Here is a 144,179-nt window from a genome sequence, read left to right on the forward strand (position 1 = left end):
CTACTAGTGAATGTAATGTAACACACACCCATACAATGCGCACCACCCCGTGATGTTTTTCTCACTCCTACTAGTGAATGTAATGTAACACACACCCATACAATGCGCACCACCCCGTGATGTTTTTCTCACTCCTACTAGTGAAGGTAATGTAACACACACCCATACAATGCGCACCACCCCATGATGTTTTTCTCACTCCTACTAGTGAATGTAATGTAACGCACACCCATACAATGCGCAGCACCCCGTGATGTTTTTCTCACTCCTACTAGTGAATGTAATGTAACACACACCCATACAATGCGCACCACCCCGTGATGTTTTTCTCACTCCTACTAGTGAATGTAATGTAACACACACCCGTACATTGCGCACCACCCCGTGATGTTTTTCTCACTCCTGCTAGTGAATGTAATGTAACACACACCCATACAATGCGCACCACCCCGTGATGTTTTTCAGAAACCTATCCAGCATTGCCATTGCATGTTCCCTGACCTCACCATGCTGACCACCCCGCGGTGCTTTTCTCCATCCTACATTGCCACTCACGGCCTATCCTAATTCAGACCCTCCGATTCTCACCACCCCGTGATGTTTTTCTCACTCCTACTAGTGAATGCAATGTAACACACACCCATACAATGCGCACCACCCCTTGAAGTTTTTCTCACTGCTACTAGTGAATGTAATGTAACACACACCCATACAATGCGCACCACCCCGTGATGTTTTTCTCACTCCTACTAGTGAATGTAATGTAACACACACCCATACAATGCGCACCACCCCGTGATGTTTTTCTCACTCCTGGTAGTGAATGTAATGTAACACACACCCATACATTGCGCACCACCCCGTGATGTTTTTCTCACTCCTGCTAGTGAATGTAATGTAACACACACCCATACAATGCGCACCACCCCGTGATGTTTTTCAGAAACCTATCCTGCATTGCCACTGCATGTTCCCTGACCTCACCATGCTGACCACCCCGCGGTGCTTTTCTCCATCCTACATTGCCACTCACTGCCTATCCTAATTCAGACCCTCCGATTCTCACCACCCCGTGATGTTTTTCTCACTCCTACTAGTGAATGTAATGTAACACACAGCCATACAATGCGCACCACGCCGTGATGTTTTTCTCACTCCTACTAGTGAATGTAATGTAACACACACCCATACAATGCGCACCACCCTGTGATGTTTTTCTCACTCCTACTAGTGAATGTAATGTAACACACACCCATACAATGCGCACCACCCCGTGATGTTTTTCTCACTCCTACTAGTGAATGTAATGTAACACACACCCATACAATGCGCACCACCCCATGATGTTTTTCTCACTCCTACTAGTGAATGTAATGCAACACACACCCATACAATGCACACCACCCCGCGATGTTTTTCAGAAACCTATCCTACATTGCCACTGCATGTTCCCTGACCTCCCCATGCTGACCACCCCGCGGTCCTTTTCTGCATCCTACATTGCCACTCACTGCTTATCCTAATTCAGACCCTCAGATTCTCACCACCCCGTGATGTTTTTCTCCATCCTACTAGTGAATGTAACGTAACACACAGCCATACAATGCGCACCACCCCGTGATGTTTTTCTCACTCCTACTAGTGAATGTAATGTAACACACACCCATACAATGCGCACAAACCCGTGATGTTTTTCTCACTCCTACTAGTGAATGTAATGTAACACACACCCATACATTGCGCACCACCCCGTGATGTTTTTCTCACTCCTGCTAGTGAATGTAATGTAACACACACCCATACAATGCGCACCACCCCGTGATGTTTTTCAGAAACCTATCCTGCATTGCCACTGCATGTTCCCTGACCTCACCATGCTGACCACCCCGCGGTGCTTTTCTCCATCCTACATTGCCACTCACTGCCTATCCTAATTCAGACCCTCCGATTCTCACCACCCCGTGATGTTTTTCTCACTCCTACTAGTGAAAGTAATGTAACACACACCCATACAATGCGCACCACCCCGTGATGTTTTTCTCACTCCTACTAGTGAATGTAATGTAACACACACCCATACAATGCGTACCACCCCGTGATGTTTTTCTCACTCCTACTAGTGAATGTAATGCAACACACACCCATACAATGCACACCACCCCGCGATGTTTTTCAGAAACCCTTCCTACATTGCCACTGCATGTTCCCCGACCTCCCCATGCTGACCAACCCGCGGTCCTTTTCTGCATCCTACATTGCCACTCACTGCCTATCCTAATTCAGACCCTCAGATTCTCACCACCCCGTGATGTTTTTCTCACTCCTACTAGTGAATGTAATGTAACACACAGCCATACAATGCGCACCGCCCCGTGATGTTTTTCTCACTCCTACTAGTGAATGTAATGTAACACACAGCCATACAATGCGCACCACCCCGTGATGTTTTTCTCACTCCTACTAGTGAATGTAATGTAACACACACCCATACAATGCGCACCACCCCGTGATGTTTTTCTCACTCCTACTAGTGAATGTAATGTAACACACACCCATACAATGCGCACCAACCCCGTGATGTTTTTCTCACACCTACTAGTGAATGTAATGTAACACACACCCATACAATGCGCACCACCCCGTGATGTTTTTCTCACTCCTACTAGTGAATGTAATGTAACACACACCCATACAATGCGAACCACCCCGTGATGTTTTTCTCACTCCTACTAGTGAAGGTAATGTAACACACACCCATACAATGCGCACCACCCCATGATGTTTTTCTCACTCCTACTAGTGAATGTAATGTAACACACACGCATACAATGCGCACCACCCCGTGATGTTTTTCAGAAACCTATCCTACATTGCCACTGCATGTTCCCTGACCTCCCCATGCTGACCACCCCGCGGTGCTTTTCTCCATCCTACATTGCCACTCACTGCCTATCCTAATTCAGACCCTCCGATTCACACCACCCCGTGATGTTTTTCTCACTCCTACTAGTGAATGTAATTTAACACACACCCATACAATGCGCACCACCCCGTGATGTTTTTCTCAATCCTACTAGTGAATGTAATGTAACACACACCCATACAATGCGCACCAACCCGTGATGTTTTTCTCACTCCTACTAGTGAATGTAATGCAACGCCCACCCATACAATGCGCACCACCCCATGATGTTTTTCTCACTCCTACTAGTGAATGTAATGTAACACACACCCATACAATGCGCACCACCCCGTGATGTTTTTCTCACTCCTACTAGTGAATGTAATGTAACACACACCCATACAATGCGCACCACCCCGTGATGTTTTTCTCACTCCTACTAGTGAATGTAATGTAACACACACCCATACAATGCGCACCACCCCGTGATGTTTTTCTCACTCCTACTAGTGAATGTAATGTAACGCACACCCATACAATGCGCAGCACCCCGTGATGTTTTTCTCACTCCTACTAGTGAATGTAATGTAACACACACCCATACAATGCGCACCACCCCGTGATGTTTTTCTCACTCCTACTAGTGAATGTAATGTAACACACACCCGTACATTGCGCACCACCCCGTGATGTTTTTCTCACTCCTGCTAGTGAATGTAATGTAACACACACCCATACAATGCGCACCACCCCGTGATGTTTTTCAGAAACCTATCCAGCATTGCCATTGCATGTTCCCTGACCTCACCATGCTGACCACCCCGCGGTGCTTTTCTCCATCCTACATTGCCACTCACGGCCTATCCTAATTCAGACCCTCCGATTCTCACCACCCCGTGATGTTTTTCTCACTCCTACTAGTGAATGCAATGTAACACACACCCATACAATGCGCACCACCCCTTGAAGTTTTTCTCACTGCTACTAGTGAATGTAATGTAACACACACCCATACAATGCGCACCACCCCGTGATGTTTTTCTCACTCCTACTAGTGAATGTAATGTAACACACACCCATACAATGCGCACCACCCCGTGATGTTTTTCTCACTCCTGGTAGTGAATGTAATGTAACACACACCCATACATTGCGCACCACCCCGTGATGTTTTTCTCACTCCTGCTAGTGAATGTAATGTAACACACACCCATACAATGCGCACCAAACCGTGATGTTTTTCAGAAACCTATCCTGCATTGCCACTGCATGTTCCCTGACCTCACCATGCTGACCACCCCGCGGTGCTTTTCTCCATCCTACATTGCCACTCACTGCCTATCATAATTCAGACCCTCCGATTCTCACCACCCCGTGATGTTTTTCTCACTCCTACTAGTGAATGTAATGTAACACACAGCCATACAATGCGCACCACGCCGTGATGTTTTTCTCACTCCTACTAGTGAATGTAATGTAACACACACCCATACAATGCGCACCACCCTGTGATGTTTTTCTCACTCCTACTAGTGAATGTAATGTAACACACACCCATACAATGCGCACCACCCCGTGATGTTTTTCTCACTCCTACTAGTGAATGTAATGTAACACACACCCATACAATGCGCACCACCCCATGATGTTTTTCTCACTCCTACTAGTGAATGTAATGCAACACACACCCATACAATGCACACCACCCCGCGATGTTTTTCAGAAACCTATCCTACATTGCCACTGCATGTTCCCTGACCTCCCCATGCTGACCACCCCGCGGTCCTTTTCTGCATCCTACATTGCCACTCACTGCTTATCCTAATTCAGACCCTCAGATTCTCACCACCCCGTGATGTTTTTCTCCATCCCACTAGTGAATGTAACGTAACACACAGCCATACAATGCGCACCACCCCGTGATGTTTTTCTCACTCCTACTAGTGAATGTAATGTAACACACACCCATACAATGCGCACAAACCCGTGATGTTTTTCTCACTCCTACTAGTGAATGTAATGTAACACACACCCATACATTGCGCACCACCCCGTGATGTTTTTCTCACTCCTGCTAGTGAATGTAATGTAACACACACCCATACAATGCGCACCACCCCGTGATGTTTTTCAGAAACCTATCCTGCATTGCCACTGCATGTTCCCTGACCTCACCATGCTGACCACCCCGCGGTGCTTTTCTCCATCCTACATTGCCACTCAGTGCCTATCCTAATTCAGACCCTCCGATTCTCACCACCCCGTGATGTTTTTCTCACTCCTACTAGTGAAAGTAATGTAACACACACCCATACAATGCGCACCACCCCGTGATGTTTTTCTCACTCCTACTAGTGAATGTAATGCAACACACACCCATACAATGCACACCACCCCGCGATGTTTTTCAGAAACCTATCCTGCATTGCCACTGGATGTTCATCGACCTCCCCATGCTGACCAACCCGCGGTCCTTTTCTGCATCCTACATTGCCACTCACTGACTATCCTAATTCAGACCCTCAGATTCTCACCACCCCGTGATGTTTTTCTCACTCCTACTAGTGAATGTAATGTAACACACACCCATACAATGCGCACCACCCCGTGATGTTTTTCTCACTCCTACTAGTGAATGTAATGTAACACACACCCATACAATGCGCACCACCCCGTGATGTTTTTCTCACTCCTACTAGTGAATGTAATGTAACACACACCCATACAATGCGCACCACCCCGTGATGTTTTTCTCACTCCTACTAGTGAATGTAATGTAACACACAGCCATACAATGCGCACCACCCCGTGATGTTTTTCTCACTCCTACTAGTGAATGTAATGTAACACACACCCATACAATGCGCACCACCCAGTGATGTTTTTCTCACTCCTACTAGTGAATGTAATGTAACACACAACCATACATTGCGCACCACCCCGTGATGTTTTTGTCACTCCTGCTAGTGAATGTAATGTAACACACACCCATACAATTCGCACCACCCCGTGATGCTTTTCAGAAACCTATCCTGCATTGCCACTGCATGTTCCCTGACCTCACCATGCTGAGCACCCCGCGGTGCTTTTCTCCATCCTACATTGCCACTCACTGCCTATCCTAATTCAGACCCTCAAATTCTCACCACCCCGTGATGTTTTTCTCACTCCTACTAGTGAATGTAATGTAACACACAGCCATACAGTGCGCACCACCCAGTGATGTTTTTCTCACTCCTACTAGTGAATGTAATGTAACACACACCCATACATTGCGCACCACCCCGTGATGTTTTTGTCACTCCTGCTAGTGAATGTAATGTAACACACACCCATACAATGCGCACCACCCCGTGATGTTTTTCAGAAACCTATCCTGCATTGCCACTGCATGTTCCCTGACCTCACCATGCTGACCACCCCGCGGTGCTTTTCTCCATCCTACATTGCCACTCACTGCCTATCCTAATTCAGACCTTCAAATTCTCACCACCCCGTGATGTTTTTCTCACTCCTACTAGTGAATGTAATGTAACACACACCCATACAATGCGCACCACCCCGTGATGTTTTTCTCACTCCTACTAGTGAATGTAATGTAACACACACCCATACAATGCGCACCACCCCGTGATGTTTTTCTCACTCCTACTAGTGAATGTAATGTAACACACACCCATACAATGCGCACCACCCCGTGATGTTTTTCTCACACCTACTAGTGAATGTAATGTAACACACACCCATACAATGCGCACCACCCCATGAAGTTTTTCTCACTCCTACTAGTGAATGTAATGTAACACACACCCATACATTGCGCACCACCCCGTGATGTTTTTCTCACTCCTGCTAGTGAATGTAATGTAACACACACCCATACAATGCGCACCACCCCGTGATGTTTTTCAGAAACCTATCCTGCATTGCCACTGCATGTTCCCTGACCTCACCATGCTGACCACCCCGCGGTGCTTTTCTCCATCCTACATTGCCACTCACTGCCTATCCTAATTCAGACCCTCCGATTCTCACCACCCCGTGATGTTTTTCTCACTCCTACTAGTGAAAGTAATGTAACACACACCCATACAATGCGCACCACCCCGTGATGTTTTTCTCACTCCTACTAGTGAATGTAATGCAACACACACCCATACAATGCACACCACCCCGCGATGTTTTTCAGAAACCTATCCTGCATTGCCACTGGATGTTCATCGACCTCCCCATGCTGACCAACCCGCGGTCCTTTTCTGCATCCTACATTGCCACTCACTGACTATCCTAATTCAGACCCTCAGATTCTCACCACCCCGTGATGTTTTTCTCACTCCTACTAGTGAATGTAATGTAACACACACCCATACAATGCGCACCACCCCGTGATGTTTTTCTCACTCCTACTAGTGAATGTAATGTAACACACACCCATACAATGCGCACCACCCCGTGATGTTTTTCTCACTCCTACTAGTGAATGTAATGTAACACACACCCATACAATGCGCACCACCCCGTGATGTTTTTCTCACTCCTACTAGTGAATGTAATGTAACACACAGCCATACAATGCGCACCACCCCGTGATGTTTTTCTCACTCCTACTAGTGAATGTAATGTAACACACACCCATACAATGCGCACCACCCAGTGATGTTTTTCTCACTCCTACTAGTGAATGTAATGTAACACACAACCATACATTGCGCACCACCCCGTGATGTTTTTGTCACTCCTGCTAGTGAATGTAATGTAACACACACCCATACAATGCGCACCACCCCGTGATGCTTTTCAGAAACCTATCCTGCATTGCCACTGCATGTTCCCTGACCTCACCATGCTGAGCACCCCGCGGTGCTTTTCTCCATCCTACATTGCCACTCACTGCCTATCCTAATTCAGACCCTCAAATTCTCACCACCCCGTGATGTTTTTCTCACTCCTACTAGTGAATGTAATGTAACACACAGCCATACAATGCGCACCACCCAGTGATGTTTTTCTCACTCCTACTAGTGAATGTAATGTAACACACACCCATACATTGCGCACCACCCCGTGATGTTTTTGTCACTCCTGCTAGTGAATGTAATGTAACACACACCCATACAATGCGCACCACCCCGTGATGTTTTTCAGAAACCTATCCTGCATTGCCACTGCATGTTCCCTGACCTCACCATGCTGACCACCCCGCGGTGCTTTTCTCCATCCTACATTGCCACTCACTGCCTATCCTAATTCAGACCTTCAAATTCTCACCACCCCGTGATGTTTTTCTCACTCCTACTAGTGAATGTAATGTAACACACAGCCATACAATGCGCACCACGCCGTGATGTTTTTCTCACTCCTACTAGTGAATGTAATGTAACACACACCCATACAATGCGCACCACCCTGTGATGTTTTTCTCACTCCTACTAGTGAATGTAATGTAACACACACCCATACAATGCGCACCACCGCGTGATGTTTTTCTCACTCCTACTAGTGAATGTAATGTAACACACACCCATACAATGCGCACCACCCCATGATGTTTTTCTCACTCCTACTAGTGAATGTAATGCAACACACACCCATACAATGCACACCACCCCGCGATGTTTTTCAGAAACCTATCCTACATTGCCACTGCATGTTCCCTGACCTCCCCATGCTGACCACCCCGCGGTCCTTTTCTGCATCCTACATTGCCACTCACTGCTTATCCTAATTCAGACCCTCAGATTCTCACCACCCCGTGATGTTTTTCTCCATCCCACTAGTGAATGTAACGTAACACACAGCCATACAATGCGCACCACCCCGTGATGTTTTTCTCACTCCTACTAGTGAATGTAATGTAACACACACCCATACAATGCGAACCACCCCGTGATGTTTTTCTCACTCCTACTAGTGAATGTAATGTAACACACACCCATACAATGCGCACAAACCCGTGATGTTTTTCTCACTCCTACTAGTGAATGTAATGTAACACACACCCATACAATGCGCACAAACCCGTGATGTTTTTCTCACTCCTACTAGTGAATGTAATGTAACACACACCCATACAATGCGTACCACCCCGTGATGTTTTTCTCACTCCTACTAGTGAATGTAATGCAACACACACCCATACAATGCACACCACCCCGCGATGTTTTTCAGAAACCTATCCTACATTGCCACTGCATGTTCCCCGACCTCCCCATGCTGACCAACCTGCGGTCCTTTTCTGCATCCTACATTGCCACTCACTGCCTATCCTAATTCAGACCCTCAGATTCTCACCACCCCGTGATGTTTTTCTCACTCCTACTAGTGAATGTAATGTAACACACAGCCATACAATGCGCACCGCCCCGTGATGTTTTTCTCACTCCTACTAGTGAATGTAATGTAACACACACCCATACAATGCGCACCACCCCGTGATGTTTTTCTCACTCCTACTAGTGAATGTAATGTAACACACACCCATACAATGCGCACCACCCCGTGATGTTTTTCTCACTCCTACTAGTGAATGTAATGTAACACACACCCATACAATGCGCACCAACCCCGTGATGTTTTTCTCACACCTACTAGTGAATGTAATGTAACACACACCCATACAATGCGCACCACCCCGTGATGTTTTTCTCACTCCTACTAGTGAATGTAATGTAACACACACCCATACAATGCGCACCACCCTGTGATGTTTTTCTCACTCCTACTAGTGAAGGTAATGTAACACACACCCATACAATGCGCACCAACCCCGTGATGTTTTTCTCACAACTACTAGTGAATGTAATGTAACACACACCCATACAATGCGCACCACCCCGTGATGTTTTTCTCACTCCTACTAGTGAATGTAATGTAACACACACCCATACAATGCGCACCACCCCGTGATGTTTTTCTCACTCCTACTAGTGAAGGTAATGTAACACACACCCATACAATGCGCACCACCCCATGATGTTTTTCTCACTCCTACTAGTGAATGTAATGTAACACACACGCATACAATGCGCACCACCCCGTGATGTTTTTCAGAAACCTATCCTACATTGCCACTGCATGTTCCCTGACCTCCCCATGCTGACCACCCCGCGGTGCTTTTCTCCATCCTACATTGCCACTCACTGCCTATCCTAATTCAGACCCTCCGATTCACACCACCCCGTGATGTTTTTCTCACTCCTACTAGTGAATGTAATTTAACACACACCCATACAATGCGCACCACCCCGTGATGTTTTTCTCAATCCTACTAGTGAATGTAATGTAACACACACCCATACAATGCGCACCAACCCGTGATGTTTTTCTCACTCCTACTAGTGAATGTAATGCAACGCCCACCCATACAATGCGCACCACCCCATGATGTTTTTCTCACTCCTACTAGTGAATGTAATGTAACACACACCCATACAATGCGCACCACCCCGTGATGTTTTTCTCACTCCTACTAGTGAATGTAATGTAACACACACCCATACAATGCGCACCACCCCGTGATGTTTTTCTCACTCCTACTAGTGAATGTAATGTAACACACACCCATACAATGCGCACCACCCCGTGATGTTTTTCTCACTCCTACCAGTGAATGTAATGTAACGCACACCCATACAATGCGCAGCACCCCGTGATGTTTTTCTCACTCCTACTAGTGAATGTAATGTAACACACACCCATACAATGCGCACCACCCCGTGATGTTTTTCTCACTCCTACTAGTGAATGTAATGTAACACCCACCCGTACAATGCGCACCACCCCGTGATGTTTTTCTCACTCCTGGTAGTGAATGTAATGTAACACACACCCATACATTGCGCACCACCCCGTGATGTTTTTCTCACTCCTGCTAGTGAATGTAATGTAACACACACCCATACAATGCGCACCACCCCATGATGTTTTTCTCACTCCTACTAGTGAATGTAATGCAACACACACCCATACAATGCACACCACCCCGCGATGTTTTTCAGAAACCTATCCTACATTGCCACTGCATGTTCCCTGACCTCCCCATGCTGACCACCCCGCGGTCCTTTTCTGCATCCTACATTGCCACTCACTGCTTATCCTAATTCAGACCCTCAGATTCTCACCACCCCGTGATGTTTTTCTCCATCCTACTAGTGAATGTAACGTAACACACAGCCATACAATGCGCACCACCCCGTGATGTTTTTCTCACTCCTACTAGTGAATGTAATGTAACACACACCCATACAATGCGAACCACCCCATGATGTTTTTCTCACTCCTACTAGTGAATGTAATGTAACACACACCCATACAATGCGCACCACCCCATGATGTTTTTCTCACTCCTACTAGTGAATGTAATGCAACACACACCCATACAATGCACACCACCCCGCGATGTTTTTCAGAAACCTATCCTACATTGCCACTGCATGTTCCCTGACCTCCCCATGCTGACCACCCCGCGGTCCTTTTCTGCATCCTACATTGCCACTCACTGCTTATCCTAATTCAGACCCTCAGATTCTCACCACCCCGTGATGTTTTTCTCACTCCTACTAGTGAAAGTAATGTAACACACACCCATACAATGCGCACCACCCCGTGATGTTTTTCTCACTCCTACTAGTGAATGTAATGTAACACACACCCATACAATGCGCACCACCCCGTGATGTTTTTCTCACTCCTACTAGTGAATGTAATGTAACACACACCCATACAATGCGCACCACCCCGTGATGTTTTTCTCACTCCTACTAGTGAATGTAATGCAACACACACCCATACAATGCACACCACCCCGCGATGTTTTTCAGAAACCTATCCTACATTGCCACTGCATGTTCCCCGACCTCCCCATGCTGACCAACCCGCGGTCCTTTTCTGCATCCTACATTGCCACTCACTGCCTATCCTAATTCAGACCCTCAGATTCTCACCACCCCGTGATGTTTTTCTCACTCCTACTAGTGAATGTATTGTAACACACAGCCATACAATGCGCACCGCCCCGTGATGTTTTTCTCACTCCTACTAGTGAATGTAATGTAACACACACCCATACAATGCGCACCACCCCGTGATGTTTTTCTCACTCCTACTAGTGAATGTAATGCAACACACACCCATACAATGCACACCACCCCGCGATGTTTTTCAGAAACCTATCCTACATTGCCACTGCATGTTCCCTGACCTCCCCATGCTGACCACCCCGCGGTGCTTTTCTCAATCCTACATTGCCACTCACTGCCTATCCTAATTCAGACCCTCCGAATCACACCACCCCATGATGTTTTTCTCACTCCTACTAGTGAATGTAATTTAACACACACCCATACAATGCGCACCACCCCGTGATGTTTTTCTCAATCCTACTAGTGAATGTAATGTAACACACACCCATACAATGCGCACCACCCCGTGATGTTTTTCTCACTCCTACTAGTGAATGTAATGTAACGCACACCCATACAATGCGCAGCACCCCGTGATGTTTTTCTCACTCCTACTAGTGAATGTAATGTAACACACACCCATACAATGCGCACCACCCCGTGATGTTTTTCTCACTCCTACTAGTGAATGTAATGTAACACACACCCGTACATTGCGCACCACCCCGTGATGTTTTTCTCACTCCTGCTAGTGAATGTAATGTAACACACACCCATACAATGCGCACCACCCCGTGATGTTTTTCAGAAACCTATCCAGCATTGCCATTGCATGTTCCCTGACCTCACCATGCTGACCACCCCGCGGTGCTTTTCTCCATCCTACATTGCCACTCACGGCCTATCCTAATTCAGACTCTCCGATTCTCACCACCCCGTGATGTTTTTCTCACTCCTACTAGTGAATGCAATGTAACACACACCCATACAATGCGCACCACCCCTTGAAGTTTTTCTCACTGCTACTAGTGAATGTAATGTAACACACACCCATACAATGCGCACCACCCCGTGATGTTTTTCTCACTCCTACTAGTGAATGTAATGTAACACACACCCATACAATGCGCACCACCCCGTGATGTTTTTCTCACTCCTGGTAGTGAATGTAATGTAACACACACCCATACATTGCGCACCACCCCGTGATGTTTTTCTCACTCCTGCTAGTGAATGTAATGTAACACACACCCATACAATGCGCACCACCCCGTGATGTTTTTCAGAAACCTATCCTGCATTGCCACTGCATGTTCCCTGACCTCACCATGCTGACCACCCCGCGGTGCTTTTCTCCATCCTACATTGCCACTCACTGCCTATCCTAATTCAGACCCTCCGATTCTCACCACCCCGTGATGTTTTTCTCACTCCTACTAGTGAATGTAATGTAACACACAGCCATACAATGCGCACCACGCCGTGATGTTTTTCTCACTCCTACTAGTGAATGTAATGTAACACACACCCATACAATGCGCACCACCCTGTGATGTTTTTCTCACTCCTACTAGTGAATGTAATGTAACACACACCCATACAATGCGCACCACCCCGTGATGTTTTTCTCACTCCTACTAGTGAATGTAATGTAACACACACCCATACAATGCACACCACCCCATGATGTTTTTCTCACTCCTACTAGTGAATGTAATGCAACACACACCCATACAATGCACACCACCCCGCGATGTTTTTCAGAAACCTATCCTACATTGCCACTGCATGTTCCCTGACCTCCCCATGCTGACCACCCCGCGGTCCTTTTCTGCATCCTACATTGCCACTCACTGCTTATCCTAATTCAGACCCTCAGATTCTCACCACCCCGTGATGTTTTTCTCCATCCTACTAGTGAATGTAACGTAACACACAGCCATACAATGCGCACCACCCCGTGATGTTTTTCTCACTCCTACTAGTGAATGTAATGTAACACACACCCATACAATGCGAACCACCCCGTGATGTTTTTCTCACTCCTACTATTGAATGTAATGTAACACACACCCATACAATGCGCACAAACCCGTGATGTTTTTCTCACTCCTACTAGTGAATGTAATGTAACACACACCCATACATTGCGCACCACCCCGTGATGTTTTTCTCACTCCTGCTAGTGAATGTAATGTAACACACACCCATACAATGCGCACCACCCCGTGATGTTTTTCAGAAACCTATCCTGCATTGCCACTGCATGTTCCCTGACCTCACCATGCTGACCACCCCGCGGTGCTTTTCTCCATCCTACATTGCCACTCACTGCCTATCCTAATTCAGACCCTCCGATTCTCACCACCCCGTGATGTTTTTCTCACTCCTACTAGTGAAAGTAATGTAACACACACCCATACAATGCGCACCACCCCGTGATGTTTTTCTCACTCCTACTAGTGAATGTAATGTAACACACACCCATACAATGCGTACCACCCCGTGATGTTTTTCTCACTCCTACTAGTGAATGTAATGCAACACACACCCATACAATGCACACCACCCCGCGATGTTTTTCAGAAACCTATCCTACATTGCCACTGCATGTTCCCCGACCTCCCCATGCTGACCAACCCGCGGTCCTTTTCTGCATCCTACATTGCCACTCACTGCCTATCCTAATTCAGACCCTCAGATTCTCACCACCCCGTGATGTTTTTCTCACTCCTACTAGTGAATGTAATGTAACACACAGCCATACAATGCGCACCGCCCCGTGATGTTTTTCTCACTCCTACTAGTGAATGTAATGTAACACACACCCATACAATGCGCACCACCCCGTGATGTTTTTCTCACTCCTACTAGTGAATGTAATGTAACACACACCCATACAATGCGCACCACCCCGTGATGTTTTTCTCACTCCTACTAGTGAATGTAATGTAACACACACCCATACAATGCGCACCAACCCCGTGATGTTTTTCTCACACCTACTAGTGAATGTAATGTAACACACACCCATACAATGCGCACCACCCCGTGATGTTTTTCTCACTCCTACTAGTGAATGTAATGTAACACACACCCATACAATGCGCACCACCCCGTGATGTTTTTCTCACTCCTACTAGTGAAGGTAATGTAACACACACCCATACAATGCGCACCACCCCATGATGTTTTTCTCACTCCTACTAGTGAATGTAATGTAACGCACACCCATACAATGCGCAGCACCCCGTGATGTTTTTCTCACTCCTACTAGTGAATGTAATGTAACACACACCCATACAATGCGCACCACCCCGTGATGTTTTTCTCACTCCTACTAGTGAATGTAATGTAACACACACCCGTACATTGCACACCACCCCGTGATGTTTTTCTCACTCCTGCTAGTGAATGTAATGTAACACACACCCATACAATGCGCACCACCCCGTGATGTTTTTCAGAAACCTATCCAGCATTGCCATTGCATGTTCCCTGACCTCACCATGCTGACCACCCCGCGGTGCTTTTCTCCATCCTACATTGCCACTCACGGCCTATCCTAATTCAGACCCTCCGATTCTCACCACCCCGTGATGTTTTTCTCACTCCTACTAGTGAATGCAATGTAACACACACCCATACAATGCGCACCACCCCTTGAAGTTTTTCTCACTGCTACTAGTGAATGTAATGTAACACACACCCATACAATGCGCACCACCCCGTGATGTTTTTCTCACTCCTACTAGTGAATGTAATGTAACACACACCCATACAATGCGCACCACCCCGTGATGTTTTTCTCACTCCTGGTAGTGAATGTAATGTAACACACACCCATACATTGCGCACCACCCCGTGATGTTTTTCTCACTCCTGCTAGTGAATGTAATGTAACACACACCCATACAATGCGCACCACCCCTTGATGTTTTTCAGAAACCTATCCTGCATTGCCACTGCATGTTCCCTGACCTCACCATGCTGACCACCCCGCGGTGCTTTTCTCCATCCTACATTGCCACTCACTGCCTATCCTAATTCAGACCCTCCGATTCTCACCACCCCGTGATGTTTTTCTCACTCCTACTAGTGAATGTAATGTAACACACAGCCATACAATGCGCACCACGCCGTGATGTTTTTCTCACTCCTACTAGTGAATGTAATGTAACACACACCCATACAATGCGCACCACCCTGTGACGTTTTTCTCACTCCTACTAGTGAATGTAATGTAACACACACCCATACAATGCGCACCACCCCGTGATGTTTTTCTCACTCCTACTAGTGAATGTAATGTAACACACACCCATACAATGCGCACCACCCCATGATGTTTTTCTCACTCCTACTAGTGAATGTAATGCAACACACACCCATACAATGCACACCACCCCGCGATGTTTTTCAGAAACCTATCCTACATTGCCACTGCATGTTCCCTGACCTCCCCATGCTGACCACCCCGCGGTCCTTTTCTGCATCCTACATTGCCACTCACTGCTTATCCTAATTCAGACCCTCTGATTCTCACCACCCCGTGATGTTTTTCTCCATCCTACTAGTGAATGTAACGTAACACACAGCCATACAATGCGCACGACCCCGTGATGTTTTTCTCACTCCTACTAGTGAATGTAATGTAACACACACCCATACAATGCGCACAAACCCGTGATGTTTTTCTCACTCCTACTAGTGAATGTAATGTAACACACACCCATACATTGCGCACCACCCCGTGATGTTTTTCTCACTCCTGCTAGTGAATGTAATGTAACACACACCCATACAATGCGCACCACCCCGTGATGTTTTTCAGAAACCTATCCTGCATTGCCACTGCATGTTCCCTGACCTCACCATGCTGACCACCCCGCGGTGCTTTTCTCCATCCTACATTGCCACTCACGGCCTATCCTAATTCAGACCCTCCGATTCTCACCACCCCGTGATGTTTTTCTCACTCCTACTAGTGAATGCAATGTAACACACACCCATACAATGCGCACCACCCCGTGATGTTTTTCTCACTCCTACTAGTGAATGTAATGTAACACACACCCATACAATGCGCACCACCCCGTGATGTTTTTCTCACACCTACTAGTGAATGTAATGTAACACACACCCATACAATGCGCACCACCCCGTGAAGTTTTTCTCACTCCTACTAGTGAATGTAATGTAACACACACCCATACATTGCGCACCACCCCGTGATGTTTTTCTCACTCCTACTAGTGAATGTAATGTAACACACACCCATACAATGCGCACCACCCCGTGATGTTTTTCTCACTCCTACCAGTGAATGTAATGTAACACACACCCATACAATGCGCACCACCCCGTGATGTTTTTCTCACTCCTACTAGTGAATGTAATGTAACACACACCCATACAATGCGCACCACCCCGTGATGTTTTTCTCACTCCTACTAGTGAATGTAATGTAACACCCACCCATACAATGCGCACCACCCCGTGATGTTTTTCTCACTCCTGGTAGTGAATGTAATGTAACACACACCCATACATTGCGCACCACCCCGTGATGTTTTTCTCACTCCTGCTAGTGAATGTAATGTAACACACACCCATACAATGCGCACCACCCCATGATGTTTTTCTCACTCCTACTAGTGAATGTAATGCAACACACACCCATACAATGCACACCACCCCGCGATGTTTTTCAGAAACCTATCCTACATTGCCACTGCATGTTCCCTGACCTCCCCATGCTGACCACCCCGCGGTCCTTTTCTGCATCCTACATTGCCACTCACTGCTTATCCTAATTCAGACCCTCAGATTCTCACCACCCCGTGATGTTTTTCTCCATCCTACTAGTGAATGTAACGTAACACACAGCCATACAATGCGCACCACCCCGTGATGTTTTTCTCACTCCTACTAGTGAATGTAATGTAACACACACCCATACAATGCGAACCACCCCATGATGTTTTTCTCACTCCTACTAGTGAATGTAATGTAACACACACCCATACAATGCGCACCACCCCATGATGTTTTTCTCACTCCTACTAGTGAATGTAATGCAACACACACCCATACAATGCACACCACCCCGCGATGTTTTTCAGAAACCTATCCTACATTGCCACTGCATGTTCCCTGACCTCCCCATGCTGACCACCCCGCGGTCCTTTTCTGCATCCTACATTGCCACTCACTGCTTATCCTAATTCAGACCCTCAGATTCTCACCACCCCGTGATGTTTTTCTCACTCCTACTAGTGAAAGTAATGTAACACACACCCATACAATGCGCACCACCCCGTGATGTTTTTCTCACTCCTACTAGTGAATGTAATGTAACACACACCCATACAATGCGCACCACCCCGTGATGTTTTTCTCACTCCTACTAGTGAATGTAATGTAACACACACCCATACAATGCGCACCACCCCGTGATGTTTTTCTCACTCCTACTAGTGAATGTAATGCAACACACACCCATACAATGCACACCACCCCGCGATGTTTTTCAGAAACCTATCCTACATTGCCACTGCATGTTCCCCGACCTCCCCATGCTGACCAACCCGCGGTCCTTTTCTGCATCCTACATTGCCACTCACTGCCTATCCAAATTCAGACCCTCAGATTCTCACCACCCTGTGATGTTTTTCTCACTCCTACTAGTGAATGTATTGTAACACACAGCCATACAATGCGCACCGCCCCGTGATGTTTTTCTCACTCCTACTAGTGAATGTAATGTAACACACACCCATACAATGCGCACCACCCCGTGATGTTTTTCTCACTCCTACTAGTGAATGTAATGCAACACACACCCATACAATGCACACCACCCCGCGATGTTTTTCAGAAACCTATCCTACATTGCCACTGCATGTTCCCTGACCTCCCCATGCTGACCACCCCGCGGTGCTTTTCTCAATCCTACATTGCCACTCACTGCCTATCCTAATTCAGACCCTCCGAATCACACCACCCCATGATGTTTTTCTCACTCCTACTAGTGAATGTAATTTAACACACACCCATACAATGCGCACCACCCCGTGATGTTTTTCTCAATCCTACTAGTGAATGTAATGTAACACACACCCATACAATGCGCACCACCCCGTGATGTTTTTCTCACTCCTACTAGTGAATGTAATGTAACGCACACCCATACAATGCGCAGCACCCCGTGATGTTTTTCTCACTCCTACTAGTGAATGTAATGTAACACACACCCATACAATGCGCACCACCCCGTGATGTTTTTCTCACTCCTACTAGTGAATGTAATGTAACACACACCCGTACATTGCGCACCACCCCGTGATGTTTTTCTCACTCCTGCTAGTGAATGTAATGTAACACACACCCATACAATGCGCACCACCCCGTGATGTTTTTCAGAAACCTATCCAGCATTGCCATTGCATGTTCCCTGACCTCACCATGCTGACCACCCCGCGGTGCTTTTCTCCATCCTACATTGCCACTCACGGCCTATCCTAATTCAGACCCTCCGATTCTCACCACCCCGTGATGTTTTTCTCACTCCTACTAGTGAATGCAATGTAACACACACCCATACAATGCGCACCACCCCTTGAAGTTTTTCTCACTGCTACTATTGAATGTAATGTAACACACACCCATACAATGCGCACCACCCCGTGATGTTTTTCTCACTCCTACTAGTGAATGTAATGTAACACACACCCATACAATGCGCACCACCCCGTGATGTTTTTCTCACTCCTGGTAGTGAATGTAATGTAACACACACCCATACATTGCGCACCACCCCGTGATGTTTTTCTCACTCCTGCTAGTGAATGTAATGTAACACACACCCATACAATGCGCACCACCCCGTGATGTTTTTCAGAAACCTATCCTGCATTGCCACTGCATGTTCCCTGACCTCACCATGCTGACCACCCCGCGGTGCTTTTCTCCATCCTACATTGCCACTCACTGCCTATCCTAATTCAGACCCTCCGATTCTCACCACCCCGTGATGTTTTTCTCACTCCTACTAGTGAATGTAATGTAACACACAGCCATACAATGCGCACCACGCCGTGATGTTTTTCTCACTCCTACTAGTGAATGTAATGTAACACACACCCATACAATGCGCACCACCCTGTGATGTTTTTCTCACTCCTACTAGTGAATGTAATGTAACACACACCCATACAATGCGCACCACCCCGTGATGTTTTTCTCACTCCTACTAGTGAATGTAATGTAACACACACCCATACAATGCACACCACCCCATGATGTTTTTCTCACTCCTACTAGTGAATGTAATGCAACACACACCCATACAATGCACACCACCCCGCGATGTTTTTCAGAAACCTATCCTACATTGCCACTGCATGTTCCCTGACCTCCCCATGCTGACCACCCCGCGGTCCTTTTCTGCATCCTACATTGCCACTCACTGCTTATCCTAATTCAGACCCTCAGATTCTCACCACCCCGTGATGTTTTTCTCCATCCTACTAGTGAATGTAACGTAACACACAGCCATACAATGCGCACCACCCCGTGATGTTTTTCTCACTCCTGGTAGTGAATGTAATGTAACACACACCCATACAATGCGAACCACCCCGTGATGTTTTTCTCACTCCTACTATTGAATGTAATGTAACACACACCCATACAATGCGCACAAACCCGTGATGTTTTTCTCACTCCTACTAGTGAATGTAATGTAACACACACCCATACATTGCGCACCACCCCGTGATGTTTTTCTCACTCCTGCTAGTGAATGTAATGTAACACACACCCATACAATGCGCACCACCCCGTGATGTTTTTCAGAAACCTATCCTGCATTGCCACTGCATGTTCCCTGACCTCACCATGCTGACCACCCCGCGGTGCTTTTCTCCATCCTACATTGCCACTCACTGCCTATCCTAATTCAGACCCTCCGATTCTCACCACCCCGTGATGTTTTTCTCACTCCTACTAGTGAAAGTAATGTAACACACACCCATACAATGCGCACCACCCCGTGATGTTTTTCTCACTCCTACTAGTGAATGTAATGTAACACACACCCATACAATGCGTACCACCCCGTGATGTTTTTCTCACTCCTACTAGTGAATGTAATGCAACACACACCCATACAATGCACACCACCCCGCGATGTTTTTCAGAAACCTATCCTACATTGCCACTGCATGTTCCCCGACCTCCCCATGCTGACCAACCCGCGGTCCTTTTCTGCATCCTACATTGCCACTCACTGCCTATCCTAATTCAGACCCTCAGATTCTCACCACCCCGTGATGTTTTTCTCACTCCTACTAGTGAATGTAATGTAACACACAGCCATACAATGCGCACCGCCCCGTGATGTTTTTCTCACTCCTACTAGTGAATGTAATGTAACACACACCCATACAATGCGCACCACCCCGTGATGTTTTTCTCACTCCTACTAGTGAATGTAATGTAACACACACCCATACAATGCGCACCACCCCGTGATGTTTTTCTCACTCCTACTAGTGAATGTAATGTAACACACACCCATACAATGCGCACCAACCCCGTGATGTTTTTCTCACACCTACTAGTGAATGTAATGTAACACACACCCATACAATGCGCACCACCCCGTGATGTTTTTCTCACTCCTACTAGTGAATGTAATGTAACACACACCCATACAATGCGCACCACCCCGTGATGTTTTTCTCACTCCTACTAGTGAAGGTAATGTAACACACACCCATACAATGCGCACCACCCCATGATGTTTTTCTCACTCCTACTAGTGAATGTAATGTAACGCACACCCATACAATGCGCAGCACCCCGTGATGTTTTTCTCACTCCTACTAGTGAATGTAATGTAACACACACCCATACAATGCGCACCACCCCGTGATGTTTTTCTCACTCCTACTAGTGAATGTAATGTAACACACACCCGTACATTGCGCACCACCCCGTGATGTTTTTCTCACTCCTGCTAGTGAATGTAATGTAACACACACCCATACAATGCGCACCACCCCGTGATGTTTTTCAGAAACCTATCCAGCATTGCCATTGCATGTTCCCTGACCTCACCATGCTGACCACCCCGCGGTGCTTTTCTCCATCCTACATTGCCACTCACGGCCTATCCTAATTCAGACCCTCCGATTCTCACCACCCCGTGATGTTTTTCTCACTCCTACTAGTGAATGCAATGTAACACACACCCATACAATGCGCACCACCCCTTGAAGTTTTTCTCACTGCTACTGGTGAATGTAATGTAACACACACCCATACAATGCGCACCACCCCGTGATGTTTTTCTCACTCCTACTAGTGAATGTAATGTAACACACACCCATACAATGCGCACCACCCCGTGATGTTTTTCTCACTCCTGGTAGTGAATGTAATGTAACACACACCCATACATTGCGCACCACCCCGTGATGTTTTTCTCACTCCTGCTAGTGAATGTAATGTAACACACACCCATACAATGCGCACCACCCCGTGATGTTTTTCAGAAACCTATCCTGCATTGCCACTGCATGTTCCCTGACCTCACCATGCTGACCACCCCGCGGTGCTTTTCTCCATCCTACATTGCCACTCACTGCCTATCCTAATTCAGACCCTCCGATTCTCACCACCCCGTGATGTTTTTCTCACTCCTACTAGTGAATGTAATGTAACACACAGCCATACAATGCGCACCACGCCGTGATGTTTTTCTCACTCCTACTAGTGAATGTAATGTAACACACACCCATACAATGCGCACCACCCTGTGATGTTTTTCTCACTCCTACTAGTGAATGTAATGTAACACACACCCATACAATGCGCACCACCCCTTGATGTTTTTCTCACTCCTACTAGTGAATGTAATGTAACACACACCCATACAATGCGCACCACCCCATGATGTTTTTCTCACTCCTACTAGTGAATGTAATGCAACACACACCCATACAATGCACACCACCCCGCGATGTTTTTCAGAAACCTATCCTACATTGCCACTGCATGTTCCCTGACCTCCCCATGCTGACCACCCCGCGGTCCTTTTCTGCATCCTACATTGCCACTCACTGCTTATCCTAATTCAGACCCTCTGATTCTCACCACCCCGTGATGTTTTTCTCCATCCTACTAGTGAATGTAACGTAACACACAGCCATACAATGCGCACCACCCCGTGATGTTTTTCTCACTCCTACTAGTGAATGTAATGTAACACACACCCATACAATGCGCACAAACCCGTGATGTTTTTCTCACTCCTACTAGTGAATGTAATGTAACACACACCCATACATTGCGCACCACCCCGTGATGTTTTTCTCACTCCTGCTAGTGAATGTAATGTAACACACACCCATACAATGCGCACCACCCCGTGATGTTTTTCAGAAACCTATCCTGCATTGCCACTGCATGTTCCCTGACCTCACCATGCTGACCACCCCGCGGTGCTTTTCTCCATCCTACATTGCCACTCACTGCCTATCCTAATTCAGACCCTCCGATTCTCACCACCCCGTGATGTTTTTCTCACTCCTACTAGTGAAAGTAATGTAACACACACCCATACAATGCGCACCACCCCGTGATGTTTTTCTCACTCCTACTAGTGAATGTAATGTAACACACACCCATACAATGCGTACCACCCCGTGATGTTTTTCTCACTCCTACTAGTGAATGTAATGCAACACACACCCATACAATGCACACCACCCCGCGATGTTTTTCAGAAACCTTTCCTACATTGCCACTGCATGTTCCCCGACCTCCCCATGCTGACCAACCCGCGGTCCTTTTCTGCATCCTACATTGCCACTCACTGCCTATCCTAATTCAGACCCTCAGATTCTCACCACCCCGTGATGTTTTTCTCACTCCTACTAGTGAATGTAATGTAACACACAGCCATACAATGCGCACCGCCCCGTGATGTTTTTCTCACTCCTACTAGTGAATGTAATGTAACACACACCCATACAATGCGCACCACCCCGTGATGTTTTTCTCACTCCTACTAGTGAATGTAATGTAACACACACCCATACAATGCGCACCACCCCGTGATGTTTTTCTCACTCCTACTAGTGAATGTAATGTAACACACACCCATACAATGCGCACCAACCCCGTGATGTTTTTCTCACACCTACTAGTGAATGTAATGTAACACACACCCATACAATGCGCACCACCCCGTGATGTTTTTCTCACTCCTACTAGTGAATGTAATGTAACACACACCCATACAATGCGCACCACCCCGTGATGTTTTTCTCACTCCTACTAGTGAAGGTAATGTAACACACACCCATACAATGCGCACCACCCCATGATGTTTTTCTCACTCCTACTAGTGAATGTAATGTAATACACACGCATACAATGCGCACCACCCCGTGATGTTTTTCAGAAACCTATCCTACATTGCCACTGCATGTTCCCTGACCTCCCCATGCTGACCACCCCGCGGTGCTTTTCTCCATCCTACATTGCCACTCACTGCCTATCCTAATTCAGACCCTCCGATTCACACCACCCCGTGATGTTTTTCTCACTCCTACTAGTGAATGTAATTTAACACACACCCATACAATGCGCACCACCCCGTGATGTTTTTCTCAATCCTACTAGTGAATGTAATGTAACACACACCCATACAATGCGCACCAACCCGTGATGTTTTTCTCACTCCTACTAGTGAATGTAATGCAACGCCCACCCATACAATGCGCACCACCCCATGATGTTTTTCTCACTCCTACTAGTGAATGTAATGTAACACACACCCATACAATGCGCACCACCCCGTGATGTTTTTCTCACTCCTACTAGTGAATGTAATGTAACACACACCCATACAATGCGCACCACCCCGTGATGTTTTTCTCACTCCTACTAGTGAATGTAATGTAACGCACACCCATACAATGCGCACCACCCCGTGATGTTTTTCTCACTCCTACTAGTGAATGTAATGTAACGCACACCCATACAATGCGCAGCACCCCGTGATGTTTTTCTCACTCCTACTAGTGAATGTAATGTAACACACACCCATACAATGCGCACCACCCCGTGATGTTTTTCTCACTCCTACTAGTGAATGTAATGTAACACACACCCGTACATTGCGCACCACCCCGTGATGTTTTTCTCACTCCTGCTAGTGAATGTAATGTAACACACACCCATACAATGCGCACCACCCCGTGATGTTTTTCAGAAACCTATCCAGCATTGCCATTGCATGTTCCCTGACCTCACCATGCTGACCACCCCGCGGTGCTTTTCTCCATCCTACATTGCCACTCACGGCCTATCCTAATTCAGACCCTCCGATTCTCACCACCCCGTGATGTTTTTCTCACTCCTACTAGTGAATGCAATGTAACACACACCCATACAATGCGCACCACCCCTTGAAGTTTTTCTCACTGCTACTAGTGAATGTAATGTAACACACACCCATACAATGCGCACCACCCCGTGATGTTTTTCTCACTCCTACTAGTGAATGTAATGTAACACACACCCATACAATGCGCACCACCCCGTGATGTTTTTCTCACTCCTGGTAGTGAATGTAATGTAACACACACCCATACATTGCGCACCACCCCGTGATGTTTTTCTCACTCCTGCTAGTGAATGTAATGTAACACACACCCATACAATGCGCACCACCCCGTGATGTTTTTCAGAAACCTATCCTGCATTGCCACTGCATGTTCCCTGACCTCACCATGCTGACCACCCCGCGGTGCTTTTCTCCATCCTACATTGCCACTCACTGCCTATCCTAATTCAGACCCTCCGATTCTCACCACCCCGTGATGTTTTTCTCACTCCTACTAGTGAATGTAATGTAACACACAGCCATACAATGCGCACCACGCCGTGATGTTTTTCTCACTCCTACTAGTGAATGTAATGTAACACACACCCATACAATGCGCACCACCCTGTGATGTTTTTCTCACTCCTACTAGTGAATGTAATGTAACACACACCCATACAATGCGCACCACCCCGTGATGTTTTTCTCACTCCTACTAGTGAATGTAATGTAACACACACCCATACAATGCGCACCACCCCATGATGTTTTTCTCACTCCTACTAGTGAATGTAATGCAACACACACCCATACAATGCACACCACCCCGCGATGTTTTTCAGAAACCTATCCTACATTGCCACTGCATGTTCCCTGACCTCCCCATGCTGACCACCCCGCGGTCCTTTTCTGCATCCTACATTGCCACTCACTGCTTATCCTAATTCAGACCCTCAGATTCTCACCACCCCGTGATGTTTTTCTCCATCCTACTAGTGAATGTAACGTAACACACAGCCATACAATGCGCACCACCCCGTGATGTTTTTCTCACTCCTACTAGTGAATGTAATGTAACACACACCCATACAATGCGAACCACCCCGTGATGTTTTTCTCACTCCTACTAGTGAATGTAATGTAACACACACCCATACAATGCGCACAAACCCGTGATGTTTTTCTCACTCCTACTAGTGAATGTAATGTAACACACACCCATACATTGCGCACCACCCCGTGATGTTTTTCTCACTCCTGCTAGTGAATGTAATGTAACACACACCCATACAATGCGCACCACCCCGTGATGTTTTTCAGAAACCTATCCTGCATTGCCACTGCATGTTCCCTGACCTCACCATGCTGACCACCCCGCGGTGCTTTTCTCCATCCTACATTGCCACTCACTGCCTATCCTAATTCAGACCCTCCGATTCTCACCACCCCGTGATGTTTTTCTCACTCCTACTAGTGAAAGTAATGTAACACACACCCATACAATGCGCACCACCCCGTGATGTTTTTCTCACTCCTACTAGTGAATGTAATGTAACACACACCCATACAATGCGTGCCACCCCGTGATGTTTTTCTCACTCCTACTAGTGACTGTAATGCAACACACACCCATACAATGCACACCACCCCGCGATGTTTTTCAGAAACCTATCCTACATTGCCACTGCATGTTCCCCGACCTCCCCATGCTGACCAACCCGCGGGCCTTTTCTGCATCCTACATTGCCACTCACTGCCTATCCTAATTCAGACCCTCAGATTCTCACCACCCCGTGATGTTTTTCTCACTCCTACTAGTGAATGTAATGTAACAAACAGCCATACAATGCGCACCGCCCCGTGATGTTTTTCTCACTCCTACTAGTGAATGTAATGTAACACACACCCATACAATGCGCACCACCCCGTGATGTTTTTCTCACTCCTACTAGTGAATGTAATGTAACACACACCCATACAATGCGCACCACCCCGTGATGTTTTTCTCACTCCTACTAGTGAATGTAATGTAACACACACCCATACAATGCGCACCAACCCCGTGATGTTTTTCTCACACCTACTAGTGAATGTAATGTAACACACACCCATACAATGCGCACCACCCCGTGATGTTTTTCTCACTCCTACTAGTGAATGTAATGTAACACACACCCATACAATGCGCACCACCCTGTGATGTTTTTCTCACTCCTACTAGTGAAGGTAATGTAACACACACCCATACAATGCGCACCAACCCCGTGATGTTTTTCTCACAACTACTAGTGAATGTAATGTAACACACACCCATACAATGCGCACCACCCCGTGATGTTTTTCTCACTCCTACTAGTGAATGTAATGTAACACACACCCATACAATGCGCACCACCCCGTGATGTTTTTCTCACTCCTACTAGTGAAGGTAATGTAACACACACCCATACAATGCGCACCAGCCCATGATGTTTTTCTCACTCCTACTAGTGAATGTAATGTAACACACACCCATAAAATGCGCACCACCCCGTGATGTTTTTCTCACTCCTACTAGTGAAGGTAATGTAACACACACCCATACATTGCGCACCAACCCCGTGATGTTTTTCTCACAACTACTAGTGAATGTAATGTAACACACACCCATACAATGCGCACCACCCCGTGATGTTTTTCAGAAACCTATCCTGCATTGCCACTGCATGTTCCCTGACCTCACCATGCTGACCACCCCGCGGTGCTTTTCTCCATCCTACATTGCCACTCACTGCCTATCCTAATTCAGACCCTCCGATTCTCACCACCCCGTGATGTTTTTCTCACTCCTACTAGTGAAAGTAATGTAACACACACCCATACAATGCGCACCACCCCGTGATGTTTTTCTCACTCCTACTAGTGAATGTAATGTAACACACACCCATACAATGCGTACCACCCCGTGATGTTTTTCTCACTCCTACTAGTGACTGTAATGCAACACACACCCATACAATGCACACCACCCCGCGATGTTTTTCAGAAACCTATCCTACATTGCCACTGCATGTTCCCCGACCTCCCCATGCTGACCAACCCGCGGTCCTTTTCTGCATCCTACATTGCCACTCACTGCCTATCCTAATTCAGACCCTCAGATTCTCACCACCCCGTGATGTTTTTCTCACTCCTACTAGTGAATGTAATGTAACACACAGCCATACAATGCGCACCGCCCCGTGATGTTTTTCTCACTCCTACTAGTGAATGTAATGTAACACACACCCATACAATGCGCACCACCCCGTGATGTTTTTCTCACTCCTACTAGTGAATGTAATGTAACACACACCCATACAATGCGCACCACCCCGTGATGTTTTTCTCACTCCTACTAGTGAATGTAATGTAACACACACCCATACAATGCGCACCAACCCCGTGATGTTTTTCTCACACCTACTAGTGAATGTAATGTAACACACACCCATACAATGCGCACCACCCCGTGATGTTTTTCTCACTCCTACTAGTGAATGTAATGTAACACACACCCATACAATGCGCACCACCCTGTGATGTTTTTCTCACTCCTACTAGTGAAGGTAATGTAACACACACCCATACAATGCGCACCAACCCCGTGATGTTTTTCTCACAACTACTAGTGAATGTAATGTAACACACACCCATACAATGCGCACCACCCCGTGATGTTTTTCTCACTCCTACTAGTGAATGTAATGTAACACACACCCATACAATGCGCACCACACCGTGATGTTTTTCTCACTCCTACTAGTGAAGGTAATGTAACACACACCCATACAATGCGCACCAGCCCATGATGTTTTTCTCACTCCTACTAGTGAATGTAATGTAACACACACGCATACAATGCGCACCACCCCGTGATGTTTTTCAGAAACCTATCCTACATTGCCACTGCATGTTCCCTGACCTCCCCATGCTGACCACCCCGCGGTGCTTTTCTCCATCCTACATTGCCACTCACTGCCTATCCTAATTCAGACCCTCCGATTCACACCACCCCGTGATGTTTTTCTCACTCCTACTAGTGAATGTAATTTAACACACACCCATACAATGCGCACCACCCCGTGATGTTTTTCTCAATCCTACTAGTGAATGTAATGTAACACACACCCATACAATGCGCACCAACCCGTGATGTTTTTCTCACTCCTACTAGTGAATGTAATGCAACGCCCACCCATACAATGCGCACCACCCCATGATGTTTTTCTCACTCCTACTAGTGAATGTAATGTAACACACACCCATACAATGCGCACCACCCCGTGATGTTTTTCTCACTCCTACTAGTGAATGTAATGTAACACACACCCATACAATGCGCACCACCCCGTGATGTTTTTCTCACTCCTACTAGTGAATGTAATGTAACACACACCCATACAATGCGCACCACCCCGTGATGTTTTTCTCACTCCTACTAGTGAATGTAATGTAACGCACACCCATACAATGCGCAGCACCCCGTGATGTTTTTCTCACTCCTACTAGTGAATGTAATGTAACACACACCCATACAATGCGCACCACCCCGTGATGTTTTTCTTACTCCTACTAGTGAATGTAATGTAACACACACCCGTACATTGCGCACCACCCCGTGATGTTTTTCTCACTCCTGCTAGTGAATGTAATGTAACACACACCCATACAATGCGCACCACCCCGTGATGTTTTTCAGAAACCTATCCAGCATTGCCATTGCATGTTCCCTGACCTCACCATGCTGACCACCCCGCGGTGCTTTTCTCCATCCTACATTGCCACTCACGGCCTATCCTAATTCAGACCCTCCGATTCTCACCACCCCGTGATGTTTTTCTCACTCCTACTAGTGAATGCAATGTAACACACACCCATACAATGCGCACCACCCCTTGAAGTTTTTCTCACTGCTACTAGTGAATGTAATGTAACACACACCCATACAATGCGCACCACCCCGTGATGTTTTTCTCACTCCTACTAGTGAATGTAATGTAACACACACCCATACAATGCGCACCACCCCGTGATGTTTTTCTCACTCCTGGTAGTGAATGTAATGTAACACACACCCATACATTGCGCACCACCCCGTGATGTTTTTCTCACTCCTGCTAGTGAATGTAATGTAACACACACCCATACAATGCGCACCACCCTGTGATGTTTTTCTCACTCCTACTAGTGAATGTAATGTAACACACACCCATACAATGCGCACCACCCCTTGATGTTTTTCTCACTCCTACTAGTGAATGTAATGTAACACACACCCATACAATGCGCACCACCCCATGATGTTTTTCTCACTCCTACTAGTGAATGTAATGCAACACACACCCATACAATGCACACCACCCCGCGATGTTTTTCAGAAACCTATCCTACATTGCCACTGCATGTTCCCTGACCTCCCCATGCTGACCACCCCGCGGTCCTTTTCTGCATCCTACATTGCCACTCACTGCTTATCCTAATTCAGACCCTCAGATTCTCACCACCCCGTGATGTTTTTCTCCATCCTACTAGTGAATGTAACGTAACACACAGCCATACAATGCGCACCACCCCGTGATGTTTTTCTCACTCCTACTAGTGAATGTAATGTAACACACACCCATACAATGCGAACCACCCCGTGATGTTTTTCTCACTCCTACTAGTGAATGTAATGTAACACACACCCATACAATGCGCACAAACCCGTGATGTTTTTCTCACTCCTACTAGTGAATGTAATGTAACACACACCCATACATTGCGCACCACCCCGTGATGTTTTTCTCACTCCTGCTAGTGAATGTAATGTAACACACACCCATACAATGCGCACCACCCCGTGATGTTTTTCAGAAACCTATCCTGCATTGCCACTGCATGTTCCCTGACCTCACCATGCTGACCACCCCGCGGTGCTTTTCTCCATCCTACATTGCCACTCACTGCCTATCCTAATTCAGACCCTCCGATTCTCACCACCCCGTGATGTTTTTCTCACTCCTACTAGTGAAAGTAATGTAACACACACCCATACAATGCGCACCACCCCGTGATGTTTTTCTCACTCCTACTAGTGAATGTAATGTAACACACACCCATACAATGCGTACCACCCCGTGATGTTTTTCTCACTCCTACTAGTGAATGTAATGCAACACACACCCATACAATGCACACCACCCCGCGATGTTTTTCAGAAACCTATCCTGCATTGCCACTGCATGTTCATCGACCTCCCCATGCTGACCAACCCGCGGTCCTTTTCTGCATCCTACATTGCCACTCACTGCCTATCCTAATTCAGACCCTCAGATTCTCACCACCCCGTGATGTTTTTCTCACTCCTACTAGTGAATGTAATGTAACACACAGCCATACAATGCGCACCGCCCCGTGATGTTTTTCTCACTCCTACTAGTGAATGTAATGTAACACACACCCATACAATGCGCACCACCCCATGATGTTTTTCTCACTCCTACTAGTGAATGTAATGTAACACACACCCATACAATGCGCACCACCCCGTGATGTTTTTCTCACTCCTACTAGTGAATGTAATGTAACACACACCCATACAATGCGCACCAACCCCGTGATGTTTTTCTCACACCTACTAGTGAATGTAATGTAACACACACCCATACAATGCGCACCACCCCGTGATGTTTTTCTCACTCCTACTAGTGAATGTAATGTAACACACACCCATACAATGCGCACCACCCCGTGATGTTTTTCTCACTCCTACTAGTGAAGGTAATGTAACACACACCCATACAATGCGCACCACCCCATGATGTTTTTCTCACTCCTACTAGTGAATGTAATGTAACGCACACCCATACAATGCGCAGCACCCCGTGATGTTTTTCTCACTCCTACTAGTGAATGTAATGTAACACACACCCATACAATGCGCACCACCCCGTGATGTTTTTCTCACTCCTACTAGTGAATGTAATGTAACACACACCCGTACATTGCGCACCACCCCGTGATGTTTTTCTCACTCCTGCTAGTGAATGTAATGTAACACACACCCATACAATGCGCACCACCCCGTGATGTTTTTCAGAAACCTATCCAGCATTGCCATTGCATGTTCCCTGACCTCACCATGCTGACCACCCCGCGGTGCTTTTCTCCATCCTACATTGCCACTCACGGCCTATGCTAATTCAGACCCTCCGATTCTCACCACCCCGTGATGTTTTTCTCACTCCTACTAGTGAATGCAATGTAACACACACCCATACAATGCGCACCACCCCTTGAAGTTTTTCTCACTGCTACTAGTGAATGTAATGTAACACACACCCATACAATGCGCACCACCCCGTGATGTTTTTCTCACTCCTACTAGTGAATGTAATGTAACACACACCCATACAATGCGCACCACCCCGTGATGTTTTTCTCACTCCTGGTAGTGAATGTAATGTAACACACACCCATACATTGCGCACCACCCCGTGATGTTTTTCTCACTCCTGCTAGTGAATGTAATGTAACACACACCCATACAATGCGCACCACCCCGTGATGTTTTTCAGAAACCTATCCTGCATTGCCACTGCATGTTCCCTGACCTCACCATGCTGACCACCCCGCGGTGCTTTTCTCCATCCTACATTGCCACTCACTGCCTATCCTAATTCAGACCCTCCGATTCTCACCACCCCGTGATGTTTTTCTCACTCCTACTAGTGAATGTAATGTAACACACAGCCATACAATGCGCACCACGCCGTGATGTTTTTCTCACTCCTACTAGTGAATGTAATGTAACACACACCCATACAATGCGCACCACCCTGTGATGTTTTTCTCACTCCTACTAGTGAATGTAATGTAACACACACCCATACAATGCGCACCACCCCGTGATGTTTTTCTCACTCCTACTAGTGAATGTAATGTAACACACACCCATGCAATGCGCACCACCCCATGATGTTTTTCTCACTCCTACTAGTGAATGTAATGCAACACACACCCATACAATGCACACCACCCCGCGATGTTTTTCAGAAACCTATCCTACATTGCCACTGCATGTTCCCTGACCTCCCCATGCTGACCACCCCGCGGTCCTTTTCTGCATCCTACATTGCCACTCACTGCTTATCCTAATTCAGACCCTCAGATTCTCACCACCCCGTGATGTTTTTCTCCATCCTACTAGTGAATGTAACGTAACACACAGCCATACAATGCGCACCACCCCGTGATGTTTTTCTCACTCCTACTAGTGAATGTAATGTAACACACACCCATACAATGCGCACCACCCCGTGATGTTTTTCTCACTCCTACTAGTGAATGTAATGTAACGCACACCCATACAATGCGCAGCACCCCGTGATGTTTTTCTCACTCCTACTAGTGAATGTAATGTAACACACACCCATACAATGCGCACCACCCCGTGATGTTTTTCTCACTCCTGCTAGTGAATGTAATGTAACACACACCCATACAATGCGCACCACCCCGTGATGTTTTTCAGAAACCTATCCTGCATTGCCACTGCATGTTCCCTGACCTTACCATGCTGACCACCCCGCGGTGCTTTTCTCCATCCTACATTGCCACTCACTGCCTATCCTAATTCAGACCCTCCGATTCTCACCACCCCGTGATGTTTTTCTCACTCCTACTAGTGAAAGTAATGTAACACACACCCATACAATGCGCACCACCCCGTGATGTTTTTCTCACTCCTACTAGTGAATGTAATGTAACACACACCCATACAATGCGTACCACCCCGTGATGTTTTTCTCACTCCTACTAGTGAATGTAATGCAACACACACCCATACAATGCACACCACCCCGCGATGTTTTTCAGAAACCTATCCTGCATTGCCACTGCATGTTCATCGACCTCCCCATGCTGACCAACCCGCGGTCCTTTTCTGCATCCTACATTGCCACTCACTGCCTATCCTAATTCAGACCCTCAGATTCTCACCACCCCGTGATGTTTTTCTCACTCCTACTAGTGAATGTAATGTAACACACAGCCATACAATGCGCACCGCCCCGTGATGTTTTTCTCACTCCTACTAGTGAATGTAATGTAACACACACCCATACAATGCGCACCACCCCGTGATGTTTTTCTCACTCCTACTAGTGAATGTAATGTAACACACACCCATACAATGCGCACCACCCCGTGATGTTTTTCTCACTCCTACTAGTGAATGTAATGTAACACACACCCATACAATGCGCACCAACCCCGTGATGTTTTTCTCACACCTACTAGTGAATGTAATGTAACACACACCCATACAATGCGCACCACCCCGTGATGTTTTTCTCACTCCTACTAGTGAATGTAATGTAACACACACCCATACAATGCGCACCACCCCGTGATGTTTTTCTCACTCCTACTAGTGAAGGTAATGTAACACACACCCATACAATGCGCACCACCCCATGATGTTTTTCTCACTCCTACTAGTGAATGTAATGTAACGCACACCCATACAATGCGCAGCACCCCGTGATGTTTTTCTCACTCCTACTAGTGAATGTAATGTAACACACACCCATACAATGCGCACCACCCCGTGATGTTTTTCTCACTCCTACTAGTGAATGTAATGTAACACACACCCGTACATTGCGCACCACCCCGTGATGTTTTTCTCACTCCTGCTAGTGAATGTAATGTAACACACACCCATACAATGCGCACCACCCCGTGATGTTTTTCAGAAACCTATCCAGCATTGCCATTGCATGTTCCCTGACCTCACCATCCTGACCACCCCGCGGTGCTTTTCTCCATCCTACATTGCCACTCACGGCCTATGCTAATTCAGACCCTCCGATTCTCACCACCCCGTGATGTTTTTCTCACTCCTACTAGTGAATGCAATGTAACACACACCCATACAATGCGCACCACCCCTTGAAGTTTTTCTCACTGCTACTAGTGAATGTAATGTAACACACACCCATACAATGCGCACCACCCCGTGATGTTTTTCTCACTCCTACTAGTGAATGTAATGTAACACACACCCATACATTGCGCACCACCCCATGATGTTTTTCTCACTCCTGGTAGTGAATGTAATGTAACACACACCCATACATTGCGCACCACCCCGTGATGTTTTTCTCACTCCTGCTAGTGAATGTAATGTAACACACACCCATACAATGCGCACCACCCCGTGATGTTTTTCAGAAACCTATCCTGCATTGCCACTGCATGTTCCCTGACCTCACCATGCTGACCACCCCGCGGTGCTTTTCTCCATCCTACATTGCCACTCACTGCCTATCCTAATTCAGACCCTCCGATTCTCACCACCCCGTGATGTTTTTCTCACTCCTACTAGTGAATGTAATGTAACACACAGCCATACAATGCGCACCACGCCGTGATGTTTTTCTCACTCCTACTAGTGAATGTAATGTAACACACACCCATACAATGCGCACCACCCTGTGATGTTTTTCTCACTCCTACTAGTGAATGTAATGTAACACACACCCATACAATGCGCACCACCCCGTGATGTTTTTCTCACTCCTACTAGTGAATGTAATGTAACACACACCCATACAATGCGCACCACCCCATGATGTTTTTCTCACGCCTACTAGTGAATGTAATGCAACACACACCCATACAATGCACACCACCCCGCGATGTTTTTCAGAAACCTATCCTACATTGCCACTGCATGTTCCCTGACCTCCCCATGCTGACCACCCCGCGGTCCTTTTCTGCATCCTACATTGCCACTCACTGCTTATCCTAATTCAGACCCTCAGATTCTCACCACCCCGTGATGTTTTTCTCCATCCTACTAGTGAATGTAACGTAACACACAGCCATACAATGCGCACCACCCCGTGATGTTTTTCTCACTCCTACTAGTGAATGTAATGTAACACACACCCATACAATGTGAACCACCCCGTGATGTTTTTCTCACTCCTACTAGTGAATGTAATGTAACACACACCCATACAATGCGCACAAACCCGTGATGTTTTTCTCACTCCTACTAGTGAATGTAATGTAACACACACCCATACATTGCGCACCACCCCGTGATGTTTTTCTCACTCCTGCTAGTGAATGTAATGTAACACACACCCATACAATGCGCACCACCCCGTGATGTTTTTCAGAAACCTATCCTGCATTGCCACTGCATGTTCCCTGACCTTACCATGCTGACCACCCCGCGGTGCTTTTCTCCATCCTACATTGCCACTCACTGCCTATCCTAATTCAGACCCTCCGATTCTCACCACCCCGTGATGTTTTTCTCACTCCTACTAGTGAAAGTAATGTAACACACACCCATACAATGCGCACCACCCCGTGATGTTTTTCTCACTCCTACTAGTGAATGTAATGTAACACACACCAATACAATGCGTACCACCCCGTGATGTTTTTCTCACTCCTACTAGTGAATGTAATGCAACACACACCCATACAATGCACACCACCCCGCGATGTTTTTCAGAAACCCTTCCTACATTGCCACTGCATGTTCCCCGACCTCCCCATGCTGACCAACCCGCGGTCCTTTTCTGCATCCTACATTGCCACTCACTGCCTATCCTAATTCAGACCCTCAGATTCTCACCACCCCGTGATGTTTTTCTCACTCCTACTAGTGAATGTAATGTAACACACAGCTATACAATGCGCACCGCCCCGTGATGTTTTTCTCACTCCTACTAGTGAATGTAATGTAACACACACCCATACAATGCGCACCACCCCGTGATGTTTTTCTCACTCCTACTAGTGAATGTAATGTAACACACACCCATACAATGCGCACCACCCCGTGATGTTTTTCTCACTCCTACTAGTGAATGTAATGTAACACACACCCATACAATGCGCACCAACCCCGTGATGTTTTTCTCACACCTACTAGTGAATGTAATGTAACACACACCCATACAATGCGCACCACCCCGTGATGTTTTTCTCACTCCTACTAGTGAATGTAATGTAACACACACCCATACAATGCGCACCACCCCGTGATGTTTTTCTCACTCCTACTAGTGAAGGTAATGTAACACACACCCATACAATGCGCACCACCCCATGATGTTTTTCTCACTCCTACTAGTGAATGTAATGTAACACACACGCATACAATGCGCACCACCCCGTGATGTTTTTCAGAAACCTATCCTACATTGCCACTGCATGTTCCCTGACCTCCCCATGCTGACCACCCCGCGGTGCTTTTCTCCATCCTACATTGCCACTCACTGCCTATCCTAATTCAGACCCTCCGATTCACACCACCCCGTGATGTTTTTCTCACTCCTACTAGTGAATGTAATTTAACACACACCCATACAATGCGCACCACCCCGTGATGTTTTTCTCAATCCTACTAGTGAATGTAATGTAACACACACCCATACAATGCGCACCAACCCGTGATGTTTTTCTCACTCCTACTAGTGAATGTAATGCAACGCCCACCCATACAATGCGCACCACCCCATGATGTTTTTCTCACTCCTACTAGTGAATGTAATGTAACACACACCCATACAATGCGCACCACCCCGTGATGTTTTTCTCACTCCTACTAGTGAATGTAATGTAACACACACCCATACAATGCGCACCACCCCGTGATGTTTTTCTCACTCCTACTAGTGAATGTAATGCAACACACACCCATACAATGCACACCACCCCGCGATGTTTTTCAGAAACCTATCCTACATTGCCACTGCATGTTCCCCGACCTCCCCATGCTGACCAACCCGCGGTCCTTTTCTGCATCCTACATTGCCACTCACTGCCTATCCTAATTCAGACCCTCAGATTCTCACCACCCCGTGATGTTTTTCTCACTCCTACTAGTGAATGTAATGTAACACACAGCCATACAATGCGCACCGCCCCGTGATGTTTTTCTCACTCCTACTAGTGAATGTAATGTAACACACACCCATACAATGCGCACCACCCCGTGATGTTTTTCAGAAACCTATCCTGCATTGCCACTGCATGTTCCCTGACCTCACCATGCTGACCACCCCGCGGTGCTTTTCTCCATGCTACATTGCCACTCACTGCCTATCCTAATTCAGACCCTCTGATTCTCACCACCCCGTGATGTTTTTCTCACTCCTACTAGTGAATGTAATGTAACACACACCCATACAATGCACACCACCCCGTGATGTTTTTCTCACACCTACTAGTGAATGTAATGTAACACACACCCATACAATGCACACCACCCCGTGATGTTTTTCTCACTCCTACTAGTGAATGTAATGTAACACACACCCATACAATGCGCACCACCCCGTGATGTTTTTCTCACTCCTACTAGTGAATGTAATGTAACACACACGCATACCATGCGCAACACCCCGTGATGTTTTTCAGAAACCTATCCTACATTGCCACTGCATGTTCCCTGACCTCCCCATGCTGACCACCCCGCGGTGCTTTTCTCCATCCTACATTGCCACTCACTGCCTATCCTAATTCAGACCCTCCGAGTCCCACCACCCCGTGATGTTTTTCTCACTCCTACTAGTGAATGTAATGTAACACACACCCATACAATGCGCACCACCCCGTGATGTTTTTCTCACTCCTACTATGAATGTGATGTAACACACACCCATACAATGCGCACCACCCCGTGATGTTTTTCTCACTCCTACTATGAATGTAATGTAACACACACCCATACAATGCGCACCACCCCGTGATGTTTTTCTCACTCCTACTAGTGAATGTAATGTAACACACACCCATACAATGCGCACCACCCCGTGATGTTTTTCTCACTCCTACTAGTGAATGTAATGTAACACACACGCATACAATGCGCAACACCCCGTGATGTTTTTCAGAAACCTATCCTACATTGCCACTGCATGTTCCCTGACCTCCCCATGCTGACCACCCCGCGGTGCTTTTCTCCATCCTACATTGCCACTCACTGCCTATCCTAATTCAGACCCTCCGAGTCCCACCACCCCGTGATGTTTTTCTCACTCCTACTAGTGAATGTAATGTAACACACACCCATACAATGCGCACCACCCCGTGATGTTTTTCTCAATCCTACTAGTGAATGTAATGTAACGCACACCCATACAATGCGCACCACCCCGTGATGTTTTTCTCACTACTACTAGTGAATGTAATGTAACACACACCCATACAATGCGCACCACCCCGTGATGTTTTTCTCACTCCTACTAGTGAATGTAATGTAACACACACCCATACAATGCGCACCACCCCATGATGTTTTTCTCACTGGTACTAGTGAATGTAATGTAACACACACCCATACAATGCGCACCACCCCGTGATGTTTTTCTCACTCCTACTAGTGAATGTAATGTAACACACACCCATACAATGCGCACCACCCCGTGATGTTTTTCAGAAACCTATCCTACATTGCCACTGCATGTTCCCTGACCTCCCCATGCTGACCACCCCTCGGTGCTTTTCTGCATCCTACATTGCCACTCACTGCCTATCGTAATTCAGACCCTCCGATTCACACCACCCCGTGATGTTTTTCTCACTCCTACTAGTGAACGTAATGTAACACACACCTATACAATGCGCACCACCCCGTGAAGTTTTTCTCACTGCTACTAGTGAATGTAATGTAACACACACCCATACAATGCGCACCACCCCGTGATGTTTTTCTCACTCCTACTAGTGAATGTAATGTAACACACACCCATACAGTGCGCACCACCCCGTGATGTTTTTCTCACTCCTACTAGTGAATGTAATGTAACACACACCCATACAATGCGTACCACCCCGTGATGTTTTTCTCACTCCTACTAGTGAATGTAATGTCACACACACCCATACAATGCGCACCACCCCATGATGTTTTTCTCACTCCTACTAGTGAATGTAATGTAGCACACACCCATACAATGCGCACCACCCCGTGATGTTTTTCTCACTCCTACTAGTGAATGTAATGTAACACACACCCATACAATGCGCACCACCCCGTGATGTTTTTCTCACTCCTACTAGTGAATGTAATGTAACACACACCCATACATTGCGCATCACCCCGTGATGTTTTTCTCACTCCTGCTAGTGAATGTAATGTAACACACACCCATACAATGCGCACCACCCCGTGATGTTTTTCTCACTCCTACTAGTGAATGTAATGTAACACACACCCATACAATGCGCACCACCCCGTGATGTTTTTCAGAAACCTATCCTACATTGCCACTGCATGTTCCCTGACCTCCCCATGCTGACCACGGCGTGGTGCTTTTCTCCATCCTACATTGCCACTCACTGCCTATCCTAATTCAGACCCTCCGATTCACACCACCCCGTGATGTTTTTCTCACTCCTACTAGTGAACGTCATGTAACACACACCCATACAATGCGCACCACCCCGTGATGTTTTTCTCACTCCTACTAGTGAATGTAATGTAACACACACCCATACAATGCGCACCACACCGTGATGTTTTTCTCACTCCTACTAATGAATGTAATGTAACACACACCCATACAATGCGCACCACCCCGTGATGTTTTTCTCACTCCTACTAGTGAATGTAATGCAACACACACCCATACAATGCGCACCACCCCGTGATGTTTTTCAGAAACCTATCCTACATTGCCACTGCATGTTCCCTGACCTCCCCATGCTGACCACCGCGTGGTGCTTTTCTCCATCCTACATTGCCACTCACTGCCTATCCTAATTCAGACCCTCCGATTCACACCACCCCGTGATGTTTTTCTCACTCCTACTAGTGAACGTAATGTAACACACACCCATACAATGCGCACCACCCCGTGAAGTTTTTCTCACTGCTACTAGTGAATGTAATGTAACACACACCCATACAATGCGCACCACCCCGTGATGTTTTTCTCACTCCTACTAGTGAATGTAATGTAACACACACCCATACAATGCGCACCACCCCGTGATGTTTTTCTCACTCCTACTAGTGAATGTAATGTAACACACACCCATACAATGCGCACCACCCCGTGATGTTTTTCTCACTCCTGCTAGTGAATGTAATGTAACACACACCCATACATTGCGCACCACCCCGTGATGTTTTTCTCACTCCTGCTAGTGAATGTAATGTAACACACACCCATACAATGCGCACCACCCCGTGATGTTTTTCAGAAACCTATCCTGCATTGCCACTGCATGTTCCCTGACCTCACCATGCTGACCACCCCGCGGTGCTTTTCTCCATCCTACATTGCCACTCACTGCCTATCCTAATTCAGACCCTCCGATTCTCACCACCCCGTGATGTTTTTCTCACTCCTACTAGTGAATGTAATGTAACACACACAAATACAATGCGCACCACGCCGTGATGTTTTTCTCACTCCTACTAGTGAATGTAATGTAACACACACCCATACAATGCGCACCACCCCGTGATGTTTTTCTCACTCCTACTAGTGAATGTAATGCAACACACACCCATACAATGCACACCACCCCGCGATGTTTTTCAGAAACCTATCCTACATTTCCACTGCATGTTCCCTGACCTCCTCATGCTGACGATCCCGCAGTCCTTTTCTGCATCCTACATTGCCACTCACTGCCTATCCTAATTCAGACCCTCAGATTCTCACCACCCCGTGATGTTTTTCTCACTGCTACTAGTGAATGTAATGTAACAAACAGCCATACGATGCGCACCACCCCGTGATGTTTTTCTCACTCCTTCTAGTGAATGTAATGTAACACACACCCATACAATGCGAACCACCCCGTGATGTTTTTCTCACTCCTACTAGTGAATGTAATGTAACACACACCCATACAATGCGCACAAACCCGTGATGTTTTTCTCACTCCTACTAGTGAATGTAATGTAACACACACCCATACAATGCCCACCACCCCGTGATGTTTTTCTCACTCCTACTCGTGAATGTAATGTAACACACACCCATACAATGCGCACCACCCCGTGATGTTTTTCTCACTCCTACTAGGGAATGTAATGTAACAAACACCCATACAATGCGCACCACACCGTGATGTTTTTCTCACTCCTACTAGTGAATGTAATGTAACACACACCCATACATTGCGCACCACGCCGTGATGTTTTTCTCACTCCTGCTAGTGAATGTAATGTAACACACACCCATACAATGCTCAACACCCCGTGATGTTTTTCAGAAACCTATCCTGCATTGCCACTGCATGTTCCCTGACCTCACCATGCTGACCACCCCGCGGTGCTTTTCTCCATCCTATATTGCCACTCACTGCCTATCCTAATTCAGACCCTCCGATTCTCACCACCCCGTGATGATTTTCTCACTCCTACTAGTGAAAGTAATGTAACACACACCCATACAATGCGCACCACCCCGTGATGTTTTTCTCACTCCTACTAGTGAATGTAATGTAACACACACCCATACAATGCGCACCACCCCGTGATGTTTTTCTCACTCCTACTAGTGAATGTAATGTAACACACACCCATACAATGCGCACCAACCCGTGATGTTTTTCTCACTCCTACTAGTGAATGTAATGCAACACACACCCATACAATCCACACCGCCCAGCGATGTTTTTCAGAAACCTATCCTACATTGCCACTGCATGTTCCCCGACCTCCCCATGGTGACCACCCCGCGGTCCTTTTCTGCATCCTACATTGCCACTCACTGCCTATCCTAATTCAGACCCTCCGATTCCGACCACCCCGTGATGTTTTTCTCACTCCTACTAGTGAATGTAATGTAACACACACCCATACAATGCGCACCACCCCGTGATGTTTTTCTCACTCCTACTAGTGAATGTAATGTAACACACACCCATACAATGCGAACCGCCCCGTGATGTTTTTCTCACTCCTACTAGTGAATGTAATGTAACACACACCCATACAATGCGCACCACTCCGTGATGTTTTTCTCACTCCTACTAGTGAATGTAATGTAACACACACCCATACAATGCGCACCCCCCCGTGATGTTTTTCTCACTCCTACTAGTGAATGTAATGTAACACACACCCATACAATGCGCACCAGCCCGTGATGTTTTTCTCACTCCTACTAGTGAATGTAATGTAACACACACCCATACAATGCGCACCACCCCTTGATGTTTTTCTCACTCCTACTAGTGAATGTAATGTAACACACACCCATACAATGCGCACCACCCCGTGATGTTTTTCTCACTCCTACTAGTGAATGTAATGTAACACACACCCATACAATGCGCACCACCCCATGATGTTTTTCAGAAACCTATCCTACATTGCCACTGCATGTTCCCTGACCTCCCCATGCTGACCACCCCGCTGTGCTTTTCTCCATCCTACATTGCCACTCACTGCCTATCCTAATTCAGACCCTCCGATTCACACCACCCCGTGATGTTTTTCTCACTCCTAGTAGTGAATGTAATGTAACACACACCCATACAATGCACATCACGCGGTGAAGTTTTTCTCACTGCTACTAGTGAATGTAATGTAACACACACCCATACAATGCGCACCACCCCGTGATGTTTTTCTCACTCCTACTAGTGAATGTAATGTAACGCACACCCATACAATGCGCACCACCCCGTGATGTTTTTCTCACTCCTACTAGTGAATGTAATGTAACGCACACCCATACAATGCGCACCACCCCGTGATCTTTTTCTCACTCCTACTAGTGAATGTAACGTAACACACACCCATACAATGCGCACCACCCCGTGATGTTTTTCTCACTCCTACTAGTGAATGTAACGTAACACACACCCATACAATGCGTACCACCCCGTGATGTTTTTCTCACTCCTACTAGTGAATGTAATGTAACACACACCCATACAATGCACACCACCCCGTGATTTTTTTCTCACTCCTATTAGTGAATGTAATGTAACACACACCCATACAATGCGCACCACCCCGTGATGTTTTTCTCACTCCTACTAGGGAATGTAATGTACCACACACCCATGCAATGCGCACCACCCCGTGATGTTTTTCAGAAACCTATCCTACATTGCCACTGCATGTTCCCTGACCTCCCCATGTTGACCACCCCGCGGTGCTTTTTTCCATCCTACATTGCCACTCACTGCCTATCCTAATTCAGACTCTCCGATTCACACCACCCCGTGATGTTTTTCTCACTCTTACTATTGAATGTTATGTAACACACACCCATACAATGCGCACCACCCCGTGATGTTTTTCTCACTCCTACTAGTGAATGTAATGTAACACACACCCATACAATGCGCACCACCCCGTGATGTTTTTCTCACTCCTACTAGTGAATGTAATGCAACACACACCCATACAATGCGCACCACCCCGTGATGTTTTTCTCACTCCTACTAGTGAATGTAATGTAACACACACCCATACAATGCGCACCACCCCGTGATGTTTTTCTCACTCCTACTAGTGAATGTAATGTAACACACACCCATACAAAGCGCACCAACCCGTGATGTTTTTCTCACTCCTAGTAGTGAATGTAATGCAACACACACCCATACAATGCACACCACCCCGCGATGTTTTTCAGAAACCTATCCTACATTGCCACTGCATGTTCCCCAACCTCCCCATGCTGACCAACCCGCGGTCCTTTTCTGCATCCTACATTGCCACTCACTGCCTATCCTAATTCAGACCCTCCGATTCCCACCACCCCGTGATGTTTTTCTCACTCCTACTAGTGAATGTAATGTAACACACACCCATACAATGCGCACCACCCCGTGATGTTTTTCTCAATCCTACTAGTGAATATAATGTAACACACACCCATACAATGCGCACCACCCCGTGATGTTTTTCTCACTCCTACTAGTGAATGTAATGTAACGCACACCCATACAATGCGCACCACCCCGTGATGTTTTTCTCACTCCTACTAGTGAATGTAATGTAACGCACACCCATACAATGCGCACCACCCCGTGATGTTTTTCTCACTCCTACTAGTGAATGTAATGTAACACACACCCATGCAATGCGCACCACCCCGTGATGTTTTTCAGAAACCTATCCTACTTTGCCAATGCATGTTCCCTGACCTCCCCATGTTGACCACACCGCGGTGCTTTTTTCCGTCCTACATTGCCACTCACTGCCTATCCTAATTCAGACTCTCCGATTCACACCACCCCGTGATGTTTTTCTCACTCCTACTAGTGAATGTAATGTAACACACACCCATACAATGCGCACCACCCCGTGATGTTTTTCTCACTCCTACTAGTGAATATAATGTAAAACACACCCAAACAATGCGCACCACCCCGTGATGTTTTTCTCACACCTACTAGTGAATGTAATGTAACACACACCCATACAATGCGCACCACCCCGTGATGTTTTTCTCACTCCTACTAGTGAATGTAATGTCACACACACCCATACAATGCGTACCACCCCGTGATGTTTTTCTCACACCTACTAGTGAATGTAATGTAACACACACCCATACAATGCGCACCACCCCGTGATGTTTTTCTCACTCCTACTAGTGAATGTAATGTAACACCCACCCATACAATGCGCACCACCCCGTGATGTTTTTCTCACTCGTACTAGTGAATGTAATGTAACACACACCCATACAATGCGCACCACCCCGTGATGTTTTTCTCACTCCTACTAGTGAATGTAATGTAACACACACCCATACAATGCGCACCACCCCGTGATGTTTTTGTCACTCCTACTAGTGAATGTAATGCAACACACACCCATACAATGCGCACCACCCCGTGATGTTTTTCAGAAACCTATCCTACATTGCCACTGCATGTTCCCTGACCTCCCCATGCTGACCACCCCGTGGTGCTTTTCTCCATCCTACATTGCCACTCTCTGCCTATCCTAATTCAGACCCTCCGATTCACACCACCCCGTGATGTTTTTCTCACTCCTACTAGTGAACGTAATGTAACACACACCCATACAATGCGCACCACCCCGTGAAGTTTTTCTCACAGCTACTAGTGAATGTAATGTAACACACACCCATACAATGCGCACCACCCCGTGATGTTTTTCTCACTCCTACTAGTGAATATAATGTAACACACACCCATACAATTCGCACCACCCCGTGATGTTTTTCTCACTCCTACTAGTGAATGTAATGTAACACACACCCATACAATGCGCACCACCCCGGGATGTTTTTCTCACTCCTGCTAGTGAATGTAATGTAACACACACCCATACATTGCGCACCACCCCGTGATGTTTTTCTCACTCCTGCTAGTGAATGTAATGTAACACACACCCATACAATGCGCACCACCCCGTGATGTTTTTCAGAAACCTATCCTGCATTGCCACTGCATGTTCCCTGACCTCACCATGCTGACCACCCCGCGGTGCTTTTCTCCATCCTACATTGCCACTCACTGCCTATCCTAATTCAGACCCTCCGATTCTCACCACCCCGTGATGTTTTTCTCACTCCTAATAGTGAATGTAATGTAACACACACCCATACAATGCGCACCACGCCGTGATGTTTTTCTCACTCCTACTAGTGAATGTAATGTAACACACACCCATACAATGCGCACCACCCCGTGATGTTTTTCTCACTCCTACTAGTGAATGTAATGTAACACACACCCATACAATGCGCACCACCCCGTGATGTTTTTCTCCCTCCTACTAGTGAATGTAATGTAACACACACCCATACAATGCGCACCACCCCGTGATGTTTTTCTCACTCCTGCTAGTGAATGTAATGCAACACACACCCATACAATGCACACCACCCCACGATGTTTTTCAGAAACCTATCCTACATTGCCACTGCATGTTCCCTGACCTCCCCATGCTGACCACCGCGCGGTCCTTTTCTGCATCCTACATTGCCACTCACTGCCTATCCTAATTCAGACCCTCAGATTCTCACCACCCCGTGATGTTTTTCTCACTGCTACTAGTGAATGTAATGTAACAAACAGCCATACAATGCGCACCACCCCATGATATTTTTCTCACTCCTACTAGTGAATGTAATGTAACACACACCCATACAATGCGAACCACCCCGTGATGTTTTTCTCACTCCTACTAGTCAATGTAATGTAACACACACCCATACAATGCGCACAAACCCGTGATGTTTTTCTCACTCCTACTAGTGAATGTAATGTAACACACACCCATACAATGCGCACCACCCCGTGATGTTTTTCTCACTCCTACTAGTGAATGTAATGTAACACACACCCATACAATGCCCACCACCCTGTGATGTTTTTCTCACACCTACTAGTGAATGTAATGTAACACACACCCATACAATGCGCACCACCCCGTGATGTTTTTCTCACTCCTACTAGTGAATGTAATGTAACACACACCCATACAATGCGCACCACCCCGTGATGTTTTTATCACTCCTACTAGTGAATGTAATGTAACACACACCCATAAAATGCGCACCACCCCGTGATGTTTTTCTCACTCCTACTAGTGAATGTAATGTAACACACACCCATACAATGCGCACCACCCCGTGATGTTTTTCTCACTCCTACTAGAGAATGTAATGTAACACACACCCATACAATGCGCACCACCCCGTGATGTTTTTCTCACTCCTACTAGTGAATGTAATGTAACGCACACCCATACAATGCGCACCACCCCGTGATGTTTTTCTCACTCCTACTAGTGAATGTAATGTAACGCACACCCATACAATGCGCACCTCCCCGTGAAGTTTTTCTCAGTGCTACTAGTGAATGTAATGTAACACACACCCATACAATGCGCACCACCCCGTGATGTTTTTCTCACTCCTACTAGTGAATGTAATGTAACACACACCCATACAATGCGCACCACCCCGTGATGTTTTTCTCACTCCTACTAGTGAATGTAATGTAACACACACCCATACAATGCGCACCACCCCGTGATGTTTTTCTCACTCCTACTAGTGAATGTAATGTAACACACCCCCATACAATGCGCACCACCCCGTGATGTTTTTCTCACTCCTACTAGTGAATGTAATGTAACACACACCCATACAATGCGCACCACCCCGTGATGTTTTTCAGAAACCTATCCTACATTGCCACTGCATGTTCCCTGACCTCCCCATGTTGACCACCCCGCGGTGCTTTTTTCCATCCTACATTGCCACTCACTGCCTATCCTAATTCAGACTCTCCGATTCACACCACCCCGTGATGTTTTTCTCACTCCTACTAGTGAATGTAATGTAACACACACCCATACAATGCGCACCACCCCGTGATGTTTTTCTCACTCCTACTAGTGAATGTAATGTAAAACACACCCATACAATGCGCACAACCCCGTGATGTTTTTCTCACACCTACTAGTGAATGTAATGTAACACACACCCATACAATGCGCACCACCCCATGATGTTTTTCAGAAACCTATCCTACATTGCCACTGCATGTTCCCTGACCTCCCCATGCTGACAACCCCGTGGTGCTTTTCTCCATCCTACATTGCCACTCACTGCCTATCCTAATTCAAACGCTCCGATTCACACCACCCCGTGATGTTTTTCTCACTCCTACTAGTGAACGTAATGTAACACACACCCATACAATGCGCACCACCCCGTGAAGTTTTTCTCACTGCTACTAGTGAATGTAATGTAACACACACCCATACAATGCGCACCACCCCGTGATGTTTTTCTCACTCCTACTTGTGAATGTAATGTAACACACACCCATACAATGCGCACCACCCGGTGATGTTTTTCTCACTCCTGCTAGTGAATGTAATGTAACACACACCCATACAATGCGCACAACCCCGTGATGTTTTTCTCACTCCTGCTAGTGAATGTAATGTAACACACACCCATACAATGCGCACCACCCCGTGATGTTTTTCTCACTCCTACTAGTGAATGTAATGTAACGCACACCCATACAATGCGCACCACCCCGTGATGTTTTTCTCACTCCTACTAGTGAATGTAATGTAACGCACACCCATACAATGCGCACCACCCCGTGATGTTTTTCTCACTCCTACTAGTGAATGTAATGTAACACACACCCATACAATGCGCACCACCCCGTGATGTTTTTCAGAAACCTATCCTACATTGCCACTGCATGTTCCCTGACCTCCCCATGCTGACCACCCCTCGGTGCTTTTCTCCATCCTACATTGCCACTCACTGCCTATCCTAATTCAGACCCTCCGATTCACACCACCCCGTGATGTTTTTCTCACTCCTACTAGTGAACGTAATGTAACACACACCCATACAATGCGCACCTCCCCGTGAAGTTTTTCTCACTGCTACTAGTGAATGTAATGTAGCACACACCCATACAATGCGCACCACCCCGTGATGTTTTTCTCACTCCTACTAGTGAATGTAATGTAACACACACCCATACAATGCGCACCACCCCGTGATGTTTTTCTCACTCCTACTAGTGAATGTAATGTAACACACACCCATACAATGCGCACCACCCCGTGATGCTTTTCTCACACCTACTAGTGAATGTAATGTAAAACACACCCATACAATGCGCACCACCCCGTGATTTTTTTCTCACTCCTATTATTGAATGTAATGTAACACACACCCATACAATGCGCACCACCCCGTGATGTTTTTCTCACTCCTACTAGTGAATGTAATGTAACACACACCCATACAATGCGCACCACCCCGTGATGTTTTTCAGAAACCTATCTTACATTGCCACTGCATGTTCCCTGACCTCCCCATGTTGACCACCCCGCGGTGCTTTTTTCCATCCTACATTGCCACTCACTGCCTATCCTAATTCAGACTCTCCGATTCACACCACCCCGTGATGTTTTTCTCACTCCTACTAGTGAATGTAATGTAACACACACCCATACAATGCGCACCACACCGTGATGTTTTTCTCACTCCTACTAGTGAATGTAATGTAAAACACACCCATACAATGCGCACCACCCCGTGATGTTTTTCTCACACCTACTAGTGAATGTAATGTAACACACACCCATACAATGCGCACCACCCCGTGATGTTTTTCTCACTCCTACTAGTGAATGTAATGTAACACACACCCATACAATGCGCACCACCCCGTGATGTTTTTCTCACTCCTACTAGTGAATGTAATGTAACACACACCCATACAATGCGCACCACCCCGTGATGTTTTTCTCACTCCTACTAGTGAATGTAATGTAACACACACCCATATAATGCGCACCACCCCGTGATGTTTTTCTCACTCCTACTAGTGAATGTAATGTAACACACACCCATACAATGCTCACCACCCCGTGATGTTTTGCTCACTCCTACTAGTGAATGCAATGTAACACACACCCATACAATGCGCACCACCCCGCGATGTTTTTCAGAAACCTATCCTACATTGCCACTGCATGTTCCCTGACCTCCCCATGCTGACCACCCCGCGGTGCTTTTCTCCATCCTACATTGCCACTTACTGCCTATCCTAATTCAGACCCTCCAATTCACACCGCCCCGTGATGTTTTTCTCACTCCTACTAGTGAATGTAATGTAACACAAACCCATACAATGCGCACCACCCCGTGATGTTTTTCTCACTCCTACTAGTGAATGTAATGTAACACACACCCATACAATGCGCACCACCCCGTGATGTCTTTCTCACACCTACTAGTGAATGTAATATAACACACACCCATACAATGCGCACCACCCCGTGATGTTTTTCTCACTCCTACTAGTGAATGTAATGCAACACACACCCATACAATGCACACCACCCCACGATGTTTTTCAGAAACCTATCCTACATTGCCACTGCATGTTCCCTGACCTCCCCATGCTGACCACCCCGTGGTGCTTTTCTCCATCATACATTGCCACTCACTGCCTATCCTAATTCAGACCCTCCGATTCACACCACCCCGTGATGTTTTTCTCACTCCTACTAGTGAACGTAATGTAACACACACCCATACAATGCGCACCACCCCGTGAAGTTTTTCTCACTGCTACTAGTGAATGTAATGTAACACACACCCATACAATGCGCACCACCCCGTGATGTTTTTCTCACTCCTGCTAGTGAATGTAATGTAACACACACCCATACAATGCGCACCACCCCGTGATGTTTTTCTCACTCCTACTAGTGAATGTAATGTAACGCACACCCATACAATGCGCACCACCCCGTGATGTTTTTCTCACTCCTACTAGTGAATGTAATGTAACGCACACCCATACAATGCGCACCCCGTGATGTTTTTCTCACTCCTACTAGTGAATGTAATGTAACACACACCCATACAATGCGCACCACCCAGTGATGTTTTTCTCACTCCTACTAGTGAATGTAATGTAACACACACCCATACAATGCGCACCACCCCGTGATGTTTTTCTCACTCCTACTAGTGAATGTAATGTAACACACACCCATACAATGCGCACCACCCCGTGATGTTTTTCTCACTCCTACTAGTGAATGTAATGTAACACACACCCATACAATGCGCACCACCCCGTGATGTTTTTCTCACTCCTACTAGTGAATGTAATGTAACACACACCCATACAATGCGCACCACCCCGTGATGCTTTTCTCACACCTACTAGTGAATGTAATGTAAAACACACCCATACAATGCGCACCACCCCGTGATTTTTTTCTCACTCCTATTATTGAATGTAATGTAACACACACCCATACAATGCGCACCACCCCGTGATGTTTTTCTCACTCCTACTAGTGAATGTAATGTAACACACACCCATACAATGCGCACCACCCCGTGATGTTTTTCAGAAACCTATCCTACATTGCCACTGCATGTTCCCTGACCTCCCCATGTTGACCACCCCGCGGTGCTTTTTTCCATCCTACATTGCCAGTCACTGCCTATCCTAATTCAGACGCTCCGATTCACACCACCCCGTGATGTTTTTCTCACTCCTACTAGTGAATGTAATGTAACACACACCCATACAATGCGCACAACCCCGTGATGTTTTTCTCACTCCTACTAGTGAATGTAATGTAAAACACACCCATACAATGCGCACCACCCCGTGATGTTTTTCTCACACCTACTAGTGAATGTAATGTAACACACACCCATACAATGCGCACCACCCCGTGATGTTTTTCTCACTCCTACTAGTGAATGTAATGTAACACACACCCATACAATGCGCACCACCCCGTGATGTTTTTCTCACTCCTACTAGTGAATGTAATGTAACACACACCCATACAATGCGCACCACCCCGTGATGTTTTTCTCACTCCTACTAGTGAATGTAATGTAATACACACCCATACAATGCGCACCACCCCGTGATGTTTTTCTCACTCCTACTAGTGAATGTAATGTAACACACACCCATACAATGCTCACCACCCCGTGATGTTTTGCTCACTCCTACTAGTGAATGCAATGTAACACACACCCATACAATGCGCAACACCCCGCGATGTTTTTCAGAAACCTATCCTACATTGCCACTGCATGTTCCCTGACCTCCCCATGCTGACCACCCCGCGGTGCTTTTCTCCATCCTACATTGCCACTTACTGCCTATCCTAATTCAGACCCTCCAATTCACACCGCCCCGTGATGTTTTTCTCACTCCTACTAGTGAATGTATTGTAACACACACCCATACAATGCGCACCACCCCGTGATGTTTTTCTCACTCCTACTAGTGAATGTAATGTAACACACACCCATACAATGCGCACCACCCCGTGATGTCTTTCTCACACCTACTAGTGAATGTAATGTAACACACACCCATACAATGCGCACCACCCCGTGATGTTTTTCTCAATCCTACTAGTGAATGTAATGTAACACACACCCATACAATGCGCACCACCCCGTGATGTTTTTCTCACTCCTACTAGTGAATTTAATGTAACACACACCCATACAATGTGCACCACCACGTGATGTTTTTCAGAAACCTATCCTACATTGCCACTGCATTTTCCCTGACCTCCCCATGCTGACCACCCCGCGGTGCTTTTCTCCATCCTACATTGCCACTCACTGCCTATCCTAATTCAGACCCTCCGATTCACACCACCCCGTGATGTTTTTCTCACTCCTACTAGTGAATGTAATGTAACACACACCCATACAATGCGCACCACCCCGTGATGTTTTTCTCACTCCTACTAGTGAATGTAATGTAACACACACCCATACAATGCGCACCACCCCGTGATGTTTTTCTCACTCCTACTAGTGAATGTAATGTAACACACACCCATACAATGCGCACCACCCCGTGATGTTTTTCTCACTCCTACTAGTGAATGTAATGCAACACACACCCATACAATGCACACCACCCCGCGATGTTTTTCAGAAACCTATCCTTCATTGCCACTGCATGTTCCCCGACCTCCCCATGCTGACCAACCCGCGGTCCTTTTCTGCATCCTACATTGCCACTCACTGCCTATCCTAATTCAGACCCTCCGATTCCCACCTCCCCATGATGTTTTTCTCACTCCTACTAGTGAATGTAATGTAACACACACCCATACAATGCGCACCACCCCGTGATGTTTTTCTCACTCCTACTAGTGAATGTAATGTAACACACACCCATACAATGCGCACCACCCCGTGATGTTTTTCTCACTCCTACTAGTGAATGTAATGTAACACACACCCATACGATGCGCACCACCCCGTGATGTTTTTCTCACTCCTACTAGTGAATGTAATATAACACACACCCATACAATGCGCACCACCCCGTGATGCTTTTCTCACACATACTAGTGAATGTAATGTAAAACACACCCATACAATGCGCACCACCCCGTGATTTTTTTCTCACTCCTATTAGTGAATGTAATGTAACACACACCCATACAATGCGCACCACCCCGTGATGTTTTTCTCACTCCTACTAGTGAATGTAATGTAACACACACCCATGCAATGCGCACCACCCCGTGATGTTTTTCAGAAACCTATCCACTGCATGTTCCCTGACCTCCCCATGTTGACCACCCCGCGGTGCTTTTTTCCATCCTACATTGCCACTCACTGCCTATCCTAATTCAGACTCTCCGATTCACACCACCCCGTGATGTTTTTCTCACTCCTACTAGTGAATGTAATGTAACACCCACCCATACAATGCGCACCACCCCGTGATGTTTTTCTCATTCCTACTAGTGAATGTAATGTAAAACACACCCATACAATGCAAACCACCCCGTGATGTTTTTCTCACACCTACTAGTGAATGTAATGTAACACACACCCATACAATGCGCACCACCCCGTGATGTTTTTCTCACTCCTACTAGTGAATGTAATGTAACACACACCCATACAATGCACACCACCCGTGATGTTTTTCTCACTCCTACTAGTGAATGTAATGTAACACACACCCATACAATGCGCACCACCCCGTGATGTTTTTCTCACTCCTACTTGTGAATGTAATGTAACACACACCCATACAATGCGCACCACCCCGTGATGTTTTTCTCACTCCTACTAGTGAATGTAATGTAACACACACCCATACAATGCGCACCACCCCATGATGTTTTTCAGAAACCTATCCTACATTGCCACTGCATGTTCCCTCACCTCCCCATGCTGACCCCCCCGTGGTGCTTTTCTCCATCCTACATTGCCACTCACTGCCTATCCTAATTCAGACCCTCCGATTCACACCACCCCGTGATGTTTTTCTCACTCCTACTAGTGAACGTACTGTAACACACACCCATACAATGCGCACCACCCCGTGAAGTTTTTCTCACTGCTACTAGTGAATGTAATGTAACACACACCCATACAATGCGCACCACCCGGTGATGTTTTTCTCACTCATGCTAGTGAATGTAATGTAAAACACACCCATACAATGCGCACCACCCCGTGAGGTTTTTCTCACTCCTGCTAGTGAATGTAATGTAACACACACCCATACATTGCGCACCACCCCGTGATGTTTTTCTCACTCCTGCTAGTGAATGTAATGTAACACACACCCATACAATGCGCACCACCCCGTGATGTTTTTCAGAATCCTATCCTGCATTGCCACTGCATGTTCCCTGACCTCACCATGCTGACCACCCCGCGGTGCTTTTCTCCATCCTACATTGCCACTCACTGCGTATCCTAATTCAGACCCTCCGATTCTCACCACCCCGTGATGTTTTTCTCACTCCTACTAGTGAATGTAATGTAACACACACCCATACAATGCGCACCACGCCGTGATGTTTTTCTCACTCCTACTAGTGAATGTAATGTAACACACACCCATACAATGCGCACCACCCCGTGATGTTTTTCTCACTCCTACTAGTGAATGTAATGTAACACACACCCATACAATGCGCACCACCCCGTGATGTTTTTCTCACTCCTACTAGTGAATGTAATGCAACACACACCCATACAATGCACACCACCCCGCGATGTTTTTCAGAAACCTATCCTACATTGCCACTGCATGTTCCCTGACCTCCCCATGCTAACCACCCCGCGGTCCTTTTCTGCATCCTACATTGCCACTCACTGCCTATCCTAATTCAGACACTCAGATTCTCACCACCCCGTGATATTTTTCTCACTCTTACTAGTGAATGTAATGTAACACACAGCCATACAATGCGCACCACCCCGTGATATTTTTCTCACTCCTACTAGTGAATGTAATGTAACACACACCCATACAATGCGAACCACCCCGTGATGTTTTTCTCACTCCTACTAGTGAATGTAATGTAACACACACCCATACAATGCGCACCACCCCGTGATGTTTTTCTCACTCCTACTAGTGAATGTAATGTAACACACACCCATACAATGCGCACCACCCCGGGATGTTTTTCTCACTCCTACTAGTGAATGTAATGTAACACACACCCATACAATGCCCACGACCCCGTGATGTTTTTCTCACACCTACTAGTGAATGTAATGTAACACACACCCATACAATGCGCACCACCTCGTGATGTTTTTCTCACTCCTACTAGTGAATGTAATGTAACACACACCCGTACAATGCGCACCACCCCGTGATGTTTTTCTCACTCCTACTAGTGAATGTAATGTAACACACACCCATACAATGCGCACCACCCCGTGATGTTTTTCTCACTCCTACTAGTGAATGTAATGTAACACACACCCGTACAATGCGCACCACCCCGTGATGTTTTTCTCACTCCTGCTAGTGAATGTAATGTAACACACACCCGTACATTGCGCACCACCCCGTGATGTTTTTCTCACTCCTGCTAGTGAATGTAATGTAACACACACCCATACAATGCGCACCACCCCGTGATGTTTTTCAGAAACCTATCCTGCATTGCCACTGCATGTTCCCTGACCTCACAATGCTGACCACCCCGCGGTGCTTTTCTCCATCCTACATTGCCACTCACTGCCTATCCTAATTCAGACCCTCCGATTCTCACCACCCCGTGATGTTTTTCTCACTCCTACTAGTGAATGTAATGTAACACACAGCCATACAATGCGCACCACCCCGTGATATTTTTCTCACTCCTACTAGTGAATGTAATGTAACACACACCCATACAATGCGAACCACCCCGTGATGTTTTTCTCACTCCTACTAGTGAATGTAATGTAACACACACCCATACAATGCGCACAAACCCGTGATGTTTTTCTCACTCCTACTAGTGAATGTAATGTAACACACACCCATACAATGCGCACCACCCCGTGATGTTTTTCTCACTCCTACTAGTGAATGTAATGTAACACACACCCATACAATGCCCACGACCCCGTGATGTTTTTCTCACACCTACTAGTGAATGTAATGTAACACACACCCATACAATGCGCACCACCCCGTGATGTTTTTCTCACTCCTACTAGTGAATGTAATGTAACACACACCCGTACAATTCGCACCACCCCGTGATGTTTTTCTCACTCCTACTAGTGAATGTAATGTAAAACACACCCATACAATGCGCAGCACCCCGTGATGTTTTTCTCACTCCTACTAGTGAATGTAATGTAACACACACCCGTACAATGCGCACCACCCCGTGATGTTTTTCTCACTCCTGCTATTGAATGTAATGTAACACACACCCGTACATTGCGCACCACCCCGTGATGTTTTTCTCACTCCTGCTAGTGAATGTAATGTAACACACACCCATACAATGCGCACCACCCCGTGATGTTTTTCAGAAACCTATCCTGCATTGCCACTGCATGTTCCCTGACCTCACCATGCTGACCACCCCGCGGTGCTTTTCTCCATCCTACATTGCCACTCACTGCCTATCCTAATTCAGACCCTCCGATTCTCACCACCCCGTGATGTGTTTCTCACTCGTACTAGTGAATGCAATGTAACACACACCCATACAATGCGCACCACCCCGTGATGTTTTTCTCATTCCTACTAGTGAATGTAATGTAAAACACACCCATACAATGTGCACCACCCCGTGATGTTTTTCTCACTCCTACTAGTGAATGTAATGTAACACACACCCATACAATGCGCACCACCTGGTGATGTTTTTCTCACTCCTGCTAGTGAATGTAATGTAACACACACCCATACAATGCGCACCACCCCGTGATGTTTTTCTCACTCCTGCTAGTGAATGTAATGTAACACACACCCATACATTGCGCACCACCCCGTGATGTTTTTCTCACTCCTGCTAGTGAATGTAATGTAACACACACCCATACAATGCGCACCACCCCGTGATGTTTTTCAGAATCCTATCCTGCATTGCCACTGCATGTTCCCTGACCTCACCATGCTGACCACCCCGCGGTGCTTTTCTCCATCCTACATTGCCACTCACTGCCTATCCTAATTCAGACCCTCCGATTCTCACCACCCCGTGATGTTTTTCTCACTCCTACTAGTGAATGTAATGTAACACACAGCCATACAATGCGCACCACCCCGTGATATTTTTCTCACTCCTACTAGTGAATGTAATGTAACATACACCCATACAATGCGAACCACCCCGTGATGTTTTTCTCACTCCTACTAGTGAATGTAATGTAACACACACCCATACAATGCGCACAAACCCGTGATGTTTTTCTCACTCCTACTAGTGAATGTAATGTAACACACACCCATACAATGCGCACCACCCCGTGATGTTTTTCTCACTCCTACTAGTGAATGTAATGTAACACACACCCATACAATGCCCACGACCCCGTGATGTTTTTCTCACACCTACTAGTGAATGTAATGTAACACACACCCATACAATGCGCACCACCCCGGGATGTTTTTCTCACTCCTACTAGTGAATGTAATGTAACACACACCCGTACAATGCGCACCACCCCGTGATGTTTTTCTCACTCCTACTAGTGAATGTAATGTAACACACACCCATACAATGCGCAGCACCCCGTAATGTTTTTCTCACTCCTACTAGTGAATGTAATGTAACACACACCTGTACAATGCGCACCACCCGTGATGTTTTTCTCACTCCTGCTAGTGAATGTAATGTAACACACACCCGTACATTGCGCACCACCCCGTGATGTTTTTCTCACTCCTGCTAGTGAATGTAATGTAACACACACCCATACAATGCGCACCACCCCGTGATGTTTTTCAGAAACCTATCCTGCATTGCCACTGCATGTTCCCTGACCTCACCATGCTGACCACCCCGCGGTGCTTTTCTCCATCCTACATTGCCACTCACTGCCTATCCTAATTCAGACCCTCCGATTCTCACCACCCCGTGATGTTTTTCTCACTCCTACTAGTGAATGCAATGTAACACACACCCATACAATGCGCACCTCCCCGTGATGTTTTTCTCACTCCTACTAGTGAATGTAATGTAAAACACACCCATACAATGTGCACCACCCCGTGATGTTTTTCTCACTCCTACTAGTGAATGTAATGTAACACACACCCATACAATGCGCACCACCCGGTGATGTTTTTCTCACTCCTGCTAGTGAATGTAATGTAACACACACCCATACAATGCGCACCACCCCGTGATGTTTTTCTCACTCCTGCTAGTGAATGTAATGTAACACACACCCATACATTGCGCACCACCCCGTGATGTTTTTCTCACTCCTGCTAGTGAATGTAATGTAACACACACCCATACAATGCGCACCACCCCGTGATGTTTTTCAGAAACCTATCCTGCATTGCCACTGCATGTTCCCTGACCTCACCATGCTGACCACCCCGCGGTTCTTTTCTCCATTCTACATTGCCACTCACTGCGTATGCTAATTCAGACCCTCCGATTCTCACCACCCCGTGATGTTTTTCTCACTCCTGCTAGTGAATGTAATGTAACACACACCCATACAATGCGCACCACCCCGTGATGTTTTTCTCACTCCTACTAGTGAATGTAATGCAACACACACCCATACAATGCACACCACCCCGCGATGTTTTTCAGAAACCTATCCTACATTGCCACTGCATGTTCCCTGACCTCCCCATGCTGACCACCCCGCGGTCCTTTTCTGCATCCTACATTGCCACTCACTGCCTATCCTAATTCAGACACTCAGATTCTCACCACCCCGTGATGTTTTTCTCACTCCTACTAGTGAATGTAATGTAACACACACCCATACAATGCGCACCACCCCGTGATGTTTTTCTCACTCCTACTAGTGAATGTAATGTAACACACATCCATACAATGCGCACCACCCCGTGATGTTTTTCTCACTCCTACTAGTGAATGTAATGTAACACACACCCATACAATGCGCACCACCCCGCGATGTTTTTCAGAAACCTATCCTACATTGCCACTGCATGTTCCCTGACCTCCCCATGCTGACCACCCCACGGTGCTTTTCTCCATCCTACATTGCCACTCACTGCCTATCCTAATTCAGACCCTCCGATTCTCACCACCCCGTGATGTTTTTCTCACTCCTACTAGTGAATGTAATGTAACACACACCCATACAATGCGCACCACCCCGTGATGTTTTTCTCACTCCTACTAGTGAATGTAATGTAACACACACCCATACAATGCGCACCAACCCGTGATGTTTTTCTCACTCCTACTAGTCAATATAATGTAACACACACCCATACAATGCGCACCACCCCGTGATGTTTTTCTCACTACTACTAGTGAATGTAATGTAACACACACCAATACAATGCGCACCACCCCGTGATGTATTTCTCACTCCTACTAGTGAATGTAATGTAACACACACCCATACAATGCGCACCACCCCGTCATGTTTTTCAGAAACCTATCCTACATTGCCACTGCATGTTCCCTGACCTCCCCAGGCTGACCACCCCGCTGTGCTTTTCTCCATCCTACATTGCCACTCACTGCCTATCCTAATTCAGACCCTCCGATTCACACCACCCCGTGATGTTTTTCTCACTCCTACTAGTGAATGTAATGTAACACACACCCATACAATGCGCACCACCCCGTGATGTTTTTCTCACTCCTACTAGTGAATGTAATGTAACCCACACCCATACAATGCGAACCACCCCGTGATGTTTTTCTCACTCCTACTAGTGAATGTAATGTAACACACACCCATACAATGCGCACCACCCCGTGATGTTTTTCTCACTCCTACTAGTGAATGTAATGTAACACACACCCATACAATGCGCACCACCCCGTGATGTTTTTCAGAAACCTATCCTGCATTGCCACTGCATGTTCCCTCACCTCACCATGCTGACCACCCCGCGGTGCTTTTCTCCATCCTACATTGCCACTCACTGCCTATCCTAATTCAGACCCTCCGATTCTCACGACCCCGTGATGTTTTTCTCACTCCTACTAGTGAATGCAATGTAACACACACCCATACAATGTGCACCACCACGTGATGTTTTTCTCACTCCTACTAGTGAATGTAATGTAAAACACACCCATACAATGCGCACCACCCGGTGATGTTTTTCTCACTCCTGCTAGTGAATGTAATGTAACACACACCCATACATTGCGCACCACCCCGTGATGTTTTTCTCACTCCTACTAGTGAATGTAATGTAACACACACCCATACAATGCGCACCACCCCGTGATGTTTTTCAGAAACCTATCCTGCATTGCCACTGCATGTTCCCTGACCTCACCATGCTGAACACCCCGCGGTTCTTTTCTCCATCCTACATTGCCACTCACTGCGTATTCTAATTCAGACCCTCCGATTCTCACCACCCCGTGATGTTTTTCTCACTCCTACTAGTGAATGTAATGTAACACACAGCCATACAATGCGCACCACCCCGTGATATTTTTCTCACTCCTACTAGTGAATGTAATGTAACACACACCCATACAATGCGAACCACCCCGTGATGTTTTTCTCACTCCTACTAGTGAATGTAATGTAACACACACCCATACAATGCGCACCACCCCGTGATGTTTTTCTCACTCCTACTAGTGAATGTAATGTAACACACACCCATACAATGCGCACCACCCCGTGATGTTTTTCTCACTCCTACTAGTGAATGTAATGTAACACACACCCATACAATGCCCACGACCCCGTGATGTTTTTCTCACACCTACTAGTGAATGTAATGTAACACACACCCGTACAATGCGCACCACCTCGTGATGTTTTTCTCACTCCTACTAGTGAATGTAATGTAACACACACCCGTACAATGCGCACCACCCCGTGATGTTTTTCTCACTCCTACTAGTGAATGTAATGTAACACACACCCATACAATGCGCACCACCCCGTGATGTTTTTCTCACTCCTACTAGTGAATGTAATGTAACACACACCCGTACAATGCGCACCACCCCGTGATGTTTTTCTCACTCCTGCTAGTGAATGTAATGTAACACACACCCGTACATTGCGCACCACCCCGTGATGTTTTTCTCACTCCTGCTAGTGAATGTAATGTAACACACACCCATACAATGCGCACCACCCCGTGATGTTTTTCAGAAACCTATCCTGCATTGCCACTGCATGTTCGCTGACCTCACAATGCTGACCACCCCGCGGTGCTTTTCTCCATCCTACATTGCCACTCACTGCCTATCCTAATTCAGACCCTCCGATTCTCACCACCCCGTGATGTTTTTCTCACTCCTACTAGTGAATGTAATGTAACACACAGCCATACAATGCGCACCACCCCGTGATATTTTTCTCACTCCTACTAGTGAATGTAATGTAACACACACCCATACAATGCGAACCACCCCGTGATGTTTTTCTCACTCCTACTAGTGAATGTAATGTAACACACACCCATACAATGCGCACAAACCCGTGATGTTTTTCTCACTCCTACTAGTGAATGTAATGTAACACACACCCATACAATGCGCACCACCCCGTGATGTTTTTCTCACTCCTACTAGTGAATGTAATGTAACACACACCCATACAATGCCCACGACCCCGTGATGTTTTTCTCACACCTACTAGTGAATGTAATGTAACACACACCCATACAATGCGCACCACCCCGTGATGTTTTTCTCACTCCTACTAGTGAATGTAATGTAACACACACCCGAACAATTCGCACCACCCCGTGATGTTTTTCTCACTCCTACTAGTGAATGTAATGTAACACACACCCATACAATGCGCAGCACCCCGTGATGTTTTTCTCACTCCTACTAGTGAATGTAATGTAACACACACCCGTACAATGCGCACCACCCCGTGATGTTTTTCTCACTCCTGCTAGTGAATGTAATGTAACACACACCCGTACATTGCGCACCACCCCGTGATGTTTTTCTCACTCCTGCTAGTGAATGTAATGTAACACACACCCATACAATGCGCACCACACCGTGATGTTTTTCAGAAACCTATCCTGCATTGCCACTGCATGTTCCCTGACCTCACCATGCTGACCACCCCGCGGTGCTTTTCTCCATCCTACATTGCCACTCACTGCCTATCCTAATTCAGACCCTCCGATTCTCACCACCCCGTGATGTGTTTCTCACTCGTACTAGTGAATGCAATGTAACACACACCCATACAATGCGCACCACCCCGTGATGTTTTTCTCACTCCTACTAGTGTATGTAATGTAAAACACACCCATACAATGTGCACCACCCCGTGATGTTTTTCTCACTCCTACTAGTGAATGTAATGTAACACACACCCATACAATGCGCACCACCCGGTGATGTTTTTCTCACTCCTGCTAGTGAATGTAATGTAACACACACCCATACAATGCGCACCACCCCGTGATGTTTTTCTCACTCCTGCTAGTGAATGTAATGTAACACACACCCATACATTGCGCACCACCCCGTGATGTTTTTCTCACTCCTGCTAGTGAATGTAATGTAACACACACCCATACAATGCGCACCACCCCGTGATGTTTTTCAGAAACCTATCCTGCATTGCCACTGCATGTTCCCTGACCTCACCATGCTGACCACCCCGCGGTGCTTTTCTCCATCCTACATTGCCACTCACTGCCTATCCTAATTCAGACCCTCCGATTCTCACCACCCCGTGATGTTTTTCTCACTCCTACTAGTGAATGTAATGTAACACACAGCCATACAATGCGCACCACCCCGTGATATTTTTCTCACTCCTACTAGTGAATGTAATGTAACACACACCCATACAATGCGCACCACCCCGTGATGTTTTTCTCACTCCTACTAGTGAATGTAATGTAACACACACCCATACAATGCGCACCACCCCGTGATGTTTTTCTCACTCCTACTAGTGAATGTAATGCAACACACACCCATACAATGCACACCACCCCGCGATGTTTTTCAGAAACCTATCCTACATTGCCACTGCATGTTCCGTGACCTCCCCATGCTGACCACCCCGCGGTCCTTTTCTGCATCCTACATTGCCACTCACTGCCTATCCTAATTCAGACACTCAGATTCTCACCACCCCGTGATGTTTTTCTCACTCCTACTAGTGAATGTAATGTAACACACACCCATACAATGCGCACCACCCCGTGATGTTTTTCTCACTCCTACTAGTGAATGTAATGTAACACACATCCATACAATGCGCACCACCCCGTGATGTTTTTCTCACTCCTACTAGTGAATGTAATGTAACACACACCCATACAATGCGCACAACCCCGCGATGTTTTTCAGAAACCTATCCTACATTGCCACTGCATGTTCCCTGACCTCCCCATGCTGACCACCCCACGGTGCTTTTCTCCATCCTACATTGCCACTCACTGCCTATCCTAATTCAGACCCTCCGATTCTCACCACCCCGTGATGTTTTTCTCACTCCTACTAGTGAATGTAATGTAACACACACCCATACAATGCGCACCACCCCGTGATGTTTTTCTCACTCCTACTAGTGAATGTAATGTAACACACACCCATACAATGCGCACCAACCCGTGATGTTTTTCTCACTCCTACTAGTCAATATAATGTAACACACACCCATACAATGCGCACCACCCCGTGATGTTTTTCTCACTACTACTAGTGAATGTAATGTAACACACACCAATACAATGCGCACCACCCCGTGATGTATTTCTCACTCCTACTAGTGAATGTAATGTAACACACACCCATACAATGCGCACCACCCCGTCATGTTTTTCAGAAACCTATCCTACATTGCCACTGCATGTTCCCTGACCTCCCCAGGCTGACCACCCCGCTGTGCTTTTCTCCATCCTACATTGCCACTCACTGCCTATTCTAATTCAGACCCTCCGATTCACACCACCCCGTGATGTTTTTCTCACTCCTACTAGTGAATGTAATGTAACACACACCCATACAATGCGCACCACCCCGTGATGTTTTTCTCACTCCTACTAGTGAATGTAATGTAACCCACACCCATACAATGCGAACCACCCCGTGATGTTTTTCTCACTCCTACTAGTGAATGTAATGTAACACACACCCATACAATGCGCACCACCCCGTGATGTTTTTCTCACTCCTACTAGTGAATGTAATGTAACACACACCCATACAATGCGCACCACCCCGTAATGTTTTTCAGAAACCTATCCTGCATTGCCACTGCATGTTCCCTCACCTCACCATGCTGACCACCCCGCGGTGCTTTTCTCCATCCTACATTGCCACTCACTGCCTATCCTAATTCAGACCCTCCGATTCTCACCACCCCGTGATGTTTTTCTCACTCCTACTAGTGAATGCAATGTAACACACACCCATACAATGTGCACCACCCCGTGATGTTTTTCTCACTCCTACTAGTGAATGTAATGTAAAACACACCCATACAATGCGCACCACCCGGTGATGTTTTTCTCACTCCTGCTAGTGAATGTAATGTAACACACACCCATACAATGCGCACCACCCCGTGATGTTTTTCTCACTCCTGCTAGTGAATGTAATGTAACACACACCCATACATTGCGCACCACCCCGTGATGTTTTTCTCACTCCTACTAGTGAATGTAATGTAACACACACCCATACAATGCGCACCACCCCGTGATGTTTTTCAGAAACCTATCCTGCATTGCCACTGCATGTTCCCTGACCTCACCATGCTGAACACCCCGCGGTTCTTTTCTCCATCCTACATTGCCACTCACTGCGTATTCTAATTCAGACCCTCCGATTCTCACCACCCCGTGATGTTTTTCTCACTCCTACTAGTGAATGTAATGTAACACACACCCATACAATGCGCACCACCCGGTGATGTTTTTCTCACTCCTACTAGTGAATGTAATGTAAAACACACCCATACAATGCGCACCACCCGGTGATGTTTTTCTCACTCCTGCTAGTGAATGTAATGTAACACACACCCATACAATGCGCACCACCCCGTGATGTTTTCTCACTCCTGCTAGTGAATGTAATGTAACACACACCCATACATTGCGCACCACCCCGTGATGTTTTTCTCACTCCTACTAGTGAATGTAATGTAACACACACCCATACAATGCGCACCACCCCGTGATGTTTTTCTCACTCCTACTAGTGAATGTAATGTAACACACACCCATACAATGCCCACGACCCCGTGATGTTTTTCTCACACCTACTAGTGAATGTAATGTAACCCACACCCATACAATGCGCACCACCCCGTGATGTTTTTCTCACTCCTACTAGTGAATGTAATGTAACACACACCCGTACAATGCGCACCACCCCGTGATGTTTTTCTCACTCCTACTAGTGAATGTAATGTAACACACACCCATACAATGCGCAGCACCCCGTAATGTTTTTCTCACTCCTACTAGTGAATGTAATGTAACACACACCTGTACAATGCGCACCACCCGTGATGTTTTTCTCACTCCTGCTAGTGAATGTAATGTAACACACACCCGTACATTGCGCACCACCCCGTGATGTTTTTCTCACTCCTGCTAGTGAATGTAATGTAACACACACCCATACAATGCGCACAACCCCGTGATGTTTTTCAGAAACCTATCCTGCATTGCCACTGCATGTTCCCTGACCTCACCATGCTGACCACCCCGCGGTGCTTTTCTCCATCCTACATTGCCACTCACTGCCTATCCTAATTCAGACCCTCCGATTCTCACCACCCCGTGATGTTTTTCTCGCTCCTACTAGTGAATGCAATGTAACACACACCCATACAATGCGCACCTCCCCGTGATGTTTTTCTCACTCCTACTAGTGAATGTAATGTAAAACACACCCATACAATGTGCACCACCCCGTGATGTTTTTCTCACTCCTACTAGTGAATGTAATGTAACACACACCCATACAATGCGCACCACCCGGTGATGTTTTTCTCACTCCTGCTAGTGAATGTAATGTAACACACACCCATACAATGCGCACCACCCCGTGATGTTTTTCTCACTCCTGCTAGTGAATGTAATGTAACACACACCCATACATTGCGCACCACCCCGTGATGTTTTTCTCACTCCTGCTAGTGAATGTAATGTAACACACACCCATACAATGCGCACCACCCCGTGATGTTTTTCAGAAACCTATCCTGCATTGCCACTGCATGTTCCCTGACCTCACCATGCTGACCACCCCGCGGTTCTTTTCTCCATTCTACATTGCCCCTCACTGCGTATGCTAATTCAGACCCTCCGATTCTCACCACCCCGTGATGTTTTTCTCACTCCTACTAGTGAATGTAATGTAACACACACCCATACAATGCGCACCACGCCGTGATGTTTTTCTCACTCCTACTAGTGAATGTAATGTAACACACACCCATACAATGCGCACCACCCCGTGATGTTTTTCTCACTCCTACTAGTGAATGTAATGTAACACACACCCATACAATGCGCACCACCCCGTGATGTTTTTCTCACTCCTACTAGTGAATGTAATGCAACACACACCCATACAATGCACACCACCCCGCGATGTTTTTCAGAAACCTATCCTACATTGCCACTGCATGTTCCCTGACCTCCCCATGCTGACCACCCCGCGGTCCTTTTCTGCATCCTACATTGCCACTCACTGCCTATCCTAATTCAGACACTCAGATTCTCACCACCCCGTGATGTTTTTCTCACTCCTACTAGTGAATGTAATGTAACACACACCCATACAATGCGCACCACCCCGTGATGTTTTTCTCACTCCTACTACTGAATGTAATGTAACACACATCCATACAATGCGCACCAACCCGTGATGTTTTTCTCACTCCTACTAGTCAATATAATGTAACACACACCCATACAATGCGCACCACCCCGTGATGTTTTTCTCACTACTACTAGTGAATGTAATGTAACACACACCAATACAATGCGCACCACCCCGTGATGTATTTCTCACTCCTACTAGTGAATGTAATGTAACACACACCCATACGATGCGCACCACCCCGTCATGTTTTTCAGAAACCTATCCTACATTGCCACTGCATGTTCCCTGACCTCCCCAGGCTGACCACCCCGCTGTGCTTTTCTCCATCCTACATTGCCACTCACTGCCTATCCTAATTCAGACCCTCCGATTCACACCACCCCGTGATGTTTTTCTCACTCCTACTAGTGAATGTAATGTAACACACACCCATACAATGCGCACCACCCCGTGATGTTTTTCTCACTCCTACTAGTGAATGTAATGTAACCCACACCCATACAATGCGAACCACCCCGTGATGTTTTTCTCACTCCTACTAGTGAATGTAATGTAACACACACCCATACAATGCGCACCACCCCGTGATGTTTTTCTCACTCCTACTAGTGAATGTAATGTAACACACACCCATACAATGCGCACCACCCCGTAATGTTTTTCAGAAACCTATCCTGCATTGCCACTGCATGTTCCCTCACCTCACCATGCTGACCACCCCGCGGTGCTTTTCTCCATCCTACATTGCCACTCACTGCCTATCCTAATTCAGACCCTCCGATTCTCACCACCCCGTGATGTTTTTCTCACTCCTACTAGTGAATGCAATGTAACACACACCCATACAATGCGCACCACCCCGTGATGTTTTTCTCACTCCTGCTAGTGAATGTAATGTAACACACACCCATACATTGCGCACCACCCCGGGATGTTTTTCTCACTCCTACTAGTGAATGTAATGTAACACACACCCATACAATGCGCACCACCCCGTGATGTTTTTCAGAAACCTATCCTGCATTGCCACTGCATGTTCCCTGACCTCACCATGCTGAACACCCCGCGGTTCTTTTCTCCATCCTACATTGCCACTCACTGCGTATTCTAATTCAGACCCTCCGATTCTCACCACCCCGTGATGTTTTTCTCACTCCTACTAGTGAATGTAATGTAACACACACCCATACAATGCGCACCACGCCGTGATGTTTTTCTCACTCCTACTAGTGAATGTAATGTAACACACACCCATACAATGCGCACCACCCCGTGATGTTTTTCTCACTCCTACTAGTGAATGTAATGTAACACACACCCCTACAATGCGCACCACCCCATGATGTTTTTCTCACTCCTACTAGTGAATGTAATGTAACACACACCCATCCAATGCGCACCACCCCGCGATGTTTTTCAGAAACCTATCCTACATTGCCACTGCATGTTCCCTGACCTCCCCATTCTGACCACCCCACGGTGCTTTTCTCCATCCTACATTGCCACTCACTGCCTATCCTAATTCAGACCCTCCGATTCACACCACCCCGTGATGTTTTTCTCACTCCTACTAGTCAATGTAATGTAACACACACCCATACAATGCGCACCACCCCGTGATGTTTTTCTCACTCCTACTAGTGAATGTAATGTAACACACACCCATACAATGCGCTCCACCCCGTGATGTTTTTCTCACTCCTACTAGTGAATGTAATGTAACACACACCCATACAATGCGCACCAACCCGTGAAGTTTTTCTCACTCCTACTAGTGAATGTAATGTAACACACACCCATAAAATGCGCACCACCCCGTGATGTTTTTCTCACTCCTAATAGTGAATGTAATGTAACACACACCCATACAATGCGCACCACCCCGTGATGTTTTTCTCACTCCTACTAGTGAATGTAATGTAACACACACCCATACAATGCGCACCACTCCGTGATGTTTTTCTCACTCCTACTAGTGAATGTAATGTAACACACACCCATACAATGCGCACCACCCCGTGATGTTTTTCAGAAACCTATCCTACATTGCCACTGCATGTTCCCTGACCTCCCCAGGCTGACGACCCGGCTGTGCTTTTCTCCATCCTACATTGCCACTCACTGCCTATCCTAATTCAGACCCTCCGATTCACACCACCCAGTGATGTTTTTCTCACTCCTACTAGTGAATGTAATGTAACACACACCCATACAATGCCCACCACCCCGTGATATTTTTCTCACTCCAACTAGTGAATGTAATGTAACACACACCCATACAATGCGCACCACCCCGTGATGTTTTTCTCACTCCTACTAGTGAATGTAATGTAACACACACCCATACAATGCGCACCACCCCGTGATGTTTTATTCACTCCTACTAGTGAATGTAATGCAACACACACCCATACAATGCGCACCACCCCGTGATGTTTTTCTCACTCCTACTAGTGAATGTAATGTAACACACACCCATAAAATGCGCACCACCCCGTGATGTTTTTCTCACTCCTACTAGTGAATGTAATGTAACACACACCCATACAATGCGCACCACCCCGTGATGTTTTTCTCACTCCTAATAGTGAATGTAATGTAACACACACCCATACAATGCCCACCACCCCGTGATGTTTTATTCACTCCTACTAGTGAATGTAATGCAACACACACCCATACAATGCGCACCACCCCGTGATGTTTTTCTCACTCCTACTAGTGAATGTAATGTAACACACACCCATACAATGCGCACCACCCCGTGATGTTTTTCTCACTCCTACTAGTGAATGTAATGTAACACACACCCATACAATGCGCACCACCCCGTGATGTTTTTCAGAAACCTATCCTACATTGCCACTGCATGTTCCCTGACCTCCCCAGGCTGACCACCCCGCTGTGCTTTTCTCCATCCTACATTGCCACTCACTGCCTATCCTAATTCAGACCCTCCGATTCACACCACCCGGTGATGTTTTTCTCACTCCTGCTAGTGAATGTAATGTAACACACACCCATACAATGCGCACCACCCCGTGATGTTTTTCTCACTCCTGCTAGTGAATGTAATGTAACACACACCCATACATTGCGCACCACCCCGTGATGTTTTTCTCACTCCTGCTAGTGAATGTAATGTAACACACACCCATACAATGCGCACCACCCCGTGATGTTTTTCAGAAACCTATCCTGCATTGCCACTGCATGTTCCCTGACCTCACCATGCTGACCACCCCGCGGTTCTTTTCTCCATTCTACATTGCCCCTCACTGCGTATGCTAATTCAGACCCTCCGATTCTCACCACCCCGTGATGTTTTTCTCACTCCTACTAGTGAATGTAATGTAACACACACCCATACAATGCGCACCACGCCGTGATGTTTTTCTCACTCCTACTAGTGAATGTAATGTAACACACACCCATACAATGCGCACCACCCCGTGATGTTTTTCTCACTCCTACTAGTGAATGTAATGTAACACACACCCATACAATGCGCACCACCCCGTGATGTTTTTCTCACTCCTACTAGTGAATGTAATGCAACACACACCCATACAATGCACACCACCCCGCGATGTTTTTCAGAAACCTATCCTACATTGCCACTGCATGTTCCCTGACCTCCCCATGCTGACCACCCCGCGGTCCTTTTCTGCATCCTACATTGCCACTCACTGCCTATCCTAATTCAGACACTCAGATTCTCACCACCCCGTGATGTTTTTCTCACTCCTACTAGTGAATGTAATGTAACACACACCCATACAATGCGCACCACCCCGTGATGTTTTTCTCACTCCTACTACTGAATGTAATGTAACACACATCCATACAATGCGCACCAACCCGTGATGTTTTTCTCACTCCTACTAGTCAATATAATGTAACACACACCCATACAATGCGCACCACCCCGTGATGTTTTTCTCACTACTACTAGTGAATGTAATGTAACACACACCAATACAATGCGCACCACCCCGTGATGTATTTCTCACTCCTACTAGTGAATGTAATGTAACACACACCCATACGATGCGCACCACCCCGTCATGTTTTTCAGAAACCTATCCTACATTGCCACTGCATGTTCCCTGACCTCCCCAGGCTGACCACCCCGCTGTGCTTTTCTCCATCCTACATTGCCACTCACTGCCTATCCTAATTCAGACCCTCCGATTCACACCACCCCGTGATGTTTTTCTCACTCCTACTAGTGAATGTAATGTAACACACACCCATACAATGCGCACCACCCCGTGATGTTTTTCTCACTCCTACTAGTGAATGTAATGTAACCCACACCCATACAATGCGAACCACCCCGTGATGTTTTTCTCACTCCTACTAGTGAATGTAATGTAACACACACCCATACAATGCGCACCACCCCGTGATGTTTTTCTCACTCCTACTAGTGAATGTAATGTAACACACACCCATACAATGCGCACCACCCCGTAATGTTTTTCAGAAACCTATCCTGCATTGCCACTGCATGTTCCCTCACCTCACCATGCTGACCACCCCGCCGTGCTTTTCTCCATCCTACATTGCCACTCACTGCCTATCCTAATTCAGACCCTCCGATTCTCACCACCCCGTGATGTTTTTCTCACTCCTACTAGTGAATGCAATGTAACACACACCCATACAATGCGCACCACCCCGTGATGTTTTTCTCACTCCTGCTAGTGAATGTAATGTAACACACACCCATACATTGCGCACCACCCCGGGATGTTTTTCTCACTCCTACTAGTGAATGTAATGTAACACACACCCATACAATGCGCACCACCCCGTGATGTTTTTCAGAAACCTATCCTGCATTGCCACTGCATGTTCCCTGACCTCACCATGCTGAACACCCCGCGGTTCTTTTCTCCATCCTACATTGCCACTCACTGCGTATTCTAATTCAGACCCTCCGATTCTCACCACCCCGTGATGTTTTTCTCACTCCTACTAGTGAATGTAATGTAACACACACCCATACAATGCGCACCACGCCGTGATGTTTTTCTCACTCCTACTAGTGAATGTAATGTAACACACACCCATACAATGCGCACCACCCCGTGATGTTTTTCTCACTCCTACTAGTGAATGTAATGTAACACACACCCATACAATGCGCACCACCCCATGATGTTTTTCTCACTCCTACTAGTGAATGTAATGTAACACACATCCATACAATGCGCACCACCCCGTGATGTTTTTCTCACTCCTACTAGTGAATGTAATGTAACACACACCCATACAATGCGCACCACCCCGTGATGTTTTTCTCACTCCTACTAGTGAATGTAATGTAACACACATCCATACAAGCGCACCACCCCGTGATGTTTTTCTCACTCCTACTAGTGAATGTAATGTAACACACACCCATCCAATGCGCACCACCCCGCGATGTTTTTCAGAAACCTATCCTACATTGCCACTGCATGTTCCCTGACCTCCCCATTCTGACCACCCCACGGTGCTTTTCTCCATCCTACATTGCCACTCACTGCCTATCCTAATTCAGACCCTCCGATTCACACCACCCCGTGATGTTTTTCTCACTCCTACTAGTCAATGTAATGTAACACACACCCATACAATGCGCACCACCCCGTGATGTTTTTCTCACTCCTACTAGTGAATGTAATGTAACACACACCCATACAATGCGCTCCACCCCGTGATGTTTTTCTCACTCCTACTAGTGAATGTAATGTAACACACACCCATAAAATGCGCACCACCCCGTGATGTTTTTCTCACTCCTAATAGTGAATGTAATGTAACACACACCCATACAATGCGCACCACCCCGTGATGTTTTTCTCACTCCTACTAGTGAATGTAATGTAACACACACCCATACAATGCGCACCACCCCGTGATGTTTTTCTCACTCCTACTAGTGAATGTAATGTAACACACACCCATACAATGCCCAACACCCCGTGATGTTTTTCTCACTCCAACTAGTGAATGTAATGTAACACACACCCATACAATGCGCACCACCCCGTGATGTTTTTCTCACTCCTACTAGTGAATGTAATGTAACACACACCCATACAATGCGCACCACCCCGTGATGTTTTTCTCACTCCTACTAGTGAATGTAATGCAACACACTCCCATACAATGCGCACCACCCCGTGATGTTTTTCTCACTCCTACTAGTGAATGTAATGTAACACACACCCATACAATGCGCACCACCCCGTGATGTTTTTCTCACTCCTACTAGTGAATGTAATGTAACACACACCCATACAATGCGCACCACCCCGTGATGTTTTTCTCACTCCTACTAGTGAATGTAATGTAACACACACCCATACAATGCGCACCACCCCGTGATGTTTAATTCACTCCTACTAGTGAATGTAGTGCAGCACACACCCATACAATGCGCACCACCCCGTGATGTTTTTCTCACTCCTACTAGTGAATGTAATGTAACACACACCCATACAATGCGCACCACCCCGTGATGTTTTTCTCACTCCTACTAGTGAATGTAATGTAACACACACCCATACAATGCGCACCACCCCGTGATGTTTTTCTCACTCCTACTAGTGAATGTAATGTAACACACACCCATACAATGCGCACCACCCCGTTATGTTTTTCTCACTCCTACTAGTGAATGTAATGTAACACACACCGATACATTGCGCACCACCCCGTGATGTTTTTCTCACTCCTACTAGTCAATGTAATGTAACACACACCCATACAATGCGCACCACCCCGTGATGTTTTTCTCACTTCTACTAGTGAATGTAATGTAACACACACCCATACAATGCACACCACACCGTGATGTTTTTCTCACTCCTACTAGTGAATGTAATGTAACACACACCCATAAAATGCGCACCACCCCGTGATGTTTTTCTCACTCCTACTAGTGAATGTAATGTAACACACACCCATACAATGCGCACCACCCCGTGATGTTTTTCTCACTCCTAATAGTGAATGAAATGTAACACACACCCATACAATGCGCACCACCCCGTGATGTTTTTCTCACTCCTACTAGTGAATGTAATGTAACACACACCCATACAATGCGCACCACCCCGTGATGTTTTTCTCACTCCTACTAGTGAATGTAATGTAACACACACCAATACAATGCGCACCACCCCGTGATGTTTTTCTCACTCCTACTAGTGAATGTAATGTAACACACACCCATGCAATGCGCACCACCCCGTGATGTTTTCCAGAAACCTATCCTACATTGCCACTGCATGTTCCCTGACCTCCCCAGGCTGACCACCACGCTGTGCTTTTCTCCATCCTACATTGCCACTCACTGCCTATCCTAATTAAGACCCTCCGATTCACACCACCCCGTGATGTTTTTCTCACCCCTACTAGTGAATGTAATGTAACACACACCCATACAATGCGCACCACCGGGTGATGTTTTTCTCACTCCTATTAGTGAATGTAATGTAACACACACCCATACAATGCGAACCACCTGGTGATGTTTTTCTCACTCCTACTAGTGAATGTAATGCAACACACACCCATACAATGCGCACCACCCCGTGATGTTTTTCTCACTCCTACTAGTGAATGTAATGTAACACACACCCATACAATGCGCACAACCCCGTGATGTTTTTCTCACTCCTACTAGTGAATGTAATGTAACACACACGCATACAATGCGCAACACCCCGTGATGTTTTTCAGAAACCTATCCTACATTGCCACTGCATGTTCCCTGACCTCCCCATGCTGACCACCCCGCGGTGCTTTTCTCCATCCTACATTGCCACTCACTGCCTATCCTAATTCAGACCCTCCGATTCACACCACCCCGTGATGTTTTTCTCACTCCTACTAGTGAATGTAATGTAACACACACCCATACAATGCACACCACCCCGTGATGTTTTTCTCACTCCTACTAGTCAATGTAATGTAACACACGCCCATACAATGCGCACCGCCCCGTGATGTTTTTCTCACTCCTACTAGTGAATGTAATGTAACACACACCCATACAATGCGCACAACCCCGTGATGTTTTTCTCACTCCTACTAGTGAATGTAATGTAACACACACCCATACATTGCGCACCACCCCGTGATGTTTTTCTCACTCCTACTAGTCAATGTAATGTAACACACACCCATACAATGCGCACCACCCCGTGATATTTTTCTCACTCCTACTAGTGAATGTAATGTAACACACACCCATACCATGTGCACCACCCCGTGATGTTTTTCTCACTCCTACTAGTGAATGTAATGTAACACACACCCATCCAATGCGCACCACCCCGCGATGTTTTTCAGAAACCTATCCTACATTGCCACTGCTTGTTCCCTGACCTCCCCATCCTGACAACCCCACTGTGCTTTTCTCCATCCTACATTGCCACTCACTGCCTATCCTAATTCAGACCCTCCGATTCCCACCACCCCGTGATGTTTTTCTCACTCCTACTAGTGAATGTAATGTAACACACACCCATACAATGCCCAACACCCCGTGATGTTTTTCTCACTCCAACTAGTGAATGTAATGTAACACACACCCATACAATGCGCACCACCCCGTGATGTTTTTCTCACTCCTACTAGTGAATGTAATGTAACACACACCCATACAATGCGCACCACCCCGTGATGTTTTTCTCACTCCTACTAGTGAATGTAATGTAACACACACCCATACAATGCGCACCACCCCGTGATGTTTAATTCACTCCTACTAGTGAATGTAGTGCAGCACACACCCATACAATGCGCACCACCCCGTGATGTTTTTCTCACTCCTACTAGTGAATGTAATGTAACACACACCCATACAATGCGCACCACCACGTGATGTTTTTCTCACTCCTACTAGTGAATGTAATGTAACACACACCCATACAATGCACACCACCCCGTGATGTTTTTCTCACTCCTACTAGTGAATGTAATGTAACACACACCCATACAATGCGCACCACCCCGTGATGTTTTTCTCACTCCTACTAGTGAATGTAATGTAACACACACCCATACAATGCGCACCACCCCGTGATGTTTTTCTCACTCCTACTAGTGAATGTAATGTAACACACACCCATACAATGCGCACCACCCCGTGATGTTTTTCTCACTCCTACTAGTGAATGTAATGCAACACACACCCATACAATGCGCACCACCCCGTGATGTTTTTCTCACTCCTACTAGTGAATGTAATGTAACACACACCCATACAATGCGCACCACCCCGTTATGTTTTTCTCACTCCTACTAGTGAATGTAATGTAACACACACCCATACAATGCGCACCACCCCGTGATGTTTTTCAGAAACCTATCCTACATTGCCACTGCATGTTCCCTGACCTCCCCATGCTGACCACCCCGCGGTGCTTTTCTCCATCCTACATTGCCACTCACTGCCTATCCTAATTCAGACCCTCCGATTCACACCACCCCGTGATGTTTTTCTCACTCCTACTAGTGAATGTAATGTAACACACACCCATACAATGCACACCACCCCGTGATGTTTTTCTCACTCTTACTAGTCAATGTAATGTAACACACACCCATACAATGCGCACCACCCCGTGATGTTTTTCTCACTCCTACTAGTGAATGTAATGTAACACACACCCATACAATGCGCACCACCCCGTGATGTTTTTCTCACTCCTACTAGTGAATGTAATGTAACACACACCCATACATTGCGCACCACCCCGTGTTGTTTTTCTCACTCCTACTAGTCAATGTAATGTAACACACACCCATACAATGCGCACCACCCCGTGATATTTTTCTCACACCTACTAGTGAATGTAATGTAACACACACCCATACCATGTGCACCACCCCGTGATGTTTTTCTCACTCCTACTAGTGAATGTAATGTAACACACACCCATCCAATGCGCACCACCCCGCGATGTTTTGCAGAAACCTATCCTACATTGCCACTGCTTGTTCCCTGACCTCCCCATCCTGACCACGCCACGGTGCTTTTCTCCATCCTACATTGCCACTCACTGCCTATCCTAATTCAGACCCTCCGATTCACAACACCCCGTGATGTTTTTCTCACTCCTACTAGTGAATGTAATGTAACACACACCCATACAATGCGCACCACCCCGTGATGTTTTTCTCACTCCTACTAGTGAATGTAATGTAACACACACCCATACAATGCGAACCACCCCGTGATGTTTTTCTCACTCCTACTAGTGAATGTAATGTAACACACATCCATACAATGCGCACCACCCCGTGATGTTTTTCTCACTCCTACTAGTGAATGTAATGTAACACACACCCATACAATGCGCACCACCCCGTGATGTTTTTCTCACTCCTACTAGTGAATGTAATGTAACACACATCCATACAATGCGCACCACCCCGTGATGTTTTTCTCACTCCTACTAGTGAATGTAATGTAACACACACCCATACAATGCGCACCACCCCGTGATGTTTTTCTCACTCCTACTAGTGAATGTAATGTAACACACACCCATACAATGCGCACCACCCCGTGATGTTTTTCTCACTCCTACTAGTGAATGTAATGCAACACACACCCATACAATGCGCACCTCCCCGTGATGTTTTTCTCACTCCTACTAGTGAATGTAATGTAACACACACCCATACAATGCGCACCACCCCGTTATATTTTTCTCACTCCTACTAGTGAATGTAACGTAACACACACCCATACAATGTGCACCACCCCGTGATGTTTTTCAGAAACCTATCGTACATTGCCACTGCATGTTCCATGACCTCCCCATGCTGACCACCCCGCGGTGCTTTTCTCGATCCTACATTGCCACTCACTGCCTATCCTAATTCAGACCCTCCGATTCACACCACCCCGTGATGTTTTTCTCACTCCTACTAGTGAATGTAATGTAACACACACCCATACAATGCACACCACCCCGTGATGTTTTTCTCACTCCTACTAGTGAATGTAATGTAACACACACCCATAAAATGCGCACCACCCCGTGATGTTTTTCTCACTCCTACTAGTGAATGTAATGTAACACACACCCATACAATGCGCACCACCCCGTGATGTTTTTCTCACTCCTAATAGTGAATGTAATGTAACACACACCCATACAATGCGCACCACCCCGTGATGTTTTTCTCACTCCTACTAGTGAATGTAATGTAACACACACCCATACAATGCGCACCACCCCGTGATGTTTTTCTCACTCCTACTAGTGAATGTAATGTAACACACACCAATACAATGCGCACCACCCCGTGATGTTTTTCTCACTCCTACTAGTGAATGTAATGTAACACACACCCATACAATGCGCACCACCCCGTGATGTTTTCCAGAAACCTATCCTACATTGCCACTGCATGTTCCCTGACATCCCGAGGCTGACCACCCGGCTGTGCTTTTCTCCATCCTACATTGCCACTCACTGCCTATCCTAATTCAAACCCTCCGATTCACACCACCCCGTGATGTTTTTCTCACTCCTACTAGTGAATGTAATGTAATACTCACCCATACAATGCCCACCACCACGTGATGTTTTTCTCACTCCAACTAGTGAATGTAATGTAACACACACCCATACAATGCGCACCACCCCGTGATGTGTTTCTCACTCCTACTAGTGAATGTAATGTAACACACACCCATACAATGCGCACCACCCCGTGATGTTTTTCTCACTCCTACTAGTGAATGTAATGTAACACACACCCATACAATGCGCACCACCCCGTGATGTTTTTCTCACTCCTACTAGTGAATATAATGCACCACACACCCATACAATGCGCACCACCCCGTGATGTTTTATTCACTCCTACTAGTGAATGTAATGCAACACACACCCATACAATGCGCACCATCACGTGATGTTTTTCTCACTCCTACTAGTGAATGTAATGTAACACACACCCATACAATGCGCACCACCCCGTGATGTTTTTCTCACTCCTACTAGTGAATGTAATGTAACACACACCCATACAATGCGCACCACCCCGTGATGTTTTTCTCACTCCTACTAGTGAATGTAATGCAACACACACCCATACAATGCGCACCACCCCGTGATGTTTTTCTCACTCCTACTAGTGAATGTAATGTAACACACACCCATACAATGCGCATCACCCCGTTATGTTTTTCTCACTCCTACTAGTGAATGTAATGTAACACACACCCATACAATGCGCACCACCCCGTGATGTTTTTCAGAAACCTATCCTACATTGCCACTGCATGTTCCCTGACCTCCCCAGGCTGACCACCCCGCGGTGCTTTTCTCCATCCTACATTGCCACTCACTGCCTATCCTAATTCAGACCCTCCGATTCACACCACCCCGTGATGTTTTTCTCACTCCTACTAGTGAATGTAATGTAACACACACCCATACAATGCACACCACCCCGTGATGTTTTTCTCACTCCTACTAGTGAATGTAATGTAACACACAACCATACAATGCGCACCACCCCGTGATGTTTTTCTCACTCCTACTAGTGAATGTAATGTAACACACACCCATACAATGCGCACCACCCCGTGATGTTTTTCTCACTCCTACTAGTGAATGTAATGTAACACACACCCATACAATGCGCACCACCCCGTGATGTTTTTCTCACTCCTACTAGTGAATGTAATGTAACACACACCCATACAATGCGCACCACCCCGTGATGTTTAATTCACTCCTACTAGTGAATGTAGTGCAGCACACACCCATACAATGCGCACCACCCCGTGATTTTTTCTCACTCCTACTAGTGAATGTAATGTAACACACACCCATACAATGCGCACCACCCCGTGATGTTTTCCTCACTCCTACTAGTGAATGTAATGTAACACACACCCATACAATGCGCACCACACCGTGATGTTTTTCTCACTCCTACTAGTGAATGTAATGCAACACACACCCATACAATGCGCACCACTTCGTGATGTTTTTCTCACTCCTACTAGTGAATGTAATGTAACACACACCCATACAATGCACACCACGCCGTTATGTTTTTCTCACTCCTACTAGTGAATGTAATGTAACACACACCCATACAATGCGCACCACCCCGTGATGTTTTTCAGAAACCTATCCTACATTGCCACTGCATGTTCCCTGACCTCCCCATGCTGACCACCCCGCGGTGCTTTTCTCCATCCTACATTGCAACTCACTGCCTATCCTAATTCAGACCCTCCGATTCACACCACCTCGTGATGTTTTTCTCACTCCTACTAGTGAATGTAATGTAACACACACCCATACAATGCACACCACCCCGTGATGTTTTTCTCACTCCTACAAGTGAATGTAATGTAACACACACCCATACAATGCGCACCACCCCGTGATGTTTTTATCACTCCTAGTAGTGAATGTAATGTAACACACACCCATACAATGCGCACCACCCCGTGATGTTTTTCTCACTCCTACTAGTGAATGTAATGTAACACACACCCATACATTGCGCACCACCAAGTGATGTTTTTCTCACTCCTACTAGTCAATGTAATGTAACACACACCCATACAATGCGCACCACCCCGTGATGTTTTTCTCACTCCTACTAGTGAATGTAATGTAACACACACCCATACAATGCGCACCACCCCGTGATGTTTTTCTCACTCCTACTAGTGAATGTAATGTAACACACACCCATACAATGCGCACCAAACCGTGATGTTTTTCTCACTCCTACTAGTGAATGTAATGTAACACACACCCATACAATGCGCACCACCCCGTGATGTTTTTCTCACTCCTACTAGTGAATGTAATGTAACACACACCCATACAATGCGCACCACCCCGTGATGTTTTTCTCACTCCTACTAGTGAATGTAATGCAACACACACCCATACAATGCGCACCACCCCGTGATGTTTTTCTCACTCCTACTAGTGAATGTAATGTAACACACACCCATACAATGCGCACAACCAAGTGATGTTTTTCTCACTCCTACTAGTGAATGTAATGTAACACACACGCATACAATGCGCAACACCCCGTGATGTTTTTCAGAAACCTATCCTACATTGCCACTGCATGTTCCCTGACCTCCCCATGCTGACCACCCCGCGGTGCTTTTCTCCATCCTACATTGCCACTCACTGCCTATCCTAATTCAGACCCTCCGATTCACACCACCCCGTGATGTTTTTCTCACTCCTACTAGTGAATGTAATGTAACACACACCCATACAATGCCCAACACCCCGTGATGTTTTTCTCACTCCAACTAGTGAATGTAATGTAACACACACCCATACAATGCGCACCACCCCGTGATGTTTTTCTCACTCCTACTAGTGAATGTAATGTAACACACACCCATACAATGCGCACCACCCCGTGATGTTTTTCTCACTCCTACTAGTGAATGTAATGCAACACACTCCCATACAATGCGCACCACCCCGTGATGTTTTTCTCACTCCTACTAGTGAATGTAATGTAACACACACCCATACAATGCGCACCACCCCGTGATGTTTTTCTCACTCCTACTAGTGAATGTAATGTAACACACACCCATACAATGCGCACCACCCCGTGATGTTTTTCTCACTCCTACTAGTGAATGTAATGTAACACACACCCATACAATGCGCACCACCCCGTGATGTTTAATTCACTCCTACTAGTGAATGTAGTGCAGCACACACCCATACAATGCGCACCACCCCGTGATGTTTTTCTCACTCCTACTAGTGAATGTAATGTAACACACACCCATACAATGCGCACCACCCCGTGATGTTTTTCTCACTCCTACTAGTGAATGTAATGTAACACACACCCATACAATGCGCACCACCCCGTGATGTTTTTCTCACTCCTACTAGTGAATGTAATGTAACACACACCCATACAATGCGTACCACCCCGTTATGTTTTTCTCACTCCTACTAGTGAATGTAATGTAACACACACCGATACATTGCGCACCACCCCGTGATGTTTTTCTCACTCCTACTAGTCAATGTAATGTAACACACACCCATACAATGCGCACCACCCCGTGATGTTTTTCTCACTTCTACTAGTGAATGTAATGTAACACACACCCATACAATGCACACCACCCCGTGATGTTTTTCTCACTCCTACTAGTGAATGTAATGTAACACACACCCATAAAATGCGCACCACCCCGTGATGTTTTTCTCACTCCTACTAGTGAATGTAATGTAACACACACCCATACAATGCGCACCACCCCGTGATGTTTTTCTCACTCCTAATAGTGAATGAAATGTAACACACACCCATACAATGCGCACCACCCCGTGATGTTTTTCTCACTCCTACTAGTGAATGTAATGTAACACACACCCATACAATGCGCACCACCCCGTGATGTTTTTCTCACTCCTACTAGTGAATGTAATGTAACACACACCAATACAATGCGCACCACCCCGTGATGTTTTTCTCACTCCTACTAGTGAATGTAATGTAACACACACCCATGCAATGCGCACCACCCCGTGATGTTTACCAGAAACCTATCCTACATTGCCACTGCATGTTCCCTGACCTCCCCAGGCTGACCACCACGCTGTGCTTTTCTCCATCCTACATTGCCACTCACTGCCTATCCTAATTAAGACCCTCCGATTCACACCACCCCGTGATGTTTTTCTCACCCCTACTAGTGAATGTAATGTAACACACACCCATACAATGCGCACCACCGGGTGATGTTTTTCTCACTCCTATTAGTGAATGTAATGTAACACACACCCATACAATGCGAACCACCTGGTGATGTTTTTCTCACTCCTACTAGTGAATGTAATGTAACACACACCCATACAATGCGCACCACCCCTTGATGTTTTTCTCACTCCTACTAGTGAATGTAATGTAACACACACCCATACAATGCGCCCCACCCCGTGATATTTTTCTCACTCCTACTAGTGAATGTAATGTAACACACACCCATACAATGCGCACCGCCCCGTGATGTTTTTCTCACTCCTACTAGTGAATGTAATGTAACACACACCCATACAATGCGCACAACCCCGTGATGTTTTTCTCACTCCTACTAGTGAATGTAATGTAACACACACCCATACATTGCGCACCACCCCGTGATGTTTTTCTCACTCCTACTAGTCAATGTAATGTAACACACACCCATACAATGCGCACCACCCCGTGATATTTTTCTCACTCCTACTAGTGAATGTAATGTAACACACACCCATACCATGTGCACCACCCCGTGATGTTTTTCTCACTCCTACTAGTGAATGTAATGTAACACACACCCATCCAATGCGCACCACCCCGCGATGTTTTTCAGAAACCTATCCTACATTGCCACTGCTTGTTCCCTGACCTCCCCATCCTGACAACCCCACTGTGCTTTTCTCCATCCTACATTGCCACTCACTGCCTATCCTAATTCAAACCCTCCGATTCCCACCACCCCGTGATGTTTTTCTCACTCCTACTAGTGAATGTAATGTAACACACACCCATACAATGCCCAACACCCCGTGATGTTTTTCTCACTCCAACTAGTGAATGTAATGTAACACACACCCATACAATGCGCACCACCCCGTGATGTTTTTCTCACTCCTACTAGTGAATGTAATGTAACACACACCCATACAATGCGCACCACCCCGTGATGTTTTTCTCACTCCTACTAGTGAATGTAATGCAACACACTCCCATACAATGCGCACCACCCCGTGATGTTTTTCTCACTCCTACTAGTGAATGTAATGTAACACACACCCATACAATGCGCACCACCCCGTGATGTTTTTCTCACTCCTACTAGTGAATGTAATGTAACACACACCCATACAATGCGCACCACCCCGTGATGTTTTTCTCACTCCTACTAGTGAATGTAATGTAACACACACCCATACAATGCGCACCACCCCGTGATGTTTAATTCACTCCTACTAGTGAATGTAGTGCAGCACACACCCATACAATGCGCACCACCCCGTGATGTTTTTCTCACTCCTACTAGTGAATGTAATGTAACACACACCCATACAATGCGCACCACCCCGTGATGTTTTTCTCACTCCTACTAGTGAATGTAATGTAACACACACCCATACAATGCGCACCACCCCGTGATGTTTTTCTCACTCCTACTAGTGAATGTAATGTAACACACACCCATACAATGCGTACCACCCCGTTATGTTTTTCTCACTCCTACTAGTGAATGTAATGTAACACACACCGATACATTGCGCACCACCCCGTGATGTTTTTCTCACTCCTACTAGTCAATGTAATGTAACACACACCCATACAATGCGCACCACCCCGTGATGTTTTTCTCACTTCTACTAGTGAATGTAATGTAACACACACCCATACAATGCACACCACCCCGTGATGTTTTTCTCACTCCTACTAGTGAATGTAATGTAACACACACCCATAAAATGCGCACCACCCCGTGATGTTTTTCTCACTCCTACTAGTGAATGTAATGTAACACACACCCATACAATGCGCACCACCCCGTGATGTTTTTCTCACTCCTAATAGTGAATGAAATGTAACACACACCCATACAATGCGCACCACCCCGTGATGTTTTTCTCACTCCTACTAGTGAATGTAATGTAACACACACCCATACAATGCGCACCACCCCGTGATGTTTTTCTCACTCCTACTAGTGAATGTAATGTAACACACACCAATACAATGCGCACCACCCCGTGATGTTTTTCTCACTCCTACTAGTGAATGTAATGTAACACACACCCATGCAATGCGCACCACCCCGTGTTGTTTACCAGAAACCTATCCTACATTGCCACTGCATGTTCCCTGACCTCCCCAGGCTGACCACCACGCTGTGCTTTTCTCCATCCTACATTGCCACTCACTGCCTATCCTAATTAAGACCCTCCGATTCACACCACCCCGTGATGTTTTTCTCACCCCTACTAGTGAATGTAATGTAACACACACCCATACAATGCGCACCACCGGGTGATGTTTTTCTCACTCCTATTAGTGAATGTAATGTAACACACACCCATACAATGCGAACCACCTGGTGATGTTTTTCTCACTCCTACTAGTGAATGTAATGTAACACACACCCATACAATGCGCACCACCCCTTGATGTTTTTCTCACTCCTACTAGTGAATGTAATGTAACACACACCCATACAATGCGCCCCACCCCGTGATATTTTTCTCACTCCTACTAGTGAATGTAATGTAACACACACCCATACAATGCGTACCACCCCGTGATGTTTTTCAGAAACCTATCCTACATTGCCACTGCATGTTCCCTGACATCCCGAGGCTGACCACCCGGCTGTGCTTTTCTCCATCCTACATTGCCACTCACTGCCTATCCTAATTCAAACCCTCCGATTCACACCACCCCGTGATGTTTTTCTCACTCCTACTAGTGAATGTAATGTAATACTCACCCATACAATGCCCACCACCACGTGATGTTTTTCTCACTCCAACTAGTGAATGTAATGTAACAAACACCCATACAATGCGCACCACCCCGTGATGTGTTTCTCACTCCTACTAGTGAATGTAATGTAACACACACCCATACAATGCGCACCACCCCGTGATGTTTTTCTCACTCCTACTAGTGAATGTAATGTAACACACACCCATACAATGCGCACCACCCCGTGATGTTTTTCTCACTCCTACTAGTGAATATAATGCACCACACACCCATACAATGCGCACCACCCCGTGATGTTTTATTCACTCCTACTAGTGAATGTAATGCAACACACACCCATACAATGCGCACCATCACGTGATGTTTTTCTCACTCCTACTAGTGAATGTAATGTAACACACACCCATACAATGCGCACCACCCCGTGATGTTTTTCTCACTCCTACTAGTGAATGTAATGTAACACACACCCATACAATGCGCACCACCCCGTGATGTTTTTCTCACTCCTACTAGTGAATGTAATGCAACACACACCCATACAATGCGCACCACCCCGTGATGTTTTTCTCACTCCTACTAGTGAATGTAATGTAACACACACCCATCCAATGCGCACCACCCCGCGATGTTTTTCAGAAACCTATCCTACATTGCCACTGCTTGTTCCCTGACCTCCCCATCCTGACAACCCCACTGTGCTTTTCTCCATCCTACATTGCCACTCACTGCCTATCCTAATTCAAACCCTCCGATTCCCACCACCCCGTGATGTTTTTCTCACTCCTACTAGTGAATGTTATGTAACACACACCCATACAATGCCCAACACCCCGTGATGTTTTTCTCACTCCAACTAGTGAATGTAATGTAACACACACCCATACAATGCGCACCACCCCGTGATGTTTTTCTCACTCCTACTAGTGAATGTAATGTAACACACACCCATACAATGCGCACCACCCCGTGATGTTTTTCTCACTCCTACTAGTGAATGTAATGCAACACACTCCCATACAATGCGCACCACCCCGTGATGTTTTTCTCACTCCTACTAGTGAATGTAATGTAACACACACCCATACAATGCGCACCACCCCGTGATGTTTTTCTCACTCCTACTAGTGAATGTAATGTAACACACACCCATACAATGCGCACCACCCCGTGATGTTTTTCTCACTCCTACTAGTGAATGTAATGTAACACACACCCATACAATGCGCACCACCCCGTGATGTTTAATTCACTCCTACTAGTGAATGTAGTGCAGCACACACCCATACAATGCGCACCACCCCGTGATGTTTTTCTCACTCCTACTAGTGAATGTAATGTAACACACACCCATACAATGCGCACCACCCCGTGATGTTTTTCTCACTCCTACTAGTGAATGTAATGTAACACACACCCATACAATGCGCACCACCCCGTGATGTTTTTCTCACTCCTACTAGTGAATGTAATGTAACACACACCCATACAATGCGTACCACCCCGTTATGTTTTTCTCACTCCTACTAGTGAATGTAATGTAACACACACCGATACATTGCGCACCACCCCGTGATGTTTTTCTCACTCCTACTAGTCAATGTAATGTAACACACACCCATACAATGCGCACCACCCCGTGATGTTTTTCTCACTTCTACTAGTGAATGTAATGTAACACACACCCATACAATGCACACCACCCCGTGATGTTTTTCTCACTCCTACTAGTGAATGTAATGTAACACACACCCATAAAATGCGCACCACCCCGTGATGTTTTTCTCACTCCTACTAGTGAATGTAATGTAACACACACCCATACAATGCGCACCACCCCGTGATGTTTTTCTCACTCCTAATAGTGAATGAAATGTAACACACACCCATACAATGCGCACCACCCCGTGATGTTTTTCTCACTCCTACTAGTGAATGTAATGTAACACACACCCATACAATGCGCACCACCCCGTGATGTTTTTCTCACTCCTACTAGTGAATGTAATGTAACACACACCAATACAATGCGCACCACCCCGTGATGTTTTTCTCACTCCTACTAGTGAATGTAATGTAACACACACCCATGCAATGTGCACCACCCCGTGTTGTTTACCAGAAACCTATCCTACATTGCCACTGCATGTTCCCTGACCTCCCCAGGCTGACCACCACGCTGTGCTTTTCTCCATCCTACATTGCCACTCACTGCCTATCCTAATTAAGACCCTCCGATTCACACCACCCCGTGATGTTTTTCTCACCCCTACTAGTGAATGTAATGTAACACACACCCATACAATGCGCACCACCGGGTGATGTTTTTCTCACTCCTATTAGTGAATGTAATGTAACACACACCCATACAATGCGAACCACCTGGTGATGTTTTTCTCACTCCTACTAGTGAATGTAATGTAACACACACCCATACAATGCGCACCACCCCTTGATGTTTTTCTCACTCCTACTAGTGAATGTAATGTAACACACACCCATACAATGCGCCCCACCCCGTGATATTTTTCTCACTCCTACTAGTGAATGTAATGTAACACACACCCATACAATGCGTACCACCCCGTGATGTTTTTCAGAAACCTATCCTACATTGCCACTGCATGTTCCCTGACATCCCGAGGCTGACCACCCGGCTGTGCTTTTCTCCATCCTACATTGCCACTCACTGCCTATCCTAATTCAAACCCTCCGATTCACACCACCCCGTGATGTTTTTCTCACTCCTACTAGTGAATGTAATGTAATACTCACCCATACAATGCCCACCACCACGTGATGTTTTTCTCACTCCAACTAGTGAATGTAATGTAACAAACACCCATACAATGCGCACCACCCCGTGATGTGTTTCTCACTCCTACTAGTGAATGTAATGTAACACACACCCATACAATGCGCACCACCCCGTGATGTTTTTCTCACTCCTACTAGTGAATGTAATGTAACACACACCCATACAATGCGCACCACCCCGTGATGTTTTTCTCACTCCTACTAGTGAATATAATGCACCACACACCCATACAATGCGCACCACCCCGTGATGTTTTATTCACTCCTACTAGTGAATGTAATGCAACACACACCCATACAATGCGCACCATCACGTGATGTTTTTCTCACTCCTACTAGTGAATGTAATGTAACACACACCCATACAATGCGCACCACCCCGTGATGTTTTTCTCACTCCTACTAGTGAATGTAATGTAACACACACCCATACAATGCGCACCACCCCGTGATGTTTTTCTCACTCCTACTAGTGAATGTAATGCAACACACACCCATACAATGCGCACCACCCCGTGATGTTTTTCTCACTCCTACTAGTGAATGTAATGTAACACACACCCATACAATGCGCACCACCCCGTTATGTTTTTCTCACTCCTACTAGTGAATGTAATGTAACACACACCCATACAATGCGCACCACCCCGTGATGTTTTTCAGAAACCTATCCTACATTGCCACTGCATGTTCCCTGACCTCCCCAGGCTGACCACCCCGCGGTGCTTTTCTCCATCCTACATTGCCACTCACTGCCTATCCTAATTCAGACCCTCCGATTCACACCACCCCGTGATGTTTTTCTCACTCCTACTAGTGAATGTAATGTAACACACACCCATACAATGCACACCACCCCGTGATGTTTTTCTCACTCCTACTAGTGAATGTAATGTAACACACAACCATACAATGCGCACCACCCCGTGATGTTTTTCTCACTCCTACTAGTGAATGTAATGTAACACACACCCATACAATGCGCACCACCCCGTGATGTTTTTCTCACTCCTACTAGTGAATGTAATGTAACACACACCCATACAATGCGCACCACCCCGTGATGTTTTTCTCACTCCTACTAGTGAATGTAATGTAACACACACCCATACAATGCGCACCACCCCGTGATGTTTAATTCACTCCTACTAGTGAATGTAGTGCAGCACACACCCATACAATGCGCACCACCCCGTGATGTTTTTCTCACTCCTACTAGTGAATGTAATGTAACACACACCCATACAATGCGCACCACCCCGTGATGTTTTCCTCACTCCTACTAGTGAATGTAATGTAACACACACCCATACAATGCGCACCACACCGTGATGTTTTTCTCACTCCTACTAGTGAATGTAATGCAACACACACCCATACAATGCGCACCACTTCGTGATGTTTTTCTCACTCCTACTAGTGAATGTAATGTAACACACACCCATACAATGCACACCACGCCGTTATGTTTTTCTCACTCCTACTAGTGAATGTAATGTAACACACACCCATACAATGCGCACCACCCCGTGATGTTTTTCAGAAACCTATCCTACATTGGACTGCATGTTCCCTGACCTCCCCATGCTGACCACCCCGCGGTGCTTTTCTCCATCCTACATTGCAACTCACTGCCTATCCTAATTCAGACCCTCCGATTCACACCACCTCGTGATGTTTTTCTCACTCCTACTAGTGAATGTAATGTAACACACACCCATACAATGCACACCACCCCGTGATGTTTTTCTCACTCCTACAAGTGAATGTAATGTAACACACACCCATACAATGCGCACCACCCCGTGATGTTTTTATCACTCCTAGTAGTGAATGTAATGTAACACACACCCATACAATGCGCACCACCCCGTGATGTTTTTCTCACTCCTACTAGTGAATGTAATGTAACACACACCCATACATTGCGCACCACCAAGTGATGTTTTTCTCACTCCTACTAGTCAATGTAATGTAACACACACCCATACAATGCGCACCACCCCGTGATGTTTTTCTCACTCCTACTAGTGAATGTAATGTAACACACACCCATACAATGCGCACCACCCCGTGATGTTTTTCTCACTCCTACTAGTGAATGTAATGTAACACACACCCATACAATGCGCACCACCCCGTGATGTTTTTCTCACTCCTACTAGTGAATGTAATGTAACACACACCCATACAATGCGCACCACCCCGTGATGTTTTTCTCACTCCTACTAGTGAATGTAATGTAACACACACCCATACAATGCGCACCACCCCGTGATGTTTTTCTCACTCCTACTAGTGAATGTAATGCAACACACACCCATACAATGCGCACCACCCCGTGATGTTTTTCTCACTCCTACTAGTGAATGTAATGTAACACACACCCATACAATGCGCACAACCAAGTGATGTTTTTCTCACTCCTACTAGTGAATGTAATGTAACACACACGCATACAATGCGCAACACCCCGTGATGTTTTTCAGAAACCTATCCTACATTGCCACTGCATGTTCCCTGACCTCCCCATGCTGACCACCCCGCGGTGCTTTTCTCCATCCTACATTGCCACTCACTGCCTATCCTAATTCAGACCCTCCGATTCACACCACCCCGTGATGTTTTTCTCACTCCTACTAGTGAATGTAATGTAACACACACCCATACAATGCACACCACCCCGTGATGTTTTTCTCACTCCTACTAGTCAATGTAATGTAACACACACCCATACAATGCGCACCGCCCCGTGATGTTTTTCTCACTCCTACTAGTGAATGTAATGTAACACACACCCATACAATGCGCACAACCCCGTGATGTTTTTCTCACTCCTACTAGTGAATGTAATGTAACACACACCCATACATTGCGCACCACCCCGTGATGTTTTTCTCACTCCTACTAGTCAATGTAATGTAACACACACCCATACAATGCGCACCACCCCGTGATATTTTTCTCACTCCTACTAGTGAATGTAATGTAACACACACCCATACCATGTGCACCACCCCGTGATGTTTTTCTCACTCCTACTAGTGAATGTAATGTAACACACACCCATCCAATGCGCACCACCCCGCGATGTTTTTCAGAAACCTATCCTACATTGCCACTGCTTGTTCCCTGACCTCCCCATCCTGACAACCCCACTGTGCTTTTCTCCATCCTACATTGCCACTCACTGCCTATCCTAATTCAGACCCTCCGATTCCCACCACCCCGTGATGTTTTTCTCACTCCTACTAGTGAATGTAATGTAACACACACCCATACAATGCCCAACACCCCGTGATGTTTTTCTCACTCCAACTAGTGAATGTAATGTAACACACACCCATACAATGCGCACCACCCCGTGATGTTTTTCTCACTCCTACTAGTGAATGTAATGTAACACACACCCATACAATGCGCACCACCCCGTGATGTTTTTCTCACTCCTACTAGTGAATGTAATGCAACACACTCCCATACAATGCGCACCACCCCGTGATGTTTTTCTCACTCCTACTAGTGAATGTAATGTAACACACACCCATACAATGCGCACCACCCCGTGATGTTTTTCTCACTCCTACTAGTGAATGTAATGTAACACACACCCATACAATGCGCACCACCCCGTGATGTTTTTCTCACTCCTACTAGTGAATGTAATGTAACACACACCCATACAATGCGCACCACCCCGTGATGTTTAATTCACTCCTACTAGTGAATGTAGTGCAGCACACACCCATACAATGCGCACCACCCCGTGATGTTTTTCTCACTCCTACTAGTGAATGTAATGTAACACACACCCATACAATGCGCACCACCCCGTGATGTTTTTCTCACTCCTACTAGTGAATGTAATGTAACACACACCCATACAATGCGCACCACCCCGTGATGTTTTTCTCACTCCTACTAGTGAATGTAATGTAACACACACCCATACAATGCGCACCACCCCGTTATGTTTTTCTCACTCCTACTAGTGAATGTAATGTAACACACACCGATACATTGCGCACCACCCCGTGATGTTTTTCTCACTCCTACTAGTCAATGTAATGTAACACACACCCATACAATGCGCACCACCCCGTGATGTTTTTCTCACTTCTACTAGTGAATGTAATGTAACACACACCCATACAATGCACACCACCCCGTGATGTTTTTCTCACTCCTACTAGTGAATGTAATGTAACACACACCCATAAAATGCGCACCACCCCGTGATGTTTTTCTCACTCCTACTAGTGAATGTAATGTAACACACACCCATACAATGCGCACCACCCCGTGATGTTTTTCTCACTCCTAATAGTGAATGAAATGTAACACACACCCATACAATGCGCACCACCCCGTGATATTTTTCTCACTCCTACTAGTGAATGTAATGTAACACACACCCATACCATGTGCACCACCCCGTGATGTTTTTCTCACTCCTACTAGTGAATGTAATGTAACACACACCCATCCAATGCGCACCACCCCGCGATGTTTTTCAGAAACCTATCCTACATTGCCACTGCTTGTTCCCTGACCTCCCCATCCTGACAACCCCACTGTGCTTTTCTCCATCCTACATTGCCACTCACTGCCTATCCTAATTCAAACCCTCCGATTCCCACCACCCCGTGATGTTTTTCTCACTCCTACTAGTGAATGTAATGTAACACACACCCATACAATGCCCAACACCCCGTGATGTTTTTCTCACTCCAACTAGTGAATGTAATGTAACACACACCCATACAATGCGCACCACCCCGTGATGTTTTTCTCACTCCTACTAGTGAATGTAATGTAACACACACCCATACAATGCGCACCACCCCGTGATGTTTTTCTCACTCCTACTAGTGAATGTAATGCAACACACTCCCATACAATGCGCACCACCCCGTGATGTTTTTCTCACTCCTACTAGTGAATGTAATGTAACACACACCCATACAATGCGCACCACCCCGTGATGTTTTTCTCACTCCTACTAGTGAATGTAATGTAACACACACCCATACAATGCGCACCACCCCGTGATGTTTTTCTCACTCCTACTAGTGAATGTAATGTAACACACACCCATACAATGCGCACCACCCCGTGATGTTTAATTCACTCCTACTAGTGAATGTAGTGCAGCACACACCCATACAATGCGCACCACCCCGTGATGTTTTTCTCACTCCTACTAGTGAATGTAATGTAACACACACCCATACAATGCGCACCACCCCGTGATGTTTTTCTCACTCCTACTAGTGAATGTAATGTAACACACACCCATACAATGCGCACCACCCCGTGATGTTTTTCTCACTCCTACTAGTGAATGTAATGTAACACACACCCATACAATGCGTACCACCCCGTTATGTTTTTCTCACTCCTACTAGTGAATGTAATGTAACACACACCGATACATTGCGCACCACCCCGTGATGTTTTTCTCACTCCTACTAGTCAATGTAATGTAACACACACCCATACAATGCGCACCACCCCGTGATGTTTTTCTCACTTCTACTAGTGAATGTAATGTAACACACACCCATACAATGCACACCACCCCGTGATGTTTTTCTCACTCCTACTAGTGAATGTAATGTAACACACACCCATAAAATGCGCACCACCCCGTGATGTTTTTCTCACTCCTACTAGTGAATGTAATGTAACACACACCCATACAATGCGCACCACCCCGTGATGTTTTTCTCACTCCTAATAGTGAATGAAATGTAACACACACCCATACAATGCGCACCACCCCGTGATGTTTTTCTCACTCCTACTAGTGAATGTAATGTAACACACACCCATACAATGCGCACCACCCCGTGATGTTTTTCTCACTCCTACTAGTGAATGTAATGTAACACACACCAATACAATGCGCACCACCCCGTGATGTTTTTCTCACTCCTACTAGTGAATGTAATGTAACACACACCCATGCAATGCGCACCACCCCGTGTTGTTTACCAGAAACCTATCCTACATTGCCACTGCATGTTCCCTGACCTCCCCAGGCTGACCACCACGCTGTGCTTTTCTCCATCCTACATTGCCACTCACTGCCTATCCTAATTAAGACCCTCCGATTCACACCACCCCGTGATGTTTTTCTCACCCCTACTAGTGAATGTAATGTAACACACACCCATACAATGCGCACCACCGGGTGATGTTTTTCTCACTCCTATTAGTGAATGTAATGTAACACACACCCATACAATGCGAACCACCTGGTGATGTTTTTCTCACTCCTACTAGTGAATGTAATGTAACACACACCCATACAATGCGCACCACCCCTTGATGTTTTTCTCACTCCTACTAGTGAATGTAATGTAACACACACCCATACAATGCGCCCCACCCCGTGATATTTTTCTCACTCCTACTAGTGAATGTAATGTAACACACACCCATACAATGCGTACCACCCCGTGATGTTTTTCAGAAACCTATCCTACATTGCCACTGCATGTTCCCTGACATCCCGAGGCTGACCACCCGGCTGTGCTTTTCTCCATCCTACATTGCCACTCACTGCCTATCCTAATTCAAACCCTCCGATTCACACCACCCCGTGATGTTTTTCTCACTCCTACTAGTGAATGTAATGTAATACTCACCCATACAATGCCCACCACCACGTGATGTTTTTCTCACTCCAACTAGTGAATGTAATGTAACAAACACCCATACAATGCGCACCACCCCGTGATGTGTTTCTCACTCCTACTAGTGAATGTAATGTAACACACACCCATACAATGCGCACCACCCCGTGATGTTTTTCTCACTCCTACTAGTGAATGTAATGTAACACACACCCATACAATGCGCACCACCCCGTGATGTTTTTCTCACTCCTACTAGTGAATATAATGCACCACACACCCATACAATGCGCACCACCCCGTGATGTTTTATTCACTCCTACTAGTGAATGTAATGCAACACACACCCATACAATGCGCACCATCACGTGATGTTTTTCTCACTCCTACTAGTGAATGTAATGTAACACACACCCATACAATGCGCACCACCCCGTGATGTTTTTCTCACTCCTACTAGTGAATGTAATGTAACACACACCCATACAATGCGCACCACCCCGTGATGTTTTTCTCACTCCTACTAGTGAATGTAATGCAACACACACCCATACAATGCGCACCACCCCGTGATGTTTTTCTCACTCCTACTAGTGAATGTAATGTAACACACACCCATCCAATGCGCACCACCCCGCGATGTTTTTCAGAAACCTATCCTACATTGCCACTGCTTGTTCCCTGACCTCCCCATCCTGACAACCCCACTGTGCTTTTCTCCATCCTACATTGCCACTCACTGCCTATCCTAATTCAAACCCTCCGATTCCCACCACCCCGTGATGTTTTTCTCACTCCTACTAGTGAATGTAATGTAACACACACCCATACAATGCCCAACACCCCGTGATGTTTTTCTCACTCCAACTAGTGAATGTAATGTAACACACACCCATACAATGCGCACCACCCCGTGATGTTTTTCTCACTCCTACTAGTGAATGTAATGTAACACACACCCATACAATGCGCACCACCCCGTGATGTTTTTCTCACTCCTACTAGTGAATGTAATGCAACACACTCCCATACAATGCGCACCACCCCGTGATGTTTTTCTCACTCCTACTAGTGAATGTAATGTAACACACACCCATACAATGCGCACCACCCCGTGATGTTTTTCTCACTCCTACTAGTGAATGTAATGTAACACACACCCATACAATGCGCACCACCCCGTGATGTTTTTCTCACTCCTACTAGTGAATGTAATGTAACACACACCCATACAATGCGCACCACCCCGTGATGTTTAATTCACTCCTACTAGTGAATGTAGTGCAGCACACACCCATACAATGCGCACCACCCCGTGATGTTTTTCTCACTCCTACTAGTGAATGTAATGTAACACACACCCATACAATGCGCACCACCCCGTGATGTTTTTCTCACTCCTACTAGTGAATGTAATGTAACACACACCCATACAATGCGCACCACCCCGTGATGTTTTTCTCACTCCTACTAGTGAATGTAATGTAACACACACCCATACAATGCGTACCACCCCGTTATGTTTTTCTCACTCCTACTAGTGAATGTAATGTAACACACACCGATACATTGCGCACCACCCCGTGATGTTTTTCTCACTCCTACTAGTCAATGTAATGTAACACACACCCATACAATGCGCACCACCCCGTGATGTTTTTCTCACTTCTACTAGTGAATGTAATGTAACACACACCCATACAATGCACACCACCCCGTGATGTTTTTCTCACTCCTACTAGTGAATGTAATGTAACACACACCCATAAAATGCGCACCACCCCGTGATGTTTTTCTCACTCCTACTAGTGAATGTAATGTAACACACACCCATACAATGCGCACCACCCCGTGATGTTTTTCTCACTCCTAATAGTGAATGAAATGTAACACACACCCATACAATGCGCACCACCCCGTGATGTTTTTCTCACTCCTACTAGTGAATGTAATGTAACACACACCCATACAATGCGCACCACCCCGTGATGTTTTTCTCACTCCTACTAGTGAATGTAATGTAACACACACCAATACAATGCGCACCACCCCGTGATGTTTTTCTCACTCCTACTAGTGAATGTAATGTAACACACACCCATGCAATGTGCACCACCCCGTGTTGTTTACCAGAAACCTATCCTACATTGCCACTGCATGTTCCCTGACCTCCCCAGGCTGACCACCACGCTGTGCTTTTCTCCATCCTACATTGCCACTCACTGCCTATCCTAATTAAGACCCTCCGATTCACACCACCCCGTGATGTTTTTCTCACCCCTACTAGTGAATGTAATGTAACACACACCCATACAATGCGCACCACCGGGTGATGTTTTTCTCACTCCTATTAGTGAATGTAATGTAACACACACCCATACAATGCGAACCACCTGGTGATGTTTTTCTCACTCCTACTAGTGAATGTAATGTAACACACACCCATACAATGCGCACCACCCCTTGATGTTTTTCTCACTCCTACTAGTGAATGTAATGTAACACACACCCATACAATGCGCCCCACCCCGTGATATTTTTCTCACTCCTACTAGTGAATGTAATGTAACACACACCCATACAATGCGTACCACCCCGTGATGTTTTTCAGAAACCTATCCTACATTGCCACTGCATGTTCCCTGACATCCCGAGGCTGACCACCCGGCTGTGCTTTTCTCCATCCTACATTGCCACTCACTGCCTATCCTAATTCAAACCCTCCGATTCACACCACCCCGTGATGTTTTTCTCACTCCTACTAGTGAATGTAATGTAATACTCACCCATACAATGCCCACCACCACGTGATGTTTTTCTCACTCCAACTAGTGAATGTAATGTAACAAACACCCATACAATGCGCACCACCCCGTGATGTGTTTCTCACTCCTACTAGTGAATGTAATGTAACACACACCCATACAATGCGCACCACCCCGTGATGTTTTTCTCACTCCTACTAGTGAATGTAATGTAACACACACCCATACAATGCGCACCACCCCGTGATGTTTTTCTCACTCCTACTAGTGAATATAATGCACCACACACCCATACAATGCGCACCACCCCGTGATGTTTTATTCACTCCTACTAGTGAATGTAATGCAACACACACCCATACAATGCGCACCATCACGTGATGTTTTTCTCACTCCTACTAGTGAATGTAATGTAACACACACCCATACAATGCGCACCACCCCGTGATGTTTTTCTCACTCCTACTAGTGAATGTAATGTAACACACACCCATACAATGCGCACCACCCCGTGATGTTTTTCTCACTCCTACTAGTGAATGTAATGCAACACACACCCATACAATGCGCACCACCCCGTGATGTTTTTCTCACTCCTACTAGTGAATGTAATGTAACACACACCCATACAATGCGCACCACCCCGTTATGTTTTTCTCACTCCTACTAGTGAATGTAATGTAACACACACCCATACAATGCGCACCACCCCGTGATGTTTTTCAGAAACCTATCCTACATTGCCACTGCATGTTCCCTGACCTCCCCAGGCTGACCACCCCGCGGTGCTTTTCTCCATCCTACATTGCCACTCACTGCCTATCCTAATTCAGACCCTCCGATTCACACCACCCCGTGATGTTTTTCTCACTCCTACTAGTGAATGTAATGTAACACACACCCATACAATGCACACCACCCCGTGATGTTTTTCTCACTCCTACTAGTGAATGTAATGTAACACACAACCATACAATGCGCACCACCCCGTGATGTTTTTCTCACTCCTACTAGTGAATGTAATGTAACACACACCCATACAATGCGCACCACCCCGTGATGTTTTTCTCACTCCTACTAGTGAATGTAATGTAACACACACCCATACAATGCGCACCACCCCGTGATGTTTTTCTCACTCCTACTAGTGAATGTAATGTAACACACACCCATACAATGCGCACCACCCCGTGATGTTTAATTCACTCCTACTAGTGAATGTAGTGCAGCACACACCCATACAATGCGCACCACCCCGTGATGTTTTTCTCACTCCTACTAGTGAATGTAATGTAACACACACCCATACAATGCGCACCACCCCGTGATGTTTTCCTCACTCCTACTAGTGAATGTAATGTAACACACACCCATACAATGCGCACCACACCGTGATGTTTTTCTCACTCCTACTAGTGAATGTAATGCAACACACACCCATACAATGCGCACCACTTCGTGATGTTTTTCTCACTCCTACTAGTGAATGTAATGTAACACACACCCATACAATGCACACCACGCCGTTATGTTTTTCTCACTCCTACTAGTGAATGTAATGTAACACACACCCATACAATGCGCACCACCCCGTGATGTTTTTCAGAAACCTATCCTACATTGGACTGCATGTTCCCTGACCTCCCCATGCTGACCACCCCGCGGTGCTTTTCTCCATCCTACATTGCAACTCACTGCCTATCCTAATTCAGACCCTCCGATTCACACCACCTCGTGATGTTTTTCTCACTCCTACTAGTGAATGTAATGTAACACACACCCATACAATGCACACCACCCCGTGATGTTTTTCTCACTCCTACAAGTGAATGTAATGTAACACACACCCATACAATGCGCACCACCCCGTGATGTTTTTATCACTCCTAGTAGTGAATGTAATGTAACACACACCCATACAATGCGCACCACCCCGTGATGTTTTTCTCACTCCTACTAGTGAATGTAATGTAACACACACCCATACATTGCGCACCACCAAGTGATGTTTTTCTCACTCCTACTAGTCAATGTAATGTAACACACACCCATACAATGCGCACCACCCCGTGATGTTTTTCTCACTCCTACTAGTGAATGTAATGTAACACACACCCATACAATGCGCACCACCCCGTGATGTTTTTCTCACTCCTACTAGTGAATGTAATGTAACACACACCCATACAATGCGCACCACCCCGTGATGTTTTTCTCACTCCTACTAGTGAATGTAATGTAACACACACCCATACAATGCGCACCACCCCGTGATGTTTTTCTCACTCCTACTAGTGAATGTAATGTAACACACACCCATACAATGCGCACCACCCCGTGATGTTTTTCTCACTCCTACTAGTGAATGTAATGCAACACACACCCATACAATGCGCACCACCCCGTGATGTTTTTCTCACTCCTACTAGTGAATGTAATGTAACACACACCCATACAATGCGCACAACCAAGTGATGTTTTTCTCACTCCTACTAGTGAATGTAATGTAACACACACGCATACAATGCGCAACACCCCGTGATGTTTTTCAGAAACCTATCCTACATTGCCACTGCATGTTCCCTGACCTCCCCATGCTGACCACCCCGCGGTGCTTTTCTCCATCCTACATTGCCACTCACTGCCTATCCTAATTCAGACCCTCCGATTCACACCACCCCGTGATGTTTTTCTCACTCCTACTAGTGAATGTAATGTAACACACACCCATACAATGCACACCACCCCGTGATGTTTTTCTCACTCCTACTAGTCAATGTAATGTAACACACACCCATACAATGCGCACCGCCCCGTGATGTTTTTCTCACTCCTACTAGTGAATGTAATGTAACACACACCCATACAATGCGCACAACCCCGTGATGTTTTTCTCACTCCTACTAGTGAATGTAATGTAACACACACCCATACATTGCGCACCACCCCGTGATGTTTTTCTCACTCCTACTAGTCAATGTAATGTAACACACACCCATACAATGCGCACCACCCCGTGATATTTTTCTCACTCCTACTAGTGAATGTAATGTAACACACACCCATACCATGTGCACCACCCCGTGATGTTTTTCTCACTCCTACTAGTGAATGTAATGTAACACACACCCATCCAATGCGCACCACCCCGCGATGTTTTTCAGAAACCTATCCTACATTGCCACTGCTTGTTCCCTGACCTCCCCATCCTGACAACCCCACTGTGCTTTTCTCCATCCTACATTGCCACTCACTGCCTATCCTAATTCAGACCCTCCGATTCCCACCACCCCGTGATGTTTTTCTCACTCCTACTAGTGAATGTAATGTAACACACACCCATACAATGCCCAACACCCCGTGATGTTTTTCTCACTCCAACTAGTGAATGTAATGTAACACACACCCATACAATGCGCACCACCCCGTGATGTTTTTCTCACTCCTACTAGTGAATGTAATGTAACACACACCCATACAATGCGCACCACCCCGTGATGTTTTTCTCACTCCTACTAGTGAATGTAATGCAACACACTCCCATACAATGCGCACCACCCCGTGATGTTTTTCTCACTCCTACTAGTGAATGTAATGTAACACACACCCATACAATGCGCACCACCCCGTGATGTTTTTCTCACTCCTACTAGTGAATGTAATGTAACACACACCCATACAATGCGCACCACCCCGTGATGTTTTTCTCACTCCTACTAGTGAATGTAATGTAACACACACCCATACAATGCGCACCACCCCGTGATGTTTAATTCACTCCTACTAGTGAATGTAGTGCAGCACACACCCATACAATGCGCACCACCCCGTGATGTTTTTCTCACTCCTACTAGTGAATGTAATGTAACACACACCCATACAATGCGCACCACCCCGTGATGTTTTTCTCACTCCTACTAGTGAATGTAATGTAACACACACCCATACAATGCGCACCACCCCGTGATGTTTTTCTCACTCCTACTAGTGAATGTAATGTAACACACACCCATACAATGCGCACCACCCCGTTATGTTTTTCTCACTCCTACTAGTGAATGTAATGTAACACACACCGATACATTGCGCACCACCCCGTGATGTTTTTCTCACTCCTACTAGTCAATGTAATGTAACACACACCCATACAATGCGCACCACCCCGTGATGTTTTTCTCACTTCTACTAGTGAATGTAATGTAACACACACCCATACAATGCACACCACCCCGTGATGTTTTTCTCACTCCTACTAGTGAATGTAATGTAACACACACCCATAAAATGCGCACCACCCCGTGATGTTTTTCTCACTCCTACTAGTGAATGTAATGTAACACACACCCATACAATGCGCACCACCCCGTGATGTTTTTCTCACTCCTAATAGTGAATGAAATGTAACACACACCCATACAATGCGCACCACCCCGTGATGTTTTTCTCACTCCTACTAGTGAATGTAATGTAACACACACCCATACAATGCGCACCACCCCGTGATGTTTTTCTCACTCCTACTAGTGAATGTAATGTAACACACACCAATACAATGCGCACCACCCCGTGATGTTTTTCTCACTCCTACTAGTGAATGTAATGTAACACACACCCATGCAATGCGCACCACCCCGTGATGTTTTCCAGAAACCTATCCTACATTGCCACTGCATGTTCCCTGACCTCCCCAGGCTGACCACCACGCTGTGCTTTTCTCCATCCTACATTGCCACTCACTGCCTATCCTAATTAAGACCCTCCGATTCACACCACCCCGTGATGTTTTTCTCACCCCTACTAGTGAATGTAATGTAACACACACCCATACAATGCGCACCACCGGGTGATGTTTTTCTCACTCCTATTAGTGAATGTAATGTAACACACACCCATACAATGCGAACCACCTGGTGATGTTTTTCTCACTCCTACTAGTGAATGTAATGTAACACACACCCATACAATGCGCACCACCCCTTGATGTTTTTCTCACTCCTACTAGTGAATGTAATGTAACACACACCCATACAATGCGCCCCACCCCGTGATATTTTTCTCACTCCTACTAGTGAATGTAATGTAACACACACCCATACAATGCGTACCACCCCGTGATGTTTTTCAGAAACCTATCCTACATTGCCACTGCATGTTCCCTGACATCCCGAGGCTGACCACCCGGCTGTGCTTTTCTCCATCCTACATTGCCACTCACTGCCTATCCTAATTCAAACCCTCCGATTAACACCACCCCGTGATGTTTTTCTCACTCCTACTAGTGAATGTAATGTAATACTCACCCATACAATGCCCACCACCACGTGATGTTTTTCTCACTCCAACTAGTGAATGTAATGTAACAAACACCCATACAATGCGCACCACCCCGTGATGTGTTTCTCACTCCTACTAGTGAATGTAATGTAACACACACCCATACAATGCGCACCACCCCGTGATGTTTTTCTCACTCCTACTAGTGAATGTAATGTAACACACACCCATACAATGCGCACCACCCCGTGATGTTTTTCTCACTCCTACTAGTGAATATAATGCACCACACACCCATACAATGCGCACCACCCCGTGATGTTTTATTCACTCCTACTAGTGAATGTAATGCAACACACACCCATACAATGCGCACCATCACGTGATGTTTTTCTCACTCCTACTAGTGAATGTAATGTAACACACACCCATACAATGCGCACCACCCCGTGATGTTTTTCTCACTCCTACTAGTGAATGTAATGTAACACACACCCATACAATGCGCACCACCCCGTGATGTTTTTCTCACTCCTACTAGTGAATGTAATGCAACACACACCCATACAATGCGCACCACCCCGTGATGTTTTTCTCACTCCTACTAGTGAATGTAATGTAACACACACCCATACAATGCGCACCACCCCGTTATGTTTTTCTCACTCCTACTAGTGAATGTAATGTAACACACACCCATACAATGCGCACCACCCCGTGATGTTTTTCAGAAACCTATCCTACATTGCCACTGCATGTTCCCTGACCTCCCCAGGCTGACCACCCCGCGGTGCTTTTCTCCATCCTACATTGCCACTCACTGCCTATCCTAATTCAGACCCTCCGATTCACACCACCCCGTGATGTTTTTCTCACTCCTACTAGTGAATGTAATGTAACACACACCCATACAATGCACACCACCCCGTGATGTTTTTCTCACTCCTACTAGTGAATGTAATGTAACACACAACCATACAATGCGCACCACCCCGTGATGTTTTTCTCACTCCTACTAGTGAATGTAATGTAACACACACCCATACAATGCGCACCACCCCGTGATGTTTTTCTCACTCCTACTAGTGAATGTAATGTAACACACACACATACAATGCGCACCACCCCGTGATGTTTTTCTCACTCCTACTAGTGAATGTAATGTAACACACACCCATACAATGCGCACCACCCCGTGATGTTTAATTCACTCCTACTAGTGAATGTAGTGCAGCACACACCCATACAATGCGCACCACCCCGTGATGTTTTTCTCACTCCTACTAGTGAATGTAATGTAACACACACCCATACAATGCGCACCACCCCGTGATGTTTTCCTCACTCCTACTAGTGAATGTAATGTAACACACACCCATACAATGCGCACCACACCGTGATGTTTTTCTCACTCCTACTAGTGAATGTAATGCAACACACACCCATACAATGCGCACCACTTCGTGATGTTTTTCTCACTCCTACTAGTGAATGTAATGTAACACACACCCATACAATGCACACCACGCCGTTATGTTTTTCTCACTCCTACTAGTGAATGTAATGTAACACACACCCATACAATGCGCACCACCCCGTGATGTTTTTCAGAAACCTATCCTACATTGCCACTGCATGTTCCCTGACCTCCCGATGCTGACCACCCCGCGGTGCTTTTCTCCATCCTACATTGCAACTCACTGCCTATCCTAATTCAGACCCTCCGATTCACACCACCTCGTGATGTTTTTCTCACTCCTACTAGTGAATGTAATGTAACACACACCCATACAATGCACACCACCCCGTGATGTTTTTCTCACTCCTACAAGTGAATGTAATGTAAAACACACCCATACAATGCGCACCACCCCGTGATGTTTTTATCACTCCTAGTAGTGAATGTAATGTAACACACACCCATACAATGCGCACCACCCCGTGATGTTTTTCTCACTCCTACTAGTGAATGTAATGTAACACACACCCATACATTGCGCACCACCAAGTGATGTTTTTCTCACTCCTACTAGTCAATGTAATGTAACACACACCCATACAATGCGCACCACCCCGTGATGTTTTTCTCACTCCTACTAGTGAATGTAATGTAACACACACCCATACAATGCGCACCACCCCGTGATGTTTTTCTCACTCCTACTAGTGAATGTAATGTAACACACACCCATACAATGCGCACCACCCCGTGATGTTTTTCTCACTCCTACTAGTGAATGTAATGTAACACACACCCATACAATGCGCACCACCCCGTGATGTTTTTCTCACTCCTACTAGTGAATGTAATGTAACACACACCCATACAATGCGCACCACCCCGTGATGTTTTTCTCACTCCTACTAGTGAATGTAATGCAACACACACCCATACAATGCGCACCACCCCGTGATGTTTTTCTCACTCCTACTAGTGAATGTAATGTAACACACACCCATACAATGCGCACAACCAAGTGATGTTTTTCTCACTCCTACTAGTGAATGTAATGTAACACACACGCATACAATGCGCAACACCCCGTGATGTTTTTCAGAAACCTATCCTACATTGCCACTGCATGTTCCCTGACCTCCCCATGCTGACCACCCCGCGGTGCTTTTCTCCATCCTACATTGCCACTCACTGCCTATCCTAATTCAGACCCTCCGATTCACACCACCCCGTGATGTTTTTCTCACTCCTACTAGTGAATGTAATGTAACACACACCCATACAATGCACACCACCCCGTGATGTTTTTCTCACTCCTACTAGTCAATGTAATGTAACACACACCCATACAATGCGCACCGCCCCGTGATGTTTTTCTCACTCCTACTAGTGAATGTAATGTAACACACACCCATACAATGCGCACAACCCCGTGATGTTTTTCTCACTCCTACTAGTGAATGTAATGTAACACACACCCATACATTGCGCACCACCCCGTGATGTTTTTCTCACTCCTACTAGTCAATGTAATGTAACACACACCCATACAATGCGCACCACCCCGTGATATTTTTCTCACTCCTACTAGTGAATGTAATGTAACACACACCCATACCATGTGCACCACCCCGTGATGTTTTTCTCACTCCTACTAGTGAATGTAATGTAACACACACCCATCCAATGCGCACCACCCCGCGATGTTTTTCAGAAACCTATCCTACATTGCCACTGCTTGTTCCCTGACCTCCCCATCCTGACAACCCCACTGTGCTTTTCTCCATCCTACATTGCCACTCACTGCCTATCCTAATTCAGACCCTCCGATTCCCACCACCCCGTGATGTTTTTCTCACTCCTACTAGTGAATGTAATGTAACACACACCCATACAATGCCCAACACCCCGTGATGTTTTTCTCACTCCAACTAGTGAATGTAATGTAACACACACCCATACAATGCGCACCACCCCGTGATGTTTTTCTCACTCCTACTAGTGAATGTAATGTAACACACACCCATACAATGCGCACCACCCCGTGATGTTTTTCTCACTCCTACTAGTGAATGTAATGCAACACACTCCCATACAATGCGCACCACCCCGTGATGTTTTTCTCACTCCTACTAGTGAATGTAATGTAACACACACCCATACAATGCGCACCACCCCGTGATGTTTTTCTCACTCCTACTAGTGAATGTAATGTAACACACACCCATACAATGCGCACCACCCCGTGATGTTTTTCTCACTCCTACTAGTGAATGTAATGTAACACACACCCATACAATGCGCACCACCCCGTGATGTTTAATTCACTCCTACTAGTGAATGTAGTGCAGCACACACCCATACAATGCGCACCACCCCGTGATGTTTTTCTCACTCCTACTAGTGAATGTAATGTAACACACACCCATACAATGCGCACCACCCCGTGATGTTTTTCTCACTCCTACTAGTGAATGTAATGTAACACACACCCATACAATGCGCACCACCCCGTGATGTTTTTCTCACTCCTACTAGTGAATGTAATGTAACACACACCCATACAATGCGCACCACCCCGTTATGTTTTTCTCACTCCTACTAGTGAATGTAATGTAACACACACCGATACATTGCGCACCACCCCGTGATGTTTTTCTCACTCCTACTAGTCAATGTAATGTAATACACACCCATACAATGCGCACCACCCCGTGATGTTTTTCTCACTTCTACTAGTGAATGTAATGTAACACACACCCATACAATGCGCACCACCCCGTGATGTTTTTCTCACTCCTACTAGTGAATGTAATGTAACACACACCCATACAATGCGCACCACCCCGTGATGTTTTTCTCACTCCTACTAGTGAATGTAATGTAACACACACCCATACAATGCGCACCACCCCGTGATGTTTTTCTCACTCCTACTAGTGAATGTAATGCAACACACACCCATACAATGCGCACCACCCCGTGATGTTTTTCTCACTCCTACTAGTGAATGTAATGTAACACACACCCATACAATGCGCACCACCCCGTTATGTTTTTCTCACTCCTACTAGTGAATGTAATGTAACACACACCCATACAATGCGCACCACCCCGTGATGTTTTTCAGAAACCTATCCTACATTGCCACTGCATGTTCCCTGACCTCCCCATGCTGACCACCCCGCGGTGCTTTTCTCCATCCTACATTGCCACTCACTGCCTATCCTAATTCAGACCCTCCGATTCACACCACCCCGTGATGTTTTTCTCACTCCTACTAGTGAATGTAATGTAACACACACCCATACAATGCACACCACCCCGTGATGTTTTTCTCACTCTTACTAGTCAATGTAATGTAACACACACCCATACAATGCGCACCACCCCGTGATGTTTTTCTCACTCCTACTAGTGAATGTAATGTAACACACACCCATACAATGCGCACCACCCCGTGATGTTTTTCTCACTCCTACTAGTGAATGTAATGTAACACACACCCATACATTGCGCACCACCCCGTGATGTTTTTCTCACTCCTACTAGTCAATGTAATGTAACACACACCCATACAATGCGCACCACCCCGTGATATTTTTCTCACACCTACTAGTGAATGTAATGTAACACACACCCATACCATGTGCACCACCCCGTGATGTTTTTCTCACTCCTACTAGTGAATGTAATGTAACACACACCCATCCAATGCGCACCACCCCGCGATGTTTTGCAGAAACCTATCCTACATTGCCACTGCTTGTTCCCTGACCTCCCCATCCTGACCACGCCACGGTGCTTTTCTCCATCCTACATTGCCACTCACTGCCTATCCTAATTCAGACCCTCCGATTCACAACACCCCGTGATGTTTTTCTCACTCCTACTAGTGAATGTAATGTAACACACACCCATACAATGCGCACCACCCCGTGATGTTTTTCTCACTCCTACTAGTGAATGTAATGTAACACACACCCATACAATGCGCACCACCCCGTGATGTTTTTCTCACTCCTACTAGTGAATGTAATGCAACACACACCCATACAATGCGCACCACCCCGTGATGTTTTTCTCACTCCTACTAGTGAATGTAATGTAACACACACCCATACAATGCGCACAACCAAGTGATGTTTTTCTCACTCCTACTAGTGAATGTAATGTAACACACACGCATACAATGCGCAACACCCCGTGATGTTTTTCAGAAACCTATCCTACATTGCCACTGCATGTTCCCTGACCTCCCCATGCTGACCACCCCGCGGTGCTTTTCTCCATCCTACATTGCCACTCACTGCCTATCCTAATTCAGACCCTCCGATTCACACCACCCCGTGATGTTTTTCTCACTCCTACTAGTGAATGTAATGTAACACACACCCATACAATGCACACCACCCCGTGATGTTTTTCTCACTCCTACTAGTCAATGTAATGTAACACACACCCATACAATGCGCACCGCCCCGTGATGTTTTTCTCACTCCTACTAGTGAATGTAATGTAACACACACCCATACAATGCGCACAACCCCGTGATGTTTTTCTCACTCCTACTAGTGAATGTAATGTAACACACACCCATACATTGCGCACCACCCCGTGATGTTTTTCTCACTCCTACTAGTCAATGTAATGTAACACACACCCATACAATGCGCACCACCCCGTGATATTTTTCTCACTCCTACTAGTGAATGTAATGTAACACACACCCATACCATGTGCACCACCCCGTGATGTTTTTCTCACTCCTACTAGTGAATGTAATGTAACACACACCCATCCAATGCGCACCACCCCGCGATGTTTTTCAGAAACCTATCCTACATTGCCACTGCTTGTTCCCTGACCTCCCCATCCTGACAACCCCACTGTGCTTTTCTCCATCCTACATTGCCACTCACTGCCTATCCTAATTCAGACCCTCCGATTCCCACCACCCCGTGATGTTTTTCTCACTCCTACTAGTGAATGTAATGTAACACACACCCATACAATGCCCAACACCCCGTGATGTTTTTCTCACTCCAACTAGTGAATGTAATGTAACACACACCCATACAATGCGCACCACCCCGTGATGTTTTTCTCACTCCTACTAGTGAATGTAATGTAACACACACCCATACAATGCGCACCACCCCGTGATGTTTTTCTCACTCCTACTAGTGAATGTAATGCAACACACTCCCATACAATGCGCACCACCCCGTGATGTTTTTCTCACTCCTACTAGTGAATGTAATGTAACACACACCCATACAATGCGCACCACCCCGTGATGTTTTTCTCACTCCTACTAGTGAATGTAATGTAACACACACCCATACAATGCGCACCACCCCGTGATGTTTTTCTCACTCCTACTAGTGAATGTAATGTAACACACACCCATACAATGCGCACCACCCCGTGATGTTTAATTCACTCCTACTAGTGAATGTAGTGCAGCACACACCCATACAATGCGCACCACCCCGTGATGTTTTTCTCACTCCTACTAGTGAATGTAATGTAACACACACCCATACAATGCGCACCACCCCGTGATGTTTTTCTCACTCCTACTAGTGAATGTAATGTAACACACACCCATACAATGCGCACCACCCCGTGATGTTTTTCTCACTCCTACTAGTGAATGTAATGTAACACACACCCATACAATGCGCACCACCCCGTTATGTTTTTCTCACTCCTACTAGTGAATGTAATGTAACACACACCGATACATTGCGCACCACCCCGTGATGTTTTTCTCACTCCTACTAGTCAATGTAATGTAACACACACCCATACAATGCGCACCACCCCGTGATGTTTTTCTCACTTCTACTAGTGAATGTAATGTAACACACACCCATACAATGCGCACCACCCCGTGATGTTTTTCTCACTCCTACTAGTGAATGTAATGTAACACACACCCATACAATGCGCACCACCCCGTGATGTTTTTCTCACTCCTACTAGTGAATGTAATGTAACACACACCCATACAATGCGCACCACCCCGTGATGTTTTTCTCACTCCTACTAGTGAATGTAATGCAACACACACCCATACAATGCGCACCACCCCGTGATGTTTTTCTCACTCCTACTAGTGAATGTAATGTAACACACACCCATACAATGCGCACCACCCCGTTATGTTTTTCTCACTCCTACTAGTGAATGTAATGTAACACACACCCATACAATGCGCACCACCCCGTGATGTTTTTCAGAAACCTATCCTACATTGCCACTGCATGTTCCCTGACCTCCCCATGCTGACCACCCCGCGGTGCTTTTCTCCATCCTACATTGCCACTCACTGCCTATCCTAATTCAGACCCTCCGATTCACACCACCCCGTGATGTTTTTCTCACTCCTACTAGTGAATGTAATGTAACACACACCCATACAATGCACACCACCCCGTGATGTTTTTCTCACTCTTACTAGTCAATGTAATGTAACACACACCCATACAATGCGCACCACCCCGTGATGTTTTTCTCACTCCTACTAGTGAATGTAATGTAACACACACCCATACAATGCGCACCACCCCGTGATGTTTTTCTCACTCCTACTAGTGAATGTAATGTAACACACACCCATACATTGCGCACCACCCCGTGATGTTTTTCTCACTCCTACTAGTCAATGTAATGTAACACACACCCATACAATGCGCACCACCCCGTGATATTTTTCTCACACCTACTAGTGAATGTAATGTAACACACACCCATACCATGTGCACCACCCCGTGATGTTTTTCTCACTCCTACTAGTGAATGTAATGTAACACACACCCATCCAATGCGCACCACCCCGCGATGTTTTGCAGAAACCTATCCTACATTGCCACTGCTTGTTCCCTGACCTCCCCATCCTGACCACGCCACGGTGCTTTTCTCCATCCTACATTGCCACTCACTGCCTATCCTAATTCAGACCCTCCGATTCACAACACCCCGTGATGTTTTTCTCACTCCTACTAGTGAATGTAATGTAACACACACCCATACAATGCGCACCACCCCGTGATGTTTTTCTCACTCCTACTAGTGAATGTAATGTAACACACACCCATACAATGCGAACCACCCCGTGATGTTTTTCTCACTCCTACTAGTGAATGTAATGTAACACACACCCATACAATGCGCACCACCCCGTGATGTTTTTCTCACTCCTACTAGTGAATGTAATGTAACACACACCCATACAATGCGCACCACCCCGTGATGTTTTTCTCACTCCTACTAGTGAATGTAATGTAACACACATCCATACAATGCGCACCACCCCGTGATGTTTTTCTCACTCCTACTAGTGAATGTAATGTAACACACACCCATACAATGCGCACCACCCCGTGATGTTTTTCTCACTCCTACTAGTGAATGTAATGCAACACACACCCATACAATGCGCACCTCCCCGTGATGTTTTTCTCACTCCTACTAGTGAATGTAATGTAACACACACCCATACAATGCGCACCACCCCGTTATATTTTTCTCACTCCTACTAGTGAATGTAACGTAACACACACCCATACAATGTGCACCACCCCGTGATGTTTTTCAGAAACCTATCGTACATTGCCACTGCATGTTCCATGACCTCCCCATGCTGACCACCCCGCGGTGCTTTTCTCGATCCTACATTGCCACTCACTGCCTATCCTAATTCAGACCCTCCGATTCACACCACCCCGTGATGTTTTTCTCACTCCTACTAGTGAATGTAATGTAACACACACCCATACAATGCACACCACCCCGTGATGTTTTTCTCACTCCTACTAGTGAATGTAATGTAACACACACCCATACAATGCGCACCACCCCGTGATGTTTTTCTCACTCCTACTAGTGAATGTAATGTAACACACACCCATACAATGCGCACCACCCCGTGATGTTTTTCTCACTCCTAATAGTGAATGTAATGTAACACACACCCATACAATGCGCACCACCCCGTGATGTTTTTCTCACTCCTACTAGTGAATGTAATGTAACACACACCCATACAATGCGCACCACCCCGTGATGTTTTTCTCACTCCTACTAGTGAATGTAATGTAACACACACCAATACAATGCGCACCACCCCGTGATGTTTTTCTCACTCCTACTAGTGAATGTAATGTAACACACACCCATACAATGCGCACCACCCCGTGATGTTTTCCAGAAACCTATCCTACATTGCCACTGCATGTTCCCTGACCTCCCCAGGCTGACCACCACGCTGGGCTTTTCTCCATCCTACATTGCCACTCACTGCCTATCCTAATTCAGACCCTCCGATTCACACCACCCCGTGATGTTTTTCTCACCCCTACTAGTGAATGTAATGTAACACACACCCATACAATGCGCACCACCGGGTGATGTTTTTCTCACTCCTACTAGTGAATGTAATGTAACACACACCCATACAATGCGAACCACCTGGTGATGTTTTTCTCACTCCTACTAGTGAATGTAATGTAACACACACCCATACAATGCGCACCACCCCTTGATGTTTTTCTCACTCCTACTAGTGAATGTAATGTAACACACACCCATACAATGCGCCCCACCCCGTGATATTTTTCTCACTCCTACTAGTGAATGTAATGTAACACACACCCATACAATGCGTACCACCCCGTGATGTTTTTCAGAAACCTATCCTACATTGCCACTGCATGTTCCCTGACATCCCGAGGCTGACCACCCGGCTGTGCTTTTCTCCATCCTACATTGCCACTCACTGCCTATCCTAATTCAGACCCTCCGATTCACACCACCCCGTGATGTTTTTCTCACTCCTACTAGTGAATGTAATGTAACACTCACCCATACAATGCCCACCACCACGTGATGTTTTTCTCACTCCAACTAGTGAATGTAATGTAACACACACCCATACAATGCGCACCACCCCGTGATGTTTTTCTCACTCCTACTAGTGAATGTAATGTAACACACACCCATACAATGCGCACCACCCCGTGATGTTTTTCTCACTCCTACTAGTGAATGTAATGTAACACACACCCATACAATGCGCACCACCCCGTGATGTTTTTCTCACTCCTACTAGTGAATGTAATGCACCACACACCCATACAATGCGCACCACCCCGTGATGTTTTATTCACTCCTACTAGTGAATGTAATGCAACACACACCCATACAATGCGCACCATCACGTGATGTTTTTCTCACTCCTACTAGTGAATGTAATGTAACACACACCCATACAATGCGCACCACCCCGTGATGTTTTTCTCACTCCTACTAGTGAATGTAATGTAACACACACCCATACAATGCGCACCACCCCGTGATGTTTTTCTCACTCCTACTAGTGAATGTAATGCAACACACACCCATACAATGCGCACCACCCCGTGATGTTTTTCTCACTCCTACTAGTGAATGTAATGTAACACACACCCATACAATGCGCACCACCCCGTTATGTTTTTCTCACTCCTACTAGTGAATGTAATGTAACACACACCCATACAATGCGCACCACCCCGTGATGTTTTTCAGAAACCTATCCTACATTGCCACTGCATGTTCCCTGACCTCCCCAGGCTGACCACCCCGCGGTGCTTTTCTCCATCCTACATTGCCACTCACTGCCTATCCTAATTCAGACCCTCCGATTCACACCACCCCGTGATGTTTTTCTCACTGCTACTAGTGAATGTAATGTAACACACACCCATACAATGCACACCACCCCGTGATGTTTTTCTCACTCCTACTAGTGAATGTAATGTAACACACAACCATACAATGCGCACCACCCCGTGATGTTTTTCTCACTCCTACTAGTGAATGTAATGTAACACACACCCATACAATGCGCACCACCCCGTGATGTTTTTCTCACTCCTAATAGTGAATGTAATGTAACACACACCCATACAATGCGCACCACCCCGTGATGTTTTTCTCACTCCTACTAGTGAATGTAATGTAACACACACCCATACAATGCGCACCACCCCGTGATGTTTTTCTCACTCCTACTAGTGAATGTAATGTAACACACAACAATACAATGCGCACCACCCCGTGATGTTTTTCTCACTCCTACTAGTGAATGTAATGTAACACACACCCATACAATGCGCACCACCCCGTGATGTTTTTCAGAAACCTATCCTACATTGCCACTGCATGTTCCCTGACCTCCCCAGGCTGACCACCCCGCTGTGCTTTTCTCCATCCTACATTGCCACTCACTGCCTATCCTAATTCAGACCCTCCGATTCACACCACCCCGTGATGTTTTTCTCACTCCTACTAGTGAATGTAATGTAACACACACCCATACAATGCGCACCACCCCGTGATGTTTTTCTCACTCCTACTAGTGAATGTAATGTAACACACACCCATACAATGCGAACCACCTGGTGATGTTTTTCTCACTCCTACTAGTGAATGTAATGTAACACACACCCATACAATGCGCACCACCCCGTGATGTTTTTCTCACTCCTACTAGTGAATGTAATGTAACACACACCCATACAATGCGCCCCACCCCGTGATATTTTTCTCACTCCTACTAGTGAATGTAATGTAACACACACCCATACAATGCGCACCACCCCGTGATGTTTTTCAGAAACCTATCCAACATTGCCACTGCATGTTCCCTGACCTCCCCATGCTGACCACCACGCGGTGCTTTTCTCCATCCTACATTGCCACTCACTGCCTATCCTAATTCAGACCCTCCGATTCACACCACCCCGTGATGTTTTTCTCACTCCTACTAGTGAATGTAATGTAACACACACCCATACAATGCACACCACCCCGTGAAGTTTTTCTCACTCCTACTAGTGAATGTAATGTAACACACACCCATACAATGCGCACCACCCCGTGATGTTTTTCTCATTCCTACTAGTGAATGTAATGCAACACACACCCATACAATGCGTACCACCCCGTGATGTTTTATTCACTCCTACTAGTGAATGTAATGCAACACACACCCATACAATGCGCACCACCCCGTGATGTTTTTCTCCCTCCTACTAGTGAATGTAATGTAACACACACCCATACAATGCGCACCACCCCGTGATGTTTTTCTCACTCCTACTAGTGAATGTAATGTAACACACACCCATACAATGCGCACCACCCCGTGATGTTTTTCTCACTCCTACTAGTGAATGTAATGCAACACACACCCATACAATGCGCACCACTCCGTGATGTTTTTCTCACTCCTACTAGTGAATGTAATGTAACACACACCCATACAATGCGCACCACCCCGTTATGTTTTTCTCACTCCTACTAGTGAATGTAATGTAACACACACCCATACAATGCGCACCACCCCGTGATGTTTTTCAGAAACCTATCCTACATTGCCACTACATGTTCCCTGACCTCCCCATGCTGACCACCCCGCGGTGCTTTTCTCCATCCTACATTGCCACTCACTGCCTATCCTAATTCAGACCCTCCGATTCACACCACCCCGTGATGTTTTTCTCACTCCTACTAGTGAATGTAATGTAACACACACCCATACAATGCACACCACCCCGTGATGTTTTTCTCACTCCTACTAGTGAATGTAATGTAACACACACCCATACAATGCGCACCACCCCGTGATGTTTTTCTCACTCCTACTAGTGAATGTAATGTAACACACACCCATACAATGCGCACCACCCCGTGATGTTTTTCTCACTCCTACTAGTGAATGTAATGTAACACACACCCATACATTGCGCACCACCCCGTGATGTTTTTCTCACTCCTACTAGTCAATGTAATGTAACACACACCCATACAATGCGCACCACCCCGTGATATTTTTCTCACTCCTACTAGTGAATGTAATGTAACACACACCCATACAATGTGAACCACCCCGTGATGTTTTTCTCACTCCTACTAGTGAATGTAATGTAACACACACCCATACAATGCGCACCACCCCGTGATGTTTTTCTCACTCCTACTAGTCAATATAATGTAACACACACCCATACAATGCGCACCACCCCGTGATGTTTTTCAGAAACCTATCCTACATTGCCACTGCATGTTCCCTGACCTCCCCATCCTGACCACCCCACGGTGCTTTTCTCCATCCTACATTGCCACTCACTGCCTATCCTAATTCAGACCCTCCGATTCACACCACCCCGTGATGTTTTTCTCACTCCTACTAGTGAATGTAATGTAACACACACCCATACATTGCGCACCACCCCGTGATATTTTTCTCACTCCTACTAGTCAATGTAATGTAACACACACCCATACAATGCGCACCACCCCGTGATATTTTTCTCACTCCTACTAGTGAATGTAATGTAACACACACCCATACAATGTGCACCACCCCGTGATGTTTTTCTCACTCCTACTAGTGAATGTAATGTAACACACACCCTTACAATGCGCACCACCCCGTGATGTTTTTCTCACTCCTACTAGTCAATATAATGTAACACACACCCATACAATGCGCACCACCCCGTGATGTTTTTCTCACTCCTACTAGTGAATGTAATGTAACACACACCCATACATTGCGCACCACCCCGTGATGTTTTTCTCACTCCTACTAGTCAATGTAATGTAACACACACCCATACAATGCGCACCACCCCGTGATATTTTTCTCACTCCTACTAGTGAATGTAATGTAACACACACCCATACCATGTGCACCACCCCGTGATGTTTTCCAGAAACCTATCCTACATTGCCACTGCATGTTCCCTGACCTCCCCAGGCTGACCACCCCGCTGTGCTTTTCTCCATCCTACATTGCCACTCACTGCCTATCCTAATTCAGACCCTCCGATTCACACCACCCCGTGATGTTTTTCTCACTCCTACTAGTGAATGTAATGTAACACACACCCATACAATGCGCACCACCCCGTGATGTTTTTCTCACTCCTACTAGTGAATGTAATGTAACACACACCCATACAATGCGAACCACCTGGTGATGTTTTTCTCACTCCTACTAGTGAATGTAATGTAACACACACCCATCCAATGCGCACCACCCCGCGATGTTTTTCAGAAACCTATCCTACATTGCCACTGCTTGTTCCCTGACCTCCCCATCCTGACAACCCCACGGTGCTTTTCTCCATCCTACATTGCCACTCACTGCCTATCCTAATTCACACCCTCCGATTCACACCACACCGTGATGTTTTTCTCACTCCTACTAGTGAATGTAATGTAACACACACCCATACAATGCGCACCACCCCGTGATGTTTTTCTCACTCCTACTAGTGAATGTAATGTAACACACACCCATACAATGCGCACCACCCCGTGATGTTTTTCTCACTCCTACTAATGAATGTAACGTAACACACACAAATAAAATGCGCACCAACCCGTGATGTTTTTCTCACTCCTACAAGTGAATGTAATGTAACACACACCCATACAATGCGAACCACCCCGTGATGTTTTTCTCACTCCTACTAGTGAATGTAATGTAACACACACCCATACAATGCGCACCACCCCGTGATGTTTTTCTCACTCCTAATAGTGAATGTAATGTAACACACACCCATACAATGCCCACCACCCCTGATGTTTTTCTCACTCCAACTAGTGAATGTAATGTAACACACACCCATACAATGCGCACCACCCCGTGATGTTTTATTCACTCCTACTAGTGAATGTAATGCAACACACACCCATACAATGCGCACCGCCCCGTGACGTTTTTCTCACTCCTACTAGTGAATGTAATGTAACACACACCCATACAATGCGCACCACCCCGTGATGTTTTTCTCACTCCTACTAGTGAATGTAATGTAACACACACCCATACAATGCGCACAACCCCGTGATGTTTTTCTCACTCCTACTAGTGAATGTAATGTAACACACACCCATACAATGCGCACCACCCCGTGATGTTTTATTCACTACTACTAGTGAATGTAATACCACACACAGCCATACAATGCGCACCACCCCGTGATGTTTTTCTCACTCCTACTAGTGAATGTAATGTAACACACACCCATACAATGCGCACCACCCCGTGATGTTTTTCTCACTCCTACTAGTGAATGTAATGTAACACACACCCATACAATGCGCACCACCCCGTGATGTTTTTCAGAAACCATTCCTACATTGCCACTGCATGTTCCCTGACCTCCCCAGGCTGACCACCCCGCTGTGCTTTTCTCCATCCTACATTGCCACTCACTGCCTATCCTAATTCAGACCCTCCGATTCACACCACCCAGTGATGTTTTTCTCACTCCTACTAGTGAATGTAATGTAACACACACCCATACAATGCCCAACACCCCGTGATATTTTTCTCACTCCAACTAGTGAATGTAATGTAACACACACCCATACAATGCGCACCACCCCGTGATGTTTATCTCACTCCTACTAGTGAATGTAATGTAACACACACCCATACAATGCGCACCACCCCGTGATGTTTTTCTCACTCCTACTAGTGAATGTAATGCAACACACTCCCATACAATGCGCACCACCCCGTGATGTTTTTCTCACTCCTACTATTGAATGTAATGTAACACACACCCATACAATGCGCACCACCCCGTGATGTTTTTCTCACTCCTACTAGTGAATGTAATGTAACACACACCCATACAATGCGCACCACCCCGTGATGTTTTTCTCACTCCTACTAGTGAATGTAATGTAACACACACCCATAAAATGCGCACCACCCCGTGATGTTTTATTCACTCCTACTAGTGAATGTAATGCAGCACACACCCATACAATGCGCACCACCCCGTGATGTTTTTCTCACTCCTACTAGTGAATGTAATGTAACACACACCCATACAATGCGCACCACCCCGTGATGTTTTTCTCACTCCTACTAGTGAATGTAATGTAACACACACCCATACAATGCGCACCACCCCGTGATGTTTTTCTCACTCCTACTAGTGAATGTAATGCAACACACACCCATACAATGCGCACCACTTCGTGATGTTTTTCTCACTCCTACTAGTGAATGTAATGTAACACACACCCATACAATGCGCACCACCCCGTGATGTTTTTCAGAAACCTATCCTACATTGCCACTGCATGTTCCCTGACCTCCCCATGCTGACCACCCCGCGGTGCTTTTCTCCATCCTACATTGCAACTCACTGCCTATCCTAATTCAGACCCTCCGATTCACACCACTTCGTGATGTTTTTCTCACTCCTACTAGTGAATGTAATGTAACACACACCCATACAATGCACACCACCCCGTGATGTTTTTCTCACTCCTACTAGTGAATGTAATGTAACACACACCCATACAATGCGCACCACCCCGTGATGTTTTTCTCACTCCTACTAGTGAATGTAATGTAACACACACCCATACAATGTGCACCAGCCCGTGATGTTTTTCTCACTCCTACTAGTGAATGTAATGTAACACACACCCATACATTGCGCACCACCCCGTGATGTTTTTCTCACTCCTACTAGTCAATGTAATGTAACACACACCCATACAATGCGCACCACCCCGTGATGTTTTTCTCACTCCTACTAGTGAATGTAATGTAACACACACCCATACAATGCGCACCACCCCGTGATGTTTTTCTCACTCCTACTAGTGAATGTAATGTAACACACACCCATACAATGCGCACCACCCCGTGATGTTTTTCTCACTCCTACTAGGGAATGTAATGCAACACACACCCATACAATGCGCACCACACAGTGATGTTTTTCTCACTCCTACTAGTGAATGTAATGTAACACACACACATACAATGCGCACCACCCCGTTATGTTTTTCTCACTCCTACTAGTGAATGTAATGTAACACACACCCATACAATTCGCACCACCCGGTGATGTTTTTCAGAAACCTATCCTACATTGCCACTGCATGTTCCCTGATCTCCCCATGCTGACCACCCCGCGGTGCTTTTCTCCATCCTACATTGCCACTCACTGCCTATCCTAATTCAGACCCTCCGATTCACACCACCCCGTGATGTTTTTCTCACTCCTACTAGTGAATGTAATGTAACACACACCCATACAATGCACACCACCCCGTGATGTTTTTCTCACTCCTACTAGTCAATGTAATGTAACACACACTCATACAATGCGCACCACCCCGTGATGTTTTTCTCACTCCTACTAGTGAATGTAATGTAACACACACCCATACAATGCGCACCACCCCGTGATGTTTTTCTCACTCCTACTAGTGAATGTAATGTAACACACACACATACATTGCGCACCACCCCGTGATGTTTTTCTCACTCCTACTAGTCAATGTAATGTAACACACACCCATACAATGCGCACCACCCCGTGATATTTTTCTCACTCCTACTAGTGAATGTAATGTAACACACACCCATACCATGTGCACCACCCCGTGATGTTTTTCTCACTCCTACTAGTGAATGTAACGTAACACACACCCATACAATGTGCACCACCCCGTGATGTTTTTCAGAAACCTATCCTACATTGCCACTGCATGTTCCATGACCTCCCCATGCTGACCACCCCGCGGTGCTTTTCTCGATCCTACATTGCCACTCACTGCCTATCCTAATTCAGACCCTCCGATTCACACCACCCCGTGATGTTTTTCTCACTCCTACTAGTGAATGTAATGTAACACACACCCGTACAATGCGCACCACCCCGTGATGTTTTTCTCACTCCTGATAGTGAATGTAATGTAACACACACCCGTACATTGCGCACCACCCCGTGATGTTTTTCTCACCCCTACTAGTGAATGTAATGTAACACACACCCATACAATGCGCACCACCCCGTGATGTTTTTCTCACTCCTACTAGTGAATGTAATGTAACACACACCCATACAATGCCCACCACCCCTGATATTTTTCTCACTCCAACTAGTGAATGTAATGTAACACACACCCATACAATGCGCACCACCCCTTGATGTTTTTCTCACTCCTACTAGTGAATGTAATGTAACACACACCCATACAATGCGCCCCACCCCGTGATATTTTTCTCACTCCGACTAGTGAATGTAATGTAACACACACCCATACAATGCGCACCACCCCGTGATGTTTTTCAGAAACCTATCCTACATTGCCACTGCATGTTCCCTGACATCCCGAGGCTGACCACCCGGCTGTGCTTTTCTCCATCCTACATTGCCACTCACTGCCTATCCTAATTCAGACCCTCCGATTCACACCACCCCGTGATGTTTTTCTCACTCCTACTAGTGAATGTAATGTAACACTCACCCATACAATGCCCACCACCCCGTGATGTTTTTCTCACTCCAACTAGTGAATGTAATGTAACACACACCCATACAATGCGCACCACCCCGTGATGTTTTTCTCACTCCTACTAGTGAATGTAATGTAACACACACCCATACAATGCGCACCACCCCGTGATGTTTTTCTCACTCCTACTAGTGAATGTAATGTAACACACACCCATACAATGCGCACCACCCCGTGATGTTTTTCTCACTCCTACTAGTGAATGTAATGCACCACACACCCATACAATGCGCACCACCCCGTGATGTTTTATTCACCACTACTAGTGAATGTAATGCAACACACACCCATACAATGCGCACCACCACGTGATGTTTTTCTCACTCCTACTAGTGAATGTAATGTAACACACACCCATACAATGCGCACCACCCCGTGATGTTTTTCTCACTCCTACTAGTGAATGTAATGTAACACACACCCATACAATGCGCACCACCCCGTGATGTTTTTCTCACTCCTACTAGTGAATGTAATGCAACACACACCCATACAATGCGCACCACCCCGTGATGTTTTTCTCACGCCTACTAGTGAATGTAATGTAACACACACCCATACAATGCGCACCACCCCGTTATGTTTTTCTCACTCCTACTAGTGAATGTAATGTAACACACACCCATACAATGCGCACCACCCCGTGATGTTTTTCAGAAACCTATCCTACATTGCCACTGCATGTTCCCTGACCTCCCCAGGCTGACCACCCCGCTGTGCTTTTCTCCATCCTACATTGCCACTCACTGCCTATCCTAATTCAGACCCTCCGATTCACACCACCCCGTGATGTTTTTCTCACTCCTACTAGTGAATGTAATGTAACACACACCCATACAATGCACACCACCCCGTGATGTTTTTCTCACTCCTACTAGTGAATGTAATGTAACACACACCCATACAATGCGCACCACCCCGTGATGTTTTTCTCACTCCTACTAGTGAATGTAATGTAACACACACCCATACAATGCGCACCACCCCGTGATGTTTTTCTCACTCCTAATAGTGAATGTAATGTAACACACACCCATACAATGCGCACCACCCCGTGATGTTTTTCTCACTCCTACTAGTGAATGTAATGTAACACACACCCATACAATGCGCACCACCCCGTGATGTTTTTCTCACTCCTACTAGTGAATGTAATGTAACACACACCAATACAATGCGCACCACCCCGTGATGTTTTTCTCACTCCTACTAGTGAATGTAATGTAACACACACCCATACAATGCGCACCACCCCGTGATGTTTTTCAGAAACCTATCCTACATTGCCACTGCATGTTCCCTGACCTCCCCAGGCTGACCACCCCGCTGTGCTTTTCTCCATCCTACATTGCCACTCACTGCCTATCCTAATTCAGACTCTCCGATTCACACCACCCCGTGATGTTTTTCTCACTCCTACTAGTGAATGTAATGTAACACACACCCATACAATGCGCACCACCCCGTGATGTTTTTCTCACTCCTACTAGTGAATGTAATGTAACACACACCCATACAATGCGAACCACCTGGTGATGTTTTTCTCACTCCTACTAGTGAATGTAATGTAACACACACCCATACAATGCGCACCACCCCGTGATGTTTTTCTCACTCCTACTAGTGAATGTAATGTAACACACACCCATACAATGCGCCCCACCCCGTGATATTTTTCTCACTCCTACTAGTGAATGTAATGTAACACACACCCATACAATGCGCACCACCCCGTGATGTTTTTCAGAAACCTATCCAACATTGCCACTGCATGTTCCCTGACCTCCCCATGCTGACCACCACGCGGTGCTTTTCTCCATCCTACATTGCCACTCACTGCCTATCCTAATTCAGACCCTCCGATTCACACCACCCCGTGATGTTTTTCTCACTCCTACTAGTGAATGTAATGTAACACACACCCATACAATGCACACCACCCCGTGAAGTTTTTCTCACTCCTACTAGTGAATGTAATGTAACACACACCCATACAATGCGCACCACCCCGTGATGTTTTTCTCATTCCTACTAGTGAATGTAATGCAACACACACCCATACAATGCGTACCACCCCGTGATGTTTTATTCACTCCTACTAGTGAATGTAATGCAACACACACCCATACAATGCGCACCACCCCGTGATGTTTTTCTCCCTCCTACTAGTGAATGTAATGTAACACACACCCATACAATGCGCACCACCCCGTGATGTTTTTCTCACTCCTACTAGTGAATGTAATGTAACACACACCCATACAATGCGCACCACCCCGTGATGTTTTTCTCACTCCTACTAGTGAATGTAATGCAACACACACCCATACAATGCGCACCACTCCGTGATGTTTTTCTCACTCCTACTAGTGAATGTAATGTAACACACACCCATACAATGCGCACCACCCCGTGATGTTTTTCTCACTCCTACTAGTGAATGTAATGTAACACACACCCATACAATGCGCACCACCCCGTGATGTTTTTCAGAAACCTATCCTACATTGCCACTACATGTTCCCTGACCTCCCCATGCTGACCACCCTGCGGTGCTTTTCTCCATCCTACATTGCCACTCACTGCCTATCCTAATTCAGACCCTCCGATTCACACCACCCCGTGATGTTTTTCTCACTCCTACTAGTGAATGTAATGTAACACACACCCATACAATGCACACCACCCCGTGATGTTTTTCTCACTCCTACTAGTGAATGTAATGTAACACACACCCATACAATGCGCACCACCCCGTGATGTTTTTCTCACTCCTACTAGTGAATGTAATGTAACACACACCCATACAATGCGCACCACCCCGTGATGTTTTTCTCACTCCTACTAGTGAATGTAATGTAACACACACCCATACATTGCGCACCACCCCGTGATGTTTTTCTCACTCCTACTAGTCAATGTAATGTAACACACACCCATACAATGCGCACCACCCCGTGATATTTTTCTCACTCCTACTAGTGAATGTAATGTAACACACACCCATACAATGTGAACCACCCCGTGATGTTTTTCTCACTCCTACTAGTGAATGTAATGTAACACACACCCATACAATGCGCACCAACCCGTGATGTTTTTCTCACTCCTACTAGTCAATATAATGTAACACACACCCATACAATGCGCACCACCCCGTGATGTTTTTCAGAAACCTATCCTACATTGCCACTGCATGTTCCCTGACCTCCCCATCCTGACCACCCCACAGTGCTTTTCTCCATCCTACATTGCCACTCACTGCCTATCCTAATTCAGACCCTCCGATTCACACCACCCCGTGATGTTTTTCTCACTCCTACTAGTGAATGTAATGTAACACACACCCATACAATGCGCACCACCCCGTGATGTTTTTCTCACTCCTACTAGTGAATGTAATGTAACACACACCCATACAATGCGCACCACCCCGTGATTTTTTCTCACTCCTACTAGTGAATGTAATGTAACACACACCCATACATTGCGCACCACCCCGTGATATTTTTCTCACTCCTACTAGTCAATGTAATGTAACACACACCCATACAATGCGCACCACCCCGTGATATTTTTCTCACTCCTACTAGTGAATGTAATGTAACACACACCCATACAATGTGCACCACCCCGTGATGTTTTTCTCACTCCTACTAGTGAATGTAATGTAACACACACCCATACAATGCGCACCACCCCGTGATGTTTTTCTCACTCCTACTAGTCAATATAATGTAACACACACCCATACAATGCGCACCACCCCGTGATGTTTTTCTCACTCCTACTAGTGAATGTAATGTAACACACACCCATACATTGCGCACCACCCCGTGATGTTTTTCTCACTCCTACTAGTCAATGTAATGTAACACACACCCATACAATGCGCACCACCCCGTGATATTTTTCTCACTCCTACTAGTGAATGTAATGTAACACACACCCATACCATGTGCACCACCCCGTGATGTTTTCCAGAAACCTATCCTACATTGCCACTGCATGTTCCCTGACCTCCCCAGGCTGACCACCCCGCTGTGCTTTTCTCCATCCTACATTGCCACTCACTGCCTATCCTAATTCAGACCCTCCGATTCACACCACCCCGTGATGTTTTTCTCACTCCTACTAGTGAATGTAATGTAACACACACCCATACAATGCGCACCACCCCGTGATGTTTTTCTCACTCCTACTAGTGAATGTAATGTAACACACACCCATACAATGCGAACCACCTGGTGATGTTTTTCTCACTCCTACTAGTGAATGTAATGTAACACACACCCATCCAATGCGCACCACCCCGCGATGTTTTTCAGAAACCTATCCTACATTGCCACTGCTTGTTCCCTGACCTCCCCATCCTGACAACCCCACGGTGCTTTTCTCCATCCTACATTGCCACTCACTGCCTATCCTAATTCACACCCTCCGATTCACACCACACCGTGATGTTTTTCTCACTCCTACTAGTGAATGTAATGTAACACACACCCATACAATGCGCACCACCCCGTGATGTTTTTCTCACTCCTACTAGTGAATGTAATGTAACACACACCCATACAATGCGCACCACCCCGTGATGTTTTTCTCACTCCTACTAGTCAATATAATGTAACACACACCCATACAATGCGCACCACCCCGTGATGTTTTTCTCACTCCTACTAATGAATGTAACGTAACACACACAAATAAAATGCGCACCAACCCGTGATGTTTTTCTCACTCCTACTAGTGAATGTAATGTAACACACACCCATACAATGCGAACCACCCCGTGATGTTTTTCTCACTCCTACTAGTGAATGTAATGTAACACACACCCATACAATGCGCACCACCCCGTGATGTTTTTCTCACTCCTAATAGTGAATGTAATGTAACACACACCCATACAATGCCCACCACCCCTGATGTTTTTCTCACTCCAACTAGTGAATGTAATGTAACACACACCCATACAATGCGCACCACCCCGTGATGTTTTATTCACTCCTACTAGTGAATGTAATGCAACACACACCCATACAATGCGCACCACCCCGTGATGTTTTTCTCACTCCTACTAGTGAATGTAATGTAACACACACCCATACAATGCGCACCACCCCGTGATGTTTTTCTCACTCCTACTAGTGAATGTAATGTAACACACACCCATACAATGCGCACAACCCCGTGATGTTTTTCTCACTCCTACTAGTGAATGTAATGTTACACACACCCATACAATGCGCACCACCCCGTGATGTTTTATTCACTCCTACTAGTGAATGTAATGCCACACACAGCCATACAATGCGCACCACCCCGTGATGTTTTTCTCACTCCTACTAGTGAATGTAATGTAACACACACCCATACAATGCGCACCACCCCGTGATGTTTTTCTCACTCCTACTAGTGAATGTAATGTAACACACACCCATACAATGCGCACCACCCCGTGATGTTTTTCAGAAACCTATCCTACATTGCCACTGCATGTTCCCTGACCTCCCCAGGCTGACCACCCCGCTGTGCTTTTCTCCATCCTACATTGCCACTCACTGCCTATCCTAATTCAGACCCTCCGATTCACACCACCCAGTGATGTTTTTCTCACTCCTACTAGTGAATGTAATGTAACACACACCCATACAATGCCCAACACCCCGTGATATTTTTCTCACTCCAACTAGTGAATGTAATGTAACACACACCCATACAATGCGCACCACCCCGTGATGTTTATCTCACTCCTACTAGTGAATGTAATGTAACACACACCCATACAATGCGCACCACCCCGTGATGTTTTTCTCACTCCTACTAGTGAATGTAATGCAACACACTCCCATACAATGCGCACCACCCCGTGATGTTTTTCTCACTCCTACTAGTGAATGTAATGTAACACACACCCATACAATGCGCACCACCCCGTGATGTTTTTCTCACTCCTACTAGTGAATGTAATGTAACACACACCCATACAATGCGCACCACCCCGTGATGTTTTTCTCACTCCTACTAGTGAATGTAATGTAACACACACCCATAAAATGCGCACCACCCCGTGATGTTTTATTCACTCCTACTAGTGAATGTAATGCAGCACACACCCATACAATGCGCACCACCCCGTGATGTTTTTCTCACTCCTACTAGTGAATGTAATGTAACACACACCCATACAATGCGCACCACCCCGTGATGTTTTTCTCACTCCTACTAGTGAATGTAATGTAACACACACCCATACAATGCGCACCACCCCGTGATGTTTTTCTCACTCCTACTAGTGAATGTAATGCAACACACACCAATACAATGCGCACCACTTCGTGATGTTTTTCTCACTCCTACTAGTGAATGTAATGTAACACACACCCATACAATGCGCACCACCCCGTGATGTTTTTCAGAAACCTATCCTACATTGCCACTGCATGTTCCCTGACCTCCCCATGCTGACCACCCCGCGGTGCTTTTCTCCATCCTACATTGCAACTCACTGCCTATCCTAATTCAGACCCTCCGATTCACACCACCTCGTGATGTTTTTCTCACTCCTACTAGTGAATGTAATGTAACACACACCCATACAATGCACACCACCCCGTGATGTTTTTCTCACTCCTACTAGTGAATGTAATGTAACACACACCCATACAATGCGCACCACCCCGTGATGTTTTTCTCACTCCTACTAGTGAATGTAATGTAACACACACCCATACAATGCGCACCACCCCGTGATGTTTTTCTCACTCCTACTAGTGAATGTAATGTAACACACACCCATACGTTGCGCACCACCCCGTGATGTTTTTCTCACTCCTACTAGTCAATGTAATGTAACACACACCCATACAATGCGCACCACCCCGTGATGTTTTTCTCACTCCTACTAGTGAATGTAATGTAACACACACCCATACAATGCGCACCACCCCGTGATGTTTTTCTCACTCCTACTAGTGAATGTAATGTAACACACACCCATACAATGCGCACCACCCCGTGATGTTTTTCTCACTCCTACTAAGGAATGTAATGCAACACACACCCATACAATGCGCACCACCCCGTGATGTTTTTCTCACTCCTACTAGTGAATGTAATGTAACACACACCCATACAATGCGCACCACCCCGTTATGTTTTTCTCACTCCTACTAGTGCATGTAATGTAACACACACCCATACAATGCGCACCACCCGGTGATGTTTTTCAGAAACCTATCCTACATTGCCACTGCATGTTCCCTGACCTCCCCATGCTGACTACCCCGCGGTGCTTTTCTCCATCCTACATTGCCACTCACTGCCTATCCTAATTCAGACCCTCCGATTCACACCACCCCGTGATGTTTTTCTCACTCCTACTAGTGAATGTAATGTAACACACACCCATACAATGCACACCACCCCGTGATGTTTTTCTCACTCCTACTAGTCAATGTAATGTAACACACACTCATACAATGCGCACCACCCCGTGATGTTTTTCTCACTCCTACTAGTGAATGTAATGTAACACACACCCATACAATGCGCACCACCCCTTGATGTTTTTCTCACTCCTACTAGTGAATGTAATGTAACACACACACATACATTGCGCACCACGCCGTGATGTTTTTCTCACTCCTACTAGTCAATGTAATGTAACACACACCCATACAATGCGTACCACCCCGTGATATTTTTCTCACTCCTACTAGTGAATGTAATGTAACACACACCCATACCATGTGCACCACCCCGTGATGTTTTTCTCACTCCTACTAGTGAATGTAATGTAACACACACCCATCCAATGCGCACCACCCCGCGATGTTTTTCAGAAACCTATCCTACATTGCCACTGCTTGTTCCCTGACCTCCCCATCCTGACCACCCCACGGTGCTTTTCTCCATCCTACATTGCCACTCACTGCCTATCCTAATTCACACCCTCCGATTCACACCACCCCGTGATGTTTTTCTCACTCCTACTAGTGAATGTAATGTAACACACACCCATACAATGCGCACCACCCCGTGATGTTTTTCTCACTCCTACTAGTGAATGTAATGTAACACACCCCCATACAATGCGCACCACCCCGTGATGTTTTTCTCACTCCTACTAGTGAATGTAATGTAACACACACCCATACAATGCGCACCACCCCGTGATGTTTTTCTCACTCCTACTAGTCAATATAATGTAACACACACCCATACAATGCGCACCACCCCGTGATGTTTTTCTCACTCCTACTAATGAATGTAACGTAACACACACAAATAAAATGCGCACCAACCCGTGATGTTTTTCTCACTCCTACTAGTGAATGTAATGTAACACACACCCATACAATGCGAACCACCCCGTGATGTTTTTCTCACTCCTACTAGTGAATGTAATGTAACACACACCCATACAATGCGCACCACCCCGTGATGTTTTTCTCACTCCTAATAGTGAATGTAATGTAACACACACCCATACAATGCCCACCACCCCTGATGTTTTTCTCACTCCAACTAGTGAATGTAATGTAACACACACCCATACAATGCGCACCACCCCGTGATGTTTTATTCACTCCTACTAGTGAATGTAATGCAACACACACCCATACAATGCGCACCACCCCGTGATGTTTTTCTCACTCCTACTAGTGAATGTAATGTAATACACACCCATACAATGCGCACCACCCCGTGATGTTTTTCTCACTCCTACTAGTGAATGTAATGTAACACACACCCATACAATGCGCACAACCCCGTGATGTTTTTCTCACTCCTACTAGTGAATGTAATGTTACACACACCCATACAATGCGCACCACCCCGTGATGTTTTATTCACTCCTACTAGTGAATGTAATGCCACACACAGCCATACAATGCGCACCACCCCGTGATGTTTTTCTCACTCCTACTAGTGAATGTAATGTAACACACACCCATACAATGCGCACCACCCCGTGATGTTTTTCTCACTCCTACTAGTGAATGTAATGTAACACACACCCATACAATGCGCACCACCCCGTGATGTTTTTCAGAAACCTATCCTACATTGCCACTGCATGTTCCCTGACCTCCCCAGGCTGACCACCCCGCTGTGCTTTTCTCCATCCTACATTGCCACTCACTGCCTATCCTAATTCAGACCCTCCGATTCACACCACCCAGTGATGTTTTTCTCACTCCTACTAGTGAATGTAATGTAACACACACCCATACAATGCCCAACACCCCGTGATATTTTTCTCACTCCAACTAGTGAATGTAATGTAACACACACCCATACAATGCGCACCACCCCGTGATGTTTATCTCACTCCTACTAGTGAATGTAATGTAACACACACCCATACAATGCGCACCACCCCGTGATGTTTTTCTCACTCCTACTAGTGAATGTAATGCAACACACTCCCATACAATGCGCACCACCCCGTGATGTTTTTCTCACTCCTACTAGTGAATGTAATGTAACACACACCCATACAATGCGCACCACCCCGTGATGTTTTTCTCACTCCTACTAGTGAATGTAATGTAACACACACCCATACAATGCGCACCACCCCGTGATGTTTTTCTCACTCCTACTAGTGAATGTAATGTAACACACACCCATAAAATGCGCACCACCCCGTGATGTTTTATTCACTCCTACTAGTGAATGTAATGCAGCACACACCCATACAATGCGCACCACCCCGTGATGTTTTTCTCACTCCTACTAGTGAATGTAATGTAACACACACCCATACAATGCGCACCACCCCGTGATGTTTTTCTCACTCCTACTAGTGAATGTAATGTAACACACACCCATACAATGCGCACCACCCCGTGATGTTTTTCTCACTCCTACTAGTGAATGTAATGCAACACACACCAATACAATGCGCACCACTTCGTGATGTTTTTCTCACTCCTACTAGTGAATGTAATGTAACACACACCCATACAATGCGCACCACCCCGTGATGTTTTTCAGAAACCTATCCTACATTGCCACTGCATGTTCCCTGACCTCCCCATGCTGACCACCCCGCGGTGCTTTTCTCCATCCTACATTGCAACTCACTGCCTATCCTAATTCAGACCCTCCGATTCACACCACCTCGTGATGTTTTTCTCACTCCTACTAGTGAATGTAATGTAACACACACCCATACAATGCACACCACCCCGTGATGTTTTTCTCACTCCTACTAGTGAATGTAATGTAACACACACCCATACAATGCGCACCACCCCGTGATGTTTTTCTCACTCCTACTAGTGAATGTAATGTAACACACACCCATACAATGCGCACCACCCCGTGATGTTTTTCTCACTCCTACTAGTGAATGTAATGTAACACACACCCATACGTTGCGCACCACCCCGTGATGTTTTTCTCACTCCTACTAGTCAATGTAATGTAACACACACCCATACAATGCGCACCACCCCGTGATGTTTTTCTCACTCCTACTAGTGAATGTAATGTAACACACACCCATACAATGCGCACCACCCCGTGATGTTTTTCTCACTCCTACTAGTGAATGTAATGTAACACACACCCATACAATGCGCACCACCCCGTGATGTTTTTCTCACTCCTACTAAGGAATGTAATGCAACACACACCCATACAATGCGCACCACCCCGTGATGTTTTTCTCACTCCTACTAGTGAATGTAATGTAACACACACCCATACAATGCGCACCACCCCGTTATGTTTTTCTCACTCCTACTAGTGCATGTAATGTAACACACACCCATACAATGCGCACCACCCGGTGATGTTTTTCAGAAACCTATCCTACATTGCCACTGCATGTTCCCTGACCTCCCCATGCTGACTACCCCGCGGTGCTTTTCTCCATCCTACATTGCCACTCACTGCCTATCCTAATTCAGACCCTCCGATTCACACCACCCCGTGATGTTTTTCTCACTCCTACTAGTGAATGTAATGTAACACACACCCATACAATGCACACCACCCCGTGATGTTTTTCTCACTCCTACTAGTCAATGTAATGTAACACACACTCATACAATGCGCACCACCCCGTGATGTTTTTCTCACTCCTACTAGTGAATGTAATGTAACACACACCCATACAATGCGCACCACCCCTTGATGTTTTTCTCACTCCTACTAGTGAATGTAATGTAACACACACACATACATTGCGCACCACCCCGTGATGTTTTTCTCACTCCTACTAGTCAATGTAATGTAACACACACCCATACAATGCGTACCACCCCGTGATATTTTTCTCACTCCTACTAGTGAATGTAATGTAACACACACCCATACCATGTGCACCACCCCGTGATGTTTTTCTCACTCCTACTAGTGAATGTAATGTAACACACACCCATCCAATGCGCACCACCCCGCGATGTTTTTCAGAAACCTATCCTACATTGCCACTGCTTGTTCCCTGACCTCCCCATCCTGACCACCCCACGGTGCTTTTCTCCATCCTACATTGCCACTCACTGCCTATCCTAATTCACACCCTCCGATTCACACCACCCCGTGATGTTTTTCTCACTCCTACTAGTGAATGTAATGTAACACACACCCATACAATGCGCACCACCCCGTGATGTTTTTCTCACTCCTACTAGTGAATGTAATGTAACACACCCCCATACAATGCGCACCACCCCGTGATGTTTTTCTCACTCCTACTAGTGAATGTAATGTAACACACACCCATACAATGCGCACCACCCCGTGATGTTTTTCTCACTCCTACTAGTCAATATAATGTAACACACACCCATACAATGCGCACCACCCCGTGATGTTTTTCTCACTCCTACTAATGAATGTAACGTAACACACACAAATAAAATGCGCACCAACCCGTGATGTTTTTCTCACTCCTACTAGTGAATGTAATGTAACACACACCCATACAATGCGAACCACCCCGTGATGTTTTTCTCACTCCTACTAGTGAATGTAATGTAACACACACCCATACAATGCGCACCACCCCGTGATGTTTTTCTCACTCCTAATAGTGAATGTAATGTAACACACACCCATACAATGCCCACCACCCCTGATATTTTTCTCACTCCAACTAGTGAATGTAATGTAACACACACCCATACAATGCGCACCACCCCGTGATGTTTTATTCACTCCTACTATTGAATGTAATGCAACACACACCCATACAATGCGCACCACCCCGTGATGTTTTTCTCACTCCTACTAGTGAATGTAATGTAACACACACCCATACAATGCGCACAACCCCGTGATGTTTTTCTCACTCCTACTAGTGAATGTAATGTTACACACACCCATACAATGCGCACCACCCCGTGATGTTTTATTCACTCCTACTAGTGAATGTAATGCCACACACAGCCATACAATGCGCACCACCCCGTGATGTTTTTCTCACTCCTACTAGTGAATGTAATGTAACACACACCCATACAATGCGCACCACCCCGTGATGTTTTTCTCACTCCTACTAGTGAATGTAATGTAACACACACCCATACAATGCGCACCACCCCGTGATGTTTTTCAGAAACCTATCCTACATTGCCACTGCATGTTCCCTGACCTCCCCAGGCTGACCACCCCGCTGTGCTTTTCTCCATCCTACATTGCCACTCACTGCCTATCCTAATTCAGACCCTCCGATTCACACCAACCAGTGATGTTTTTCTCACTCCTACTAGTGAATGTAATGTAACACACACCCATACAATGCGCACCACCCCGTGATGTTTTTCTCACTCCTACTAGTGAATGTAATGTAACACACACCCATACAATGCGCACCACCCCGTGATGTTTTTCTCACTCCTACTAGTGAATGTAATGTAACACACACCCATAAAATGCGCACCACCCCGTGATGTTTTATTCACTCCTACTAGTGAATGTAATGCAGCACACACCCATACAATGCGCACCACCCCGTGATGTTTTTCTCACTCCTACTAGTGAATGTAATGTAACACACACCCATACAATGCGCACCACCCCGTGATGTTTTTCAGAAACCTATCCTACATTGCCACTGCATGTTCCCTGACCTCCCCATGCTGACTACCCCGCGGTGCTTTTCTCCATCCTACATTGCCACTCACTGCCTATCCTAATTCAGACCCTCCGATTCACACCACCCCGTGATGTTTTTCTCACTCCTACTAGTGAATGTAATGTAACACACACCCATACAATGCACACCACCCCGTGATGTTTTTCTCACTCCTACTAGTCAATGTAATGTAACACACACTCATACAATGCGCACCACCCCGTGATGTTTTTCTCACTCCTACTAGTGAATGTAATGTAACACACACCCATACAATGCGCACCACCCCGTGATGTTTTTCTCACTCCTACTAGTGAATGTAATGTAACACACACACATACATTGCGCACCACCCCGTGATGTTTTTCTCACTCCTACTAGTCAATGTAATGTAACACACACCCATACAATGCGTACCACCCCGTGATATTTTTCTCACTCCTACTAGTGAATGTAATGTAACACACACCCATACCATGTGCACCACCCCGTGATGTTTTTCTCACTCCTACTAGTGAATGTAATGTAACACACACCCATCCAATGCGCACCACCCCGCGATGTTTTTCAGAAACCTATCCTACATTGCCACTGCTTGTTCCCTGACCTCCCCATCCTGACCACCCCACGGTGCTTTTCTCCATCCTACATTGCCACTCACTGCCTATCCTAATTCACACCCTCCGATTCACACCACCCCGTGATGTTTTTCTCACTCCTACTAGTGAATGTAATGTAACACACACCCATACAATGCGCACCACCCCGTGATGTTTTTCTCACTCCTACTAGTGAATGTAATGTAACACACACCCATACAATGCGCACCACCCCGTGATGTTTTTCTCACTCCTACTAGTGAATGTAATGTAACACACACCCATACAATGCGCACCACCCCGTGATGTTTTTCTCACTCCTACTAGTGAATGTAATGTAACACACACCCATACAATGCGCACCACCCCGTGATGTTTTTCTCACTCCTACTAGTGAATGTAATGCAACACACACCCATACAATGCGCACCACCCCGTGATGTTTTTCTCACTCCTACTAGTGAATGTAATGTAACACACACCCATACAATGCGCACCACGCCGTTATGTTTTTCTCACTCCTACTAGTGAATGTAATGTAACACACACCCATACAATGCGCACCACCCCGTGATGTTTTTCAGAAACCTATCCTACATTGCCACTGCATGTTCCCTGACCTCCCCATGCTGACCACCCCGCGGTGCTTTTCTCCATCCTACATTGCAACTCACTGCCTATCCTAATTCAGACCCTCCGATTCACACCACCTCGTGATGTTTTTCTCACTCCTACTAGTGAATGTAATGTAACACACACCCATACAATGCACACCACCCCGTGATGTTTTTCTCACTCCTACTAGTGAATGTAATGTAACACACACCCATACAATGCGCACCACCCCGTGATGTTTTTCTCACTCCTACTAGTGAATGTAATGTAACACACACCCATACAATGCGCACCACCCCGTGATGTTTTTCTCACTCCTACTAGTGAATGTAATGTAACACACACCCATACATTGCGCACCACCCCGTGATGTTTTTCTCACTCCTAGTAGTCAATGTAATGTAACACACACCCAAACAATGCGCACCACCCCGTGATGTTTTTCTCACTCCTACTAGTGACTGTAATGTAACACACACCCATACAATGCGCACCACCCCGTGATGTTTTTCTCACTCCTACTAGTGAATGTAATGTAACACACACCCATACAATGCGCACCACCCCGTGATGTTTTTCTCACTCCTACTAGTGAATGTAATGTAACACACACCCATACAATGCGCACCACCCCGTGATGTTTTTCTCACTCCTACTAGTGAATGTAATGTAACACACACCCATACAATGCGCACCACCCCGTGATGTTTTTCTCACTCCTACTAGTGAATGTAATGCAACACACACCCATACAATGCGCACCACCCCGTGATGTTTTTCTCACTCCTACTAGTGAATGTAATGTAACACACACCCATACAATGCGCACAACCCCGTTATGTTTTTCTAAATCCTACTAGTGAATGTAATGTAACACACACCCATACAATGCGCACCACCCCGTGATGTTTTTCAGAAACGTATCCTAGTTTGCCACTGCATGTTCCCTGACCTCCCCATGGTGACCACCCCGCGGTGCTTTTCTCCATCCTATATTGCCACTCACTGCCTATCCTAATTCAGACCCTCCGATTCACACCACCCCGTGATGTTTTTCTCACTCCTACTAGTGAATGTAATGTAACACACACCCATACAATGCACACCACCCCGTGATGTTTTTCTCACTCTTACTAGTCAATGTAATGTAACACACACCCATACAATGCGCACCACCCCGTGATGTTTTTCTCACTCCTACTAGTGAATGTAATGTAACACACAACCATACAATGCGCACCACCCCGTGATGTTTTTCTCACTCCTACTAGTGAATGTAATGTAACACACACCCATACATTGCGCACCACCCCGTGATGTTTTTCTCACTCCTACTAGTGAATGTAATGTAACACACACCCATACAATGCGCACCACCCCGTGATATTTTTCTCACTCCTACTAATGAATGTAATGTAACACACACCCATACCATGTGCACCACCCCGTGATGTTTTTCTCACTCCTACTAGTGAATGTAATGTAACACACACCCATCCAATGCGCACCACCCCGCGATGTTTTTCAGAAACCTATCCTACATTGCCACTGCTTGTTCCCTGACCTCCCCATCCTGACCACCCCACGGTGCTTTTCTCCATCCTACATTGCCACTCACTGCCTATCCTAATTCACACCCTCCGATTCACACCACCCCGTGATGTTTTTCTCACTCCTACTAGTGAATGTAATGTAACACACACCCATACAATGCGCACCACCCCGTGATGTTTTTCTCACTCCTACTAGTCAATATAATGTAACACACACCCATACAATGCGCACCACCCCGTGATGTTTTTCTCACTCCTACTAATGAATGTAACGTAACACACACAAATAAAATGCGCACCAACCCGTGATGTTTTTCTCACTCCTACTAGTGAATGTAATGTAACACACACCCATACAATGCGAACCACCCCGTGATGTTTTTCTCACTCCTACTAGTGAATGTAATGTAACACACACCCATACAATGCGCACCACCCCGTGATGTTTTTCTCACTCCTAATAGTGAATGTAATGTAACACACACCCATACAATGCGCACCACCCCGTGTTGTTTTTCTCACTCCTAATAGTGAATGTAATGTAACACACACCCATACAATGCGCACCACCCCGCGATGTTTTTCACAAACCTATCCTACATTGCCACTGCATGTTCCCTGACCTCCCCAGGCTGACCACCCCGCTGTGCTTTTCTCCATCCTACATTGCCACTCACTGCCTATCCTAATTCAGACCCTCCGATTGACAACACCCCGTGATGTTTTTCTCACTCCTACTAGTGAATGTAATGTAACACACACCCATACAATGCGCACCACCCCGTGATGTTTTTCTCACTCCTACTAGTGAATGTAATGTAACACACATCCATACAATGCGCACCACCCCGTGATGTTTTTCTCACTCCTACTAGTGAATGTAATGTAACACACACCCATACAATGCGCACCACCCCGTGATGTTTTTCTCACTCCTACTAGTGAATGTAATGCAACACACACCCATACAATGCGCACCACCCCGTGATGTTTTTCTCACTCCTACTAGTGAATGTAATGTAACACACACCCATACAATGCGCACCACCCCGTTATATTTTTCTCACTCCTACTAGTGAATGTAACGTAACACACACCCATACAATGTGCACCACCCCGTGATGTTTTTCAGAAACCTATCCTACATTGCCACTGCATGTTCCATGACCTCCACATGCTGACCACCCCGCGGTGCTTTTCTCGATCCTACATTGCCACTCACTGCCTATCCTAATTCAGACCCTCCGATTCACACCACCCCGTGATGTTTTTCTCACTCCTACTAGTGAATGTAATGTAACACACACCCATACAATGCACACCACCCCGTGATGTTTTTCTCACTCCTTCTAGTGAACGTAATGTAACACACACCCATACAATGCGCACCACCCCGTGATGTTTTTCTCACTCCTACTAGTGAATGTAATGTAACACACACCCATACAATGCGCACCACCCCGTGATGTTTTTCTCACTCCTACTAGTGAATGTAATGTAACACACACCCATACAATGCGCACCACCCCGTGATGTTTTTCTCACTCCTACTAGTGAATGTAATGTAACACACACCAATACAATGCGCACCACCCCGTGATGTTTTTCTCACTCCTACTAGTGAATGTAATGTAACACACACCCATACAATGCGCACCACCCCGTGATGTTTTCCAGAAACCTATCCTACATTGCCACTGCATGTTCCCTGACCTCCCCAGGCTGACCACCCCGCTGTGCTTTTCTCCATCCTACATTGCCACTCACTGCCTATCCTAATTCAGACCATCCGATTCACACGACCCGGTGATGTTTTTCTCACTCCTACTAGTGAATGTAATGTAACACACACCCATACAATGCGAACCACCTGGTGATGTTTTTCTCACTCCTACTAGTGAATGTAATGTAACACACACCCATACAATGCGCACCACCCCGTGATGTTCTTCTCACTCCTACTAGTGAATGTAATGTAACACACACCCATACAATGCGCCCCACCCCGTGATATTTTTCTCACTCCTACTAGTGAATGTAATGTAACACACACCCATACAATGCGCACCACCCCGTGATGTTTTTCAGAAACCTATCCAACATTGCCATTGCATGTTCCCTGACCTCCCCATGCTGACCACCACGCGGTGCTTTTCTCCATCCTACATTGCCACTCACTGCCTATCCTAATTCAGACCCTCCGATTCACACCACCCCGTGATGTTTTTAACACCCCTACTAGTGAATGTAATGTAACACTCACCCATACAATGCCCACCACCCCGTGATGTTTTTCTCACTCCAACTAGTGAATGTAATGTAACACACACCCATACAATGCGCACCACCCCGTGATGTTTTTCTCACTCCTACTAGTGAATGTAATGTAACACACACCCATACAATGCGCACCACCCCGTGATGTTTTTCTCACTCCTACTAGTGAATGTAATGCACCACACACCCATACAATGCGCACCACCCCGTGATGTTTTATTCACTCCTACTAGTGAATGTAATGCAACACACACCCATACAATGCGCACCACCACGTGATGTTTTTCTCACTCCTACTAGTGAATGTAATGTAACACACACCCATACAATGCGCACCACCCCGTGATGTTTTTCTCACTCCTACTAGTGAATGTAATGTAACACACACCCATACAATGCGCACCACCCCGTGATGTTTTTCTCACTCCTACTAGTGAATTTAATGCAACACACACCCATACAATGCGCACCACCCCGTGATGTTTTTCTCACTCCTACTAGTGAATGTAATGTAACACACACCCATACAATGCGCACCACCCCGTTATGTTTTTCTCACTCCTACTAGTGAATGTAATGTAACACACACCCATACAATGCGCACCACCCCGTGATGTTTTTCAGAAACGTATCCTAGTTTGCCACTGCATGTTCCCTGACCTCCCCATGGTGACCACCCCGCGGTGCTTTTCTCCATCCTATATTGCCACTCACTGCCTATCCTAATTCAGACCCTCCGATTCACACCACCCCGTGATGTTTTTCTCACTCCTACTAGTGAATGTAATGTAACACACACCCATACAATGCACACCACCCCGTGATGTTTTTCTCACTCTTACTAGTCAATGTAATGTAACACACACCCATACAATGCGCACCACCCCGTGATGTTTTTCTCACTCCTACTAGTGAATGTAATGTAACACACAACCATACAATGCGCACCACCCCGTGATGTTTTTCTCACTCCTACTAGTGAATGTAATGTAACACACACCCATACATTGCGCACCACCCCGTGATGTTTTTCTCACTCCTACTAGTGAATGTAATGTAACACACACCCATACAATGCGCACCACCCCGTGATATTTTTCTCACTCCTACTAATGAATGTAATGTAACACACACCCATACCATGTGCACCACCCCGTGATGTTTTTCTCACTCCTACTAGTGAATGTAATGTAACACACACCCATCCAATGCGCACCACCCCGCGATGTTTTTCAGAAACCTATCCTACATTGCCACTGCTTGTTCCCTGACCTCCCCATCCTGACCACCCCACGGTGCTTTTCTCCATCCTACATTGCCACTCACTGCCTATCCTAATTCACACCCTCCGATTCACACCACCCCGTGATGTTTTTCTCACTCCTACTAGTGAATGTAATGTAACACACACCCATACAATGCGCACCACCCCGTGATGTTTTTCTCACTCCTACTAGTCAATATAATGTAACACACACCCATACAATGCGCACCACCCCGTGATGTTTTTCTCACTCCTACTAATGAATGTAACGTAACACACACAAATAAAATGCGCACCAACCCGTGATGTTTTTCTCACTCCTACTAGTGAATGTAATGTAACACACACCCATACAATGCGAACCACCCCGTGATGTTTTTCTCACTCCTACTAGTGAATGTAATGTAACACACACCCATACAATGCGCACCACCCCGTGATGTTTTTCTCACTCCTAATAGTGAATGTAATGTAACACACACCCATACAATGCGCACCACCCCGTGTTGTTTTTCTCACTCCTAATAGTGAATGTAATGTAACACACACCCATACAATGCGCACCACCCCGCGATGTTTTTCACAAACCTATCCTACATTGCCACTGCATGTTCCCTGACCTCCCCAGGCTGACCACCCCGCTGTGCTTTTCTCCATCCTACATTGCCACTCACTGCCTATCCTAATTCAGACCCTCCGATTGACAACACCCCGTGATGTTTTTCTCACTCCTACTAGTGAATGTAATGTAACACACACCCATACAATGCGCACCACCCCGTGATGTTTTTCTCACTCCTACTAGTGAATGTAATGTAACACACATCCATACAATGCGCACCACCCCGTGATGTTTTTCTCACTCCTACTAGTGAATGTAATGTAACACACACCCATACAATGCGCACCACCCCGTGATGTTTTTCTCACTCCTACTAGTGAATGTAATGCAACACACACCCATACAATGCGCACCACCCCGTGATGTTTTTCTCACTCCTACTAGTGAATGTAATGTAACACACACCCATACAATGCGCACCACCCCGTTATATTTTTCTCACTCCTACTAGTGAATGTAACGTAACACACACCCATACAATGTGCACCACCCCGTGATGTTTTTCAGAAACCTATCCTACATTGCCACTGCATGTTCCATGACCTCCACATGCTGACCACCCCGCGGTGCTTTTCTCGATCCTACATTGCCACTCACTGCCTATCCTAATTCAGACCCTCCGATTCACACCACCCCGTGATGTTTTTCTCACTCCTACTAGTGAATGTAATGTAACACACACCCATACAATGCACACCACCCCGTGATGTTTTTCTCACTCCTTCTAGTGAACGTAATGTAACACACACCCATACAATGCGCACCACCCCGTGATGTTTTTCTCACTCCTACTAGTGAATGTAATGTAACACACACCCATACAATGCGCACCACCCCGTGATGTTTTTCTCACTCCTACTAGTGAATGTAATGTAACACACACCCATACAATGCGCACCACCCCGTGATGTTTTTCTCACTCCTACTAGTGAATGTAATGTAACACACACCAATACAATGCGCACCACCCCGTGATGTTTTTCTCACTCCTACTAGTGAATGTAATGTAACACACACCCATACAATGCGCACCACCCCGTGATGTTTTCCAGAAACCTATCCTACATTGCCACTGCATGTTCCCTGACCTCCCCAGGCTGACCACCCCGCTGTGCTTTTCTCCATCCTACATTGCCACTCACTGCCTATCCTAATTCAGACCATCCGATTCACACGACCCGGTGATGTTTTTCTCACTCCTACTAGTGAATGTAATGTAACACACACCCATACAATGCGAACCACCTGGTGATGTTTTTCTCACTCCTA

The sequence above is a fragment of the Cavia porcellus genome, unplaced genomic scaffold, assembly GCF_034190915.1.
Source record: "Cavia porcellus strain 051 isolate PalLab524CR breed Dunkin Hartley unplaced genomic scaffold, mCavPor4.1 scaffold_66, whole genome shotgun sequence".
In the NCBI taxonomy this organism is placed as follows: domain Eukaryota; kingdom Metazoa; phylum Chordata; class Mammalia; order Rodentia; family Caviidae; genus Cavia; species Cavia porcellus.